This window comes from Girardinichthys multiradiatus, chromosome 11 (assembly GCF_021462225.1).
Source record: "Girardinichthys multiradiatus isolate DD_20200921_A chromosome 11, DD_fGirMul_XY1, whole genome shotgun sequence".
In the NCBI taxonomy this organism is placed as follows: Eukaryota; Metazoa; Chordata; class Actinopteri; order Cyprinodontiformes; family Goodeidae; genus Girardinichthys; species Girardinichthys multiradiatus.
In genome coordinates this window covers 20907326-21051504 of record NC_061804.1, presented here as the reverse complement: position 1 = coordinate 21051504, position 144179 = coordinate 20907326, and the positions used below count along the sequence as shown (strand labels likewise).

Below are 144179 nucleotides of genomic sequence, written 5' to 3'. Positions count from 1 at the left end.
TTAAAGCACTATTTAAACCTAAACATGCAATGAATACTTTTGGGCTTCATTGTAGATACCTTTGTTCTATAACCTAGCGGGTGTTACTGTTTAATTGTGTTTATTTATGAGATTGTTTTATGGTGACACAGTTGGTAGCACTGTTGCCTTGCAGCAAGAAGGTCCTGGGTTTGACACCTGGCCAGGGGTCTTTCTGCATGGAGTTTGCATGTTCTCCCCGTGCATGAGTAGGTTCTCTCTGGGTACTGTGGCTTCCTCCCAAAGTCCAAAAACATGACTGTTAGGGTAATTGGTCTCTCTAAATTGCCCTTAGGTATGAATGGGTGTGTGTATGGTTGTTGGTCCTCTGTGTTGCCCTGCGATGGACTGGCGACTTGTCTAGGGTGTACCTCGCCTCTCGACCATAGACTGCTGGAGAAAGGCACCAGTTCTCCCGCAACCCAGTATGGAAGAAGCAGGTTTAGAAAATGGATGGATGGACGGACGGATAGATGATATTGTCGGAACACTTCAGTTTTCTGACCTGTCATTTTTTATCTGTAGTTCTTAAAGAGAAACCTACGGAAGCCCCCAAAGGCAAGGGAGGGAAAAAAACTAGATTAATGTATTTTAAGGTTATTTGGGGGGGGGGTTCTTTCTGTTCTGACTTGAAAGGCATGTAATAAAACTGTTTTGAGTCTTATTTTTTTTTGAGTAGCAGTCCAGAAACCAAACTTACAGATTTTTTAAACAAATATGTAATTCTGCCCTCACCTTCACCTAGCTGACTGTGCCCCCTTTTGTAGCCAGAAGAGGTATTAAAAAAATACACACTTGGAAAAATAAGACCACAGAATTTGTTTTCACTTGCCTTTCAAGGCTCGACACAAGAAAAAAAAGACTTAGAAACTAAAACAAGATTTATTTCTGATTTGTAAAAAATATATATTTTTCACAAGGTGATTTTTATTCAGCTGTTGTCACCAAAATATAAATACATGCACAAATAAATACACATATAAATCATTAAAGGTCATGTTTTAATTTTCGACTGGTGATTTATATCCCTTTCTAATTTATTGTGACAAGTTATGATAAGCATGTACTGGTAGCAAGTTTCAAGGTCATTTGCAAGATACAGTGTTGGTCCCAAGAAAGAGTAGTCAAAAATACAGCAGTCATGGTGGGCAATTGTCATTTCTCCTACAGATGTCCTTGATAAATACTATCGTTAATTCTATAATTCAGAATCAGAATCAAAATCAGCTTTATTGCCAAGTTTGTACATACAAACAAGGAATTTGACTCCAGTACACTTTGCTCTCTGGTTTTTGTTATTGCATTTGCAACATCTGTATGCTGTTGTTTGGTACATATTAAATGTTCAACAGGGAAACAGCCTGGGGGAAGAAACTGGTGGCGGCTGGATTTAGTAAACAGTGCTCTGTAGTAGCGGCCGGAAAGGGGGGGGGGGTCTGCAGAGATTTTTGCAGCTATTTTTCTGACCCTAGACCTGTATAAGTCCTGGATGGAGGGAAGGTCAGCTCTGATTATTCTCTCTGCAGACCTGATTATTTGTTGCAGTCTGGACCTGTCCTGTTTTGTGGATGAACCAAACCATACTGAGATGGATGAAGACAGGACAGACTGAATGATGGCAGTGTAGAAGATGACCAGCAGCTCCTGTGGAAGGTTGAACTTCTTGAGTTGCCTCAGAAAGTACAGTCTCTACTGGGAATTTCTTCTGAATATTGTCTACGTGTGAGGACCATCTCAGGTCCTCAGAGATGGTGGTTCCTAAGAACCTGAAGTGGTCCACAGCCGACACGGTGTTGTTGAGGATGGTGAGGGATTGTATGGGGGTGGTGTTCTCCGAAGGTCCACCACCATTTCCACAGTCTTGAGTGGGTTGAGTTCCAGGTAGTTCTGACAACACCAGTGTACCAGCCGATCCACCTGCTGTCTGTATGCAGATTTATCACCGTCCTGGATCAGACCAATGACATTGGTGTCGTCTGCAAACTTAAGGAGTTTCACAGACGAGTCCGATGAGGTGCAGTCATTTGTGTACAGGGAGAAGAGGAGGGGGGATAGAACACACCTCTGGGGGGCACCAGTACTTATTGATCTGGATCGGGAGAAGATGCTCCCCGGTCTCACCTGCTGCTGTCGGTCCGTCAGGAAGCTGTTGATCCACTGACAGGTGGAGGCTGGGACGTTGAGCTGGGTGAGCTTCTGGTGGAGGATGTCTGGTATGATAGTGTTGAAGGCCGAGCTGAAGTCTACAAACAGGATCCTGGCGTACGTCCCTGGGTGGTCGAGGTGTTGCAGGATGAAGTGTAGACCTAAGTTGACAGCATCATTTGCCAACCTGTTTGCTCGGTAAGCAAATTGCAGGGGTTCCAGCAGGGGGCCTGTGATGTCTTTCAGGTGCTTCAACACCAGCCGCTCAAAGGATTTCATGACCACAGACGTCAGGGCTACAGGCCTGTAGTCATTTAATCCTAGGATGGTGGGTTTCTTGGGCACCGGGATGATGGTGGATCGTTTGAGGCAAGAGGGGACCTCACATTTCTCCAGTGACTTGTTGAAGATCCTTGTGAAGATCGGAGCAAGTTGATGTGCGCAGGCTTTCAGACATGATGGGGAGACATTATCAGGTCCTCCAGCTTTCTTTGTTTTCATGCGCTGAAAGAGCCTGTTTACCTCATCCTCGGAGATCTTTAGTGCAGGCAGAGGATCTGAAGGTAGGGGATTGGTTGTTTTACGGGTCAAATTTGTTCCTGAATGGGATGTGGAGGAGATGATTTGAGGTGTGAATGGCTTCTTGTCATGTCTGCAGTAGAAGCCATTCAGACGGTTGGCCAGGAGACGACTCTGTTCAGGATGGGTGGAGGGGCTCTTGTAGGCAGTCAGGTTTCTCAGACCAGTCCATACAGCTGAAGTGTCACCAGTAGAAAGGCTGTTCTTAAGCTTCTCAATGTAGCTTCTCTTGGCTGTTTTGATCTCTTTTGTTAGTTTGTTCCTGGCCTGCCTGTACCGCGCCCAATCTCCACTGCTGTGAGCTTCTTCTTTGTCCCTGCGCAGATTCCTGAGGTGTGGAGTAAACCATGGCTTATTGTTCCCAAAGGTGCAGAAGGTCTTGGTCTGCACACACATGTCCTCACAGAAACTGATGTATGATGTCACCACATCAGTTAGTTGGTTTAGGTCAGTGGCTGAAGCTTCAAAAACAGTCCAGTCTGTGCATTCAAAGCAGGCCTGTAGCATCTGCTTTGATTCCTCAGTCCACTTCTTAACAGTGTGAACCTTGAGTTTGGAAGCTCTTAGTCTCTGTCTGTAGGTTGGGATGAGGTGGATTAGATAATGATCCGAAAAACCCAGAGCAGCCCTGGTAACAGCATGATATGAGTCCTTTAAAGCTGTGTAACAATGGTCCAGTGTGTTTTTGTCTCTGGTGGGACACTTAATATGCTGTCTGTATTTGGGGAGTTCATTGGAGAGGTTTGCTCTGTTAAAATCTCCCAGTATTATGATGAAAGAGTCCGTGTATTTTTTCTCCAGGTCTGTAATCAGCTCAGCGAGATGTTTTTCCGCGGCAGAAGTGCAGCCATGCGGTGGAAAATATGAGCCAATTATTATAAACGAGGAAAACTCTCTCGGTGAATAAAACGGTTTACAGATTATGGAAAATGACTCCAGATCAGGACTACATGTTTTTCCCAGCATTTTACGTCTCTGCACCAACCTTCATTTATATAAAAGCAGATTCCGCCTCCTCTCCTCTTCCCCGATAGCTCCGCGCCGCGATCCGCTCTGAACAGCTGGAAGTCCGGCATCAGCAGTGCGCGGTCCGGGATGTTTTCACTCAGCCATGTCTCGGTGAAGCAGAGAACCGCTGATCCGCAGAGGTCCGTGTTTTTACCGGTGAGGAGAAGCAGCTCGTCCATCTTGTTGTTGAGAGAGAGGACATTTGCCAGATGGATTGAAGGCAGTGGTGTGCGAAGTCCTCTTTTGCGGAGCTTTACCAGCGCGCCAGCACGTTTCCTCCTCCGGCGCTTCGGCGCAGTATCCCATAGAATGCCGCAGCTCCACTTGCCAGAAGGTCAGGGAAGCTCGGATCGATGAAAGATGGTGAAAAAATCCCAAGAGAGGACTCTCTGATGTTGAGAAGTTCCTCTCTACTGAATGAGACCACAGAAATTTGGCCTGAGATCGCAGTACTGTGGCTCAAAAAACATAAACACACAAAATACACAGAGAGAGCGAAGCTCCGAGGCGGCCATCGTTGGCGCCATCTTGCTTTCTGCAAGATATTTTCACACGAAAATATAAGCTTGATAATGATAACAAAATAGCATGCCCAACAAATACTCTATTTATGTGCTTTTACTGTTTATTTTACTTTACAAAAATCTAATTTAGAAAACGGGACCATTAATTTGAACAATACAGATGTTAGTGAAGGCTGGTGGTTTTATTTCATTGCCTCTTGTGGCAAAGCAAAGAATTACAAGAACATACAACAAACACAAAAATAAGCCTCTCAAAAAATGTTTCACTTGCCTTTCAGGACAGAATAAAAAGACACAAAAAACACAAAACAATTCTTTTTTCAAGATTTAGTTTTTGCCTCATTTGCCTTTCAGGACTTCCGTAGTAACCTGTATTGGCAGGTTAGAACTCGGCAAAATCTTTGATCAGTGCAGCTTTGTTTTTCCCAGTGAGTCAAACCTGCTTTTAAATCACTGGACTAGGACTTTGAAAAGGTGAGCTGAGGGGTTATTTTAAAAGTACTTGTGTTTTAGAGTTCATAGGCAGAAATAAATCATTATTATGAGGCTGGTGAACCTACCCTGCAACAGCAAATCTCTGGGCACAGACAGGTTTATGATTTAACTGATTGAAAAACAAAATGTATGATATAATCCCTGCAGCCAAGGAGTTTATCGGTTGAAGTCTAGTTAATGGAGCATTATGACTCAGCATAACATCTACACATACCCTCCTCCTCCTGTGGCGTAGCTGTATCCATTCTGCATCAGTCCATACCCATATCGTTCTCCCAGGCTCACTGCTTCCTTTGGGTCGTAACATCGCAGCAGACGCCGTAGCCGGGGCAAACTAAAAATAAACAATGATGAGCACGCTAAGAGAAACAAAAGAAACTGAATTCTCTGCGACCATCCTAAAAAAAACACATACAATTTATTATTTTAAATCATTTTATTTAACAAACCACTGGAATTAGTAACACCCCCTAAACATGAACAAACCTACAGATACCTTTTTTTGGTCTGTTTGATATAATTTGTCATTTTGTCATCCCAAAACAAGGACTTAAGGAGAAGTAAAACATTAGTTAGTAAAAAAACCAACCGTTACCAACTGCAACACATTACAATGTCATAAAGGGGCTAATGACTGAATATTCCAGATGTTTCCAGGATTTATTACAAGGCAGAATTATGCAACAGTTCATGTCCTGAGAGTTAAACAATAGTAATAATCTACAACAGCGAGAAATTCTACTATAGGTCTATAAAGCATTAAAAGATCTTCAGTTGACCATGTAGACCCCTCAGGTCATCACAGTCCTGTTTACTCATCGTTCCCAGGAACATAATTTAACAAGGCGAGGCAGCATTTACTTTCAATATTTGAAAACCTGAGATATGCAGAAAATAGGGTTTTCAATAAAATTTAAAACCAATACTGCAGCAACACTTTTTGAAGGTCCCAGGTTCTTTCTAGTTAGGAGCTAAAATTATGATTGATTACAATATGACAATATTTACCTTCTTTAATTAGGGAAAAAGCCAATAAGTTGCGAACAACTCAGCCCTCTTTTACAAAAATAATTGAATAGTGTTTCGAAACAACGTGGATCATGCATACAAAAACATTTTTTACAGTGAAGAATCTGGTGAATGCAAATGTATCCAGCAGTAGCTCTGCACAATTTTCATGTTTCATTTAATTTTCTTTAGTGATCAATTACAGCAGCAGGGTAGGTTGCAACAGGTTCCAACTTTTTTCTGTTCTAGTTGTCAGCTTCAGTCTGGCTTCACCAGGTCTGTGTAATTATTAGCCACTCTCCAATGCCTTTACAATCAAATGGCGGGGTTGAATGGTTTGTTTCATAGCTTCATCATCAACTGATTAACATTTTCCTGCGATAACTGCAGTGGAACAGAGCACCTTGGAAGCACATCTCGACGAGGAAGCTCACACCGACAGTTGTTGGCCTGTTAGTGTGCGTGAAGCTAATATTTAAATAAATAGAAGTCTGAGGTTTACTACTTCACTGTTACAGAAGCAGGAGCTTTACTGACATTTTAAGTTGCGGTCAATCATCAGTGTCGTAGTGTTCGCTTGTAGCATTAGCACAGCTAGCATGTGGCATCCTTCTGCATTTTGTTCTTTTCCTGTCCATCTACCTCACAGGGAAAGTTTCACTTTTGTTTGACTTGTCGGCTAAAGAGTCGCATGGTTTTATTGTGTGGTTTTTTTGGATGTACATGTTAGTTGAGTTTCAATTTAGCTTTAAGATGTTTGACATATAAGCTCTCAGCTAAAAGAAAACTTAAAGGATTTGTTACTTATACTTGCCTTTAATGTCATGTAAAGCACTTTTTATTGCTTTGTCTATGAATGGTGCTATACAAATAAATTTGCCTTGCCTTGCCTTACTAAGCCATAGTCTGGTGTCCACATAGATAATACAGTAAAGACCCAAATTTATCATACCCCTTGGCGATTTAAGTATAAAGTAATCTTAAATTTTCCACTGATTTCAGAGCAATAATATTTTGGAGTGGCACAACCAGATTCCTGACTTGAGTCTGACTGAAAATCTGATTGCAAGAGTCAACAATATCAGTTGTGATTTGCAGTAGTAATATAAAATTGTGAAGCCAGACTGTATTTTTATTCACAGAAGAAAAAAATAAGCAACTAACCACACATCCTTACATAGCAGCAGCACCTCTGTGACAGAGTTGCTCATAGCATTGAAATGATGGAACGATGACAGAATATGTCTGAGACAGATGAGGCTTAATTTTAATGTGTCATAAAAAAAAATCATAATTTCTCCTGGACAAATGATAAACCACGACTGGTAAACATTAAAAGCCTTGGTCCTAAATAACATTTGCACATGTATGCAAATGCAGGCACATAGTTCACTTGGTATAGAAGGTGTCTTGGTAATCGAGAACCCGAGTTTGAGACCAGCTCATCCCATAACTTTTTAATATGTGTCACTTGTGGTTAAATCAAATCTACATTTAGACTTTTAAAAAACGTCTCAAAGCATGTTGGTAAGCTTTCACTTTTAAGCCAAATACATTCATGTTTTAGCATAGATGTCAATGGATCATTAGGAAATATTTTGACATATTCTCAAAACAAAATGCTCACTGGAAATTTTTGTGAATGCTATTTACTTCCTGGAAACTGAGGATAAACTAAAACTATCTTCTTTTACCTGATGAGAGTATCATCATCAACTATGAGGAGCCAATCAACCTTCGGCATGGCTTCACTCAGAAAATGCCTCAAGATGGCAAATGTCTTCCCACAGTGTCCTTTAAAGAGAAAGCAGACAATAACTTTAAAAACAGAGGTTGCCATGTTTCGTTTAAAAATGATGCATAACACTGGAGCGTTTACCTTTTTTTTTTTTGCCTTGTTTTAAAAATTAGATCAGTACATTGTGATTTTATCCAAAGGACTTGATAAGGAATAAATTCTTGACTTTTGCTTTAAACAGATATTTAACGCACTGACAGAACAATCATTCCTGACAATAACCATCGTCTGATATCAGTAAATCCAATAAATCTCTCTCATTAAAATAACAATTTCAATTTTATTTTCCATCTGTATGTCTCGTCATGCTGTACAGTGAACTAGAATGCAACTTTTCCTCATTTACAATGCATAGGTCTATAAATATGCAAACTGCTCCGAGCTCTCTCTTTTTCCCCTGCACCTGCTCCTCTATGACTTGGTTCAAACATTATAAAACTGAACTATGCCACACAGAGGCAGGTTTGAATGTTGGAGTTTCAAGTATAAAGGTGGTGTCACACCATTTCGCATCTCACCATATACAGATCAGGCATCAGATTATGACTACTTGCACGTCAGCTGTAGCACATCTGCCCCCCTTTTGCTGTCAAGAGAGCCTTGACCTATCGAGACCTGGACTTCACTAAACCCCTGAAAGTGTGCAGGGGTATCAGCACTAAGATGCCAACAGCTGATCCTTTAAGTACTGTGACTGTGTGGTTGGGCCTGAATAGATTGGACTTGTTTGTCTAGCACATCCCACAGGTGCTTGATTGGATAAAGATCTCTGAATTTTGCAGGCCAAGAAAATTTGCTGCTGTGCTCCTCAAACCATTCCTAACCCATTTCTTCTTTGTGGCAAGATGCATTACCGGCAGTACAACTCTGACAAACTTGAAGAAAAGCAGTGTTAAGTTTAGTTTGAATGTCTTTGTGAAAACTTGTATTTGTGTTTTGTGAAAGTGTCACTATAAAGTTTTAGTTTGCTATTATCATTGTACATGTCTCAAGAGACCACATGGATACTTCCTGTCCATGTAAACAAAAACAGGAAAGGGAAATATTAAAAAAAAAGACAGTTAAAACGATTACATATGCACACACTGCTGAAAGATGGCCTGTGGCTGAGACATTGCAAAAGTTGAGCTAGCAATCACATTCTAGTGCTTTTAGTGTGCTTTGTGTATATTTACATCTGAGTAAACTGGTTTATTTGTGATCAACTCATTCAAGCTGCTTGTTACTGTCTGAGGTAAAAGGAGCCCTAGATCGTTGCAAAAAGAAAACTGTGGGAAAGAAAAAAAAACCTGAAACGGCAAGGTTACAAAAGTGAGGAAAGAAAATGAGATGGGAAGAATAGTAGGAAAGATAAATACGATGTATAGCAGCTGGCACTTTACCTCTCCCTTGCTGTGTTAATGGACTAATACTAAGAGGAATGGACACTGATAGAAGTGTGCTGGAATCAGGGGTAACTCAAGGAAAACAAATATACCTCTCCTCTTTTCAGTCTGGCTGTTTTTATGCATGATTTCTGGATAGAGCACCTATTGCACAGAATTTCCATTGTCAAGTAACTCATCTCCCATATGTGTTGTTTTGTACACTTTTATTCATTTAGTTGAGTGTAAATATTTTACAGTCAGTAATTTTCTATACCGCTTCTTCCATAGTGGGTTGCGGGGAAGCTGGTGCCAGCAGTCTATGGGCGAGAGGCGGGGTACACCCTGGACAGATCGCCAGTCCATCACAGGGCAACACACAAACAACCAAGGACACACTCATTCACACACCTAAGGGCAATTTAGAGAGACCAATTAACCTAACAGGCATGTCTTTGGATTGTGGGAGGAAGCCGGAGTACCTGTAGAGAACCCACGCATGCACGGGGAGAACATGCAAACTCCATGCAGAAAGACCCCCGGCTGGAAGTCAAACCCAAGACCTTCCTGCTGCAAGGCAACAGTGCTACCAACTGTGCCACTGTGCTTTTTTTTTTCATTCATTCATTATAAATATTATTATTATTAATATGTAATCCTCCAGATGGCCACTTAGGGAGAGACCTTATTTTTAATAGTGCCGAGATGCATAGATTAGAGTAAAATACAACTAGAAGATATATAGACTTCCACCACTGTTCTATGGCTTGCCTATATAAATAAGGCTATTCTGATGACACAGTTGTTGGGAGGGTTGATGCTTGTGGGTATCAGAGTAACAGTGCTGGTCAGACAAAGAGCAGAAATTATGTTGTCTACCTAAATGTTGCGAAAATTTTACTGTTTTAAATGAGTTTCTTGCAAGCATTTACCACTGTTAATGACAGGAAGAGTGGCTTTTAAATCCCTGGGTATCATAATAGTTTGTTGAGGCTGCTGCTCTCAAACAACATTTCTCCTGATGAAAAATCTCCATATGGATCTTCTCTTTATGATTTAGACTTTGCCAAAGCTACTTTGCTCTTTACATATTTTCTTATTTCAGACATGGAAATTAGCATAGCTACCATGAGTTATCGGCCCAAACGCAGCTGAACAGGAGGAACTGTAAAAATAATACTTTACTGTAATCTTTGTTTACACTAAACAATAAAAGCAGCAGATGAGCTCACCTTTCTCAGTATTGGGCACACCCAGCTTGATAGTGGGTATAGAGGCATCAGTAACATCGCTATAATACTCTAAATGAGTAGCGTCTTTTTCCCAGGTGGATTTCACCACTGGTACTGTGAGGAGGAAGAGAAAAAAAGCAAAAGAGCAAAATTTTAACTCAAACATCAACCTCTCTAAACTACAGAACCACACAGACCTCTTTAGAGACTGAAACCCAGATTAATGGTTGCCTGTTTATAATTAAACCTCTCAAAGTGTCTCCCTCAAAGACATGTTTCATCAAATCATGGAAGACTAGTAATAGAGGGACAGAAAGGAGAAGGCTCCCTCACTGCATATTGATCTGGACAAGAGCATAATGAACACGATGGTAACAAGATGATGACTTTCAATTAGATTTTAATCAAACAAAATTAATTTTGGTCCATGACGAGAGGGACCTATCTTATTTTAATTTATTCTTAAACACATCACTAAATTATTTGAATGTGGAGAGGGCACTGTGACACTGCTATGTAATTCTAATAAGCTGAATTTGAACCAAAGCACAGAAAAGGTAGTGGCATACTCTCCATTCTGCTTCTGATTATGCTAATTGCTTTAAAATACCCTGTCCATATCTTTTGGCTCATTGTGACCCTAAAAAAAGACATCAATGTTTTGGATAATTACACGAGCGGCTGAAATTTAAGCAGACGAGGATGTAAATTTCGACAGGTAGCACCTGACTGAACTATTTAACTACAGGTACAAAATAAACAAGTTAAATGAGAGACCAGGAACAGGTTATTGCAAGCTAAATGTTCAGTACTCTCTATTGCTATTCAACTGATAAAAGATAATAGAAGACTACAACCAGCAACTGTATCTAAAACCTCAGATATTAAATACAGTGCCTGTTAAAATCAGTTTTTACCTTTTGAACTTTTGGCAATGAAAGAAAAATGTGCAAATAAAAATGTGAAAAATGTAGCATTGTACATTTCTATTCAGTCCCCCCAAGTCAAAACTTTGTAAAGGCAGCTTTTGGTCCAATTAGAGCTGCAAGACTTTTATAGTACATATCTTGAACAGCTTGGCATATCTAGAGTCTGAAATATTTTGTATTTCTTGCTAAATAGCCATAGTTTATTCAGGCAACATCTGGGAGAGATGCCAGAAATTCTCAATAGGTCTGCCTATTGACTGGGCCACTGATAAGCCCACACCGTGTATTTTCCAAAAGTCATACAGAGCTTGAACGTGTCAAACTGTGAAAGGTCGACTTCAGAAAATCTTAAACCCTTACTGCCTGCATTTACTAACAATTGAAGAAAAATTAAAGTATTTAAGATTCTGAAATGATGATAAATTAAGTCGAGATTGTTTGAACATTGCACATACAATAGACATAAATTTAGCTATACTATATTGCCAAAAGGCGCGCCAAGCGAAGCGAGAACGGAGCGAGAGACGAGTTGAAAAATCTGAGCTTTTTCCTAAATTTGCGTCGCGTCAACCAATCGGGGACTGGATGTGGCTGTGACGTAGGGTGAAAGACCGCAGAGGAGAAGAAGCGGTTGTCAGTGAAGATGGAGGACCAGATCATAGTGGCGGTGTGCGGCAAGCCAGAGTCATATGACTCAACTAATTACTTTTACCGAGACAAGTACAAAAAGGACCAGGCATGGTTATGTTTAGGCACAAATATCTTATATTTAGGAGATGTGGACATTAAAAATCGACTGTTTTTTTACTGAGCTGAGATTTATTTACTCACCGAAGACAGATGGACAGGCGTTCGGCAGCGGGGATTTAGTGCCGGTAGTTGGTGTCCCGGAGGCCGATTTGTCTCCCAACGCGGGATAGCAGATCTTCGAACTGGGTCCTGGATAGACGGAAGTACCGCTGAGATCGACCGTCATCCAGACGCAGCACCTGGAGTAGGTGGTGGTAATCTCTGAACTATTCCCGTCCCTGAAGAATCTGGTGAACCCAGGGACGTCGAGGTCGGCGGCGTTTTTTGGCTCTCCACAGGTAAAACACCGTAATTATCCGTGAAATCCATGTCGGTCATGTTCAGTTGAAACCAGCAAGCAGCAGATGGAAGCTCCTCCAACTTGATGACGTGGCGAAGCGTTGCCGCTTGTTGCCAAATGCTAACGCAGAGTTCACGCGGAATGTCAAGCGGGCAAAAGCACACAAATGAGGCAAAATATTTGCAGAATCCGCGATCAGTGTGAACGCACGCATGTCGGAGTTGAAGCGAGAGAGGAAGAGCTAGCGCGGTAAAAAAAAACATATACCTAATAAGAAACTAAACACGCTAAATACTGTTAATTAATTTAATTAATGTTAATTTAGTGTTGCAGGTGTGGGTGCTGCTTTGTTAATGACAGTAACAGTAAATATAAAAACCAATTAATCGTAAAAATAATTGACAAATTAGTCGACTATTAAAATAACCGTTAGTTGCAGCCCTAATTGATTGGCCAATTTGTTGCGAGTTACGTGGAGCAAGATAAGAGAACAAATCTCGTCAGGGCAGATGACAAACCTGCTGTGAGTAGCACAACAAAAGTTAACTAACTGTAACAGTCCAGAAAGCAAGGGCCGATCGGAACAGAACGAAAAAATCAGCAACTGGATCATTTACAACGATGCAGCATAACAATCCCTGCATATTTCTAGCAACACAGCAGAGGATCTGTTAGCTTTTCCTCTTGTTCCAGCCAGTAGGACACGCAATTTCCTCATTTAAATAGGGCGGTCGGCACCTGTTTTGCACCCGTTATCCATTGCACGCAACACGGCCACTTATTGCTCGTGCAATTTATTTATAGTAAATATAGTAAATTAGCAACCCCTATTTGGGATCTTTGAAGATTAGGCCCACAGTCCATCTGGAAAGTACACATTTTCTACCTTTAGTTATGTTACAGCCTCATTCCAAATGATATGAAATCAATCTATTTCCTTATAAATCTAAACAATACTCTGTTAAGGCAAAATGAAAAATGCTTTTTGGGAAATTGCTGCAAATTTATAAAAAAAAATCTAGATCACATTTACATAAGTATTCACAACCTTTGCTTGATACTTTGTTGATCCACCTTTGGCAGCAATTACAGCCTCAAGTCTTTTTGAACATGATTTCACACGCTCAACACCCCTAACTTTAGGCAGTTTCACCCATTCTTCTTTGCAGAAAATCTCAAACTTAAGGAGTGGCTTTCATCTGGTCACTCTACCATATAGGCCTGGTTGGTGGATTGCTACAGAGATGGTTGTCCTTCTGGAAAGTTCTCTCTCTACAGAGGAATGCTGGAGCTCTGACAGAGTGACTGCGGGGTTCTCGGTCACCTCCCTGACTATGGTCCTTCTCCCCCGATCGCTCAGCTTAGACACCCCCCAGCTCTAGAAAGAGTCCTGGTGGTTTCAAAATTCTTCTATTAACGAATGATGGAGGCCACTGTGCTCACTGGAATCTTCGAAGCAGCAGAGATTGTTCTGTATCTGTCCCCAGCTTTGTGCCTCAAGACAATCCTGTCTCGGAGGTCTACAGTTAAGTCCTTTGACTTCATGCTTGGTGTTTGCACCCTGATATGCACTGTCAACTGTGGGACCTTATCTAGATAAGAGTGTGCATTACCTAACCATATACAATCAACTGAATTTACCACAGGTGGACTCCATTTAAGCTGTGGAAACATTTCAAGGATGATCTGTGGAAACCGTATGCACCTCTGCTCAACTTTGAGCTTCATGGCAATCAATATACACCAAGGCTGTGTGTTTGAAACACATTTGTGCCAATAATTTACAAAGGCGGTGTCACAGTGTACATCAGAAGACACTAGTCACAGCAACAGTCACACTGAACGATTTTCCCAGATTTATGCCTGATGTTTGTCATAAATCATCTTTGGTTTGGAGAGGACTAAACTGGCGCTGAGTGTCTGTCACACTCAATGACCACGGACCACCAACTCAAGCTCACAGCCACAGATTTCATGACAATTATTTTTATGATGAAATATATTTAATAAGGCAGTGAATAATCACACAACTGCATCCATACTTTATTTACAGGTCTCTGATTACTCTACTAATTGGGTGACTTCTGAAGGCAAATGCTTGAACTGGATGGTTTTATGGGCATAGTAGTAAAGGATATAGGAATAATTTGTATAAAAGGTGCAATATAAAGAAAGATTTACTTTCTATTAAGAATATTATTCTGATACAGGTAAAGAAAGATAAGATGATTTTGTAAAATAATTAGAAACATCAAACTAGATTTTATTTACCGGTAAGCTGTTTTTTTTTAATGTTTTCATTAGAGCTGCACAATATCTCAAATCACATCATCGTAGTGTGTGAAGTAACAAAGGACTGGTACTGGTGAGGCTTTCCTGCTCAACATTTATTAATATATTTGACCAGTTGGATGGACTAACTGGTCTTACCGCTCATACCTGATGTATATCTTTACTGGCTGGGATGACAAAGCTCATGGAAAAGTGCTGGGGACATTGTTAAATGGTATAGAAGGAAAGTGTCAAAAAAGTGTAGGTTAGTAGTGTAGTGCCAGCAACACCAAGAGAGCAAAGTTAACCACACTGTAGCATCATTCTTCTATTATTCATCTCATAAAATAGTATTTGTTGCAGTTTCCCAAGTAACAATGGGAATGTTTTTTTGTTTTTCCAAGTTAATAAACTCATAGCACTTTTGGACAGAGTTGATCTATGACTTCATCCCTTTGTGATAACTTCTCAAGAAACTTCTCTGGATGTGGCAGACAGGTGTATTGAGTGATGATTGTTTTCCAAAAGGCCCCTAACCCAACCCGACCCCATCCATTCATCATGTTGATATGACTGTTTCACAGACCCACCTCAGGAGGTGAAGACCACAAAAATCTAATCATGATCTGCAGTCTAATACACATCATGTGATGCAGTTTTGTCTTTTGAATTACATTTAAACTGATGATGTAATGATAGAATTTAGCCCAGAGACGTAACTTAGTTGAAAGGACAATGTCTTTGGTAATAGCTTCTCATCTACAATCCTTGCACTATCAACTCTCCTCAATAAGTCTGCGGATCGTTGCTCAAACAGAGCTTAAAAAAATATATTTTTAAGATACGAATTGGATGTTATTTCTTTTGTGTTCAGGGAGACAATAAGGCTCAAAAACAATAAGGAAAATGTTTAAATAAAAATAAAAAATACAGGTGTTGCATTTGTGAAATCTCTCCAATTTTCCACTTCACCAAAACTTTGCAATCTATAATTTATAATTTTACCCTAACAAAATCTGTTTCACTAAATATGAGTTCTGTCTACAGCTTTGTAAAAATGTACACGTTTATAGAATATGTTCTAGATAGATATCTAAATATTTCTACTTTAAGGTGATAAGGAAGAAAATTTAACAGACCCTATAGAAAAATAATAAAGAATTGAGACAGTACTATGAGAAATTATATAAATCTCAAATAACCCAAAACCTGAGTTGGACAATGATCTCAAGGAAGAAGAAATAAGCAAAGCTACGATGGTATGAAATCTGGGACAATTTCAGAACCCGATGTCAGAACAGCAGTGAATATCATCTACTGCTAAATCTACCAAATCAAGTTAAAAATATACTCACTTCGCACAGAATGAAATTTTTCACAGGTTTTCACAGCAACAAATATATCGGTTTTTGATACAGGATCCCCCTGGAACAGAGAGACAAAAGACACAAAGTCTGAGTGTTTTGGTTAAAAAAACTTTTTAGAAAAAAACGTACAGCTGTATACAGAGAGCGTTGACGTCCAGTGATTTTTCCAAAGCCTCTAGTTCATCTTTGCTGTCCCACAGGATAGAAGAGGCTGTTTGAACTGTTGAGAGAAAATTGCATCACTGCATACGTGCAATTTTAATAGATTTGCTTTGATCTGAGGAAACGGCAGTAAATGAAGCAGAATTTTATTAACAAAACTACAGAAGGCGGCACCACAAACTGGCATGGCATTTTGAGACAGGGAGTTAGACTTAAACTTTCACTGTGATCAATAAGTCACAACCCAAAATTATCAAGTCCCCCCCCCCAAAAAAAGTCCCTTTCAAAGCAATGCATACCCCTTCAACTTCTTCAAATAGTGTCACGTTAAAACCACAAAGTCTAATGTATTTTACAGGAATTTTATGAGACAAACTAACAGTGAGTGGCAAATAATTGTGAAATGGAAGGAAAATGAGTGGTTTTTTTCGAGACTGTTTACAAATAAACATCTGAAAAGTGTACCGGGCGTTTCTATTCAGCTTCCTCCACCCTGACATCCCTAAATAAAATTAATTGTCCATCTCTGTGTAATTTAATTTCAGAATAGTACATCTGTCTTGTGAAAATTTTAGAGCTTTATCAGAAAACATTAGCATGCAATTGTGCAATACTGTGTGTTGGTCTATCACACAAATCCCTATAAAATACTTTGAAGTTTGCAGTGGTAACGTGGCAAAATGTGAAAACGTTTAAGGGGTATGACTACTGTATCTAGAGCTTAATAAACCTGGCATTTCCTGTTTCTGCAGATATTATAGTTTGTTTTATCATGAACAAAATCATGTAGCGCGGCAACTACCAATTATTTTGCTAATTGATTAATCTGTTGACTATTTCTTTGATTAACCGATTAATAATTGGACAGCAAAAGGTGCTTAATAGGAGATTTTTCTCAGGATGTGATCCAGGTGAAGCTAAATCTATGCCACTAGAGTAAATTTAGACTGAGCTTATTTACAGACAAATGAAAGTTTTTCATCCTAAGTGTAAAATGTATTTATTTTTTGTACAGTTTTGGCCTAATTACTGCTCAGGGGGTTGTTCTTTCAGCAGGTGACATTTTTTTAAAGTCTGTATACTCCAGTTAATGATTATTCAATTACTAAATTAAATGATGATTATTTGTGGCAATTATGTGATTGAAGATTTTATTAACTATTCATGTCTTATAATTCAGCAGTTCCTCCTGGGTCTGCTTTTCTATTTAGGTATCAAACATCCATTTTAGAAAATGCTACATTGGATTTTTTTTTGCCTGGATGAATGATTTTTTGCCTTTAATCCAAATCAGGTCATCCTTTCAGCTCTACTTGTTTTCACTATTTATATTTCAATGCTCATTACATAATGTGCTCAGTGATTTGAGTTTATTTATACTGCATAGCTGAGCTGGAAATGTGTTCCCACCACAGGAAGCAGCTAAACACTGAAATTCTGCATACATAAAAACATAAAAACAATGACCTGCAAACCATATAAAACATTTATTACTGAGATTTATGCAGTTTGTTAAGATTACCCTCAATATGTTTCCATATTTTGGTTGCCATGAATGTTTTTAACTTTCTCAGATGGTTTAAGGCCCAATATAAGAAGTTTGCTTTAAGTTAGTTTACTTTCAGGATTTTTACATGCATTCAGTATTTTTTTTCAATAGCATTTCCATATATCAACATGTTTGTTTAAACAAGGGTTGCACATACACAGTTGGGCAGGTAGGTTGTAAATGTGGTCGCACAGTTGTCCCTTGTCTCTGTACAAAACTCTGGAACTGATGTCAGCTTTGGACCTCTTCCATCCTCCCAAATAAACAGAGCAATCTATTAAGAAGAAAAGAATTGACAAACACGAAGAAAAATGTTGGATTTTTGGATTAATGGTTGAAACAGCAAGATCAGATTTCCATGTCATCTAATCATGACCAATGTCACAATTTACAGAAGCAAAGTTAAAAAAATTAATTCTCCTCCTCACACACACACACACACACACACACACACACACACACACACACACACACACACACACACACACTTTCTCTGAGTCATTTGTTTTTATGTTGTTAGAGATTTTCAAAGTGGAGGAGACTTTAAAATGCAAAACATCTTTAAAAAGCATGCTCTGCATTTCAATTAGATGATTCCAGTTTCATGTTTATTAAATGCAAGAAATAATGTCTACAGCTAGTGTGGACAACAAGAAAGTAAAGTTCTTCTTTTTAACTCGGAATATAGTGTCACATTGAGACAAATAAAAAAACATGACATGGAAAAAAATAATGATAAATGCATAATTGTTTGAAAAAAACAACATACAGCGCTGTCGGGAAGACTCAAGAGTGGACCCAAATGCAGACAGGTGTGCAGAGGCGGTGGGGTGAGTGTAAAAAATGTTTTAATAAGTGACCAAAAGGAAGACTCACACAGACAGGTGGTAGCATAGACTGGCATAAACATGGGCAGGATTGGTGTGCAAACAGGCATAGACAGACTTGGCATGACATCATTATACTCCCGCAAGGAGTAAACAGACCAGAGGGTTATATGTAGCTGAAAGCAGTGACTTTGATTCCATGAAGTAGGTGGGCTCAATGAGGCTGATTGCAATGGCAGTGAGTGAAATCAAAACATGACTGGAACTAAACCGAAATACAAGGACACAATCTAACCTAAGGAAATCTTACAGAAAAACAGAACTCAAACACACGATAAAATACATACAAGAACAAATAAGAAACTAAACCCAAAGAAAGAACTGACAAAGGGCCACCTGCAGAACACAGATAATCATGAGTAAGGTCCAAACAAAACTCAAAAACCTACAAATCATGACACAGCGCCGTGCAACAATATTCATACCCCTTAAGCCTCTTTAAATTTTGCCACGTACAAACTTCTATGATTCCTTTTGTGTATTTTATGTGACAGACAGTAAATGTTAGAAAAGTGAAAGGAAAAGGATACATGGGTCTTTGAAAGTTTTGTAAAAAATTCAAATCCAAACCTTCTGCCATGTGTTTTACTCAGAATCAACTCGTTTTAGGTCCACTTTCATTGCAATAACAGCTGCAAATATTTTAGACTATGTCCACTGCAGATTTACACATCTAAAGAGTAAAGTTGTTGCCTATTCCAGTCTTGCCACAGATTCTCAGTTCTCACGGATTTATGTCTGGGCTTTGACTAGGCCACTCTAAGATGAATTTCGCAGCCTAAAACATGTTTATTTCAGTATTTCCTGGTTTTTAGCTGCATCCGGCTTCCCATCAATTCTAATCAGCTGTCCCTGCTCAAGAAAGGCAGGAGGGACAGGTGATGTTTTACTTTAGGCATGGTGAATTCAGGGAGAGATGTTCATTGTTATTTTTGTCAAACTTGGCATTTTGACACCCGTTGAAGCTGACATGATTTTAGAAAGCTTTACCGTTAGTGGTCGCATAGGGCGAAAGGAAGCGGGAGCAGACTCAGCGTATGTACTATAGCCTAAAAACCACATAGAGGGAGCCCAGATGTCAGTCAAAGGGCTGATACGCTCATTTGTTATGAGCGTATCAGCCAAAATTTCCCTGAGCACCTTCCTTCACAAATTTTTAACAGGACTTTCTTTAGCTTTCTTTCAATAATGGCTTTCTTCTTGCCACTCTACAATAAAGGCCAGGTTTTTGGAGTTCACAACTAAAAGAACCACCTAAGCTTTGGATCTCTGCTAGTCAAACAGATTTACCATGAGCCTCTTGGCTCCTTCTCTGTTTAATGCTGTCCTTGCTCAGCCTGTCAGTTTAGCTAAACTGCAATGTCTTGCTAGGTTTGTGGTTGTGTCATACTCTTTCCAGGCTCAGACGACAGATCAAACATAGCTCTGTAAGACGCTTGGGATATAGTCTTTATAACCGAACCCTGCTTTAAACCTTCCCACAATAACATCCCTGACCTGTCTGGTGTATTTGTTGGTTTTGATGTTGCTGTTTCTTCACTAAAGTTTTCTAACAAACCTCTGCCTTTATATCAAGTCACTGACTTCCAGGGTTAAGTTAATGACTTGAAACAGTAGGCTAGGTTTCCTTACATAGGCAACTATTGACTAACATACAATAAAATAATCAAACTGAATTGGCATGGAGTTAATTTATTGTGCATTAATGTATAATTGCAAATTAATTTGACCTGTTTTTCTGACTTGTTATCTGGCTAATATAAATATACAGAACTTGCAGAAAGGCTGTATTTATAGTGAGATTAAATTACACACCAAAAAGGCAAATTCTGAAGGACGACGGTTGTACTGGATTTTATTTAGAGTTATCACAGTAAAGCAGGCTGAATATAAATCAATGCCACAACAGATTTTAATTGGAGAAATATAGCCTGCACTGCAGTTTGTTGTTGCAATGTGAAGTTAAGGAGGTATAAATACTTTTGCAACTACAGTAACTGTTGCTAGTAGTGTTGAGTATTTTCAACTCTTCCTACATGCAGACCAAACATCTCTATGCTTAGTTTGATGGAGAGGTTTGTAGAATGAAAACGAAATGGGTTCCCCAAATACATGAGCTCATCTCTACAGGAAGCCTGACAATGACGACACAGAACTATCTTTTCACAGCAGTTTTGTCATCAAGTAGATGAGTTTTAAGAGATGCCATTGGAGTATAAAACCATAGGGGATGACAAAAGCTCATGAAACCTCTGTAAATTGTTTCAAGTACCTCGTGGGTCAGGTCAATTGTGAAATCCGACTTCAGATTCTCATATTGAATCCGCTCAGCGAGTCTGAAACACAAAAGAGATAAAGAACAAGAAAGTTGTCACACACCTTTACTGCTGATTGAAGCCGACACCAGGGAGTGAAAGGCACAGGAGATGAATGAGAAATTAGCTGTTAGGGGTGAAAGATTACGAGGTTAAGCTTTCAGTAAATCTGAAGGTCGAGACTGCATCCTATGAGTTAGTGAATAATGATCCAATAATGGTTTTGCACATTTTTATATATATATATATATATATATATATATATATATATATATATATATATATATATATATATATATATATATATATATATATATATATATATATATATATATATATATATACAGTACAGACCAAAAGTTTGGACACCTTCTCATTCAAAGAGTTTTCTTTATTTTCATGACTATGAATATTGTAGCTTCACACTGAAGGCATCAAAACTATGAATTAACACATGTGGAATTATATACTGAACAAAAAAGTGTGAAACAACTGAAAATATGTCTTATATTCTAGGTTCTTCAAAGTAGCCACCTTTTGCTTTGATTACTGCTCTGCACACTCTTGGCATTCTGTTGATGAGCTTCAAAAGGTAGTCACCTGAAATGGTTTTCCAACAGTCTTGAAGGAGTTCCCAGAGATGCTTAGCACCTGTTGGCCCTTTTGCCTTCACTCTGCGGTCCAGCTCACCCCAAACCATCTCGATTGGGTTCAGGTCCGATGACTGTGGAGGCCAGGTCATCTGGCGCAGCACCCCATCGCTCTCCTTCTTGGTCACATAGCCCTTACACAGCCTGGAGGTGTGTTTGGGGTCATTGTCCTGTTGAAAAATAAATGGTGGTCCAACTAAACACAAACCGGATGGAATTGCATGCCGCTACAAGATGCTGAGGTAGCCATGCTGGTTCAGTATGCCTTCAATTTTGAATAAATCCCCAACTGTGTCACCAGCAAAGCACCCCCACACCATCACACCTCCTCCACCATGCTTCACGGTGGGAACCAGGCATGTAGAGTCCATCCGTTCACCTCTTCTGCGCCGCACAAAGACACGGTGGTTGGAACCAAAGATCTCAAACTTGGACTCATCAGACCAAAACACAGATTTCCACTGGTCTAATGTCCATTCCTTGTGTTCTTCAGCCCAAACAAGTCTCTTCTGCTTGTTGCTTGTCCTCAGCAGTGGTTTCCTAGCAGCTATTTTACCATGAAGGCCTGATTCACACAGTCTCCTCTTAACAGTTGTTCTAGAGATGTGTCTGCTGCTAGAACTCTGTGTGGCATTGACCTGTTCTCTAATCTGAGCTGCTGTTAACCTGCGATTTCTGAGGCTGGTGACTCGGATGAACTTATCTTCCGCAGCAGAGGTGGCTCTTGGTCTTCCTTTCCAGGGGCGGTCCTCATGTGAGCCAGTTTCTTTGTAGCGCTTGATGGTTTTTGCGACTGCACTTGGGGACACTTTCAAAGTTTTCCAACTGATGGTCCCAACCCCATTTATAAGGCTTGAAATCCCACTTATTAAACTTGACAGGGCACACCTGTGAAGTGAAAACCATTTCAGGTGACTACCTCTTGAAGCTCATCAACAGAATGCCAAGAGTGTGCGGAGCAGTAATCAAAGCAAAAGGTGGCTACTTTGAAGAACCTAGAATATAAGACATATTTTCAGTTGTTTCACACTTTTTTGTTCAGTATATAATTCCACATGTGTTAATTCATAGTTTTGACGCCTTCAGTGTGAAGCTACAATATTCATAGTCATGAAAATAAAGAAAACTCTTTGAATGAGAAGGTGTGTCCAAACTTTTGGTCTGTACTGTGTGTGTATATATATATATACACACACTGCTCAAAAAAATAAAGGGAACACTTAAACAACACAATATAACTCCAAGTAAATCAAACTTCTGTGAAATCAAACTGTCCACTCAGGAAGCAACACTGATTGACAATCAGTTTCACATGTTGTTGTTCAAATATAATAGACAACAGGGGGAAATCTTTGGCGATTAGCAAGACACACTCAATAAAGGAGTGGTTCTGCAGGTGGGGACCACAGACCACTTCTCAGTACCTATGCTTTCTGGCTGATGTTTTGGTCACTTTTGAATGTTGGTGGTGCTTTCACACTCGTGGTAGCATGAGACGGACTCTACAACCCACACAAGTGGCTCAGGTAGTGCAGCTCATCCAGGATGGCACATCAATGCAAGCTGTGGCAAGAAGGTTTGCTGTGTCTGTCAGCGTAGTGTCCAGAGCCTGGAGGCGCTACCAGGAGACAGGCCAGTACACCAGGAGACGTGGAGGAGGCCATAGGAGGGCAACAACCCAGCAGCAGAACCGCTACCTCTGCCTTTGTGCAAGGAGGAACAGGAGGAGCACTGCCAGAGCCCTGCAAAATGACCTCCAGTAGGCCACAAATGTGCATGTGTCTGCACAAACGGTTAGAAACCGACTATGAGGATGGTATGAGGGCCCGACGTCCACAAATGGGGGTTGTGCTCACAGCCCAACACCATGCAGGACGCTTGGTATTTGCCAGAAAACACCAGGATTGGCAAATTCCCCCCTGGCGATCTGTGCTCTTCACAGATGAAAGCAGGTTCACACTGAGCACATGTGACAGACGTGACAGTCTGGAGACACCGTGGAGAGCGATCTGCTGCCTGCAACATCCTTCAGGATGACCGGTTTGGCAGTGGGTCAGTAATGGTGTGGGATAGCATTTCTTTGGAGGTCTGCAAGGCCCTCCATGTGCTCGCCAGAGGTAGCCTGACTGCCATTAGATACCGAGATGAGATCCTCAGATCCCTTGTGAGACCATATGCTGGTACGTTTGGCCCTGGGTTCCTCCTAATGCAGGACAATGCTAGACCTCATGTGGCTGGAGTGTGTCAGCAGTTCCTGCAAGATGAAGACATTGAAGCTATGGACTGGCCCGCCCGTTCCCCAGACCTGAATCCAATTGAGCACATCTGGGACATCATGTCTCGCTCCATCCACCAACGTCACGTTGCGCCACAGACTGTCCGGGAGTTGGCGGATGTTTTAGTCCAGGTCTGGGAGGAGATCCCTCAGGAGACCATCCGCCGTCTCATCAGGAGCATGACCAGGCGTCGTAGGGAGGTCATACAGACACGTGGAGGCCACACACAATACTGAGCCTCATTTTGACTTGTTTTAAGGACATTACATCAAAGTTGGATCAGCCTGTAGTGTGTTTTTCCACTTTAATTTTGTGTGACTCCAAATCCAGGCCTCCATTGGTTAATAAATTTGATTTCCATTGATGATTTTTGTGTGATTTTGTTGTCAGCACATTCAACTTTGTACAGAACAAAGTATTCAATGAGAATATTTCATTCATTCAGATCTAGGATGTGTGGACACATCCTAGATCTGAATGATCTGTAGGAGTGTTCACTTTATTTTTTTGAACAGTGTGTATATATATATATATATATATATATATATATATATATATATATATATATATACATATTTATTTATTTTTTCTACTGCATTTTCCATAGTGGGTCATGGGGAAGCTGGCGTCTATCTCTAGTATTCCATGTGCGAGAAGCGGTGTACAGCCCGGACAGGTCGCCAGTCCAATGTCCGACTTTCATTTGTGAATGGACTGGGTCTTTAATTGATTTGCTTTTTTTTTTTTGTTAATTTCAGACTTATCCACTGGGTAAAATATCTAATTTAAATACAAAGTTTAAAGTCGGGAAAAGGAGTGAAACAAATAATTTTCACACATTTCTACAAATGGCACACTCACACACACCTCTGGTACAGCGGAGCACTTAGAGCCCATCCTGCTGCCGGGTCAGGGTAACCAAAAGAAGTGGGGTCTTCAGAAAAGGCGTAGTGGTGAACAATGGAGGGCTTGTTGTCATGGAGACGCTGACCCAAAAACCATTCCTGTAAAGAGCAAAATGGGAAAAAGATGTTTTTTGTTGGTTTTCATAAATGCCATCTGCAAAGCACATCAAGTTTTTCATCAATAAACAATAAACAAATACTACTAAACATTTATTAGGAAAATATCTGGGGTCATGTGATCTGTGTGTGAGTCTCACCTCTTGGACTGGATATCTTTTAAGAACTTTCAGCAGAACACGCAAAATGGCCGTGGTTTCCTCTTCTATGAAGAGAAACCAGGATGCCGATTCTCCATAAATAGCAGAGAGACTGAAAAGATTCCCAGAAGGTTATTAAGTTGTTCCTTATATATCCCACATAGGAATCATTACAAATAAATTAAAGACAACCTTCATAAATTTGGTTTTATGACTTGTTTACTGTAGCCATTGGTGCATTAAACACTCACAGCGGAAGCGCAGGAAGGATGCTCCAGTTTCCCTCATAATCTGACAGCTCATGGAGGAGGAGAACCACTGGAACCCCCTGTGTGAATCAGAATAAACACAATAAAGTGTTTTTAACTTCATTTTTGCATGCAACCTCAAAAACAAAATGTAAACATACAAATTATTTTTATCCTTACACCAGGACAAGACAAAGGAGTCTTTCTAGCTGTTATGTAAACTATTAAAAACAAACAAGAAGTTTTGAATGAAGTCTGAATTGTTTTAATTTATTTATATATATTTACCACTAGGGGGCACTGTTCTGCAGAAGAGCAGGCATTTTACCAAAAGCTATAAACTGTTTAAGCAGATTTGATTAGAGATAAAAATAAAGAAAGTCAGATTTAAAATTGTATGTTTTAAGGCAAAAAAAAACAGTGCCCTAGTTACTAAACTCTGAATGGTTACATGATTTCAGTTTAGTTTTAACTTCTTTATGAACAATGCTTCTGTTTTGTTTTTAAAATAATTACTATCTGCTTTCAAGTTTTGTGTTGAATTGTTATTTTAACTTTTGAACTCATTTTTCAACCAACACCAACTTTGGTGTAATTCTGCCTTTCCATAAAAACATTCCAGCGTTTCGAATTTTTTAGCGAGAGGCAAATTTTGAGGCCACGCCCTCTAGACATGCTTAAAAAACTCACCGTTTTAATAAATTTTAATCCCTCATGCCTTAATGGGATACTGACCAAATTTGAAGCCAATAGCTCAAAACCCCTAGGAGGAGTTCTTGAAAGTTTTACATCTGAAAAATGGCCGACTTCCTGTTGGTTTTAGCCATCCATAAACCTACAAGACTTTAGGTTGCTCCACATTTCCTGTCACTGGTCCAAAGCATCATCCAATCCATCCTACTGTACTGCTGCACCTGGTTTTATAAAATGCTCACCGTCAAAAATCGGACTAAACTGACACACATAACCAGCAATGCTGTAAAATCATTGGCCTGGCCATGTCAAGCCTTTCTGAATTCAATATAAAAGCCCATTTTACACATTGTAATCTCAATAACACAAGTCTCTACTCACACACTACAGGAAAATCTCATTCCATCGCCCTCAGGATTCAGATATAGGACAATGAGATGCAGAAGGGCTCATTTTGGGAAAAGCCTGATGGCCACGGTCTTAGACGTCCTGAACAACAGGCCCCACTGAGGATGCCAGGTATTGATTAGTTGTGCTCTGCGCAGTATTTTTATGATGAATTACGTGTAGTAATGTGATGGGGGTCAATTTTGTGCCAAGTTTGGTGAGTTTTGGAGTCAGTCAGTCATTTTCTACCGCTTATTCCATAGTGGGTCGCGGGGGAGCTGGTGCCTATCTCCAGCAGTCTATGGGCGAGAGGCAGGGTACACCCTGGACAGATCGCCAGTCCATCGCAGGGCAACACACAAACAACCACGCACACACTCATTCATACACCTAAGGTCAATTTAGAGTGACCAATTAACCTAACAAGCATGTCTTTGGACTGTGGGAGGAAGCCGGAGTACCCGGTGAGAGTTTTGGAGTATGTTTAGTCAATTCATTTCATACAAGAATAATAACAACTGGAAACCTGCAAGCAGCTGTGAAGGCCCTCGCACCCCTCAGCGCAACTCGGGCTGTTGAGCGACCGCAGGAGCCTGGCATCGCCTCCTACATACGATGACACCGCGTCACTTCAACACGTCGCCAGTAGGTGGCACTTTGAGCAACATGTCATATAATCTTCGGTCATGCAGAGTTTCAGTCTGGCAAAAAGCATTCAAAATTTCGAGTAAATCTGACCTTCTAGATGGAAGCTGCACTCCCTTGTTTGTTTGTGGGTGGGGCTAAAACGACATCATCAATTGACTGTGTCAAAATGTCAATCATTAACTCATGATCATGTATACTACATTTCAAGTGGATCCGATGATGTGTGAGGGAGATATAGCCCTTGAAGTGTCCTAGGGGGCGCTATTGATCCAAATTTAAATGTAATCCAATAGAGCTGTTTGGGGGATGACAAAGATCAAGCATATTCAGTTTGGAGTGAATCGGACCATGTGGCGTGACATCAGAATTCGCCACGCAATCATATTCACACCCTCCAGCTAAAGCAGTAAGTATTGTCGACTGTCTAAGAGCATCATGTTATCTGTTACTTGGGACATTTTCACATTGATTAGGTGAAGAACATCAAACATTGACTCTGTAAAGGAAAACTTGCTACTTCCTGTTCTCAGGGGGCGGGGCTTCGATGATGTCAGCATCTGATCAGTGAATATTGTTGAGGCCTAGAGGCAGATCAATCCCAGAAGGTTTCATTTGTCTGTGACTTTCCTTGTAGGAGCTATATAAATTTAGTGTTTTATGGCGAGAAGTCATATTTTGAGGCGTGGCCACGCCCACACGCTTTCATGTATCAAAAAGCTTTTGATAACTTTTGATCCCCAATGCCTTAAGAGTATACTGAGTGATTTTCAAGTCTCTAAGTCAAAAGCTGTAGGAGGAGTTCGCTCAGATATGCGGGTTAGAAACGGCCAAAACAGGGTCAAAATGGCAACTTCAATCCAAAATGGCCAACTTCCTGTGGGGTTTGGACCAATGATCCAAGATACTTTTTTGTAGGTCCTAAGAAGTGACATATGTGTACCGAATTTCACAATCCTCGGTCAAAGCATGTCTTGGGGCTGATTTTTTGAAATATTCTAGGGGGCGCTGTGGACGAATTAGGCCACGCCCACCGAATATGTCATCAGATCTTTGTGGGGGACTGGACAAGGATCAATCACATTGAATGTGATGCAGATCAGATGATCTATGTGGAAATTAGAGGCAAACGTATGGCCATGGCGTGACGTCTGAATTCGCGGCGCCGCCACGGCCACGCCCTTTTATGAAAAGACACTGTGCCTCAAACGAAGTTAGACCCACTAGTTATCTGTCTTCTGACACACTTTCAAGTTGATTGGGTCAAGAGGGTCAGAGAGGCAACATTCCAAGTGAAAAAAGTGACTTCCTGTTCTGAGGGGGCGTGGCTTTGATGATGTCAGCATATGACCCCATAGGATTGTCGGGAACCCGAAGGTCCTCCTTGCTGCCAACTTTGGTGTGATTTTGAATTTTTTTGGGAAAGTTATTGCAATTTTTCACTTTTGGCGCGGACGCCAAGTTCGTGCCCCGGCCACGCCCCCTAAACATGGCCAAAAACTCACGATAACTTTTAATCTCCCATCCCTTAACTGCATGTAGACCAAATATGAACCCAATAGCTCAAAATCCCTAGGAGGAGTTCGTTAAAGTTCGAGGTGAGTAAAAGTGAAAAACGGGCAAAAATCGGCCTTTAATCCAAAATGGCCGACTTCCTGTGCATTTTAGGGCATACCCCCAAGAGACTCTTTTTCTTGGTTTTAGGAGTTCTAGCATTGTGCCGAATTTCAGATCTGTACGACTTACGGTTCGGCCTATCTCACGTTTGGGGGCGTGGCTAAGTGGTTTGGCCACGCCCACTGACGACGACATTAAGGATCAAGACTTTCACGCGGGGGACAATTTTGGGTGAAGTTTGGTGAGTTTTGGGGCATGGCAAAGTCCCCATATTGCCCTGCAAAGAGGCAGCGGAAAAAACAAAGAATAAGAATTCGAGCGATTACAATAGGCCCTTGCAGTTTTCCTGCTCGGGCCTAAAAAAAAAGTCCTGCTATTACAATAGGCCTTTGTGGTTTCACTTTTTTGTCCACAGCCTTAAAATGACAAAAGTTACAAAGACAAACATTTGAATTAAGTCTTTAACAATGAAGCTTTTTGCCAAGTCACAGTGAATTACATCTGAGAGGTAAAGTACCCTGAACAACAGTTGGAGACAACAGTCATTATTTATGGAATGCTGACAACAAGGAGACAGTAAAATCCAAACAATAATTTAAAACTGCATAAAAATAAGCACAGCAGCAAATGCACTTTTAATATTTTGTTTCAATCACAGCCATTCAAATATAAAACCAGTGATCGAATCAAAAGAAAGGATGAACTGAACTGAAGCTAAAATATTATCTTCTGAATTCACTCACACAGCACCGTAGCTACTATATTTGACCACATTCCTCACAAAATGACTAGTGATGAAAATCTCCTCCTAGTAGCCATTTAAAGGCATCATATTTATCAGAATCTGATAGAATAATACATGTGCAGCTAAAAATAGATTTAATGCATGAGCGAATATCGCTCTCCTGTCTAGGGACAGAGAAGATGTCCCTCATTGAATTTTGGCCACAGCCAATTCTACACGCCAAGACTTGGATTTTCATGGATAAAGGAGACATTCCAGGCTGCAGAGATTCCCAAAAGGCATATGAAAAGACAGAATTACACCAGCTTATTAAGAACATCTGGTTACGTGGCTGTAAAGACCGCAAGCAACCAGTGTGACAGGTTATAACACACGCACCATTTTCACAGTGTATTTTTATAAACACATTGCATTTTCAATTTGACTCACCCAAACTAATTAGGTTAACTAAAGCACTGGATGCACATAAAGAGACCACCTGACCATAAATAAGCATTGTGACTTTTTCACAACAGACCGTTTCAGCAGCTAAGGGAACCCAAGGTAAGTTCATAAAGGGAACAAAGTCAAGCTGTATCCACCTCCTCTTCTTACTCTTGACAAGCAGCACACATCTGATTTTAACTTGCCAACTGACACTGGACTGAGTGAAAGCAGGTTATTTAATACACAATATCTTGGCAAAAAAAAAAAAAAAATTTACAATTCACCTGACTTTGGTTCTTGGAGAGAAATGTTTTAAGTGGGTTGTATTTTGACACATTCCAGATGAACAAGTACGCATAATCAGATCTACTTATAAATCTGAAGGTATTAAGGGCCATTTTTTCATTTGCATGTTTGGACTATATGATGCGGCACTGAAGCGTAAAATTTTTATTAATATGTTAGTAAATTAGAGCAGTTAATGCATAAATAATCTTATAATAAATCTCTGAGGATATCTTTATATTTCCTTAGAAATGATAAACGGGATGTGAGGAAGACGACCATATTAATCAACACTTTAAATTAAACTGAGATGATGCTGCGCATATTTTATTGACATCATTACCACAGTAGCTTCGTCTTTTTATTAATGCAGCCCATTAACAAATGAATAAATCACTAGCTTAGGGAAATATAAAGTGTTTGTCACATTGAATGGCCATCTAAAATTAAATTAAACATCCAGTTAAATTTGTCAGTAAATGAAAACATGATACAAAACATGCTTTACAACAGAGGCTCATCCAGCAGAGGCAGGTATTATATCTTCGAAACGCGACCTGACTTTGATGACACACTGTGTCACTGAAATATGCACATCAGACGTATTATTTATGAAACTCTCTGCATTTTTGTGATCATTTCTACAAGATGCAGCATCCATAATCACAGCGAACAACTCTGTAGAATTTAAAAAAGGGACTTTTTTTGGATAAAATATATTCCTCCAGGCAAGTAAAAACTTTTTCCTTATAAATATGTGCTTCCACTTGGTAAATTTATCAAACAGCATGGGAAGACATTTCATTATTATGCTGATCTATTTTAAAAGCAAACTGCTTAGTCAGTCACAGACTCTGGATGCCTCTAATCCAGAATCCAGTACTATTGGAAAAAACCATGCCATGATCTTTGACCAGGACATTTCCTTCGGATCCCATATTTAAACAGGTTTTTAGGACATCCTAGCTTGATCTGCACATTATTGTCAAAATTATGAATATTCTGTACCAGAGTGATGTAGAGATCAACTAGTTCATGCTTCCGTTACCCTCGATAATTATTCAAAACTTCATTATCAGGAAGCCCAAATAAGTCCTTCAGCTTCTCCAAAATGCTGGAACAAAGGTTTTTAAATTCCAGCTTCTCTTCACCTGTCAAATCCACCTACTGCTTTTTTCGACTTCTTCAACTTTTTCTTTAACAATAGATATTTACAGTGTGTTTAACAAAGAAATTGCTCCTGGATCATCTGTTTGTTTTGGGTTTCTGCTAAGCCTTCACAGATCATGTTGCCTCTAGGGGGTAGTACTGCTATGTCGAGCTGTATTTTGTATTTATCCACCCCATCTGTATGATTTTAGAGATATCCTCCCGCTGGTTTGTGGTCCTTTGGTTGTTAAGGGGATACGCTGCCTGTTACACCTTTAGAGATAAAGTTCTGACCCGAGGTTTTCCTCTTTTCAAACTAGAAGTTACCACAGAAGGCATAGGAGTGAATTGAAATTCCTAAAAAAAATGTTTTGTTTTGATTTAAGACCTTTTCTTATTTGGGACATTTTTAAGACTTATGTGAATTGAATTTGATTCGGTCTCTATGACTGATCAGATTTTATAAAACATGTCTGTATAAAAAGTTTATTTGTTTTACTGGTAAAGTGCCTACATTTTCTGTAAATTGTTGTGATGTAAAGAAAACTGAATTGAATTATTTTAACATTTGAATCATTAGGTATAAGTCCTAAAGCAACTGAAAAGGATAATATGTAAAAGTGTTGATATTTAACCTTTCAACATTTAAACTATTTTTGTTTTTTTAATCATTTCATTAACATTAAGCAATTTAGGAATTTAGTTTAAATCATGCAAGTCTATTATGTTATGGGCTTCTTGTTTAACATGCAGAACATGTTAAAGCCTTATATTTTGTTTACATTATTATTATGTAAGGTAAAGAAAAATAAACATTTACAGACATTTGTGAATAAATTTAGTAAATAATTTTAAGTTCTGTTAAAACTCAGTACAGCTCAGTGATTTTTGGTACTCCATCTCTGAAGTTAAAGTCCTGTTTCTCACAACCCACATGTTCTGTCACCAACATATACAGAGGTTGGACAATGAAACTGAAACACCTGGTTTTAGACCACAATAATTTATTAGTATGGTGTAGGGCCTATTTTTTGCGGCCAATACAGCGTCAATTCGTCTTGGGAATGACATATACAAGTCCTGCACAGTGGTCAGAGGGGTTTTAAGCCATTCTTCTTGCAGGATAGTGACCAGGTCACTACGTGATACTGGTGGAGGAAAACGTTTCCTGACTCGCTCCTCCAAAACACCCCAAAGTGGCTCAATAATATTTAGATCTGGTGACTGTGCAGGCCATGGGAGATGTTCAACTTCACTTTCATGTTCATCAAACCAATCTTTCACCAGTCTTGCTGTGTGTTTTGGTGCAATGTCATCCTGATACACGGCACCGCCTTCAGGATACAATGTTTGAACCATTGGATGCACATGGTCCTCAAGAATGGCTCGGTAGTCCTTGGCAGTGACATGCCCATCTAGCACAGGTATTGGGCCAAGGGAATGCCATGATATGGCAGCCTAAACCATCACTGATCCACCCCCATGCTTCACTCTGGGCATGCAACAGTCTGGGTGGTATGCTTCTTTGGGGCTTCTCCACACCGTAACTCTCCCAGATGTGGGGAAAACAGTAAAGTTGGACTCATCAGAGAACAATACATGTTTCACATTGTCCACAGTCCAAGATTTGCGCTCCTTGCACCATTGAAACCGACGTTTGGCATTGGCATGAGTTGAGGTGCACATTTAATTCTGCCGTGATTTGGGCAGCCATGGTTTTATGTTTTTTGGATACAATCCGGGTTAGTACCCGAACATCCCTTTCAGACAGCTTCCTCTTGCGTCCACAGTTAATCCTGTTGGATGTGGTTCGTCCTTCTTGGTGGTATGCTGACATTACCCTGGATACCGTGGCTCTTGATACATCACAAAGACTTGCTGTCTTGGTCACAGATGCGCCAGCAAGACGTGCACCAACAATTTGTCCTCTTTTGAACTCTGGTATGTCACCCATAATGTTGTGTGCATTTCAATATTTTGAGCAAAACTGTGCTCTTACCCTGCTAATTGAACCTTCACACTCTGCTCTTACTGGTGCAATGTGCAATCAATGAAGACTGGCTACCAGGCTGGTTCAATTTAGCCATGAAACCTCCCACACTAAAATGACAGGTGTTTCAGTTTCATTGTCCAACCCCTGTAGCTCTGCAACACAAAAACGTAGGCTTGTCAAATTCAATCACTGCTCCCAGTACATCGCTCTGGAACAGTTTTTTGATTTTCCTATAAGCGCACCATGTGCAGCTGAAGGGTTTCCAGCTGACAAACTGCATTTGTTGTTTACAAGCTGCAGAGTGATTGCATATGACACCAGCTCACGGAGAGGTTACGAGAGCACAATAAGTTTCTTCAGGTTTCAGAAGCTAAATTTAAGATTTTTAGGGCCGTTTTAAGATCTTTTCTTATTATTGAAATTTAAGACCGATGCAAAATTACTAAAACTAAACTAATAAACCACTAATAAACTTATATTTAACAGAAGTGAAATGTGAATTTGTCAACTTCATTTGTGCATTTTCTTGTCTCTGGCATGCTTTTTCAACTGGATGACCTAACTTTAACAAAGGTGAACACAGATTACAATGCTGCAGCATGTTGGATCTGTACAGACACAGTTGGTGAGAGGTGTAATAATCAAAATTATTAGAGGCATAGGTTTTGAAATGCATCGCAATAGTCGAGACAAGGTCAGAAAAAGGCATGTATTTGTTGGTGTATTCCATTTTGGGGGACAGACCAGCTGAGCTACGCAGTTAAAAATGCGCAGCTCAACAGACATCGCAGCTCTGACGTCACCCGGGATTATAAAACTCGCAGAAAATAAACTTTCGTTGCCATTTCCAGCGTGTTTCACGGGACGATGGAGGCGCATATCTGGAGCGACAGAAACTCGCAGGCGAGTTACTTTTTTTTTCTCCGCACAGCCAAGGAAGAGCTTGAAAGCTGGAATCCTATCTCATACAAGAAGGTCAGAAGATTCATGTACCAATCGAAGACCCTGCCGACACAGGTGAAAACCCACAGAGGTTTTATTTCCAAGGAGACCCTTTGTTGATTCAGTCGACCGCAAAGGTTTTTCATATTTTCCCCGCTTTGGACGGATGAGAAGTTTACGGTTCTTAAGTTGATCACGGACACGTGTCCAAGTCACGCTTCAACAAACCTGGCTTAAGTTTTGCGATTTGCCTTAACTGGAAGAAACTTTTTTTTTTACAAAACAGAGCTAATCTGTGTATTAAATATAAGATATGAGTCTATAATTACTGCCAAATGAATAAGCGGGTTGCGTGAGGTACTATAAGGCCTGAACATAATGATCTGTTTTACTTTCAATGAAGGTCAAAATAATTTAAAACCATCCAAGTCTTGACGTTTTTAATAAGGGTTGGATAGAGCGTGAGTTATTTGGTGTTAGAAGCAGGTAAATCTGGCTGTCATCTGCATAACAGTGGAAGTGGAAATGCCATGTTTACTAAGAATAGACCACAAAGGCAACAGGTATAAAGGAAAACGTGGACAAAGAATTGAGCCCCGAGGAACGTCGCAAGAAAGACGGGTATCAAATGCTGCAGTATGATCTAAAAGTACAAAAATTAGAGAGTCAACAGTTGTTTGCTAAAAGAATGTCATTAAAAAAAAAAACTCAACTGTTATGTTTCAGTGTGATGTAAATATTTTATTCCAGAATGGAAAACCTCAACAATGCCATTAGTGCCCAAAAAAGCATTCAACTGGGTGAAAACTTTCTCCACCATTTTTGTAAGGATGGGAGTTTGGTCTAATGTTTGAGCAGAAGGAGAGAACACCAGAATTAGTACTGCTATTTATAATGGCAAGGACTGGGGTTCCAATTGAAAGAGAAACCTCTTTAAAAAGAGACATGAAGAATGACGTCAGCAGGAGAACCTGAAGTTTTCATTTGACTAACCTCCAGCATCTTCCAGAATAAGATAGGCTTGAGTCTTGGTGGTTTATGCGTTGTTTATGGTCACTCTGACTAACTACAGTAAGTAGTAGTTCTAACAGGACAATGATCCAAACATATTTCAAAAGTGGCCTAGGAATGGATAAAGCAGGTTAGAAATTTGTGGAAATGCCCTGAACTATCAAATATTCACCTGATTGTGGTACCCATGATCACACAAGCCAGATAAAACTGCATCCGGTCTGCTCGACATGTCTGCCCCCCCCCAAAAAAAGAGAGTTTCAAAATCAGACTTCTTTGATCAGATTGCTGAATGAGCCCCAACATCTTCCATCCAGCAGGGCTGTTGGCTGCTTTACAGCATAAGTACCTTTGTTACAGTCTAATAGCACCCAGATTCCTCTGTAAGACCTATAACACATGGAAGGAATGATTGCTGCTTGAACATTTTTCAAAAACAAAACTGAAGATGAAAAAAAGTACTTAATGAAAGAAGCAATAAATAAACATCTGAATTGAGCGCCAGGCTGAAAAATCTGGGTGTATTTAGGACGTTTAACTGGCCTAAATTTAGATGATCAAATGTAAGACTTTTTATAACTTTTTAAAAATCCACAGAAATGCTGACAGTAAAGGGAATTAGGACAACCAATCTGAATTCAAACTGAAGTTAAAGTATAAAAAACTTGTTATTTAAAGCTTAGAAGAGGAAAACATTTCCGTTTCCAATGATCGTTAATTAGGAACTTAAAAACCTACTGAACCTAATTGCTTTCTAGAGATGAGAGATTATTTTATAGATCTGGTTTGCAGCACAGAAATTATTGACTGTATAGTTCCTGTCTAGACTATGGTTAAACAAAATCAATATCAATGTTTACTAGTGGCAGATCAAAAAAATTAATTGCCATGGGAGTTACAGATTTTATATGTTGTTTGTTCTTCATGTCACTTTCAGGCCTTTCTAATTTATTACTTGCTGCTGCGTAAATCTTCCCACAGATCCTCTGCTGTCTGTCCCCTGCTAATATATCAAGCAAGGATGCTTTGTAGGTGAAACTGAAACAAGAATGAAGGACTTTACAATGTCTGATTCCTTCAAATGTCAGAAATACATCTCAACTCCGTGATGTCCATTTATCTGCCCACCTACTGAGCCGAAGACCAGAACAAATTACTTTTTCACAGTCACCCATCAGACACATATCAGTAACTAACCACTACGTCGCTTCTTCCAGCGGAGGCAGACAGACTCTGTAAGCAAGAAGGACACCTATGGTTACCAGCATATTACCACCGTGCCAAATAAATCCATCTGAAATCAAAAAGGTGCTGTCGTATTCTTATCCATTGAACTTTTTTCAAATTTTGTTACATTACAAGCACAAACAGGCCCTACCTGAGCAAAAAAACTAAATAACTGGAATAGGGGTAATTGTTGCTTTTCCGTTCACAATAAAGCACATTTGAGCATGTTAAACATTCTCGTTTTAAAGTTGTGGAAAAGTGTGGAACCATGGAACCTTTCTTCAAGATCATCATACCGGCCCGATGCCAAATCATGGTATAAATAAAATAAAATAGAAAAATAAAAAGAATCACCCTCTGTCAGTTTAAAATTCAAAATATGCTGGGCCCGTATTCACAAAGATTCTCAGAGTCCTCTCAGAGAGCGTCTGTTCTCTGCTGAAAGCGTCTCTGAGGAAGAAGACGACAGGACTTCTTATCTTAGCGAGGAGGTGCAGTTGACCCCGTTGCTTAGTGTGACGCTGTCTTCTAAGAGCTGTGATTGATTGTTACAAAAAACTAAAACAAATGCGCTCCTAGTGGAGAGAAATTAACCAATCAGAGAACTAGATTCAGAAATGTATCAATCATGATGATGAAACTTGGCAAAATTAAATAATTGTCAAACAGCATCAGCATGTTTGTACCTTAATTACATGCTCATCATTATTTTCATTTGCTTATTGTTTTCCTACTTCACCTATGTGATATTAATGTGGACACTCAGCAGTCAGCATTTTACTCTGATCTCCTTCTAAAACAAGGTTTGATTTGGCAAAACAACCAAAACAAAACGGAGTAAAAAAGGTGGAGAAAACCGAACTGAACAGAGGAGTAGAGTAGAGGAGAGCTGAAAGGTAGATTTGGTCCTGGGATCATGATGCAAACAAAGAGGCAGACTTAGAAACACATTCCCGAGCAGATCAATGCATCGTTCCCTCTGCTTTCAGCACCAGTCTGGAATGTGAGCCGCTCTGGTTCCTGCTGCGATCAGAAGCTAGAGCGGAGATAGCAGCACACCAAGGAACTTCTCAGACAGGTGGGTGTTGATGACCAATTAGGCTATGGCTGCTGACATCATCATGTAAAATATAGTAAATACTTATTCTATATATATTTTTTTCCTATTTATTTATCCTCCCTAATAGTAGCTTACTAGAGATGCAACTTTTATCTATCCTGCTGGTTAAACTTTTTAATTCCCCCCTAGCCAATGATAAAGTTAATCTTATCTCTATATTAATAATTTTATGATTATTATAAAAGTTTATTTATTCATTCATTAAACTATTAAGGGAGTGGATCCCTGCATTATCGAGCCGTTAGCGTTTTTGATTGTTGCTCATTGTACGGAGAATATCCTTCCTTCCTCTGTATTCATGATTCAACAATAATACAAAACTGGGAAAAACACCAAACACTGCTGAAAACAAAGCACAAATGCTTAGTTTCACATACGGTGTAAAAGTAATATAACATTTCAGAAAAAAAGGTTATACCAATAGTCAAAAATGGTGGTGGAAGTAGAAGGTCTTGGCCTGTATTGATGCTTAAGGACATAGATGGCTTGCTATAATTGATGGAACGATGAATTCTGCTCTATACCAGAAATTCCTGAAGGAGAATGTCCAACCGTGAGTTTGTAATCTTAAACTAAAAGCCCACTGGGCTTATACAAAGCTCACCAACAAGTCCACATTTAAATTGCTCAAAACAAAATGCAGGTTTTGGAGAGGCCTAGTCAAAGTCCAGAACGTTTACACACCTTTTTCACAAAGTATGAGAAAGAAGAATATGGTAATTTATCAAAACTTTCAGAAGATATGTTCATTGAGTAGAGACTGTAGGAGAGATGTAGAGACATCTGAAGCACACATTGCAAATTATTCTCTCTAAATTCTAAACTATAAATCATCAATTGTTAATTAAATATTACCTGCCCGAGATTAGCTGCCTCCTGCAGAATCTCCTCCTTCCTTTGGTAACTGCGTTGGACATGGTAGGAGTTCCTCTGACTCTGAATCACTATTACCAACTCCTCCAGCTCTGCACAGAAAAGTAGAGAAATTCTGAAAACCAAAATAATAAGGAAGAAATCTGAATTTTACACTGAGCTGAGCCAACGAACTCACATTTAAAGTTTTAACTCCCTGTGCAGACATGTGAGGAGTATTTTATGAATTCTAATCCAGCTTTCAGCAACAAGGACAAAACGTTTATCCGCTAAATCCTCAAACTAGTCTTTAAATTCTAAGTTTCAAATTTACGGCGCTGAGATTTTCATTTAGACTCTACCACCCTGCGCTAATAGACAAATGAAGCAACAACAGAAAATTAAAATGTTGTCGGTGCGCTCCATAAAACTGAATTAATTTTCTAAACAACTGTTTGCTACAAACAAAGCATCAAATCCCCTGGAACTAAACGCCACACTCACCAGCAGATCTCTGTGCCGGCTGCTCAACGTGCACCGAAGCCTACAGGGAGATCCAAGGATACTCGTTAGATGGGACACACACCACAAAGACTCATAATTAAAGAAAATGTTCTGTTGATAAGTGACCCTTAATATATTAATGTGTGAAGATAAATTGGCATCATAATCCGTTTTCATAATTCAAAAATCTGCCTGAAGGATGAATTTTTACCTCCTCCACAGAATGATCTTTCACACAAACTTAAAGAACTATCTGTCTTGTTTATTGTATTAAGTTGCATCTAGTATCAACAAAACTGCACCTCAATACTGGATTATAAGAAAAACCATGAGGAGCCAATAATGATTATAAACTATTTATTTTTAATAACAATAAGGTCAACCTACAACTGATTTAGGTTCAAAGAGACACTAAATCATTGAAAGATGGAAGAAATTGAGTAACGAATAGGGAATTTAACATTCAAAACATTACAGTGGTTAAAATAGGTGCTGAACATGTCATTTAAAGGAGACATCGTTATAATAAACAGGTGTGCATCTGTTTAAAATTTTTAAAATATGAAAATAACAGAGTTTGATGCAACATAATAGGTGCAGTGCCCTGCAAAAGCATTTAGATCCCTTTAACCTTTTCGCATTTTGTTATGTTACAAGAACAAATAGGCCCTACCTTGTTCTAACACATCAGTGTGCTTTGATCTGGTCTATTGTAGCTCCGGTTGTATGTTTAGGATTATGGTCCATTCTCATATCTTAGGCAACCTCTAAAACGTTTTTCCGGGACTGCCCCGGATTTAGCTCCATCCATCTTGTATCAACTCTAACCAGCTTCCCTGTTGCTGCTTAAAAAACATCCCCACAGCATGATGCTGCCGCATCCATGTTTTAATGTGAAGATGGTGTTTGCAAGGGTGCAGTTTTAGTTTCACGCCATATTTAGTGTTTTGCAACCAGACCAGAAAGTTAAATGTTGACAGATTTTCCCACCTGACTTGTCGTTCTTAGCAGCTCCTCCAGAGTAACCTTTTTGATTAATTCTCTCCTTTCCCAGTCTGTCATAGCATGTGGACAGCCATGTCTTGGTAGGTTTGCAGTTGTGCCATATGCTTTCTATTTTCAGATGATGGATCGCATCAGTGCTCCATGAGATGCTCAAAACATGGCACATTGTTTTATGTAGTGTAGTAACTAGTTACATTTATCTCAGTAACTTTTTGAAACAAAAAAAGTACTTCTGCGAGTAGTTTTTAGTCTACCATACTTTTAACTTCTACTGGAGTAATATTATGTTGAAGTAACGCTACTCATCCCACCTCTAGCTACTTCTGGAGGTGGGAATCTGTTAAGTCATAATTCACCAGACAAAAACACACAAGTTAAAATTTATTTTAAATTTAAACTTCTTGTTTTACACAAGGTTCCTTGTTCTAATCTCTTTTTCTATCTGTTGTGCCTGCTGTGCCATTTGGAGGTCAAGTAAAGTTATAGTAAACAGTATATATATTGTCAGTGGTACACTGTTCTAACACATATACATATATATATTTATTACCTACTGTAAGTATTGTTCTCAAAAGCTTGATGTTGAGAACAAAATTAGATTGGGAAAAGTGTCTTTCGTCTGCAAGAATTTTGGATTTTTTTATAATGTTATTTACTTTTACTGATATTTTTGTTTATTTTTTTTTAAATACCAGAATTTACATTTCTTTATACTTCTGTCTGTCTGATTACATTTTTTCTCAAATTAAATTAGATGTTATGATCAAACGTGAGTAGCCTTCACAGTAAATTCTTTACTCACACTTGTCTGAAAAATATATTTAAGTAATGTTTCCTTTAATAGAATAAATTTTTTGCGTACTCTACCCACCTCTGGTTTTATAACTTAATCCTGTTTAAAACTGTCCACAACTTTTTCCTTGACCAGTCCGGTTTACTGACGGTCTTCATGATCCAGTTCAGCTTCTCTAATAAATCTCTGAGTATATCACAGAACTGCTGTAATTATACCGATAACTAAGTGCACTCAGGTGCACACTATTTACCAAGGTGACTGCTGAAAGCAACTGATTGCACTGGATTTTATTTAATAGTTTCTTTGTAAAGGGGGCTTAATACACATGTACACCACACTTTTCAGATTTTGATTTTAAAAATGTTTACGTTTAGGGGTTATACATGTTTTAGCGAGGCACTGTCTTGAGGATGTTCAAACCCATCAGCAATAACAGTTGACCCAAGGACCTGTCACCTGGTTTTAAGATAAACATTTGTTTATCTTAGAAATATTTAGTTTTAAACAGGCTTATCAAAATCATATCTACAAACCCACAGCTATGCGAATCCACACTGTTCAATAACATTTCCACTGGTTGCTTTTGGTGTTTATAAAGTGATCTGACAGCAAAAAAAAAAAAAAAAGAAAGAAATGTATCAAACTGGTGCTGGGTCAATTTTTCAAATCCTACAGAGGTATAATTTCCTCTTTCGGTTATCATAACAAAACAACACTTTTTTTTTTTTTTGCAAATCAATCGATAGCACAGTGAACCTTCTGAATGAATGAAACCGTTTTTAGACGCACTAAAGAAAATTGCGAACCGACCCATTTTAGGTTGTTTTTTTTTTTTGACGACTTTAACTTTGAAGCTCAAATCAACCCTACTTCCGGTTGTTAGCTGCCAGTCTACCCCGTTGTTTCTAGCTTGGTGTAGCGAGTTAGCTAACGCTGTCTGTGCGTTATTACACCATTCGCTGCACTTACCGAGCCAAAGAAAAAACACAGCGACCAGTTTACAGCCGTTAGCCACATTATGTTGTGACATGACAGCCGTGGCTGCTGCTGTACCGACGGGGGAGAGACTGGTTTACGTCATTCCTGTTCTGACTGAGCTGCCAGTCCACTTGCTGGTAAAGCGAGGGTTAGTTACCGTTGTAGCGGCCTCCAGTGGACACATACTCGTATATACAGCTACTGTAAGTGATAAAAGCGCCACCGCTCAATTTTGAGGTCAGTCAGTCAGTCATTTTCTTCCGCTTATTCCATAGTGGGTCACGGGGGAGCTGGTGCCTATCTCCAGCGGTCTATGGGCGAGAGGCGGGATACACCCTGGACAGGTTGCCAGTCCATCGCAGGGCAGGACACAAACAACCATGCACACACTCATTCATACACCTAAGGGAAATTTAGAGTTACCAATTAACCTAACAGTCATGTCTTTGAACTGTGGGAGGAAGCCAGAGTACCTGGAGAGAACCCACACATGCACGGGGAGAACATGCAAACTCCATGCAGAAAGACCCCAGATGGCAATTTTGAGGTTTGAAGTGTTAAATAATTGTGAAAAAAGGTTTGAATGGCCTGATAATGAACCCCTTTGACTTAAGAGGAGCATTCAGATGTGTTTCACTCAAATGTTCTCATGTTGATTGATTGCAGGTGCGTTCAGGCATAAGCTAAAGAAAGTGAAAAAGAATGATTATAAAAGAAAACCATTAGGCCTTTTCTAAGTCAGGCATCTTGACTGGAATGAATAGAGAAAACAACGTTTCTCCACCATACCATTTAGATTAAGCCCCAGAGTGATGAAGGACTGTGCAGCCAAGCTAAGTGGTATTCTGCAGCACCAGTTCAACCGTGGGCTGACCCAGCAGAAAGTTCCAGAACTGTGGAAGACATCCTGCCTGTTGGCCTACCATCACACATCATAAAAGTCCTGGAGAGACTTCTATTGGCCACTATGAACAAGAGGAAAATACACCTTTTAGGACCCACTCCAGTTAGCGTATAACCGTGTGGTTGGAGTGAAAGGCACCATCATACACCTGCTTCAACAAACATACCTTTGTCTGAATGTTGTCATCTGCAGAAATACTCGGATGCCTCTGCTGTCGTCGGGTGTATCAGAGATGGACAAGTGGGCCACTTTATGGCATTATGTGTAAACAATTATTTATCTTGAATGTAAACAAGATGAGAGACGAGAATGCTGATTTTAGGAGTTGCAGGAATTTGTCACTTTTGCTATCATGGAAGAAGTTGCAAGTGGTGGAGAAATATAAATACCAGGTGTACATAGGACAAAAAAACTGGTCTGCAGATGCATCTGCAGCTGTATATAAGAGGGGGCAGAGAATGACTTTATTTTTGAGGAACCCCAGGTCCTTTAGTAAAATGTTTTAAAAAGAGTCTTGGTGTTATCCGTTGGGGTACCAGCATCAGAGCCAATGACTTTAAAAAGCTGAACAAGCTGTTAAAGAATGCTGGCTTTGTTATGGGGAACTGGAGCCTTTTGAGATGATTGTACAAAAAAGGATTCTTCATAAAATGTTACAATAATAAACAGACCTAAACATCATCTTCAAAACCATTCTAATGCAACAACAGAGTGTTTCAGTCAGAGTTTATTTATTTATTATTTTGTATGTCATTGGCATTTTTGTGGTCTTTATAGGACTCGATTGTTAAATATATATCAGTTGTTCTTGGGCCAGCCTCTTATTTGTGATGATAACGTAAGAAAACTCCAGAAATATTGTTCTGACTTTTAGTTTTGGTCTGGCGCCCCTGGATTATCACTACCCCTAAATGGACGGCCACCTCTTTGAAGACAGGGCTGTCCCTGGCTTCTCGGCTAAATCCTCTGCTATCTACATACACCTCAAGATAAGAGACACTGCTCATTTGGGAGCACTTTCCCTATATTTGGACATACAAGTTAAATGGCTTGAGAGCAGTAAAGCATGTAGGTTAAACTGGAAAAAAAAAATGCATCAAACAGGAAGAGCTGAATTTGGTTTTTCACACCAAAAAGTCTGGCAATCATTCAACTTTGAAGCAAACATCTTCTCACAAGTTAGTGAGGAACCTTACTAACTAGCTGGTGAAAATGATTTAAAATGACTAACAGAGGAAGCCTTGCCTGGAAAAAATGTTGAACAGCAAGGTTAACACAGCACTGTTCTTCATATAAGGGATGCAAAAGATAAGATGTTCTCACTTTAACATACACTTTAAAAAAGATTTATGTCTCTTATCTTTGAAATGAGGGTTTAAACGTAGCCTTAAATATTAAAAATTAAAAATTTGAAGATGAAGATATAATCTTAAATGACATGTTAAAGTGGTTGGTCTGTCATTTACAAAGTATTTCATTTTATTTGAAAAAGAACTGACCTTTGCTGCAGGAATAAAATCATAGATATAAAGGGGAGACACTTTACTATCTGTTTTATCCATAGATTCTACTAGATATTATTATGAAAGTGTCTTGGTTTGAGGTTGAGCAGGACATTGTCAGACGCATGTTGGATGGATATGATTTAATGCACAGAATGATGAATGATGATTTACAGACTCAAAGGAAACACAGCAACCAGGGAGACAGGTAAGACAACAGACGACCCAACAATGAAGGGACAGAAAGCAGGCTTGAAATATTACAGATTTGTGTTGCCCTAAATTCAAAGGTTTTTAGTCCATTGGGGATTGGCCCGCTTGAGGAAGCATGTAGATTAAAGGCTCGAAGTGCATGTGAAGAGATTCTTGGAACAAGAATTAACAAAATGTTCACGGGTGTTTGGATTTTTGTATTTCTTTTGTGTTTGTGTTAGAAAAATGTGATTGTTATGATGTTAATATCTGTTATTATTTTATACTTTGTAATAATACAGCATTAATGTTGCATTACTTTGTGTACTAGCTGAACCTAGTGTGACCTTATATGCAGGAGTTTGCTTACAGAAATGTGTGGCCTTCGAGAGACTATCCAAAGGAGTTGATGCTCTGCAACGTGTTATCTGCTTAATCTTATTTCACCCAAGCTCTGACAAAGAGTTCTTTGACTGTAGACTTTGGGGAAATGAATATTGTGTGCACCTGGAGGGGGATACTTGCAGATAAATAGAGACATATTCTCTGTATTAATTAGTTCAACTGGGGTATTATGGGTGAGACTATACATGCTATGTGCTGTCTGTGGAACTCCTTGCACAAGTAAAATGGCCTGTGTATTCCAAGAAGTCGAGTGTGTGTCGATTCTCTTTTAGTAAGTAAAGGTGAATATTTGAATTTTACCAACAGTTTGTATTTTCATCATTTCCTTGTTGTTACATTGTTAAGGTCTTGCCTACCCTTCAGTTGTTATTTTTACCATCAAGGTGTGTCCATATTTGCTCAGTCCTTTGAGTTTAGTTTCATAAATTAAATTAGTAACTTTTTGTTTCCCTGGATTGAAATATGAAGAGACACAGAGGCCCATTTCGTTGAGCCACTGGTTAGACTGGATAAGGGCTTATATTTATTTTGCCACCAGACACAGTAAGCAGGAGAGAAAGGGGGAAAAAATCTCTAAAGCTCTCTGGTAGTGAACTGGAACAAAGGTTGACATCTTGGAGCCACCAAATCTCCATACCATTTTATGCTGTCTACATGCCAACTGTTTGACTGGGAGGCATATCAGGAAAAGGCCTTTTCTGTCGCTGAAAGCATAAAGGGGTGGAGATGACTAAATGCTACATAGACTTTAAATTTGGTCCACATTGTGTCGGAGTCTGGGAGTGTTCATGTATTGTTTTTTGCCTGCTGCTAACACTTACTCACCACTAGATACCGCCAAGATCCTCCGGTGTGGAGGGTAGCAGGTGTTCCTCATTCCCATCAACCTGGAGGAGTATAAGAAGGTGGAGCTGTCAGCTCTCCAGTGCCTGAGTGGTAACCTCTGTGGTAACTCCAAATGGTCAAGCTATGAGATCTCAATCTAAAGTTAAAGTTCATAGACTCTTACCTTTCATGTGCTCCTTCCTAGGAAACTTCAAGTCCTGGTTTCAAGTCCCTGCGACGTTCAGCTCAGGCTCAAAGTCCTCAGTTTGGATTCTGCCTCAGCCCAAGTACTCAAGCCTCAGAAGAAACCCATTTGGATTAAGCTCCGACTGACAGCTCCAAAACTTCCATCTCCAGGCAAGCGAACCATGGTCACCCTCCACCATTTACTTCACCGAATCCTCACCAGGTAACTCCTATCAGTTATATTGATCTGGACATACAATTGCTATACTCACCCAAAGCCTCAGCAGAGTACTCACCATCTTCCTGGATAAACTCACCGCAGCAACGTCTATTCAGTCCTCCCAGGCTCCGCATCATTTTTCCACTCTAACCACAATTCATCAAACAGTATGCAAAGATCTTGATCCAGTTCCCAGTTATCCCCATTTATCTTCTGAGTACTTGCCTGTCCTCTTTTCCCATACAGTGCTGTGCCTCCAGTCCCGGTTCCTGTTCCATATCACTACCTGTCAAAATAAACTTTTCTCCTGCCTCCTGAGTGTCATTCTGCATGTGGGTCGAATCAGTAAAAAAAACAATGACACGTTGAAGTTAGAACAATTTTACAAGACAAAAATTTTGCTTTTTGGCATCGTACACTCCAGATGAGTTGGGCATGGAACAAAGAATGAATATAAGGTAAAATATAGAAAACTTGTGGGGTGAGCGCAGGAGAGGACCCAGGACTTGGGATGATTTAGCTGTTGTAAAGAGGAATAGTCAAAGATCCTTTTCTCATTATGCTACAACTTTGTGAAATGTTACAGAAGACTGTCCTATAAGCAAGAAAATATCAGCAAACATGTTACACTAAACACTAATGCAATTTAAACCCCACAAAAAAAAAAAAACAACAATCTGATCTAATACTGAGGCATTATAAAATTCAGTAAAAAAAACAATACAATAAAAACTTAAAATGGAAAATGTTGTACTTATCAATACAATAATGTCCAAAAAGATTAAAATTGAAATTATAAAAGTTATAGAAAACATTTAATCAAAGAACATTTAGCTGTCAGATTAAATGTGATCAGGTACTGTAACTTTTGCCTGCGTTTTCTCGTGTGTTCTACTTATATCATTTAAAGAATAATAAGAAATTGTATTTCTGGAAGAGCCTCAAAAGCCCACAGCTCACATGGGACAATTTGTTAACAGGATGAGTATTAATCACATATTTCAATCTGAAAAGACTCACAAAGAGAGGGATGGCAATTAGAAAAGTTTTAATGATGAGAAATTACATGGTTATTTCTTTGGCGCTCGGACGTGGGAGGAAGACATGAATGCTGAGAATGACATGAGGTAAGATGATCATTTGTAAGGCTTAGATTTAAATATGTCTTCCCCTGATCCGACACTGGTGGAGCGAGGAAGCCAGGAGTAGATGTGAAGGAAGATGGTGGAGGTGGGGTGGAGGAGGGATGAGCTCAGCTGACAAGCGAGAATGAACACCACTGAAGGTCCTTTAAAAGCAAGGCGTCGGAAGGTGATTGGATGGAGAATCAGACGGAGAGGATGCTGAGTGGAAGGCTGGGAGACGCACCGAAGAGTCACTGGAAGGTGGAGGCGGTGAAGGTCAGTCTTTCATTCTAAATTTTCGACAAAACTCCATTTCAAAAATCTGGTTTCTATGGAAAAGTGGAAGCAAGAAAGCCATGGTTAAAAGAACTTCAAGGAAGCCCTGCAATTTGTCATGAGCCATGATTGTGACACAGCGAATATGTAGATGTAGCCAGGTAAGATGAGACCAAACTATGTTTTTGTCCCACATGCAAAGCCTTAAGTCTGGGGAAAAACTTGCAATGCACATCAATCTAAAACTCACAATTGCCACATTGAAACATGGTGGTGGAAGCATGATGCTGTGGAGATTTTGTTTCCTCAGTAAGGACAGAGAAGTATGCTAGAGTTGATATGATGATGGATGGAGCTAAATACAGGGCAATCCTCGAAGAAAACTTGCAAGGCAACGACCATGAACATGCAGCCTGAGCTACAATGGAATCAATTACATAACACATATTTATGTGTTAGAATGGCCTAGTCAAAGTCTAGACCTAAATCCAACTAAGAATCTGTGGGAAGAATTGAAAGAGAGAATTTAAGTACACCCTTTCATCAAACCTTTTGACAGGTGGGCGGGACTTCCGGTGAGGGCGGGACTTCCGGTGGGGCCATGTGGTTGCCATGTGGGCAGGAGGTCACGTGGTCAAGCAGGTGGTGTGTCCAAGGGGGCGTAACCGTGGATGCTGATTGGTTGTCGTCATTAGGGGCGATACCTTAAATGAGTCAATTAAAACACAGGGGTGTGTTTGTTATAAATAGAACAAGACAAATATGGTATTATCGGAAACTGTTTGGCATCAGCACCAATTTTGTAAGCATCGTTAAACCTTGAATAACCCAATGAAAACAATAGGGCGTGCTTTAGTGTTTACTTTAAATACAGAGATAAAACTCTGCACTTTACATGCAGCATTCGTTGGAAAAAAGAACACCCGTTCAACAATGGCTAGAGTTAAGAGAGTTTATCGTCAAGTGGAGGAGAAACGCAACGCGTGCCAAGATGATGATGATGAACAAGCAACTGCATCATATACTTCCTCAACGGAGATACCTATCGATGATGAACAAGCAACTGCATCATATACTTCCTCAACGGAGATACCTATCGGAATTCCCGTCATGACATACTCTACCGATGATGAGGATCCAACATCAACTTCAACAACCATGGTTGAAAATCAGACCTCGGTTCGGCCAAGAGGTATGTCAGTTCTGTGCGAAACCCCAGTGACCGTCTACCAGTATTCATCCCGTGAATTGAATGCTCCTAAGAAATCAACATACTACATCTGCAGGGTACAAAGACCCCCGTTCGACACTCTGCAGGAAGAACGGTCTTTGGAGCCATATGGCCTGGTTGGCAGCTGGGGTTATATTTTCATGTATGACATAGGAGAGCTTTGCCTGTATCAATTGGATCAAGATGAGGTATTTAATGGATCACTGGCTCTGTGTACACTCACCCACAGCGACTGGGCTGTGTTAAAGCTTGCAATCCCGCACCTTAATGATAGCCCTGAAACAGTCTCAAGGCAGGAGAGGGAGGAAGAAGAAGAAGAAAATGAACTGTCTCCTCGACCTGTAAAACGGGCGAGAATGTTTCATATACCATCCGATGTTGAAATAGCTGAGAGAGAACCTCTCTTTAGCGCAGTGTGGGGGTCAAAAACCACAGCAAATGGCCGCTGGTCTTTTCGGGCAAGCAGACGCAGGAACAACCGGACGAGTCCCTCAGATCTGTTTGTGTTGGAGGCTTTCAATCAGGACTGCGGCGTATTCAAGACAATGCTGGCTCTGCCGTTTGAAGCTTGGGCAGAGAAGATGAGTGAAATTGGACATCGTCTTTCCGACCTTTTCCACAAGTCACGAAGTTGGATCGATGTCATGTCAGTGAAAAAAACGCTGACGTTTCCTGTTTTACGTTTAGAACGAATCCTCTTCTGAGGACACGCCCCTTCCTATGATATATATACGGGGGGATAACTGCAAGCTCACAGACACTGAGAATTGTATCATAAGAATGAGTGGACCGACACCATACAGGGATCTCTACAACCACCGAGCAGAGATCCACTTCTCTCCTGAGCACGATGAAAGCTTCAACATTGGACCATATCATCCGCCTTCCCCTGACCTCTTCTCACCATCCACCTCAACATCCTCATTCTCAGAGAACCACTTCAGTCCTGCATCACCTACAGGATACAACATGAAATATCTACCGCTTTCTCCAGACCTCCGCTCACCATCACCGCTATTCATGGCTGAGTCTGTAGACGTGAATGTCCTGCCTGAAGACATGAAGGTGGTCGTGGAGGAGGAGGTAGCCACCGGCTACTCACCCTCTACCGAAGCCCCTACACAAACCCTGGGACCGATGGAGGACCCTCAGCCTTCAGCAGAGGATGAGAGTAACCAGGAGGACGAAATTGACGGTTGGTTCTCAACCACCCTCATCAATACGGTGAAAACAGCGATACTTCATTTATTCAACATAACCTCTTTGAACTATCTCAGAGAAACCTGCTATGGATGTATAACGAACCACCCGAGCCAGCGTCAACACCATTGCCTGGAGGTACTGGGGGAGGATTATTACCAAGTCAACTTTCAACGCATCGTACGACGACTCGTAACCCCCAAACTCGTTCCTGCTATTCAGAATCTTCTGGTAGTTCGACGCATACAAGCGGATGACTTCAGAGTGAAGACGATTGCCAAGACGGTTTTATATGAACTGAAATCAATACAAGGCATCCACAGTGCAATAGCGCACGTTTATGATCGCGTGGTCGAAGAGAAACACCTCAAACAACTTAACTCTGTTTCAGAGTGCTATGGACTGACAAACTGATCTCACATGTTTGATGACTTGTTGTATCATTTTTTTTTTTAGTATTCCAGTACTTTAATTAATCTGCATTATATGATTTTTCTTCTTTTTTCTTTTTACTATTAAATACAATTAAAGTAGGAACATAGTAACCTTTCCCAAAAGTGTTGTTTAAAAGCTAGTAGTGTTTGAATTCATCTGCATTAATCTGCATTTTATCTGATTTTGTTTTCTGGTTGTTTTTTTGTTTTTTTTTACATAAAAAAAAATAAGGATAAATCTACCCTCCTGTGTGTTTTTTCTCATTATTTAACAAGTAATCGGCAGAGTGAGCATAAGGCAGAGATGGCAGGAAGACGGCTGATGAAGAAAGTATATTATAGCCCTTCAAATCCGGGAAGTTTTGGGGGTGTAGATAGGCTGAGGAGGGTTATGCAAGATGAAACGGGAAAGAAGGTTGCGGTTGAAAAAGTTAAAGATTTTTTATCAGGAGAAGATACCTATACTCTACATAAACCTGCAAGAATAAAGTTCCCGAGAAACAGAGTTTTTGTCACCAGACCATTGAGGCAGTTCCAGGCTGATCTCTGTGACATGCAAGCTCTGGCCATGGAAAATGATGGTTATAATTATTTATTAACAGTCATTGACATCTTTTCAAAAAGGGCGTATGTACGAGTTTTGAAGAGGAAAACAGCCGCTGAGGTGGTAAAGGCATTTGAATCAGTTTTTACAGAAAGTCAGATCCCCAAAAAACTTCAGACTGACGCCGGTAAATAATTTTTTAACAAGAAATTTAAGGTTTTAATGGAGAAACACGGTATTGAACATTTTGCCACAGCGAGTGAAGCAAAAGCTTCAGTGGTCGAGAGATTTAACCGCACATTAAAAACAAGGATGTGGAGATATTTTACAGCTAACAATACCCGGCGGTACGTCGATGTACTGCAAAACCTAGCTAGAAGCTACAACCATTCCTACCACTCCAGCATTAAAATGAGCCCTATGGAAGTGACCCCAGAAAATGCCTTTCAAGTGTTTCAGAATCTGTATGATGTCAAGTCCAACAGATATTGCAAGGACTCAGTGACAACGTTTAAACAAGGGGATCTTGTCAGAATATCCAAGGTCCGTGGAGTGTTTGACAAAAAATACGAACGGAGTTTTACGGATGAAGTGTTTACAGTGTATGAGCGGATACCCCGTTCTCCTCCTGTATACAAACTCAAAGATTTGGATGGAGAACCTATCAAGGGTTCCTTTTACACTGAGGAACTTCAAAAAGTAAAAAATATTTAACGACAAGATGTATCAAGTGGAAAAAATATTAAAACGACGTACGGTCAAGGGAGTCAAACAGGTTTTTGTATGCTGGAAAAACTGGCTTGAGAAATTCAACAGTTGGATCAAGTTTGATGAACTTCGAAACGTATAAAAAAGGTTTGCACTAAACCTCACAGTTGACACAGCATCATGAACCGTCAGGTAGAGAATGATGGCTTTTACGTTACTCTTCCATCTAATGCTAGCATGGAAGTGTGTAAAAATAATACCAGTTCAAGTTTCTGTGTAAATTTAGCTCAACATATTGATTTAGAAGGCCAATGGATGGTTGCATTAGCCGAGATTTCATATCCTCATACATGGCATAATTTACCGGATTATGATGCCTACTTTGAATGGAGGAAGGTTGGTGATGTGGAGATCAATACGCAAATGATCAGAAGTGGCTACTATAACAGCGTTATTCAACTCGAGACAGAGATGGAAATGTTTTTCAAAAAATTGAAATCGGGTTTACGCATTAAATTCAGCAAAGTTCAAAAGAGATTTGCATTTCAAGCAAACAGTCCGTATGAAATACGCTTCTTCAACACTCTAGCTTATATGATGGGCGTGAAACCAGGGGAATGGATTCATGTTTCTGAACCAAAACTGGCTCCTTTTCCGGCGGATATAAAGGCTGGTTTCTATCACCTATACTGTTACAGCGACGTGGTCAGCCCTCAAATAGTAGGCGACACTTTTGCACCTTTACTGCGGACCGTCAAAGTACAAGGCAAATTCAGTGATATGATTACTCAGATGTTTAACCCCGCCCACTACCTTCCAGTCTCCAGAAGACATATTGAAAATATCAATATAGAAATTAAATCGGACCAAAACGTTCCTGTAAATTTCGTCTATGGAAAGACCGTCATAAGACTACACTTCAGACCGGTGATATCACAACGTAGCCTGAGATAAATTTAATTTGTATAAACTATTCCAGAGATATGTATATAACCTCTAAGATTGATTGGTTATCATTCATATTACGCTGGTCATTCAACACTGCATCAAGCAGGCAAGAGAGAACATGGCACAGCTAAGTCTGAGACGTGATCCAAATCGCTTTGTAAATTACTATGTAAGTCAATCAGGCGGTAATCTGCCAGGGTTTTATGGGGCCCCGGTCATGTACGGACGCGGAATTGGATCATTATTTTCAAAATTATTCCGCTTCGTATCCCCTCTGGTTAAAAAAGGATTTGCAATTGCAAAACCCCATCTTAAAACGGCTGCATCAAATATCGCTTCGGATGTCATCGGTAGAGCCGTGAGTAAAATGAGTGGTTCTACACACACCGACGGTCAAGAAGGTTCAGGAATTATGGTTTTATCCAAAAGACCCAGAACAAGACCCCCTGGTGATCGTTTAAGGACGGTTAAAAAACAACGACAAACGCAAAAAAGGAGATCAGTCGCAGCTGACAAACGAAGAGGAAGGAAGTCATCCGCAAGTTTTGATATATTTAAATAATGGCTCTTTTACATAACAAATCATCAGAGTGCACGCTGGCAGAGTTGGACTTATTTTCTGCCCCGATGACGCAGCTATCGATCGAAGATAAAATTTACACCGAGATCCAGCCTTTATCAGCAATCACTGATGGAGGGCCGATCGAGTTTTTCATTCCGGGAGACGGAGAAAAGTATCTGGATCTCAACGATACGCTGTTGCATCTCAGACTGAAAATTACTAACGAGAATGGAACAAACCTGCCTGATGATGCACCTGTAGGGCTCATCAACTACCCGTTAAACACCATCTTCAGTCAGTTTGACGTCACTCTCGGAGATCGAATGATTTCACAATCCAGCGCTACACATCCATATAGAGCCATGATTGAGACATTGTTAAACTTTTCTGAGGATTCTTTAAAAACCCAGTTTAGCTCTGGTCTTTTTTATAAAGACACTGCAGGTGCTCTGAACTCTATTGTTACAACTAACGGCCCTAACCAAGGTCTTAACAGCAGAGCAGGCTTTACGGAAAATTCCAGGGAGGTACATCTCCTAGGCCCCCTGCATGCAGACATATTTTTCTGCGAGAGACTTCTTTTAAACTCTGTTGACCTTAAAATTAAACTTACAAGAGCCAACGATGCCTTTTGTCTCATGGCAGCAAGAGACTCCACTTACAAACTCAGGATATTAGGAGCATCTCTTTTTATCAAAAAAGTTACTGTCTCTCCAGCTGTACGACTGGGGCACGCTTCAGCTTTAATAAAAGCAAATGCTCTGTATCCACTTTCACGTGTGAATGTAAAAACATATTCCATCCCTGAAAATTCAAGGGTATGCAACCAAGAGAATCTTTTCTTAGGCGTCTTTCCCAAGTATGTGGTGATTGCGTTACTGGATCATGACGCTTTTACAGGAACACGCAATCTCAATCCGTTTGACTTTAATCATTTTGATATGGAATATTTAGCTTTGTGTAAGGATGGCAGACAAATTCCTGCTAAAGCCTTCCAGCCAAATTTTAACCAAGGTCATTCAGTGAGAGAGTATTACAACTTGTTTACGGCTACAGGACGACATCTAAAAGATCTTCCACTGAGTATAACATGTCAGGAATTTAATCAAGGATACTCTCTATTCACATTTAATCTTAACCCGGGCGAGGACACAGATGCTCTATCTCCAGTTTCCAGTGGGAATTTAAGATTGGAAATGCGCTTCAGAAACCCGTTGCCTCATACCACCACGCTGATCATCTACGCTTGTTATGATTCTATTTTAGAGATTGATTCAAAGAGGCGTGTGCTGGTGGATTATTATTAATCTAATCAGGCATGAATAATCATGAAATTGAGAGCCTGATGCGTCATCTGCTGGGAGATTTGTTTTGTGGTGTATGGCCGTGCGACCAGCTGCCGCTGCTAGCTGACAAATTCCCAGGGCCGGCCTACTTTATTGTGAATACACATCCTTCACACATGCCGGGGGAACACTGGTTAGCTCTGACATTGGATGAGAATGGTCAATCCAGCTTTTTTGACTCTTATGGATTCTCTCCGGATTTCGAGTTCTACCCGTCAAGCACCGTAACATTTTTAGAAGACAGATCCTCAAAAATATTGTATCATAATAATCAGCTTCAAAACACTCTGTCCACTGTGTGCGGTCACCATTGCATTTTTTATCTATGTCATAGAGCGTGCGGATTTTCAATGCAGCAAGTGTTGTCGAAATACACCGGAGATGTGATTAAGAATGATTTAATGGTATCTAACTTTGTGAAAAAATATCAGAAATGTGTCATTAATCAAAGTTGTACATTTTATACTCACGGAACATGCTCTTTGGAGATGTTTCTGGATTGTTATGGAATTTAAAATGTCTTTTTTTTTTTTTTTTCATTGTTTTTTTTTTTTTTGTTATTATGTGTTTTTATTTGTGTAATGATATCATATGTTAGTGTGTGAAGTAGAGAACGAAGTTAGACTTGAAAAATATAATCAATAAATATTTTATTGAATAAAAGAAATAGACTACATGTTTCATTTTCTTATAACGGTTTATGGTGAAAATGTAATCCGTAGTGTCGTCTTACGAAGAGACCTTTTTGTTCTCCCATCAGCATTTTTTGAATCTTCCAGCTCAGATCTCGACCAGTAGGGAGAATGAGTTATCTGCCTTCTTCTTCTTTTTCTTCTCTGCTTAACGCTGGGGGGTGTACCCCCATTTTCAATCGATGTACCCTCTGTTTTGAAACGTCTATTTTCTTCACGAGCATAAGGGTTAATGACTGAAGATATAGGTATGTTTACTTCTGACATGGAGTGTAGAAAATCAGACCATCCTCGGGTTTGTGATGCTCCAGATTTTTTAAACGGAAGCATGAGATTTTTCAACAAATCAATCATGTGGGACCCTTTTATAACATTTCCTTTAAATACAAATTCACCTCGCGAAGTCCAACTCTCACTTCTTTCGCATAATTTCTTCAAAATGTACTCGGCATTTTTACGGTTGTGTTTAGGAAGGCTTTTCAGTACTTCCGTAAGAACCTGATCCTTAGGGGCCTCGTCCTGCCCTGGGCCTTGTTTTTCTTGGGACCGCTCATGTTCAAGAACCTCTGTGTCACGCTGCAGCGTTAAACTGACCCGCTGTTTTTCTTCTTTGACACCTTGCTTAAGTAAAGTCAGATACCTCTGGAGAAGAGCATCGTATCTCTTGATTTTTTCATAAGAAGTCAAACCCGGCTCGTTTAATATCGCTCTCATTTCAGCATCCAAATTCTCCTCCGCCGTCTGTCTGATGGACGTGTCTGACTGGGTCAGACGCTTGAATTGATGAGGTGAAATGAGAAAAATCTTCTGCGATGTTTTGAGAGACATTATCTCCTGATGATTCCACCCACTAGATCACCGATCAAGGGTGCAAGAGCCGTTAAGATGGGGAGAATAAAACCACCTCGTTGCTTTTTGAGAGCCAACTGTTTAGTTTTTATCCCGGTTCTTTTATCACCCAACAATCTGATGATATTTCTTTGTTTCTTCAATTGTCGGTGTTGAGAGGGTGATAGTTTAATGTTACCTTTTAGGATATTCAGTGCAATCTCGCACAGAGCCTGAATAAAGTCGGGAGAGCAGTGTGCGAGAATATCTTTACGTTTCTGTGGACAGGCCTGGTACAAAGCTCTGAATAATGGTAAATTCCTTTTTATACGTGCAGACATGATGACTTACTTTGTTCTGGGTACGTACACAGCAGGCCACTGCTGAGGAAGTATCCCCGTTCTCAGTCTGAAATGTTCTGGGCAGGTAGGCGTAAAATCGATGATTAAATATCCATGAGCTTCTCTCGTTGTGTCTTCAAAACTCTCCAAGAAGAGACCCTTTTGAGATGGAAACATTTGGCGGGCCAGTATATTCAGCTGGAGTTTATCTCTCGGGTTCTTAAACAACACCATATAATTACAGTTCAAACTAATAGTGCGACTGAACTTCCCCTGATGAAAAACGTTCTGAGTCAACATCATAACACTCATATTACGATGGTGACGAAACTGGGTAAAGACCTTCATCACGTTTTCATCATCTGAGGCTTGAGCAATAACATCGTCTAGAATAATCAGATGATTCTGATCAGGAGGAAACAGGTTTTCATCTTCAAAAGAATGAAGCAATCCTTCCACAAAGGTAATATTTTTATTCATCTTCTGCAATTCAGCATACATGGGTTGAAAAGATGTGTAAATCCATACAATATTTTCTGGAACAATATCCATGACATGATTACAGTTTTGTAAAATACTTTTTACAAAGAAAGTTTTCCCGCAGCCACTGGGTCCAACTATCATACATGAGAAAGGTGCTCTAAATCTAGGATCAAAATCAATCTCCTGTAAATCCATGTGACTTCTTATTTTATTTCTTCTTCAACTCTAATAACCGAAAGGCAGAGTTGTCCCGTCAGAAAAAAGACGTCTCTTATCATACACCAGTCGAAACTTTTTAAGAAATGTCGCGTTTGTCAAACGGAATCTCTTTTTATCCCTCCTGATCGTGTGCTGGGAGATTTCAATGACACCCTCACTTGACCCCTGTAAGTAGCCCTCGACCAGCCCTTTGATGCTGTCACCATCTAACTCGTCAGTAAGATCACCCAGATAATTCACCAATTCCAGAGGAGTTTCACCACTTTTTGTCACATAAATCAAACTGTCCGTGTCAATATAAATCAATCTGTCCTGAAACTTCTCCATGCTGCTGAGAAGTTTTAAACGTGCATAAGCGGTGGTGAATGCTGCTATAAACACATTATTTGTCTTACTTGGTGGATATATGACACGTTTGCTGTAGTTCCACTGCACTACACACATTTCAGGGTTGAAAAAATGAAAATAGTTAACCCTGTATTTACTTGAGAACATGAAGCTGAAAAAGTCTTCAGGGTTACTGATGACTGTGGTCTGAGACAGATCACTTCTTTGCGCAAATTTCCCCCAAAAACTGTTTAAACACAATTTTGCAACCTGCCTTTTGGCAGGATTCATCTCGATTTTCTCAGGGTCTAATTGGATGCCCTGATGCTGTTTGTAGTCGCTTATATACTTTGACTTACTCTCCTGATCCACTGCTTCAGACGGATAGCCTGAAGCCTCCTGCTTACCCTTTAAAAAGCAATGAATGTAACCTTTAAAAATTGTATCACTTCTCTTTTCAAAATGCCACACCTCTGTGATTTTAGCAAGACGATAACTACACTCCAACGCTTTACAGAGTTCTACACTCGCCCAAACTCCCGTCAGAGCTCTGTCCTGATCATTATGCATGCAGGGACCTGACTGGTTATTTAATTCAGCGCATGAGCGGCAGAGAGTGAACACAAGTTTACCTTGGGATGTTCTGTAAGGTAAAACAGGGAACAACAGGTTACGTGGTGGGTAGACCACAGCTTTGATTATACCGAAGTAGCTGCTGGGGTCATCAAAATCTTTGTAAATGATGGTGGGGTGTCCGAGGGGAAAAACGCAGTTGGCGTTTACATAAGGGTACAGAGATGTGTAATCCACATAGTGTACAGTTTCATCCGGTTCCGCTGTGTACCTCAACTTCATAGGACAGGTGCGTCCACCATACAGCGCATCCCGGGGGGATAGCGGTTCGGGTGCATTAACTTTCTCAAGAAAGCTGATCACCCCTGGGTCTGATTTTTTCATTTCAATCCACTCATGCTCCCATATGACTTCGAGATGAAGGCCGTACACAGTTTGTAACACCTTGCTTCTCTCAACAGTGGCTGCGTAACACTGTTCAAATGCGACCCCTCTCAACGGACACTTGTCATGAGGCATGTAACACTTTTTACAGCCGTGGAAAAAACAGCCGTAAAATTCAAACGCAACTTTGACACCGTTAATCTCTGCATACCCATCCACTGAATATGGCCCGATTTTCTTTTCACCCCTATTTAATGCATGCTCGATAAATATGGCTCTGCTGTCTGCAATCCAGCCGAGCCATTGAATGGACGCGCTAGAGAACGTTTTACTGCTACGTCTGTAGTCCAGAGGTGATGGAATGGCTAAGGTTTGAGGAGGAAGGAAATTGGTTACAAAAACCTTCATGCAGGCTGATGCTATTGTGATACTTTTAAACGGATCCACACTTGTCTCCTTAAAGAACTCGTCTCTGAATTTTAAGCATCCTTGAAAAAGAATTTCAACGTCATTTTTACAATAACGAATAGCTTCTTTCTTAAAGTCAAAGACCTCTTTGCTCGCTTCTCTGTACCAGCTGCTAAACACCTGTTGTTCTTGAAGACTCATGCGTTCTACAGCGTAGCAGGATGGAGGAGGAAAAGCCCCCACATACTGGAGACGTTGTTCAGAGGAAAATAGGCGGGGAAAAAAAACCTTGCTTTGATCGGTAAAGCCTAACGCTTTCGGCATGGCACTAAGCTTCATGCACATGAAGGACAGGCTATCAATGTATTTTAACCTGTAATCAGGGTCGGTTAAACAGAGAACTTTACTTCCTACCATGACGAGATGAGGTTTAATGCCTAACTGCAGCATTGCTGTGAGAATCAGGTAACCATCATACCCCCGCGCATTGTGCGCTATTAAGGTGTAACCTTTGTACTTCGGCCTCCTGAAATGCAGGAGAAATTTTTGGGTGCAATTCAGTCCATAAGCGTACCATTCATCACCTTTCAACGTTTTAGCACAGACCAGAAAGGGGGTATGCACGCCGCTCTCATTGACGAGGCATTCGAAATCATAAAAAATCAGTTTATCATCAAGCTGATTAATTGCACTGCAAGGCAGAATGTAACACTTATGATCATCGCATGTAATGTCTAGGCTGGGGGGTACATTTTCACCGCAAATACTGCATTTTACATTACACACGTGTGGTTTATTCGGTTTACTGATTGGAATAACGTATATCCGTTTGCATACTTTACACAGTTTTACCAACTCACAGTCACTCATAGGTCTGTCAGCACTATTTCTGATGCGCGGTTCCCTGTGTCTGCTGAAACATGAGGAATTACGACAGATTCTTTGACAGCCTGCACAGCTTACAGGATTGCTAATCTCTTGCATACATTTATATGTTCGACACACTGGACAATAACCTTCACAATGGTGTTTATTTGCATTATCATAGCTGGCGTAACAGTAATTACAAATATATCTGCACCCCAAAAAACCTTTGAGATTTTTTATCCCATAGTAATGACCTTGAAATAACAGCAAAAACAGAGGGTTTGAACGATCGGGGAAACTGGTCTCAAATTTACACAGAGCAGTAGAGCCCGTGGTTCTGTGAAACACTACAATTTTTCTCTTCAGAATGGTTTCAAATTTACCAATATCACTAAAAGTAACTGCTGTTTGCTCGTCGAGGCCTGCCTGATGCTGCCATCTCCTCCCCAGTTCTACAGCACGGTGATCCGTGAGCTCAGGGTCAGAGACGTGTGCAAGGCTGATTGCAAAACATAACTGATTACTGGTATTGTTTATAATATACAAAGGACGCATTTTCTTATTAAACAGTTCACAGTCTAACGTTCCTGCAGCTTTACGCTTAGAACCTCCTGCTGGGTCATTAACAACCTGAAGAACAAATTCCATGTTATTATCTACAGGTATATTTGCATTCGATTGTACTAAATCGTCGAGGAAGTTTTCGAAAGCAGGCGGGATCATATTTCCATCATCTGTAACAGTAAATGTGATGTGACGATTGAGATTTTCACCCACTAATTCCAGCTGCACAACGTCGTTACGTCTGGTTAACGATCTCGCAGCGTCGGCTAATTCAATGATAATACGCATGATGTCTGTATAGAATGCTGCTAAATCTGGAACGTTACTTGGACAGGGCGGCGGTATAGTAAAAGGTCTCCTTATTTCATGGTTATTAAAATGTTCACGTTCAACCACGGCTGGAGGGTATCGTCCTATTTGATCAGAACTAACTGCTACGTCCGTATTGAAATGACCCCCGTGCTGATCTGCGGCGTGTGACGTAGAAGGATTCTGATGAGTGTCAGGTGGATCATTTTGCTCAATACTGAGTGGACAAAATGCTCTATTTAAATCATCAAGAGCCTGATTGATTACGTTTAAAACGTCACCGTGCTGATGTTCATTTATTACATTTTCACTGTTAGCAGGAGATGCATTTAAAACGATGTTATCTGCTACTTCTGCATTAACGGGAATTTTGTTAAGTTCATTAACTAAATTTCTTATTTCATCCAGGGCAAGTCTGATTCGGTTATCCATTTCTATGAACATAAGAAAAAAAAAATAAAACTAACCTACAGAAAAAAAACGAAAAAAAAAACACAGTGATCAGTTCAGTTTAAAATCACCTTGATGTCACCAAAATGCTTCTTTAACAGAATCTGACATGCTGCCAGAAGCGTTAACGATGAGGCCTTATTACGAAGATCCCGTGAGGCTGTAGAGACTGTCTTCCTGCGTTGTCCGTTTCTGTGGCCAATCTGTCCTACCATCAACGTTACCTCTGTAAGGAGAATGAACAAAAAATAAATCAATAAATAAAAATATGTATATATATATATATATATATATACATATATATATATATATATATATTGAAATAATTACATTAAAGCTGAAAAAAAACAAAAAAACAAAGGAATTCAAATTAATTCAGTATGTATGTATGAATTAAAACGTACCGTTCATTAATCCACTCACTAGCGTTGCTCTGCTTTGTAGCGCAGAGTCGCTGTCTTTTGGCCGGGGTTAAATATTCTGTAAAAACAGAAGACAATAAAAGTTATCTTACGCTGCGCAGCACAGCGTTCATAAATAAAACGAAAAATAGTTTTTGAAATACACAAGTTTTTTTTTTTTTATCTTACTCCGATTCTTTGCGGTAAAACCTCCAGATTTCACTTCTTGTTGAACTGAAACGGTGCCTCTCTGCTGAAAGCTGTCTTGATCTTTGAAAAGCGACCTTCTGGTGGACGGATTCAATGTGGCATCTTTGGATGTATCTGTAAACAGGTTTATATGACATTTTATTGAACTATGCTTAAAATACATATATATTGTTTTTATTTAATTTTTATTTATTTTTTCTACCCTGCTGCTGCTGCTGCTCGACAGCTGTGTCTTCCACAGAGCTCTCAGTCGAATCTGTAAACAGTTTTTATCTGAGGTTTAAAATACATTCACTCTCAAAGAAAAAATAGCTGGTTTTTAGGACTTACTTACTTTCTGGTGGTGCCGGTAACTTATCCGGTGTGTCTTCAGGGGAAATGATGATAATTGGCGGAGGAGTATTCAAAGAATCAGTTTTAATTTCTGTGTTAGAAGAAAGTTCAGTTGTTGTTGTTGGGGGTTTTTCTTGTTTGGAAATAATTCACCTTCTCAATTTTGACTGTCGATTCCAGCCACTGAACCCTCCAACTTGATCATTTGGGTTTACCTCTCTCATCAAATCTATAAATTGAAACATTGTCAAGGGTTAACTATAATATATATATATATATATATTTTATTGCATTTAACATTTACTTACCATAATCTGATTGTGTCAAGATGAAATCATCAAGGTCATCAGCGGTGGGTTCTATGACAAAGAAACAAATATATATATATATATAAACAATATATATAAACAAAATTAGAGAACATTCACATGCATTTAATGATTTCTTAAAAATGAATACTTACTTACTTACTTACGTTTAAAGATGTCATTGTGCTTATGTGAATTATCAGAAGTAGAAGCCACAATTTCCAGGTTTCCTGAAATATTTACCGACATTTTTTCTTGTCAGTACTGGTATTTTTCAATGTAACAAGTGTTATGGTTCAAAGACATTCGGCATTTGAAGACCCTGACACTGAGGTTAGCCAATGAAACAGAGCCCCCGGACAACATTTTACACACAGTATTTATACCAGAACATGACAGTGTTATCTCAAATGCAAAGACTATGTTTTTAAGACCAAAACCTTTCTTGAGTTCAAAGGTGATATGGTTATCTAAGGAACAGACCTAACTGCCCCTTCCTGACATCGCCCCTAACAGATGGATATAGTATAACTGTAACTCCCCTGAATAACCTTTTACTCTAAGATGAAAAAGTAAATGTTTTAGAAAAGCTACAGGTAACTAAAATTATCATTCCTTTTTTCTAAAATGGAGTCTCTCTTGATTCAAAAACAAACACATCATTGCTAGTCAATTTATAACTTGGAAACAGTATACTGAAGTTTTTTTTTTTTTTTCTGTTAATCTCATATTCGTCTTACCTCTTTCAGCTGCTTTTCCAGTATGTTGACGCAGAAGCTGAAGGTTTTTCTCATTCCATCGATGTAGCACAATCTTTTAATTTACTTTTTAGGTCTTTTCTATTTTGAACGGATTTAGACTGGCTCATATATTCAACAAATAGGTCCTGCTGTAAAGCAAAATGAACTTACAATTCTGTCAGGTTACACAGTTAATTTATTAGGATTTCATGTGATAGGTCAACATTAAGTTGATTATACCTTTAAAATATAAAAGGATGCATGTCTTTTTTTGTTTTTTAGATGTATTAATGCCTGAAAAAACATACAGATTATTAATAACACCCTTAAACACACCCCTGTGTGTTTTAATTGGCTCATTTAAGGCCTTCCCCGTAACACCCTTAAACACACCCCTGTGTTTTAATTGACTCATTTAAGGTATCGCCCCTAATGACGACAACCAATCAGCATCCACGATTACGCCCCCTTGGACACACCACCTGCTTGACCACGTGACCTCCTGCCCACATGGCAACCACATGGCGCCCACATGGCCCCCACCGGAAGTCCCGCCCTCACCGGAAGTCCCACCCACCTGTCAAAAAGTTTGATGAAAGGGTGTACTTAAATTCTCTCTATTGAATATTCATGTTCAAAGATAGTGGCAGTTTTTGCAGAAAAACTCAACTTTCTGACCCACTTCAACTTTACGTTGACTGCACATGCATACAATAAAATGGAAAACTTGTTCCCAGCACAACTGACAGATAAGTTGTATAATTTAAAATCTTGTGCTTATATATCCCCTTTCTAGTGCTGCCCTGGGCAACTGCCCATATGGCCCATAGAAAAAAACTCCACTGTTCTCAGATACTCTTCATCCAATCTGACTGAGCTTGAGCTATTTTGCGAGGAAAAAAAGAATTTCACGCTCTAAATGTACAAATCTGCCAGAAAGATTCCCCAAACGTTTACAAAGTATTCACTAAGGAGGCTGAATACACATGCACACTGCACAACTTGATTTTTTTATGTTTAAAAACATGCTTCCCTATTATTCTGATTCACAATTCTGCACCAGTTTGTGTTGGTCATCACCTAAAATCTCACTAATACATTGAACTTTGTAATTGTAAGGTGATAACATGTGGAAAGGTTTAAGGCTAAGTACTTTTGCAAGGTTCTGTGTAATCAGCTACTCAACCAGTAAAATACAGTCAAACAATGGTTGGATTAAAACATGTAAAAATAAACTGGGTTTTTTTGTACAAATTAGGTGAGGTTTTAGGGTGCTCTAAAAAATCTGGACTGTGTGCACAAGAAAAGAGAACAACAGATTAAGTATTATGTTTTAATTTTGGCAATCAAAATGTAGCTGTTCTAAATATATGTATTCAATAATAAATGCATATGGATGTGCAACTAAAGTATAGTGATATAGCATAGAAATATACACACATCAGGTGAGTCCAAGTGAAATCAGCTCTATCATCTCTACAGGTGTTATCAATACGTTGGTCAAAACAACATTGATTTTATTTCCTTAGTATTTAGGGCGGATGTCATGGGTCTGCTATGTAAGTTCACAATAAGGGAAGCTGAGAGGGTTATAAAAAAGTTAGGAATGTTTGCAGAGGGACAGGCTGGAAGATAAGCTACCACTACCACCGGTGGCAATAAATCAAGGGTTAACCCAGTGTAAAACGTATTTACCCATACAGATTTCCTCTGCTTTTGCTCTATTTTGTTACACTTAAATGTTTCATATCATCAATCTACTTTTAATATCAGAAAAGATAACCTGAGTAAATACCAAAAACTGTTTTTCAAATGAGGATTTGATTCATTAAAGAAAAAAACCTATCTATAACCTACCTATAAACCTACCTATAAATCATGATTTAGGTGTGATTCACCACATTTTGTTTTGTTCAATTTCATTAACACACCAACTTTTGAAAGCACACCAACAAGATCACCTTGTTTGCTAAGTGAAAAAGAAAGTTTTGGAGACCTATTGTAGGAGTGGACATGCACAGTTTGGTAATTGCAAATCTTTTGCTAAAACTTAAACTTAAATTCAGGATAAAAATCAAATAAAATTGTATTTCTGAAAAACTACACGATAAGACATGATTTTGCAGGCTTAACGCTGCAACAATAGTAGAAAAAGCTGCATCAACACATCTAATGCCATTCTTAACCAGACACCAATATGAACTGATATAAAATCTAAATTGACTTTTACAGATTTTTCCATAGGAATTATAACATAACCTGAGGGTTGGAGCTCCTGTTTAAGTGGCTTTCTCAGGACTTTTGTGTCAAGGATTTTTCATATCAAGAATGATGAGCATGTTGAGGTGTTCAGGACTTCCAAGTAAGGTTTTCTGTGATATACACAGGGTCCGAGGAATAAGTCTGCAAGCAGCAATATTTTCCAGGAAAAGATTGGGCCTTCAATGGGAGCTGTTACATCCACATGCTAATCTCTGTGTGGGAGAAAAACCAAAGATAATAAGATAAGAATCCATCAAACTCAACAGCTATAGCTTGACAAATGCAACCTGCCACAGAAATAATAACTGCCTCTAAGTCATTCAAACTGGCTTTATTAAACATTAGGTCTTTGTCAGGAAAATCATTTTTAATCAATCAATTTTTATTTGAAACACTGTTAGAGGAAATTAGTGAGACACCTACAATGATAGAGCCAACAATTCCCAATAACAATTTTTTAAGTGAGTCCAGGGAGCATTCGAGAGGAGGAGGGGTGGCTCGAGCCATGTTTCTGATCTTACAGGCCTCTGAAATCCAAAACAAAGTTTTTCAATAATTTCACTGAACTTCTTTCTGTGATACATGTTTATGATTACAATTGTTTAATCATCATGGGATACTACAACATTTGTGTTGACAACCCTCAAGACAGAAGTGCAAAAGAACTATGTGATATACTTTAAAACTTTGGTTTGACTCAACATGTTAAACAGCCAACACACAAACAACGACATATTTTGGACTTGATCTTCAGTAAGGGTCTGAATTGTTCTCTCAACTGTGGCAGATCGCCGCTCACTCTGAGCCAGGTTTTGCTGGAGGTTTCTTCCTGTTACTACATGCATGCTCGGTAGGGATTGCTGCAAAATCAACGACACAATGCAAGCGACTGTCCCCTGTAGCTGCATTCTCATCCAGGAGGAGTGAATGTTGCTAGTCACTGACTGACTGCTGCTCCACCAGTGAAAAGTGACAAAAGGGATTGTCAAAAAATGGTGGTGGTGAAAGAAAGGACTCTAGGTTCACTATGATATCTATAAAGAGATGCTTTACAAAGGTTTCTTCAAAGAGCCGTTGTAGATGCTGATGGCTGTGAGCAGGAAGGATCTCCTGTAGCGCTCCGTCTTACAGCAGATCTGAAGAAGCCTCTGACTGAAGACAGTCTGTTGTTGTAGGACAGTCTCATGAAGAGGATGCTCAGGGTTCTCCATAATGTTCTTCATTTTATGAAGAATACGTCTTTCCACAATGATCTCCAGAGGTTCCAGAGGAGTCCCCAGAATAGAACCAGCCTTTTTTATCAGCTTTTTGAGCTTTTTTAAGTCCCTGGCTCTGATGCTGCTTCCCCAGCAGATGATGACAGAAGAGATCAAACTCTCCACAACAGACTTATAGAAGATATGCAGCATCTTGCTGCAAACACCAAAGGACCTAAGCTTCCTCAAGAAGTACAGTCTGCTCTGTCCCTTCTTGTATATGGCTTCACAGTTGCATCTCCACTCTAGTCTGTTGTCCAGGTGAACACCGAGGTATTTATACTCCTCCACCACCTCCACTTCTTATCCCATGATAGAAATAGTTTTTGACTTATTCCTGCTTCTCTTAAAATCTACAATCATCTCCTTTGTTTTAGTCACGTTCAAAATGAGATGACTGTTTCCACACCATGCCACAAAGCGGTCCACCACCTTCCTGTACTCAGCTTCTTGTCCATCTCTGATCCACCCCACGACTGCAGAATCATCCGAGTATTTCTGCAGATGACAGGAGTCTGTCTTGTACTGGAAGTCTGAGGTGTACAGAGTGAAAAGGAATGGTGAGAGTACAGTCCCCTGTGGTGCTCCTGTGCTGCTGACTACCTGGTTAGACTCACAACCCTTCAGTCTCACAAACTGTGGTCTGTTTGTCAGGTAGTCTTTGATCCAGGAGATTGTTGAGGCCTCCACCTGAGTCTTCTGGAGTTTCTGACAAAGCAAATCAGGTTGGATTGTATTAAATGCACTGGAGAAATCAAAGAACATGATCCTCACAGTGCTGCTGGCTTTGTCCAGATGACAGTGGGTTTGTTGAAGCAGGTGTATGATGGCATCTTCAACTCCAACTCCACAGCGATAAGCAAACTGAAGGGGGTCCTGATGGTTTACTGTTTGCTTACTCAAGTGGGCCAACAGGAGTCTCTCTAGGACCTTCATGATGTGAGATGTCAGGGCAATAGGTCTATAGTCATTGAGGATTGATGGGTGAGTTTTCTTTGGTACCGGAACAAGACAGGAGGTCTTCCACAACACCGGAACCTTCTTCTGGGCCAGGCTAAGGTTGAAGAGGTGCTGCAGAATCCCACAGAGCTGCTCTGCACAGGCCTTCAGGACTCTAGGGCTGACATGATCTGGACCTGCAGCCTTATTCCTATTCAGTCTCTCCAGTTGCATCTTCACTTGACTTCTTGAGACACACAGGTGGAAGGGGGAAGCAAAGGAAGTATCATCATCTTCTGATATGGTTGAAGGCAAATCACCAGAAATTGCCACAAAAGCATTGGGGTTTTGTGTCTGTAGCTTAGCAACAATTGAGCTGATGGCATCACATGCAGTGTCAGCAACAGCGGAAGGTGGAACGTAAACTGTTGCCAAAATAACACTGGTGAACTCTCTGGGTAAATAATATGGACGAAAACTTACTGCCAACAGTTCAATACCTGGACTGCAGAGACGACACTTCACAGTAACATGTCCTGGATTACACCATCTGTTGTTCACAAGTGCTGCCAGTCCACCTCCTTTACATTTGCCGCTCCTCTTTAAATCTCTGTCTGCTCGTATGGTTAAAAAGCCCGGCAGAGAGACGCTGGAGTCGGGGATATGATCCTGCAGCCATGTCTCAGTAAAACACATAATACTGCATGCCCGGTACTCGGTATTCATATGAAAGACAAACAACATATTAGTGTGAATGCACGGAAAGGTTGTTGGTTTACTCTATTTGTTTATCTTTGTTTAAGAGTCTGCTTTTGTAGACTAAGTCTTACAAACTGGTTAACTATTAAGTGTTTATGGTATGTTGGAAAGTTCCACAAAGGAGATCAGGAAAACGTGCCATTTAGGGGTGTTTATCATGCATACCGGAATGGGAAGTGCAAAAATGAGGGATCAAAATAAAAATGTGATCCCTTATGGTACACGATTACAATTTTAATAGAATATTTATTTATATAAAGCTATGTGCATTTCACTGAACCAATCACACAGTCTTCCAAATGTTTTTAATAATCTTGCACTGTAATGAATTATTTTTAAACATTGTTGTCTGTGTTTTCATATTGTATGCGCATGGTAAACTGTGATAATATGTAGAGATTTCATGGAGTCCAAGGTTTTATACTGCCACTAATTCAAAAATAACTGTGATTCTGTGGAACAAAATTAAACAATGATTGACAAAACACAGTCGAATGTAGGATTATGCAGGTCTGTCATTAAAACCTGACTAACATTTTAGAAAACACATTTGCACTTATTTAAATACTTTAAAAACTAAACTAAGCTAAGAATATAAATACTAATTTATACATGAATACACAGATATATATATATATTAATATATACAAATATATATAAATGTATCAAAAATGCATGTAAAATATGTATTATATGTTATTTACTGTAATGTAATTTATTAGGATTTTATGTGAGAGATCAACTAAAAGGAGGGCATACTGGTGAAGTGGGAGAAGTTTGTTTCAAAGATTTGTTCTTTGTGTAGAAATAACATTTTGAAAAGTCTTTTGTTCTTTTGTATTTAGTTGCCCTGAGGCAGTACTTTGTAGAACCACGTTTTTACCCATTATTGCAATTACAAGTCTTTAGAGGTATGTCTCCAACAGCTTTTCAGATCTAGAGTGTGTGTCCTTTGTCCATTAATGATGGTTTCTGGAACTTTTATGACTTTATTTCAAAAAACGCTTTCTTTTTGCCACTCTTCTAAGAGCTAGATTTATGGAGTGTACAACTAATAGTTGTTGCGTCAACAGATTGTCCCACCTGAGCTAATTAATGCTCACTAGTTAAAGCGTCTATTGCCTGTCCTGTGTGTTATTCATTCTGAGTTTTACTTACTTGCAGTTGAAATCTATTCATCAATAAGTTGGTTTCTAAAGGTAATAGTTTTCACTGGATACTGGCTGAATAAAACTTTATATATACAAAGGAATAGTATTTTTTTATTAAAAAATGTAGAAAACAGTATAATTTTCCTTCCACTTCACGGTTAATTGCACTGCTTTGTGTTGGTCTGGAACTTAAAGTCACAATAGGCAACTGAGAAAGATAAAGGCTCTTTTTCTCCTTTTTAATGCCCCCCTGGGCAACTGCCCATGTTACTTTTATCAAAAACCTCCTCATCTGCAAAAGGTTTGAATAAACTTGTACATTTTCTGATGTCCTGTTTTTCCCCTAAACCTTTCTTTTATTTTTAACACAACTACATTACATTTTGAAAACATCCTCTTTTTAAAATGATTAATTAATGCTTTCGGCTGTGAGGCTCTTTTCTGATTACAAGCTTTTATTTTGTCAGACAGAACCCGGAAGTTGTGTCGTGGTAAGTACACGCGACAAGCTTGCAGCAGCTATAAAAAGGTTCTCCGGCTTCGGCCATCACGGTTATTCTGTAAACAGCAGCTGTGGTGCTCATAGAGGGTTTAGAAACAAACTGGAGGACACCATGACGATAGACACTCAGTCCAACGGAACCACCGTGACTGAAGTGGGTCAGTTTCTGAAAAACCCACCGGAGGGTTTCACCGTGGAGGCCTTCGGCTCGGAATACCGGGTCCACTGCAGCGAAGAGAACCTGGTTTTCATCGATAATTTCCGTTCCGGGGATTGCGATATAGTCTTCCAGAACTCACTGGGGAGGTGAGGAACTCTCACAAAGACGCTTTTATTTTGTACCATAAAATATGCAATAAATATGCACTGTTGAAACTCATGAGAACTTATTTTTTCTGCATCAGGAAGCTTAAAATGCACAATTTGTGGGAGTACACCCGCATGAGGAAGAGTCTGCTGTCCAAGAGGATTTATGTGTTGGTTTCTCACTGTGATCAGAACATCCCAGAGAGCAGCAAGAAGGAGCCCTCAGAGCCCAAAGGTAACTGTCCAGTTTCACTATTTTTCATTTGGCTGCATGCACCATTGGTCTAGATGACTCATGTTGGGCTGCTTGCAGCTGGGTGGAGTAGTCGGAACACAACAGAACTGAGGTCACTTGGGCATTTTTTATTTTTAACTGCAAACACCTACTTATCCCTAATAACATGTCTTGTGGTGTCTTGTTTTTTAGTTCTGCAGAAGTACGTGTTGTCCATCGACGGTGGGAATCCGATGATCAAGTGGCAGATGGAGAGAGGCCTGGACTGGGCCATCTCCTCCGTAGCTGGAGAGAGCTACAGGGTGGAGGTAAGAACGATTGTTTGTCGTTGAATGAGAGCTGCTGGTGCATATTATTTTGAGAATTAAATGTGGCTTTTTCCTTTTCAGATTGACTTGAGTGAAATCTTAGAGAGCTTGGGTGCTGCAGGCATTATCGCTGAGAATCTGATGAAATGTAATCCAACATGGAAAGACTCCTCCTTCACCCTCAAGTACTACTCTGATGCCCTATTTGACTTCCCTCACTGGTTTGGCTTCAGCAAGAGATCGTTTAAGGCAAGTCTTCTGTTATTCTTATAATGTCCTCTATCATAAAATTGTATATTTAAGTATATTCATTTAATCCCACTTTTTTTTTCCTTTCCTTTTTTACAGTTGAGACTAATAAAAAACACATGAGGGAGACCATGAAAACCTTATATGCTAGGTTTTCCAGCAACTTCTGTTGCTGCATCTTTAAGAAAACTGAAGAGGAGTTTTATCATCCGTGGATGACAACCCGATCAGCTGAAGAACTCCTTTGTTTTGACGGGAGTTTGGTCTTAGAGCTGCTGGTTCTGGATTCATCTGCTCTTCAGTGCACTGGCAAAAACTGAAAAGAGAAATTTGAAATGCCTTCGAGATTATCCATTCAAATTGCATTTATAAAAAAAAAAAGTCAGATGTAATTTCTTTTTTTCTAGAAGTTTGTGCTGTACAGTGGTTGATAAAATGGAGGTCACTTGTGTTTGAAGTCTTTTGCACTAAATAACTGTTATAAATATGTAGAATATTTTTTTGCTGAATAAAATGCAATACAAAATTTTTACACATGATTTAAGGTTTTTAATTCAGTGGTTTTGAAGAGTGAATTCTTGAAAGGTAGATGAAATGAGTATTGAACAAACTAGCACATTGACATGAAATTCAGATGTTGGTAATTACCCAAGTAGTACAACTTAACTGTCACAAATTTATTAAAGTGGAGTGACCCTGAAGGATTATTGCTTTGAGATGTACTAAGAAAAGCTTCTGTTAAAATGGCAGTTTACATCTCCTGTAAAAAGAAACTAATTTCTTTCATTGCTTAGGAAGGAGTTTAACCCATTTTCTACTTAAAATGTCTAAAAGGTTCTGGGATTTCTATGCACCCTGATCTACATTTCTTTTGATTTTTAGTTCCTGGTCAGGCCCATTCCAACAACTTTATGTTCATTGCATGTTTGGGATCAATATCTAGAAAAATAATCCTCATATGATTTTTCAGAGGTTCCCACCTAAAATTTTGGAGTGAAATTTCTCCAAATTTTACACAAGCATGTGTTTCTTTTAGGCGTGGAGTCTTGCGCTGTGAGCATTTATAGAGGCCAAGTCCCAGACTTGTCTCCAGATTATATTTTTAACTCTTTTTAGTCTCTGGAGGACAACCTAGTTAAGGCTGGTTTATGGTAAAAGGATCTTTTGACCAACTGATTGTGGCCCCAAATGTGTCTTCTGGATCATTCTGCAGTTTAGAAATACAGGGGTTGGACAATGATGTATTGTTCTCTGATGAGTCCACCTTTACTGTTTTCCCCACATCCAGGAGAGTTACGGTGTGGAGAAGCCCCAAAGAAGCGTACCACCCAGACTGTTGCATGCCCAGAGTGAAGCATGGTGGTGGATCAGTGATGGTTTGGGCTGCCAGATCATGGCATTCCCTTGTCCCAATACTTGTGCTAGATGGGCGTGTCACTGCCAAGGACTACTGAACCATTCTTGAGGACCATGTGCATCCAATGATTCAAACATTGTATCCTGAAGGCGGTGCACCAATACACACAGCAAAACTGGTGAAAGATTGGTTTGATGAACATGAAAGTGAAGTTGAACATCTCCCATGGCCTGCACAGTCACCAGATCTAAATATTATTGAGCCACTTTGGGGTGTTTTGGAGGAGCGAGTCAGGAAATGTTTTCCTCCACCAGTCTCACATAGTGACCTGGCCACTATCCTGCAAGAAGAATGGCTTAAAATCCCTCTGACCACTGTGCAGGACTTGAATATGTCATTCCCAAGACGGATTGACTCTGTATTGGCCGCAAATGGAGGCCCTACACCATACTAATAAATTATTGTGGTCTAAAACCAGGTGTTTCAGTTTCATTGTCCAACCCCTGTACATCTGTTATTGATTCCTTCAGTAGGTTTTGGAACAATGACGTTGCAATTGTCTTTATTCCTGTGTGGATTACCTGGGTTGCTACCAACATGTCAATAGAGAGATAGAGATTAAATATATTTACTGTTAAAAACACTGATGTGTTCAATACTTGTGTTCTTCAATGTATGTAATATGCAGAACTAAGGGAGGAGCAGGAGAGCAGATGCGGCGCTTGTGATGGTTTCTACGTATTCCTTGTAGTCGCTGCCGTAGAAGCGCCACAGCAGGTAGTTGAAGATGCCCACGATGCACATCAGGGACAGGAAGAAGATGATGCGTTTTCCAAACAGGTACCCAGGAGTGCTGTGCAATAAGATATTTAGTCAAAGACGCCTTCTAAATACAAAATAAATAGATAACTTGGTGAACTGGGTTACCTTTGAGAGCTCTGTCCCAGATACCCGATGAAGTACTTCTGCCTGACAAGAAGGTAGATGATCCCAGCAAAAGCAGCAGGAGCTTCAGCAAGACATTACGCAAAGAAGTTTGGTTTATAATACACTGCATGATCAACTTATCCAAAGCTTTTTACACCTGTATGATTAATTATAGTGTTGATGTACAAGTGTACACTTTGAGGGCATTGGAACATCTATGAAGTCTAAAACATTCTTGATTTTTTATTGTATTTGTATAAAATATATAATGTAATACCTTAATGTTATAAAACTTTAAGGTATTACACTCATTGCAACTGTAATAACATACTAAAAAGATGTACAGTACAGACCAAAAGTTTGGACACACCTTCTCATTCATGACTATGAATATTGTAGCTTCACACTGAAGGCATCAAAACTATGAATTAACACATGTGGAATTATATACTGAACAAAAAAGTGTGAAACAACTGAAAATATGTCTTATATTCTAGGTTCTTCAAAGTAGCCACCTTTTGCTTTGATTACTGCTCCACACACTCTTGGCATTCTGTTGATGAGCTTCAAGAGGTAGTCACCTGAAATGGTTTTCCAACAGTCTTGAAGGAGTTCCCAGAGATGCTTAGCACTTGTTGGCCCTTTTGCCTTCACTCTGCGGTCCAGCTCACCCCAAACCATCTCGATTGGGCTCAGGTCCAGTGACTGTGGAGGCCAGGTCATCTGGCGCATCAACATCACTCTCCTTCTTGGTCAAATAGCCCTTACACAGCCTGGAGGTGTGTTTGGGGTCATTGTCCTGTTGAAAAAGAAATGATGGTCCAACTAAAGGCAAACCGGATGGAATAGCATGCCGCTGCAAGATGCTGTGGTAGCCATGCTGGTTCAGTATGCCTTCAATTTTGAATAAATCCCCAACAGTGTAACCAGCAAAGCACCCCCACACCATCACACCTCCTCCTCCATGCTTCACGGTGGGAACCAGGCATGTAGAGTCCATCCGTTCACCTCTTCTGCACCGCACAAAGACACGGTGGTTGGAACCAAAGATCTCAAACTTGGACTCATCAGACCAAAACACAGATTTCCACTGGTCTAATGTCCATTCCTTGTGTTCTTTAGCCCAAACAAGTCTCTTCTGCTTGTTGCATGTCCTCAGCAGTGGTTTCCTAGCAGCTATTTTACCATGAAGGCCTGATTCACACAGTCTCCTCTTAACAGTTGTTCTAGAGATGTGTCTGCTGCTAGAACTCTGTGTGGCATTGACCTGTTCTCTAATCTGAGCTGCTGTTAACCTGTGATTTTTGAGGCTGGTGACTCGGATGAACTTATCGTCCGCAGCAGAGGTGACTCTTGGTCTTCCTTTCCTGGGGCGGTCCTCATGTGAGCCAGTTTCTTTGTAGCGCTTGATGGTTTTTGCGACTGCACTTGGGGACACTTTCAAAGTTTCCCAGTTGTTTGGACTGACTGACCTTCATTTCTTAAAGTAATGATGGCCACTCGTTTTTCTTTACTTAGCTGTTTTTTTCTTGCCATAATACAAATTCTAACAGTCTATCCAGTAGGACTATCAGCTGTGTACTGTATCCACCTCCTGCACAACACAACTGATGGTCCCAACCCCATTTATAAGGCTTGAAATCCCACTTATTAAACCTGACAGGGCACACATGTGAAGGGAAAACCATTTGAGGTGACTACCTCTTGAAGCTCATCAACATAATGCCAAGAGTGTGCAGAGCAGTAATCAAAGCAAACGGTGGCTACTTTGAAAAACCTAGAATATAAGACATATTTTATAGACCAATTTACTTAATAGGCATGTCTTTGGACTGTGGGAGGAGTACCCTGTGAGAACCCACGCATGTATGGGGAGAACATGCAAACTCCCTGCAGAAAGAGCCCCAGCCAGGAATCAAACCCAGGACCTTCTTGCTGCAAGGTAACAGTGCTACCAACTGCACCAGCGTGCAGCCCTGTTTTATTTTATGTGAAGTGTAAATGTGGAATGATATGATTCTGGTACACCCTAAAAAAAAAAAAAAAAAAAAAAAAGGGAATTCGGCTGGAAGAACATGGTCAGGTTTTTCAAAACTCCAATCCAAGGCAAACATTCTACTAAATCAGCAACCTGTTGGAGGCAATGTGGAGGACAAGAGGCAAACCATTACCACATATTTTGGTCATGCCCTTTGTACCATTTTGGAGTGAAGTCCATACATTTTTAAAAAAGGTGTTTTTGCATGGACATACCCTTTCAGCTAAAATCAGTGTATCTAGGTTTACGACTTGGGGATAATGGTAAATATAAAATTAAATATTTGTTTCAAATTTTGAGCCAGGAAAGCCATTACTAGGAAATGGCTCAGCCCCCAAACACCAACGCTAAGCGAGTGGTTTGATATCATTTATGATATCTTCAAACTACATAGAATAACATTTAAAATCAGATTACTATAAGATACATTTGAGGACAAGTGGAGTAGGTGAATTGAATTTATCACAACTATAAGGGAAGATTTTGTTTAAATCTGATGTAAATGGTAATTGTGTTGTATTTTTATTTTGGTATTAAAACTTTGAAAATAAAGAATTAAAAAATAATAATAAGGAAGGTTACAGAGTGCCAAGAAGGCTCTGACAGATGGATCAGATCACATGGGTGTAAAAATGCAAACAATTTGTCTTTATACAAGGTTTAATGATTACCTTGACTGAGACAAACTCCAGCACACCACATCACTGCCAGGAAAGTGGGATAAGCGTCCATGCAGTTCCGGCTAAGATTAAGAAATTTTTATTTGTTAATTTAGTCTTTATTTAATCAGAAAAAGAAACAACAATTGAGATTTAAAAATCTGTTTTTCAAGAGTGCCCTGGACAAGACAGACAATGACAGGACCCGTTGCAACCGTCAGAGGACACAGTCAGCATTGTAATTAATTATGGACAAATCATTTGCAATGACAACCTGAAGCAATCCCTGATGCGTTGCAGAGTAGTTGCAACAATAGCAAGGAGTTTATGTCTGTTGGGTAAAGCTTTGTAACTGCTCAGTGGTGGTAACTAAGAAAAATAAATGTTATACACTCAAAGGCTGCAAACAAGAGTTTGAAGGAAAACTGAGACTCTTCTGTTGGTCAGCAGAGAAAAGTAATAATAGCATAATTTTATTCACATTAGTAATTATTGTATGTACATATTGTGTATATAAGTACTGTGTAAATGGGATGTACATTGAAGGAGCACCACTCCTGATTTTATTGTAGCTTGCTATCAATGACAATAAAGCCATTCAAATCATGTAAGTTATATTAGATTTTTAGATTTTTAGATAGGTTTCCTGCTTTTTTAATATTTGATATTGGTGACCAATTAATTTTGGTCAACCCAAAGAGAAAAAAAATGCAGTTTTGTTTTAACATTCAGATTGAGTAACAAGTTTGAATTTCAGCCAATCGTCAGGCAAAAACAATAGAACAAAAGACTGAGCTATGAATCAAAGGTGCAGCAAACGTATATGATTCATCTTAAAAGGACAAAACATTTATCTAATGTTCTTGGAAGAATTTCTGTAGATAATTTACACTGGATGGTTTCCTGGTGTGGACGTTTTTAACCAGGTTGAGGAAAACCCATCCCAGAAGCCTACTGTTAGTCAGCTGTATCTATTCTAAGATTAGTATTAATGTGTGTGTGCTCACTAGCCTGCTGAAAAACACTGTCACCCTCAGACGAAAACAAATTAGTTGGAATGCTTGGAACAAATCTGGAACAATCAAGGCTCAAACCTACCATGATGTTGGAACACCAGGCCAAAGAATTTTATTCCTTTCATTTCTATGATGATGATGTTAAATTGAGTGAATTTATATAGCGCCTTACACTAGAGACACTACCACATTCACCCATTCATACACCAATAGGTAGCCAACTTGAGGTTAAGTGCCTTGCCCAGAATCACATCAACAAACCCACAACTTTTAGATTGCAAAACAACTACTCTTCTCACTGAGCCACACCTTTCATGTTTATTTTTGATATTTTTTAATGTCTCGTTTTGCTGTTTGTTTGTTACACTTTGAATACCCTGTGTTTGTACGCTGCTATGCAAATAAACCTGCCTTGCCCTGTGACTGTCCACAAGGAAACCAGTTTTACATCAACATGGAGTGAGAGGATGCTGGCCAAGATAGAAGCCCTTACTCTAAGCTTGATGGAAATCTCTAGCTGCATGCAAAAGTCTATTCAGTAGGACTATCAAGAACTAAATTGGAGCAGCCAAGATGAAGGCTTTAAATTTAAGCACACCGTTCCAGCTGTCAAGCATGGTGGTGGCAGCATCACAGTGTAGGGCAGGGCTATTTTCTTGTCGGTGGTTCTGGTGCTTTGCAGAAAGTACAACAAAGGAAGAGAACTACCTTCAAATTCTCAATCATCACTCCCAGCCAAAAGCTAGATGATTAAAGCATGTACAGGTGTTCCAACACTACAATGATGCATGCATCCAGATTGGCATTGCAATGAATAAAGCAAAGTAGCATTAAGGTTTTGGAAAACCTGACATTAACTATATATTAACTATATATACTATAGATTATGCATAAATCCAGGTCTGTGCCAAGAAAACAATCAATCCAAACTCTATCAAGCCAGATTTCTGCCTGAAGCTTGTTGATGAAAAAGAAAATGTGTGGCTGATATGCAACTGGGCAGTAATGGACATTTAGTTAAGTATTTTGAAATTATGTGTATCAATTGACCTTGTGTGGAGAACACCCACAAATAAATTCAAACTTGTGAATTAATCTCAGAAAAATCGTTCAAATGCATCATTTAAAGCCTTAATCAATAATCTTACATTAATGCTTACAATGAGCGTAATTTAACCTCCGGCTAGCACTTTAATTAATGTAGTATAAAACAGCAACATCTCCAAAGTTCAGTAAAAAAATCTTTCCTCAAGAAAGACCCTTTAAAATTTGCCAAACATTTTAGAACATTTCTGTTTTGAAATCCTCCCTATCAGACAGAAGAGAGGATATGGCTTAAAGATTTTCTGGTAAAACAGGAAGAACGTTGCAGCTTGTGGACTAATTGAGTAACCCGTGATGTAAGTCGCTTCCACACAGTAGATATAAGCTTCAAGCTGCAGACAAGATGTAGAAAAATCACGATTCCTAAATAGGATTCTGTATTTCTAATCCTTTCAGTGGCTGAATATTTATTTCTCTTGCTTTAACATTTCTATTTTATTAGCTGTATCAACTGACTTTCTATTTAGAAACACATATCATATAAAACATAATATTACAAAAGAAGCAAATCAAATGAAGTTTTAAAACAAGCCAATACAGGTTCTGAACTAACTTTAATGTGTGGCATTAGTGTTTTTTAAACATAATTATGATTAAATTACATGAAAAGTAGAATAATAAATGTGTGCTTCAGGTATATAAACAAACTCTTTACTCAAATCTTTTCCTTCGTTTTTGTTTAAAAAACTAGGAATGGACTCCCAGTGGAGGATAATATTTGGCTTAATATAAAATCAAATTAAAAACTAGCATGCACTAGCACTAACATTTCTGTAATCTTATTGTCTCTGCAGTTTCAGTGCTACTTTATAATAACAGAGAAATTAAAGAGCTGAGTAAAGGGCACTCACTTTGCACAAGACACTCGGTTAAAGGCAGATGTGTTTATGTCACGGTTCTTGCCTTCCCTTTCAACCTTTTGAGCAAAAAATACTAAAACACAACAGAAAACTGTTATTGCCTTCATTATAGAAGTTATTAAAAAAACTATTGTGTTTATCTCACCATTCTGAAGAACACTAATGAGCGTGATGATGACCAGAAGGTAGATATTTTCCACCACTTTGCACTCCATTAAAAAATCGAACGAGCCAGCTGGATTCTGAAGCTTGGGAGGACAATGCTTCTCTTTCACACCTAGAAACGTCTATTAAAATCCATATACCTTTGCTGTCCTTTTATGGCGTTATGGACGGTGCTATCTCACCTCCAACAAACACACACAAGTTCTGGCTTCCTCTTTATGTAAATGATGCTCTGACTCAACATGGAGGGGTACCAAGGAGTTGCATGCTTCCTTTGTGTGTGGGAGATTGTTTAGTGTGCGCACACTTGTTCATTCATACTGTGCAAATTTTATTCCCGCCATGACAGGCTATTTTTATTTCTGGATAATTTTCTGGAGAGTTGGGATCATACATTGCAGGCCCTCTGTTGAGCCTGTTGGTTTTAATCACGAAAACATGTGTTTCCAGTCATATCAAGTTCCCCTACATCTGCTAGACTAAGACAAAGTAGTGCCTAATTTGAAAATGGAAGAATATAACAAAAAATAAATAATTTATTTATTTGTATTTTTCATACTTGAGCTGTCTCTTACATGGCTTGGGCAGATGGGAATTCTATTGGCTTTCTCTCTAGAGTGCGTGTGTAATTGTGTCCTGTGAACAGATTTTTCCACCTGAGTTGTGGATCTCTGAAGGTCCTCCAGAGTTACATTTAGCCTGTTAGATTAATGCTCTCATTCTCCAGTTTGCCAGATTAGGGTTAGACTGTCTTGTCTTGGGAGGCTAGCAGTTGTGCCATACTCTATCTATCTATCTATCTATGCATTACCTTTTTAAATGGCATTGGCTGAAAAAGGAATTGTAAATGGACTGAACTTATATAGCGCTTTTCCAGTCATACAGACCGCTCAAAGCGCTTTACACTAGAGCCACAATCTCCTATTCGCACTCGGTAGGTAACTTGAGGTTAAGTGCTACTAAAGTAATGAATATGTGGCGTGAGCAGATTTACCTTTGATTGTAGTCAAACAGCGCCTGCATGTGGAGAAACTGCTTCCTTTGTTCTTCCTTTTTTTAAACAGTCTTGACTGTTCAGTAAATGAACCTCACCCAATGCCCTGTCGGTTTTCAACCTGAATTCAAAATATTTTTACATGAAATAGGTAATGGTCATGAAACACAGATGATTTTATTATATTCTATGACAAATGTTTAGAGCGATATGACTAACTCCCATATGGTCTAGCGGTTAGGATTCCTGGTTTTCACCCAGGCGGCCCGGGTTCGACTCCCGGTATGGGAACGGATCTTTTGCCTATACTTTTTGTCTTTTTTTCTCTTCTTGGTTTGCTCTCATATTCTAATTTTCACAGAAACTCAATTTAAGATTTTCACAAGATTTAAGTCCTAATCCTTATAATGTATAGAAATAAGACTTGCAATGGAGCACTCTTTATTAAATGTGATTGCGTGCTTTGCTTTCAGTTAAATTACTCAAACTGTACACTTCTGATATCCTAAATGACTGAGATGCACCTTTACACTGTATAATTATATACAATAAGAGTACACTCTTCACATTTTGGTTTAAATATTTGAGTAAACCTTTTTAGATATGACACTGATACATTTCCTGTCCCCTCAAAATAACTCAAAACAGACATTAATGTCTAAAATGCTGGCAACAAGTGAGTACAGCACTAAGTGAAAATGTTGAAATTGTGTCCAATTAGCCATTTTCCCTCCCCGGTATCATGTGATTCATTAGTTACAAGGTCTCAGGTGTGAATGGTGAGCAGGTGTGTCAAATTTGGTGACTGCCGGTGCTCAGACCATACACTGCATCAAACTGGTTTGTATGGCTGTCATCAAAGAAGGAAGCCTATTTATAGATGATGCACACGAAAACCTGCAGTTTGCTGAAGACGACTAAGGACATGGATTACTGGTATCATGTTCTGTGGTCTGTTGAGACCAAGATAAACTTATTTTGTACAGATGGTGTCAAGCGTGTTGCAGCAACCAGGTGAGAAGTATAAAGTGTGTCTGGCATAGTCAAGCATGCTGGTGGGTGTGTCATGGTTTGGGGCTGCATGAGTGCTGCTGGGAACCATAAATGCCAACATGTGCTGTGACATACAGAACCAGAGTATCATCCCCTCCCGTCAGAAACTGGGACACAGGGCAGTTTATCAACATAACCCTAAAACCAAATACAAACAGAAGGTGGAGGAGGGTAAGGTCTCTGACATCCTCCAGCTCCATGGTGTTGCCCAAGAGAGTTCAGGAAGTGCTAGAGAAAAATGAAGATATTGACACAACTGCTAGCCTCCCAAGACATCTTGACACAGAAGATATTGACACCCTGGGGACAATTTTGACATTTTTGCCCAGGGTTGTACTCACTTTTGTTGCCAGCAATTGATACATTAATGGCTGTATGATGACACTGTTATACAAGCTGTACACCGACTACTTTACATTGTATCAAAGTGTCATATCTTGAATGATTTCCCATGAAAAGATATAAAATATTAACAAAAATGTAAATGTATACTGTTTTGAATAGTATATCACAAAAGGGATATACTATTCAAAACAGATATGAAACTACACTATATACGTAAACATTACCTGTTAAAACTACAATTAGAGGATGAAAAAAAACAAAACAAACATTTGAATGAAAAAAGTATAAATATTTTATTACCTTAACAATAACAGTTGGTGTTAGTGAAGGTGGTTTGTAATTTACAAATAAATAAAAAAAACAAGACTTGAAATACTTTTATTTTTTTTTTACAATTTGTAAAAAACAAAAACAGTTTCAACTTTAAACCAAGCTACAAGCCATGTTCATACAGTACGTAGGAAAAACAAAGTGCAATTTCTGGAAAAGGTAAAACCAAAAAAAAAAAAAAAAAAAAAAGAAAATGTAGAAAATGTTTTTTCCACTTGATTTTTGTTATAAAAATTGTAGTCGCACACAAACGTGAGGCCTCCTTCTACGTAAACGGCTGCAAAAACAATCTCACATGATTTTTTACAGTAAACAGTGCAGTTTTATTGAAGACTAAAAAAAATATTGAATAATTGCTTTAACACCCCTGTGTGAGCTGGTTTTAAAGCTGTGAGAGAAACTCCTCCAGGAAGTTGTGATCTTCATGCTGGCTTGTACGACAGTTAGTTTGGGACACAACTCTCACCACACAGTCCGGCTGGTTCGCCCCGTCTTGCCCACTGGCCAACATCTCAAAGAAGCCGGTGCTGTCCGGGGAGAGGTGGCTGGTCGCCGTTGCCGGGGACAACAGGTCGGACAGGATGTCGTCACAGGTGGAGCCGTCATAAGTGCTGGAGCTGACGGTGCTTGGAGAGTTCAGGTCGGTGCTGTCCGGTCTGAGGTGGGCCCCTCCTCCGTTTCCCAGCAGCTGATTCAGCTTTGCCAGCTTCTTTTTCTTAGTTTTAAGTTTCTTCAAGAGTTTGTATCTGAGGGCTTCAGTGTCGCTGAGAACCAGAGGAACCTTTGAGCTGCCGGGTTTCTTTATTGAAGAGTTTTCATGGAGCGGAGACGTATCAGATGTCCATGTGAGGGACGTAGTGCGATTAGGAAGGACAGCTGGAGGTAACAGGGGGATGGACAAAGGGGATGAAAGAGTAATAGAGGGGTTGGAGCTCTTTGCACCAAAGCCACCATACATCTCTGCAGCTTTGGGTGGGAGACTTGTACCTTCCTCTGTTAATAGCGGTGCTTTAGGGATTCCGGAGGGAATCCGTGGCTTTTTCACAGGGTTGGGTGTAGAGTGAACAGGTTGAGATGGATTCACTTCAGTTATCACTGGAAGATTTTGGGTGGGGGGAGGATGTGAAATGTTTTTGTTTAATTGATTTAGAGGGTGTTTGCTTAGAAGAAAAGACCAGCGATCGTTCTGAGTGCTAGACGGAGGCAAGTTGTTGGTAGAAGACGTCTTGGACGTCTGCTCTGTAATAGGAACTGTGTTATTTTCAGCAGAACAGACAGGTTTGGGTGGTTCTGAGGGTCCATCCGGGGTACCCTGTGAAGCATCTTTCGATGAAGTTGCCTTTTTACTTCTCTGCCTGCGGACAGTCTTCTTCTTCTTAGGCCTTCTACCTCGACGTCTTTTTGCGCCGCACACAAACGTTGGATCGCCCGCTGAGCTGTCCCCTGACTCTGACTGAGATTGGCTGCTGGTTGGAGTAGGTTCAGCGTCAGCGCTGTGACACAAGTCTCCACCTGCTGCAAGGACAGAGATCACTTCTTCAGTCAATAGAGGAGCAGTGGAGTTCTCCGTTTGCTGGGTATCCATTAAAGACTGCATCTCTGACTGAACCGAATCGGGCGGCAACTCTATCAGAGTGATTGTGATTATATCATTATGTGTAAGGCCCTCAAAGGTGCCGAGTAGGGTGGAGGCCCCTATTGATGTGTTGGCATCATCTGTAATTGTAGTGTCTACATTAGCGCTGTCATCTCCTGACAGTGCACAGACTATGTTGGTGTCACTGTGAGAGGTAAGAAGAGAAGAATCAGGAATAAGAACTGATGGTTCTTCTGTGCTGAAGTCTTTTAAATCAGGAACCCCTTCATTCTTAGTTGGGGGACTCTCAAGTAACACGTTGAAAGAAGAACAGACAGAGGCCCACCCATCCTCCTCCACCTCCCAGAAAACAACATGGATCTCCTGAGAGGGAATCTGCAGCTGTTGGTAGGTCTTACACTCAGGGTATTTTAAATCGTCACACTCCAGCCACGATCCTGCAGGAACAAACATGACAATTAGACATGGGCCAGGTTCAATAGAAAAAGTCTAAAACATGATCTGATTGCTTTTATTTCAAACAGAAAAGCAGCAACTTTTCTTACTGTTGACAATATATTATAGTATATACTCTTCATTAAGTAAGTGGAACAAAGCAAGCTGATTATAGCAGGTTAATTAGTTGGGTCAGGGGTCAGCTTGCAAACTTTTGCTGTTAAATATTGTTTGTGTAATAACAGTCATCGGTGGTGGTAGTTTCCACTGCATGACTGCTTTTTTCCAAGCAAGGAGTCATTAAATAAATTGGAGCTATGATTATGCAACAAATTGTGGCTATTAAATCAAAATACTGTATAGTAAATAGACAACACTGTGTGTTTTTAGTCATAGTTGCTCGATCAGAGTGTTTTCACACTGCAAGTCGCAGTTGCCTCGTTTTTGAAGTTTAAAAGCTAAGTTTTACAACTGATTTTTTCAAGATTTTTCTATCAAGGTCAGGCGTAAAATACAAAATCTGCGAAAAACTGAATTTAGGGACAGACTGATGGGAACAAATCAATGGACAAACTGATGGATTGAGAGAGAGACAAAGAGGTGGATGGAGGGATAGAGGAACGGCTGCATGAAAAAACAGGTAGATGGACCAAGGGCTGCTCAAATTGATAAAAGAAGGGATATAGAGACAAATAAATTGAGGGACTATAAGATAAATGGACAACTAAATCAATTCAACAATGGTGAAAAAAAGATGGACGAGTGGAAGAATGGAGGGATAAAAGAAAACTTGCATTCGCCCAACTGCCACACATTCACACACTGATACGTTGCATTATGGGCAGCACGGATTCAATATCCGGTATACAACCTTCAGATTGCCAGGTGAGCCCTAGTCATTGAGTCTTTATTTAACACATACCATCCTCATTGTAAATCCAGGTGACGAAGTGCCTAAGCCGATGGCTGTACTGTATGACGGTGGTCACAGAGTAGCGATTCCCCTTGAAGCTGAAGGTGTACTTACTGACGTCATTGTCAGGAAGCCCCTCTACAAAGTGCAGTGCAAACACTGGAGATATACTGCAAAAAGACATGAGGTAAAAGGTTAATATTACTCCACAGCAAGTTTGAGCTTGAATCAAGTTATTGAAACAAAACGTGGCAGGTTACCAAGCTGTAAAATCATTTAGTACACTCTGTCAAACAGTTTCTGCATTTTTGCCATTTGTATTTAATAAATAATGCATTATGTGATGTTTACCTAATATGAATATCAGTGGGAAAATTACATGTTTTCAAATTTTGCTACAAATATTCACAGAGCTGTGGCATGCTTATGTATTCAGACCCGAGGAGACTACTACCACAATTAAAACAGGCAGTGGCAGCATCATGATTTGGGCATGCTGGTCAGAGAAGATGGAGGTAAATAAAAGCTCTTTACTGTTATATCTTTTATGTCCAAGTAGAGTTTTATCAAACCAGGCTACCTAAATAAAGCCCAGCTTTGTTGAACCTACTCCAGTTAGTATAACCCTTAGATGAAACCCTACCTCTCCAGCAACATTGTCCTCATCTGGTTCTTCTTGCAGCACATATTACACGGAGCCAAATGAACTGCATTAAGAGGGGTCCAATCAGGCAGAATATTTGTGGAAGTCGGGAGAGTTTTTATAAGCCTGCAAAGCAAAACAAAAAGAGGATAAAACAAATGAAATGGTGCAACAAAGTTTAGTATATTAATCAGTTAGTCTGCAGGACATTCAAGCAGAAAAATGTATTTTCTACTTCACCTGTAAAACATTTGCCTGAATCTAATAATCTCATAAACTTTATAATGACTGTGAGGAAGATTGTTTTATTTTATGTTCTCAAAAACATTTGCATGCACACCATCAATTCTTTAACTACATCTTTTATATTTTTAACCCGGGGTAAAGCCAGTTTATATCACACTAATTCAAGAGGACTGCCTGAAAAATCAGAGCCTCCACCATACTCTACAGAGGTGCTTTTCCACATATTCAACCTTTGTTTCATGTCAAACTCACTTGAATAAAGTCTCCTCTCACCAAAGCACACCGTTCCAGTTAAAGGGTGTAGCAAACTACACGTTTACATTAAAAAAAAAAAAAGATACAAAAGCCTTTTCCTGCATATACAGGTCCTTCTCAAAATATTAGCATATTGTGATAAAGTTCATTATTTTCCATAATGTCATGATGAAAATTTAACATTCATATATTTTAGATTCATTGCACACTAACTGAAATATTTCAGGTCTTTTATTGTCTTAATACGGATGATTTTGGCATACAGCTCATGAAAACCCAAAATTCCTATCTCACAAAATTAGCATATCATTAAAAGGGTCTCTAAACGAGCTATGAACCAAATCATCTGAATCAACGAGTTAACTCTAAACACCTGCAAAAGATTCCTGAGGCCTTTAAAACTCCCAGCCTGGTTCATCACTCAAAACCCCAATCATGGGTAAGACTGCCGACCTGACTGCTGTCCAGAAGGCCACTATTGACACCCTCAAGCAAGAGGGTAAGACACAGAAAGAAATTTCTGAACAAATAGGCTGTTCCCAGAGTGCTGTATCAAGGCACCTCAGTGGGAAGTCTGTGGGAAGGAAAAAGTGTGGCAGAAAACGCTGCACAACGAGAAGAGGTGACCGGACCCTGAGGAAGATTGTGGAGAAGGGCCGATTCCAGACCTTGGGGGACCTGCGGAAGCAGTGGACTGAGTCTGGAGTAGAAACATCCAGAGCCACCGTGCACAGGTGTGTGCAGGAAATGGGCTACAGGTGCCGCATTCCCCAGGTCAAGCCACTTTTGAACCAGAAACAGCGGCAGAAGCGCCTGACCTGGGCTACAGAGAAGCAGCACTGGACTGTTGCTCAGTGGTCCAAAGTACTTATTTCAGATGAAAGCAAATTCTGCATGTCATTCGGAAATCAAGGTGCCAGAGTCTGGAGGAAGACTGGGGAGAAGGAAATGCCAAAATGCCAGAAGTCCAGTGTCAAGTACCCACAGTCAGTGATGGTCTGGGGTGCCGTGTCAGCTGCTGGTGTTGGTCCACTGTGTTTTATCAAGGGCAGGGTCAATGCAGCTAGCTATCAGGAGATTTTGGAGCACTTCATGCTTCCATCTGCTGAAAAGCTTTATGGAGATGAAGATTTCATTTTTCAGCACAACCTGGCACCTGCTCACAGTGTCAAAACCACTGGTAAATGGTTTACTGACCATGGTATCACTGTGCTCAATTGGCCTGCCAACTCTCCTGACCTGAACCCCATAGAGAATCTGTGGGATATTGTGAAGAGAACGTTGAGAGACTCAAGACCCAACACTCTGGATGAGCTAAAGGCCGCTATCGAAGCATCCTGGGCCTCCATAAGACCTCAGCAGTGCCACAGGCTGATGGCCTCCATGCCACGCCGCATTGAAGCAGTCATTTCTGCCAAAGGATTTCCGACCAAGTATTGAGTGCATAACTGTACATGATTATTTGAAGGTTGACGTTTTTTGTATTAAAAACACTTTTCTTTTATTGGTCGGATGAAATATGCTAATTTTGTGAGATAGGAATTTTGGGTTTTCATGAGCTGTATGCCAAAATCATCCGTATTAAGACAATAAAAGACCTGAAATATTTCAGTTAGTGTGCAATGAATCTAAAATATATGAATGTTAAATTTTCATCATGACATTATGGAAAATAATGAACTTTATTACAATATGCTAATATTTTGAGAAGGACCTGTATGTATCCAAAAATGTAAGGCAACAATGCATTGGTCTAGGCTCCATACAGCCAATTCAGTTTTTTAGTACCCAAAAACTACTACTAAATTCACCAAGTGTTCATGTTCTCTGTTTGTGCCAAAATCTATGCATCGAAATGAAAATTACAGTAGACATATGTCCTAGATAACATTGTTATAATAATAAACATGCTTGGTTTCTTGGTTTAAATTAAAGCAGTTATATCCTGTCATACATTTATTGTTCATGTTATTATTATTTTTGTATAACTGCAGTTAAGCAGTTTTTTAAAACTCAACCAGAATTTGCAGCTCTGTTTTTAGGCCCTGCTGTTTCAATCTGCCAGATTATCTTCCTGTCGGATTCCCAAAAGTAATCTTAATTTGACACAAGTTTAACAGATTTTTTTAAAATGGTAGTTAAATTAATTCTGGCTCAAAGAAATTTCACCTACTCTGCAATAAAACAAAATATTTAAGAAATTTAATAGCTTATTTTACCTTTTGTCTTTCTTAGTGTGCAATGAATCTAAAATATATGAATGTTAAATTTTCATCATGACATTATGGAAAATAATGAACTTTATCACAATATGCTAATAATTTGAGAAGGACCTGTATAATTGATGTGGAAACTTGGTGACCCCAACTCCTTGCTGCAGTTCTCCAACAGCTTTAGAGATTTTTCCTACCTTCTTTACGGTCCTCCTCACTGCGCTTGGTCACAAGATAAATGTTTCACCCACTGATCAAATGTACTAAAGTTGAAGGTGAGATTATTCTATTCCTTTACTGTAAGATTATGCTACTGCAATAAGGGATTAACTTAATTTAATTAATTTTGGGCTTCTGTTTGACTTAGTGCATAAAATAAATCATCATCTACCTTTCTTTTGTGATAACTTTGCATTCGCTGCACTTGAATTCCCAGACGTAGGTTGTCTGGAAGAGACGCTCCACCCAGGAGTCCAGTGTGAGCAGAAGAGGCATGGCAAAAACAGGAGTCTCCCTCTGGCCTGAAAAACACACACACACACACACACACACACACACACACACACACACACACAGCTTGACGAATGATTGCATGTTAAAGATCTGAGTGCAACAGTTGCTCCACACCATTTCTGAATACTTTTAAGCAAACAAATCTGTGAAGAGGAAGTGAGCCAAAACATCTTCAAGCCAAACACACAGAGTGAATCTCTCCCTTCTGTATCCGTGTGTTTTTCTCTTTAACTGGACCATTAACCAAGTCAAGCTGTGTTACTTCCAGATATTATACTGCTTTTAAAAGCTCACATATACATTTTTTTTTTTAAATAGCAGAATGAATTATGACTGAATATTATCTGCATGCCACTGAGATGCCAAGAAGAAGACTGAGTGAAGTAATATATTTAGGGTAACGAAAGGCTTGAACTGTTCAGACATCTTAAAATATGGATTTTCATATTTATGTAGTCCTGTCAGCACTAGAATATGCTCGCATAAGCTCAGAACGAAGCTTTAGAGAATAAATATGAAGTTTCAAACAGACAGAACCATTTTATTGTTAAGCTCCGACATTGGTTTTGATGTGGTTGACCAGATTCACTATATTGCCCAAAGAATTCGCTTATCTCCCTTCAATACATCTGAACTAGATTGTATATATTATAACTCTATGCGTTACATTAACGCTCAGCTTGGACTCCTGCCATACTTGCACAATGATCATCTGCACTGTTGTATTGCTCTTGCATCTTATACTGCTCTATATTTACTCTCACTCACTTAAAACTGTGCACATATATTTATATTATATTGTAGATATGTTTATACTGTTTAATTTGTATTGTATTGCACCGACTACGCCAAAACAAATTCCTTGTATGTCCAAAAACGTACTTGGCAATAAAGCTTTTCTGATTTCTGATATAATGCCAGTCAGGCATAATGTTAGTTATTACAGTTATACAAGGTCTCCCACAAGTGTATTCATGGGATTTTTTGACAATTTTTAAAAAATTTGCATTTGTGAGGTTGGACACTGATGTTGGTCGAGAAGGCCTGGCTCTCAGTCTCTGCTCCAATTTTTCTTAAAGGTGTTCTATCGGCTTAAGTTTAGGACTTGAAAACTGGACTGCAGGCCGGTCAAGTTTTCCCACACCAATCCCACTCACCCACGTCTTTCTGTAGTGGTGCAAAGTGATGTCAGAAAAGGAGGGGGCCAACCTCAAGCTGTTCCCACTAAGTTGGGAGCAAGAAACAGTCCAAAATGTCTTGGCATCCTCAATCATTAAGAGTTCCTTCCACTGGAACTAAGGAGCCAGGCCCAGATCTTGAAAAACAGCCCCTCATCATAATCCTTTCTGCACCAATCTTTAAACCTGACACAATATAGTAAAGTAAGTTTGGTATCCTGGCAACTACAACACCCAGATTCTTCCACTGGATTGCTGGTTGAGAGGTATGACTTGCCACTCCAGAGAACAAACCACTGTGTCTGACTCTTTGCACTGAAATAGGAGTGGTTGAAACATCAGAATTCAACCCTTTGGAGGGGTGAGTTACTTCACTTTGGATTTTTACACTGAACCTTTAGAGTTTCACAGGTACCCTAATGAACACCGAAACAACCTTAATGTCAGAATCCCATACTTATCCAGGCTCAAATTTTCAGAGGCCATTTTTAGAGCCAATTTTTATAGTATGAACAAACGTTTCCATGAATTTGTGGCAGACATTTCTACAGTGGGCAGGCTTTAAATATGGAACCCGCCAAAAAAAAAAAAAAAAGATTACAGAGTGAGGCTGTTACAGGGTTTCATCGTTTGCAATGAATACTGGCGTTTTGAAAAACACTTGCTACGGGTTTGTAAACTCTGGAGAACAGTCCAGTGAAGTCCAGCGATGTCTTGAAGCATGTGGACAGTTTGATGCGCTCTTGCTGTGAATTGCACAGGAAATGTGTTTGGCCACTGTACTCAGTAAGGTTCCTGGATGTTTATAAATCCAGGAACCTAAACAGCATAGGTCAGGAAAATCCTTCCACATCACTTAAAAATCTCAACCTATAGCATGAAGACCATAAGGATTGAGCTCTTAAGAAGCAGCCCTGCTAAAAAACATAACAGTTTGTTACAGGCTGGTGAAAACCAACTTGATCTTACCCATCTCGCAGTGCAGTTTAGGCTGCAGTAGCTTAAAAACGGATGTCCTAAGACTCTGCAGGTCAACGTAGGCGTTTTGCAGCACATGACTTGGTACTCTCAGAACACCGTCTAGCCAGAAACAAATTTCAGTCAACAAAAAAATTATATCTTCAAAGCATTGGAGCAATTAAATTTATTACAAGTCGAATCAATCGTAGGTGTTTCAGCCCTTGAAGTGAAGCTTAATTTCAGTTTGGTCAAATAAAAAGACAGAAAACAGCAACACACTAAATAAAATTACCTCTGCCAGTTTGCTGGTGCGCCTGGATGGCAGCACAGATGGCTTCATGTTCCCTCAGCAGCCGCCATACAGATGAGCGCTGAGGTTCATGTTCAAGTCCAAGTTTTCTTAAGCTCTTACAGTTCACCAACACAACCAGCAGCGAGTCCAGCCAGCACAAGTTGTCGCTGTTTTTCCACAGTAGCTGTTTTGGAACAGAAACAAGCTCATCCGACAAATCCCGACTCTCCGAATGAAAGCCGTTAACGTCTTGACAAGGGGGGATGTCTGCCATGAGTGAATCCTTCTCTGTTGACGTTGGCTGCTCATTGCATGGAAGCGATGAGGTTTGGATATTAGCAGAATAACTGGCCTGACTGGAATTGAGTCTGCAGTTTAACCCTGGAACATTGTCCTGCCTTGATACATCTGGGGAGATAAAGTGAGGAGAGAGAGCAGGCGACTGGGCTCCACTACTAGCCAACAAAACATCTGAGGAGTGTTCAAGAGAGTCAGAGCATGAAGAAGGAGCAGGATCGTCCTTGTTCTGAACGTCTTCATTGTCCCATTCTGCTGTCTCAACATCTGGAGATTCCTTGTGGTATCCATTCACCTGTCCATTTGTCGCAGGGTGTAATGAGCAATGCTCCAAGGACCTGCCAAGCACGGAAGAAATGCTCTCAGGTCGGAGATCGCTTGATTGCTGGCGTTTGAGCGGAGATTTAACAACCTCTTCCTCTTCCAGAACCAAGGCACGTTTCCTTTTGTTCCCAACAGTTGGCTGCAAGGGATCCAAGCTAGCCAAAATATCCTCCAAGGGTCGAGTTACCAGTGGGAAAAGACACTATATGGAATTAGAAATACATGGATTAACAGCAGCTAGGAAAGACAGACAAGAAAGATGTGAAATAAACAGATGTGGACAGATTTGATGGCATCCCTCGTAAACACATGCAAGAAACCTGAAAATTAAAATGACCCGTTACTGCAGTAGAATCATCTCACACCGAGTACAGTCAGAAAAATCCACAGTTTAAAATTAGAGTAGAGCTTTCAAACATTTAAACCCATACATGTTGTTCATCGCACAATCAAAGGTTTGAGACCCCAAGTCTTTTTCTGTCAGGCATTCACCATGTCATGACCTCTAATGGCAAAGACAAAAGGCTTTGTGACTTTGAACCCGACCACATTGCTGGCTATGTGGAGATGTTCCTTAGGACAGCCCTTCTTGACTAAGGGTCTTGGTCTGAGCGGTGATGAAGGGGTCTCTCAACAGGACAGCAGTTTACAGCATCCATTTAACAAAGCACTGCTTCCAGAAGAACAATGTCCCTCTTTTGGTAGCATTTACATGTTCTCCTGATCTAAATCCCATTGATAATGTTTGGGGATGGATGGGAGAGACGATGTTTATGAAAACGGGTGTCGGTTCCAGACCTCGGATGCCCTACTCAAGGCTATTATGAACACATGGAGTGACATTATCACCAGCCGGCTGGAAACACTTACACTGGTCGTCTCAACATAAATTTTTGAAGTGATCAACAAGAGCAAAATCTTGTATTTCACAGTAAGTTCCATCTGAATACGTTTGAATTCCTGAGAAAGAGTCTGAATGTTTTCCACAGACAAAGCAATCCTCTTTAACTTCAGTAAATACATACTTAGGGCCATGTCTAGTTGGAAAAACAAAACTACATTCTGTCTCACTAACTTGCCTCTCTGTCCATCTACTGGGGCAGAGCCTGCTATAACAATGCTGCTTACATAGCTAGGCGCTGACTTTCAAAATTAAAAGCAGCATATTCAGATTTTCATGCAGGATCAACACCTGTGCATGGTTTGATTTCCAATTTTCATGCCCTTTGGAGTTATTTCTTTTTTTCAATCACCATTCCGGCTCACTGTGTGTGGAGGCAAGATAAACATGGGTCCTTAAAGATAAAATTGGTCGGTGTGTTATGTCATATTTGTACTCCAGGCAAATACTAAGTCATGCATTACTAATTAGGTTCCTAAAAACTCTTAATATAGAGAAAGCAAGTTATTAAATAAACATATTTAAGACTTAATATATTTAAGTGGATTGGTTAAAGAACATCATTATTTTGTTAAAATTTGTTAACATTTCATTTTTTTCTACAGAATAAATATATTCAAAGGCTCCATTCTTCAGGTTTATATTACACTACTGTGTTAGTATATTTTAAGGATTTTTACAGATGTGTTTGGGTGTAAACAGTACTGGGATTTACCTGCGGGTTTGTGCAGAGGGCAATGGATTCCTGGAGCTTGATGCGGTAGCAGCGTAGAGCATAGGTCAGGCCTTTCGAAGAACACCAAGGACAATACTCCAGTGAAGCGGCTCTTTCCTGAACCTACCAAACAAAACGAAACAGTCACAGTCTCGCAGGTAAACAAAGGCGTCGGGTAGGGAAGAAGACTGAAATCTGGGAAATAATTTTGTTCGTTGGTATTTACTCTTACAGACTTTTAACTGGATAGGAATATTTCATGTTCATGTAAGGCCAGAAGAGTGAACAAAGAAGAGAAAAGAAAAAGAGACATTTCAGTCACATCTTTTAAACAAACCGATACTTTCGCCTTTTACAACCAGAGATTTCCAGTTATGATTATTTTCATTTTACCTTATTAGTTTTTTATTTTTTTGTTTGGATTGGTACTGCCCAGTCACAGTGCCTCTTTCAAATACAATTCAGCTTTGCGCAAGTGACAACAATGAGAGGAAACCATAAGTTCCACTGACTTTTCCCAGATACCCCGCCTGCGGTGAGGCCAAAGCCTCCAAACCAGTGCCTTCACCAGTCATTGGCAAACAGCTGTCGCTTCTCGGTTCCACGGCTGCCTGCTGCCAGTCAGCATATATCACCATGTCACTGCAGCCCGGCTCACGTTCAGAGGAGCTGAGGGAGGGGAGGATACAAATAAGCACACAGCTTAAAAACCTATGAAGGTGCATGGAAGTCAGGGTTAGGATAGAAAGACAAAAGGTAAAATAAGCTATTAAATTTCTTAAATATTTTGTTTTATTGCAGAGTAGGTGAAATTTCTTTGAGCCAGAATTAATTTAACTACCATTTTAAAAAAATCTGTTAAACTTGTGTCAAATTAAGATTACTTTTGGGAATCCGACAGGAAGATAATCTGGCAGATTGAAACAGCAGGGCCTAAAAACAGAGCTGCAAATTCTGGTTGAGTTTTAAAAAACTGCTTAACTGCAGTTATACAAAAATAATAATAACATGAACAATAAATGTATGACAGGATATAACTGCTTTAATTTAAACCAAGAAACCAAGCATGTTTATTATTATAACAATGTTATCTAGGACATATGTCTACTGTAATTTTCATTTCGATGCATAGATTTCGGCACAAACAGAGAACATGAACACTTGGTGAATTTAGTAGTAGTTTTTGGGTACTAAAAAACTGAATTGGCTGTATGGAGCCTAGACCAATGCATTGTTGCCTTACATTTTTGGATACATACAGGTCCTTCTCAAAATATTAGCATATTGTGATAAAGTTCATTATTTTCCATAATGTCATGATGAAAATTTAACATTCATATATTTTAGATTCATTGCACACTAACTGAAATATTTCAGGTCTTTTATTGTCTTAATACGGATGATTTTGGCATACAGCTCATGAAAACCCAAAATTCCTATCTCACAAAATTAGCATATTTCATCCGACCAATAAAAGAAAAGTGTTTTTAATACAAAAAACGTCAACCTTCAAATAATCATGTACAGTTATGCACTCAATACTTGGTCGGGAATCCTTTTGCAGAAATGACTGCTTCAATGCGGCGTGGCATGGAGGCAATCAGCCTGTGGCACTGCTGAGGTCTTATGGAGGCCCAGGATGCTTCGATAGCGGCCTTTAGCTCATCCAGAGTGTTGGGTCTTGAGTCTCTCAACGTTCTCTTCACAATATCCCACAGATTCTCTATGGGGTTCAGGTCAGGAGAGTTGGCAGGCCAATTGAGCACAGTGATACCATGGTCAGTAAACCATTTACCAGTGGTTTTGGCACTGTGAGCAGGTGCCAGGTCATGCTGAAAAATGAAATCTTCATCTCCATAAAGCTTTTCAGCAGATGGAAGCATGAAGTGCTCCAAAATCTCCTGATAGCTAGCTGCATTGACCCTGCCCTTGATAAAACACAGTGGACCAACACCAGCAGCTGACACGGCACCCCAGACCATCACTGACTGTGGGTACTTGACACTGGACTTCTAGCATTTTGGCATTTCCTTCTCCCCAGTCTTCCTCCAGACTCTGGCACCTTGATTTCCGAATGACATGCAGAATTTGCTTTCATCCAAAAAAAGTACTTTGGACCACTGAGCAACAGTCCAGTGCTGCTTCTCTGTAGCCCAGGTCAGGCGCTTCTGCCGCTGTTTCTGGTTCAAAAGTGGCTTGACATGGGGAATGCGGCACCTGTAGCCCATTTCCTGCACACGCCTGTGCACGGTGGCTCTGGATGTTTCTACTCCAGACTCAGTCCACTGCTTCCGCAGGTCCCCCAAGGTCTGGAATCGGCCCTTCTCCACAATCTTCCTCAGGGTCCGGTCACCTCTTCTCGTTGTGCAGCGTTTTCTGCCACACTTTTTCCTTCCCACAGACTTCCCACTGAGGTGCCTTGATACAGCACTCTGGGAACAACCTATTCGTTCAGAAATGTCTTTCTGTGTCTTACCCTCTTGCTTGAGGGTGTCAATAGTGGCCTTCTGGACATCAGTCAGGTCGGCAGTCTTACCCATGATTGGGGTTTTGAGTGATGAACCAGGCTGGGAGTTTTAAAGGCCTCAGGAATCTTTTGCAGGTGTTTAGAGTTAACTCGTTGATTCAGATGATTAGGTTCATAGCTCGTTTAGAGACCCTTTTAATGATATGCTAATTTTGTGAGACAGGAATTTTGGGTTTTCATGAGCTGTATGCCAAAATCATCCGTATTAAGACAATAAAAGACCTGAAATATTTCAGTTAGTGTGCAATGAATCTAAAATATATGAATGTTAAATTTTCATCATGACATTATGGAAAATAATGAACTTTATCACAATATGCTAATATTTTGAGAAGGACCTGTATATACTGTGATACAGTAAAAGCAACAGACTGGTCAGGCCTTCTGCTCCAGTAGAGACTGCAGTTGGGTGCTTAACAGACATGCTGCTCATACCACAGTGGTATTAAAACAGCATTAAAGATCAACACCTTAACACTGATAAAAGGAATGCAACTTTCATGTAAGTGAGAGAAAAAAATAGCAGTCTGATCAATCCTATCAGGGAGACTACTGGCATCTACTGAAGATTAAAAACTGGATGATTTTAATTGTCTGCTTCTAAATTAACGGTTACCACGGTTCTTGAATGTGCTTTCTTTTCTTAAATGAGCATCCATTGCAGGCAATTTAAATAGATTGGGTTGCAAATTTTTAATCAGTGATGCTTATAATCTTATTCTATTAGCCTTGTTTAATCACATTACTCATTCATAATTTACTAGTGAGTGTGTGTGTGTGGTTTGAGGCATAAATAGAGGTGTGTAAAAAGTGTTTGTAACACACCTAACACAGACTAGCATTCATAATTGTGTTGTCTGTTTTTGTTCAGTGCCAATAAAGGGTAATTTAATAACAGGTGTTATTTATCCATCCATCATTCCACTTTCTACACCCATTAAATCCTTGCAGGATCACAGGAGGGTGGTGGTACCAGTTATTTACCACGTCACAAATAACATACTAGACTATTTCCAGGTTGTTTTACTGTTGCTTACTGGTTTTATTAAATGTCAAATTCTGACCAAAGCTCTCAACACTGTCTTAACATAAACCTTCTTGGATTGGACATTAGATTATTTTTTCCTTCTTAGGGATGCCTATCTTGGTGTTTTTGTACCCGTGTGCATTCTTAATTGTCACTAGCAAGGCCCTGGTCTCCACAGAGAGCAACTAAAAAAGCCTGACTATGTAATCTGATCTTCTTAATTTAGAATTCCTTCATAATAGTGACTTCCAAGGTTGTCGAAATGGTGACAAAGTCTAAATGTACTAGAGTGGACAGAGAAGTTGGTATCCACTGACACTGTAAACCCAGGCTGCTGCTGTCCATGGTACTGGAGAATCACTTTAACATTGTTCTTGGATAAACTATTCACGGATGCCGAAGTAGTACAATCTCTCAATTACAAATTACATGTAGCGGCTATAAAGAAACGTTTTAAAAGTTTCTGATAACTGATTTTATTCTTTAGTTAAATTAACACAAAACAGTAAAATCACTTCAAAAAGGTTAGGGTAATGGATGTTATTTATATAGTGTTGAATAATATCTTTACACCATATTCTGCTAACTGAAGTTAATGTGTTCATTTAAATTATTTCAAAATAAAGCGTACAAGGTGCACTTGAATGAGGATCTTGTGCTAGAAGCAATCGTCAACACAACATGCCATGAGTCTACTGTGCAAAAGGCAATATCAATACAACACAGACTAAATAACTAACTTTTCCTGGATCAGTTAAGTTTGTCTGAACACATCACAAAGACTTCAATTTGAACCTGCAACAACCAGTCTATTTACAACTCTTTAAAATCGGTGTTCGGACTAGAAGCTGTTTGTGTTCATGTCATTACAGCTGGAAATAATACCAAGGCTGCTTGTTGAATTAATAAGTGCTTACAGGCCACACTACCTTAAGTGTTATTCGTTTGTAGAATGAAGAGCTGATAATCCAGGCCACTACACTTTGCCATCTGTCCTAAATCCACGACTTAAACTGAATGACTGCACACAAGAGGGATTGGCACACTCAAACATCACGTTTTTACATGCATGTATGACACTTAAAGCTGCAGGCAAAACGTACTGGAAAATAAATAAAAAGTACTGAACATGATAATATACCGAAAATTAGAAACAAAAAATACCTTTGACCATGCAGTTTTGATGAATAGCACGTTGCTAACCTACTAGCTTAGGTTAGCCTTATGCTATAATTTACATTGTGACCATTTTTTGCTTCTTCACTTTTAAACAATCAAAGCAATACTTACCAGAACCCGCGATAAACTGGGTTTAATTCGGTTATGTGTAATAAATAAATCAATACACGTAGCGTGTGACTTTTTATGCCTCCATGTGCATCTCCTCACAAGATCGTAGCAGAAACGTTCTTCTTCCGCCCGCCGCCGGTGTTGTGCGTCGGCCTTTGTCTTCCCCTTTGTTGAATGACGGTGTCAGCTGGACCCCACGTGGTGGATCGGTGCAACTGCAAGAGCTCAAATTATTGTTCATATCAATTTAACACCACAGCATATCAAACCAGCGCCAACCGGTTTGGCTGAATTAAAAAGCTCCACCACGTTTAATTACGCCAAAAAATTATTACTATTGTGAACTGAGTACTTGACTTCATGTTTATAAGAAAATGCTATTTTTTTTACAGTTCTGAATGGAAAGTTAAAAGATAGACTGATAATCAAAAATAATGATAATATTAATAATTTCTTACATGTTTGCCTGAAAGTAAAACAAATACTGTATACTTAATTACATTTTGTCATAGTCGATCAGAACCAGTGGACTGAAAAGAAGCTCAACTGTTCAAATGCTTGTCACTTTTGGTAAATTAAATAAAAAATACGATATGTAAATTCTCCCCATTTCCACTGTATATGTTTCTGGCTTTGTAAATAACAGTGTATATTCATTGCATAATATTTTATATTTTCTTGGTTTTATTTATATGGAATCTGCTTTAGGAACGGTGATTGGTTGGGGGTGGGATGGGGCCTACATATGTCGCTCACGGTGCGTCTACTTCCATTGTGGCCCCATCACACATTTACAACACACTCACAGACATGCAAACTCATACACAAACACCTCCCTTAACCCAATCCCGCCTCTTGTGCTCACCCTCCTCCCTTTAGCCCCTCCTGTATCTGCAGTTTTCCTGTCCTCTATTTTCCTCTTGATGACAAAATGAATTTGCATATTTTTCCCAGGGAGTGCTCGTTAGAATGCATAAACATGAACCTGCTATAGCTTTCTGCCATGGTATCTCCTGATGCAAAGGGAGGCACAGACAGGCTGCATCGCAGGAAGACATGTGGCCTGAGTCTGGGTTGTGATTGGCATTTGGAATCAGTTCATCCTTCTCATTCTTAACTCAAGGATATGGAAAAAGTCTTTGTCAGCCATTTTTCTTTGTTTCTATATAAGCTGTTAGGAAGAATAAAATGTATTTAGGTTTGTTTGTTACAATGTATAATAACATATGGGGTAGTTTTAAGCAGTACTTACAAAAATAACATATGATTATATTTAAGAAATCATGACTGACTTTCTCCCTTGTTTAAAGGGGCAGACAAGCCTTGAAATCATATTACTAAGGAAGGTTAAGCAGCACAAAAGCAATGCAGTGGACCCTAATTATTTATCTGTCAAAAGTTAGGCTAATGTCAGGGCTTTATTTAAAAACAAATCCACATTTGTTTTAGATTTCAACTTTAAAGAGCAAAAACCAACATACACATCTAAAATATATTTGTCTTTAATGTTGTTATAAATATTTATACACAGAAAGCAGAAACATGAATGTGTTACAGTGACTTCTGGTCATTCATTCCTTTGCCAATTTATATCCCTATTTAGAACCGCTTCCTACTTCCATCTTATTCCAAAAAAAAAAAAAAACGGTTCATACCCATGTACTTAAACCATGGCACTTCAGTTTATTTTGTTGAAGTATCTTCATGAATCACAAAAATTGCTCAAAATCTCACGTTCAATTACATTGAACTGTATGTTATTACCTGAAAGCTCTATTTATCTTTATTTTGGTTGTGATCCCCATTTGGGCTTAGGACCACAGTTTAAACTAAAATAACTATAAGCGACCTCCTGGTCATGGATATTATTCACTGGAGTGTTATAACAGCAATCCCTCATAGTAGACTACGAGTGGTATATAGAAACATACTTTACATCATCAGCTGTCAAAGCTCCCTGACGCATATGAGTTGACACATGGTCTGTATTAAATCTACAGTGGTAGACGGCACCCATTCCTACCTGAAAAGGTCAGGCATAAAACGACCAAAACTGCAAAGGCGCCACATAATGCAAAACTGCAAAACCTTAAACAAATGATTAAATAATCTGGCAGATCATAGTCATATCGTCACAAAAATGCATTACATCTATTTAAAAGATCAATTGCACTCTAAATATTACAATTTCTGTGATGGACTGCCGATCTGTCCAGGCTGTACCCTGCCTCCCGCCCAGTGACTGGTCAGACAACAGCTACCCCGCAACCCTTCAAGGACAAGCGGGTGCAGACAATGAAAGGATGGATCTAACAATTTACAAATCAAAATCAGAACCCATAATACTAAATCAACAAGCAAAATTCCTAATGAAATTACTGGTGCCTACCACTTGGTGCATACCGCCCAGCATCATAATAAATGTTTTGATGCTGAGTTTGGTCCAAAATGCATCAGCTTTGGGCTTTAAAGCCAATTTGGAGTCAGGAACCAATCTTTGTAATAAATGAACAATGAAAAAGCCAATTTTTTAAAAGCAAACATCTACGACTGAATGCAAGTTAATTATACTCACAGTAGTTAAAATACCAGTATTAGCCAACAGTAGCTCAAAGTATCTGTTATGCCAGCAGCAGTTTATATGCTATCAATAGCCAAATGCTAACAATAGCATGTTAGGTATCGTTAGCAAAGATGGTCCATTATGCTAAAATTAGATAATAGGACAGCATTAGAAAACACTACTAGCATATTAAAATGCTATCATTAGCTAATATGCTATATTAACATGTATCTGACTCATGCTATCCTTTTACAAACAGCAGCCTATATGTTATCATGTGAAAAGTACAGCATACATATTTGCAATCAATAATGAACATTACTATGCTAAAGTTAGATAATATCAAAGCTTCATTTGTCTTTGTAACTTATTATATAAAATACTGAGACAGTTCGTCTTGAATGCATATTTTTTTCTCATTTCGGGGGCTAAAGTAACATTACTTTTTTTTTTTTCTTTACACAAAGATCACTGCATAATTTATGTATTAGAAACTGTAGCGTTTGACATTTGCTGATCAAAAAAAGCAAATAAAGAAACATGACCTTTTAAGTACCTCTTGATTATGCAATTAATTCATCTAGTGTAACAGCAGTATATTAATTTCTGATTTGAGGTTGTTTTGTAAAAGCTCAAACATTCACATTCTAAACTATAAAAAGGAGAAATCCCTTTGCTAATATTGCATGATATAATACAGGCCAACCAATTGAGCAATGCTTCTATCCCCTAATCATCCATGTGTCATGGTGTACTTGGGCAAAAAACTGTAACATTTTTGATGCATTAAGTCAAATGAAAAGAAAGCTAGTGCTCCATTTTACATACACATTTTAATAAACAAACATACATTGTAAAGTGTTCAGGGGAACACTGAAACAGAGATCTAAGCCCAAAAATGATGAATATAAAGTTATTTTTATTCAACTGAGTGCAAAGAGGATTGGGCGGCTGACGAAGGTGGAGACCTCGGCGGCCCGATCCCCGGATGCTTAGGCTGGCTCTAGGGACGTGGAATGTCACCTCACTGGGGGGGAAGGAGCCTGAGCTGGTGCGGGAGGTGGAGAGATATCGACTAGAAATAGTCGGGCTTGCCTCCACGCACAGCGTGGGCTCTGGAACCCATCTCCTCGAGAGGGGCTGGACTCTCTTCTACTCTGGAGTGGCCCGCGGGGAGAGGCGGCGGGCTGGGGTGGGTTTGCTTGTTGCCCCCCAGCTCAGCCGTCTCGTGTTGGGGTTTACCCCAGTGGATGAGAGGGTCGCATCCCTGCACCTTCGGGTTGGGGAGAGGTCTCTGACTATCATTTCGGCCTACGGGCCGAGTGGTAGTGCAGAGTACCCAGCCTTCTTGGTGTCCCTCTTGGTGGGGCTGGATAGTGCCCCTCCTGGGGACTCCATTATTCTGCTGGGGGACTTCAACGCCCACGTGGGAAACAACAGTGACACCTGGAGAGGCGTGATTGAGAGGAATGGCCTCCCCGACCTGAATCCAAGCGGTGTTTTGTTATTGGACTTCTGTGCTAGTCACGGATTGTCCATAATGAACACCATGTGCAAACATAAGGGTGTCCATCAGTGTCCTTGGCACCAGGACACCCTAGGCAGGAGGTCAATGATCGACTTTGTTGTCGTATCATCAGACCTTCGGCCGCATGTTTTGGACACTCGGGTGAAGAGAGGAGCTGAGCTGTCCTGAGTTGGATCCGCTGGAAGAGGAGAAAGCCGGACAGACTTGGCAGGCCCAAGCGCATAGTGAGGGTCTGCTGGGAGCGTCTGGCGGACCCCTTGGCCAGGGATGTATTCAACTCTCACCTCCAGGAGAGCTTTGACCAGATTCCGAGGGATGTTGGAGACATAGAGTCCGAATGGACCATGTTCTCCACATCTATTGTCGATGCTGCTGCCCAAAGCTGCGGCCGTAAGGTCTGCGGTGCCTGTCGCGGCGGCAATCCCCGAACCCGGTGGTGGACACCGGCAGTAAGGGACGCTGTCAAGCTGAAGAAGGAGTCCTATCGGCTGTGGTTGGCTTGTGGGACTCCTGAGGCGGCTGACGGGTACCGTGGGGCCAAGCGTGCCGCGGCCCGGGCGGTGTCAGAGGCAAAAACTCGGACCTGGGAGGAGTTCGGTGAGGCCATGGAGAAGGACTACCGGTTGGCCCTGAAGTGATTCTGGCAAACAGTCCGGCGCCTCAGGAGGGGGAAGCAGTGCTTCGCCAACACTGTTTACAGTGTGGGTGGGGAGCTGCTGACCTCGACTGGGGACATTATCGGCCGGTGGAAGGAGTACTTCGAGGATCTCCTCAATCCTGCCATCAGGCATTCCCTGGTGGAAACAGAGGCTGGGGACTCGGGGTTGGACTCTTTCATCACCCAGGCTGAAGTCACCGAGGTGGTTAAAAAGCTCTGTGGTGGCAAGGCTTCGGGGTTGTATGAGATCCGCCCTGAGTACCTCAAGTCTTTGGATGTTGTGGGGCTGTCATGGTTGACATGCCTCTTCAACATTGCGTGGTGGACGGGGACAATGCCTTTGGATTGGCAAACTAGGGTGGTGGTCCCCCTACATAACAAGGGTGACCGGAGGGTGTGTTCCAACTATAGGGGGATCACACTCCTCAGCCTCCCTGGTAAGGCCTACGCCAGGGCATTGGAGAGGAGAGTCCGACCGATAGTCGAACCCCGGCTTCAGGAGGAGCAGTGTGTTTTTCGTCCCGGCCGTGGGACACTGGACCAGCTCTATACCCTCTACAGGGTACTCGAGGGTTCATGGGAGTTTGCCCAACCGGTCCACATGTGTTTTGTGGGCCTGGAGAAAGCATTCGACTGTGTCCCTTGTGATGCCCTGTGGGGGTGCTCCAGGAGTATGGAATCGGTGACTCTTTACTAGGGGCCTTCCGGTCTCTGTACAAGCGGAGCAGGAGTTTGGTTCGCATTGCCGGCACTAAGTCGGACCTATTCCCGGTGCATGTTGGACTCCGGCAGGGCTGCCCTTTGTCACCGGTCCTGTTCATAACTTTTATGGACAGGATTTCTAGGCGCAGCCAAGGGCCGGAGGGGGTCTGGTTTGGGGACCAGAGGATTTCGTCTCTTCTTTTTGCAGATGACGTGGTCCTGCAGGACCCATCTAGCCAAGACCTACAGCATGCATTGGAGTGGTTCGCAGCCGAGTGTGAAGTGGCTGGGATGAAGATCAGCCCCTCCAAGTCCGAGGTCATGGTTCTCGACCGGAAAAGGGTAGCTTGTCCTCTTCAGGTTGGAGGGGAGTTCCTGCCTCAAGTGGAGGAGTTTAAGTATCTCGGGGTCTTGTTCACGAGTGAGGGAAGAATGGAGCGGGAGATCAACAGACGGATCGGTGCGGCTGCCACAGTAATGGGGGCGCTGTGCCGGTCCGTTGTGGTGAAGAAAGAGTTGAGCCGAAAAGCGAAGCTCTCGATTTACCGGTTGGTCTACGTTCCTACCCTCACCTATGGCCATGAACTTTGGGTCATGACCGAAAGAACGAGATCCTGGATACAAGCGGCTGAAATGAGCTTCCTCCGTAGGGTGGCCGGGCACTCCCTTAGAGATAGGGTGAGGAGTTCGGCCATCCGGGAGGGGCTCGGAGTAGAGCCGCTACTCCTCCACATCGAGAGGAGCCGGTTGAGGTGGCTCGGGCATCTATACCAGATGCCTCCTGTATGCCTTCCTCGGGAGGTGTTCCAGGCACGTCCCACCAGGGGGAGGCCGAGGGGACGGTCCAGGACACGCTGGAGGGACTATGTCTCTCGGCTGGCCTGGGAACGCCTTGGGCTCCCCCTGGAGGAGCTGGAGGAGGTGTCTGGGGAGAGGGACGTCTGGGCGTCTCTGCTGAGTCTGCTGCCCTGTGACCCGGTCCCGAATAAGCGGAAGACGACGAGTACAAGTATTCAACTGAGAAAGATAATAGGATAGGAAATGACACAGGCATCTCTCGAAAGACAATAAAACCATATCAAAAGGGCAATAATTATAAAAAACAGATTTTTATTTAGCATTTTACTAAAAAAATTGCATTTAAAAATTATGCATATACAATTTTCTTTGCATTACAGCAATCCAATATAATCGCTGGCCAGCTTTTGCCTGTTTCCACTGATCTTTTAATGATTTATCTTTAGATGAGCTCTGAGTCTCTGTGGTTGGAACTTCTCCTTGCCATCACCCTTGTTTTTTAGGTCCCTCTGCAGATTCTCCATCACTTTCAACTTTGTTTGGCCCCTCCAAAACATTACTTCTAGTCAAAAGAAATATGTTGGTAAAATTAAAAGGCCCCTTTAAAACTAATTCTGCAAGGGGTATGAATAATTACATGAACATAAGCTTAATCAATTTAATCAATCATACATTATATGAATTGTACAATACATATTGGTTCAGAACAAGTAAGACTTTCAATAAAACCTATTTTCTATGTGCTACAATTTAGGTAATGAAATAGACAACAAAAAAACAGCATCCAATATAAGCACATGTTGAATAAAAATATTTCCTTCTGGTAAGACGTATGAAGACGAATGAGATTTGTTCTTTCCATGTATTTCACATTTACTTACTTAATCTTCAGTCTCCAATAGACCTGTCTTTATTAGGAAGGAGTACTTCAGTCCCTGGCTCTGATGCTGCTACCCTAGCAGATAATAGCAGGCATTATTTTTCAGTCATCTACAGTACAGTGCCTTGCAAAAGTATTCAAACCCTTTTGAACTTCACCACATTTTATTGTGCTACATCTGCAAACTTCAGTTCATTTTAATGATTTTTTATTAACACACCAAACTCAAATAGTTTATAATCCTGAATTGATCAAACATTACATGGTTTTCAGTATTTTTTTCAAATAAACATCTGAAAGGTGTGGCACATACATGTAGTCTGTCCCTTTAGCTCTCAGGCAACAGTGGATACAGAAAACTTGTGACGGAGGTATTCTGGTCTTATGAGACCAAAACTGAGTTTTTCAGCCTACATGCAAGAATGCAGTGTGTGCCTGAAAACTATCACTGCATGGCTCCTGGGACACATCACATTTAATGATGGGTGTAGAGTCATGCTGTGGGGATGCCTTTCTTCACCAGGGACAGGGGAGCTGGTCAGAATTGATGAGAGGATGAATGGAGCTAAATACAGGGCAATTCTGAAAGGCAACCAATTGCAAAATACTTGAGACTGGGCCAAATGTTTGCCTTTCAGCAGGACAACAATATAGAGCCAGAGATACAATAGAATAGTTTGGATGAAAGTATCTGTTAAGAAGATCAGTCAAAGTCCAGACCTAAACATAAATGAGAATCTGTGGCAAGACTTGAAAACTGATGTTAATTGACAATTTCCATCCTTTGTGACTGCAATTTGCTAAAAAGAATGAGAAAGAACTTGAAAATCTGCTACAGACATACCCCAAAGGCTTTGCAACTGTAACTGCAGCAACAGGGTTTTCTGCAAAATATTGGCTAAGTTGGGTTGAAACCACTGCATAGCACACATTTGTTTTTGTTAAAGTATTTTGAAAACTGTATATAATTGTTATTCCTCTTTCAAAATAACAGGAAATAGAATATGCTATAATATACATTGAAGTTTGTGGTTGCAACATGATGAAATGTGAAAAACATTCAATGGGTATGAATACTTTTTCATGGCATAATCTAAATATCAAACAAAATCTGTTTTGTGCTCAGAAAAATTAATTTAGAAAATGTTTGCCCACTAAATATGTGTATCTCTATTTGATATTTGCTGCTATATATTTCAATTAATTTGAATATGAATAGATAATTATTGCCAAAGGCAAAATATGTCTGATACTAAATATGCTTTATTCGCTTAAGAGGGTAAGAAACTGCTGTCCAGTTCAGCCACTGAGCCAAAAATCCCTATATGATAAACTATGGACTAGGAACATGGCTTAGGGTAATCAGGAAGATAAACAGAAATAATATTTTGTTTTCATTTCAGAACAAAAAGCCTCTCATTGTTTTATATCTAGTGCATGGTTATCACGACTATCTGCTTCGTGCATCCTTTAGATTAGATAACGCAGTGTTCTTTATATGCATTTCTTAATAGCATAATTTGCAAATAAGCACAGGTGCATTGAACGGAATGCACCGTGGAGTCGTTAGCTAGAGAGGTGTAAAGCCCCTCCAACAAGGCCGCTGAACATTTACCAGTCGCCCCGTTAATCGCCCGCAAGCGCACCGCGTTCTCTCATTCATTTAACTCGCCTACTGTAAACTGTGCTCAACGTAGTGAATTCAATACTATGGCAAACACACCACACTACTACCAGCTCCAGCAGCATGCTCCGAACTCCAATGTTTTTGTATCCACCCGCCTCGCAAAACTTCAGTGACGTTTCACAAAAGAGGGCCAATAGGACCTCGTCTTCTATTAGGACAATGAAAAGCCCCCGACCAATCCGAAGAGCGACAGAGCAGGCGCTGGCCAATGGCGGCCAAGCCCCGTCGAGAGTAATGTTGAGCGAGCTGAAGACTGAAGACACTGCGTATCGCCTGTGCTCCCTCATAGACAGCCATTGCAGAGCATTGAGATCCAGCGATAGTCAGTTGGTAAGTATTGTACACACGAATATTTTAAGTGTTTCAAATGATGAAAATGGAGATAACAATCCTGAACAGCTTACTTATGTGTTTGCCTTGGTCGAACATGGAAGAATGTTTGTGTTTTTAGAAATATATATATTGCGAGACAGCTTTAAAAATAACATAAAAATAGCCGGCTTCAATCAGGTAACATCACATTACTCTGCCTGAGAGTGTAAGGTAGAGGCTCTGTTTAAAAAAAAAAAAAAAAAAAAGGAAGAAATAAAAATTAACCCTGATTAAATTCGATGAAAATTGCGTATTATGGTAAATACGAATAATTTTGTATATTACAGTCGTCTTGTTTTAAAGAAATGAAGTCGAAACAAATTCTAGTTATCGTGTAAAAATTAAAAGAATGTCTAGCGGACAACACGATAGGCGACAATGGTAGAAGACTCACCGTTAGCTAGCCATTGCAGTGTATTGCGAAGCTGAACGCCTGTCATGTGAAGACCGAGAAGAGTTCAGGTCAGAATTAAAGCCATAAAAAATCACGAAAGATCAAGAAAAATTGATGCCATCTCAAAATATGTTCGGATGATTATTTGTTTGCAAAACTTCACCTGCTAAGATAGTGGAAAAAAAATAAAAAAATTACCTCGCGATCTGCGCTTTACTGTAATGGCTGACTGTATTCGCATAGGAAACAAGGCAGCGAGGCAAATGGGAAGCCAGGGATAGAGCCGCAGTTCGCTTCAACTTTTTCTACCCGGGTTTTCTCGAGAAATAAACCGACAACTATTAAATGTAACCACGGCAAAATAAAGTTCAATCTTTCGTGAATCGAATGCCACCGCGGGGGTATTTTTCCGACGTTTGCAAAGGGTTGCAATCGGGTCTTGAAATGAAGTAGTCGCCCGCGGTCGCTCTGCCCTCTATTGCATGCAGTGCAATGGCTGTGCGCTGACACAAAGAGAAGGAGCCATATTCTCCATGTTAGTGGATGAAGACGAGCGGCCATTAGGAGCTCATAGAAACCAAGTCAGTAGCACAGCCCGCTCATAGACACAGCACAGACCCAATGTATTACTATACAAGGCGGCTAGTGCAATAGGAATCAATCGGGGGAAATATTTTGACAGGATCGCCGGCTTTTTGGACGTTTTTGTCGCGTTGCAAAGCGAACTGGGAGGCGGGAGGAGACATTTGAGGGGGACTTTCTTTCATGAAGGAGGCATTCTCACAAAATGGAAGAAGAAATATTGCCGTCGTTGTTCACCTCCTTTTCCTCAACGAGAGCCTTAGATGCGCCATTACTACTCCGCTCGACGCAGCTTTAGTTGGGACTTACAGTAGCTTTTAATGGGCGGAAAACGACGGGTTTTAACAGTTTTTTTTTGTTTGTTTTTTTTTTTTTAGCTGATTCACAGAGAAGGAAAAAACGGACACATTTAAAGGAGAGGTGTTTTATCACATAACAACGCATTTTTAAGTATGATACTTTGAATAAACACGCATATTCTTAAAAAAAAAATAACTTTTTTTATCGAACTTATATTTTCAAATAAAAATATTAACCGGTGCCACAGAGGGGGTTCTTTTTAGTCCATTTTCATTTGTTTTTTAAAAAACTACATTCAATATTTATTCGAGGTTTAGGGTTTCTCAGTTGAACTTGGGAAAACTTTTCTGTCTGAGTGATTTGACGTTTTAAAGGCAGTTTGGAGCCAGTGAGTTTTATGTTTGGGGGCCACCATGCAGATTGCGTCAGTAAATAAAGTCATTTTCAGCGTCTTTTCTAGGCGGTTTATTTTAGTGCGCTGCGTTAAGTGGTCCTGATTCGGTTTGACAGCCGGGTTGGGGAGGAGAGAGGGAAGGGGGGCTTTCATAGATGCTCTTACTTTAATGTAGGGCGTTGCAGTTGGTGATGGAAGTGAAAACAATAACACATTATTTTTTATTTGAGCTAATCTATAATTTAACCCCGGGTTTTCAAAGAGTAGGTCTACCTAGCATGCCATTTGCTGGAGAGGCAATTGATCAGCTATAATTGTGATCATTTATTTTAATTTCTATATTAATTAAATGCATCAAAAAATGTCTGATGGCTGATACACGCATCAAACCACACCGTGTGTTTTAATGTACCTTTCTTTGTTTTTAATATAAAAAAAAAACAGGTGCATATTTAGCATTTGAAGATTGATTTGACCCTCAATCATTCGTTTTTAGATACTGCCATCAAGATGGGGAAAGATCCAACTAAACCGAGGGGGAAGATGTCCTCCTATGCCTACTTTGTCCAGACCTGCAGAGAGGAGCATAAGAAGAAACACCCTGATGCATCAGTGAACTTTGCAGAGTTCTCCAAGAAGTGCTCTGAGCGATGGAAGGTAGTACAAGTTTATAATGACCTGTTACTGTTTGCAATTAGGCAAAATAACCAGGAAAAGATGAGAAATTAGTTTGTGCCCTGAGGTTGTTGCAGAAGGTAGGTCAATCATCAAGCTACTTCTCTGCTTTCAGACAATGTCGGCCAAGGAGAAGGGCAAATTTGAAGACATGGCGAAGCAAGATAAGGCTCGCTACGAGAGGGAGATGATGAGCTACGTGCCTGCTAGGGGTGGCAAGAAGAAGAAGTTCAAGGACCCCAATGCTCCCAAGAGACCCCCGTATGTACCATTTGATAGAGTTCAAGTCAACCACAGTGTTTGAGCAAATTTGTTTGTTTAAATACACCCTCAATCTCTCTTCTTTTTTTTTTCTCGCTCTCTCTCCCACAGATCTGCTTTCTTCATCTTTTGCTCAGAGTTCCGCCCTAAGGTGAAAGGTGAGAGCCCTGGTCTCACCATTGGAGATGTCGCCAAGAGGCTGGGCGAGATGTGGAATAGCACCTGTGCAGAGGACAAGCAGCCCTATGAGAAGAAGGCAGCTAAACTGAAGGAGAAATATGAGAAGGTAAATAGACAAAGAAATCTCTTGCATGATGCGCTCTCCTAATGAAAGCCCAACCATGAGTTCAACATATTTTATTCCTTCCCAGGACATCGCAGCTTACCGTGCTAAGGGCAAAACAAGCAGCGCACCGGCAAAGGCCCCCGCCAAGGCCGAGAAGGATGACGACGACGACGATGAAGACGACGACGAGGAGGAAGAGGACGACGATGACGAGGATGATGATTAGAATGGCGGGCAATCTATAGTGGTCATTTTCTTGTTTATAAAGCATTTAACCCCCTTGTCCACACTTCACTTGCTAAATGAAAATACAATAGTAACAAAGGGGTAAAAAAAACAACAAAATGAGTAAAACAAAAAAAAATTAATGCCAACATAAAGGCTGTGTATATCGGTTGTTTTTATGCTGTACAGTTTTTCTTTTTTTTCTTTTTTTCCCCTTTTTTGTATAGTTAACACTACACATGTATGGTGTCTGTATCCTTCTGCCAGTCTTATTTTCTTCCCAGTGGTAGTTTTTCTAGACCACTATCCTGCCTGGTACACTGTAAAGGGGGTGGGCTTGCAGTATTTCCCTTAGCTAGCAGTGCACAGCACATAAAAACGTCGGAGTTAGATCTGAGTGTTTCCTTCAAATTTTTTTTTTCTTTGTGTGTTTTTATTTCAAACATGTCATCAGAATTGACGTATCACGGTTATTTTACTGATCTTTCTGTACCACGGTAATCCTAAAAAAAAAATAATAATAAAAAAACTTGTTTATTGTTGAACTTTAAATTGCTTCTGATGTCAATAAACTTTTTTTTTAATAAAATGGATTTTGTGCTGTGTGATGGGAAATCTTATCTAGTGTGACCTTCAGCTTTAGCAGGAAGTAAAATATAAATTGGGGTGGCATGGTTTATTGAAAATGTAAAATAATATTGATTGCTAAAAAAGAAAAATAGACGTTTTATGTCCTTTTCTGTCCATCTATAAACTCCACCGCTGCCTGAGCTCTAGCATCTTGGTCAGGTGTGGGCATAAAACATGGTGGTCTTGCTCCATCTTATTTATGTGATCTCACACACCTGTAAGAAAGCGCCTCAATAAACCAGACAAGTTTCTCCTGGATCTTCAGAGATCCAGACTAAAATGTAAAGGTGATCGGGCCAAAATAGTGGAATAGTTCACAACTGCATATTTTTACCCATCTATGCTATTATTCCATTAAATGTCTTAAATGTACTATCTTTAGTTAATGGATTAAGTAACATATGAGACCCTACATTTCGTTTTTAGGGTTCCTTGATGGCTTTTTGTAGTTGTTTAAATCAGAATACCCTTTGTCATTGACACAAGTACAACGAAATTGAGTAAAAACTATCTGGTCTGTGCATACAGCAATAAATAAATTATGTCAAATAGAAAAATAAAAGCAGTAGTTAAAAAGATAAAACATTCATACTGATTGAAGATTCCTATTATTGCATTTCCCTTTACATTCTGGCTGTGTGGAGTTTAGCTATTGCTGTTCGATAGAAACTGTTGGAATCTGCTTGTCCTTGCTTTAATTGATCTGCAGCATCTGTCGATGCTGAGGCTGAGAACCGAAGATGTATGTTGACCCAATCTGACCCCCTGGCTGCGACCCGACAGGAAGCTGTGGATCCACATGCAGGTGGAGTGGGGCAGTCCAATGTCCCTCAGTTTGTCCACCAGTCTGCTGGAGATGACGGTGTTGAATGCAGAGCTGAAGTCCACAAAAAGCAGCCGCACGTAGCTCCCCCGCTGTTCTTGATGGGACAGTGCAGCATGAAAGGCTGTGGCTACTGCATCCTCGGTGGATCCATTAGCCCTGTACCCAAAATGGTGGGGGTAGAACCTTTTGACGAAGATTGATGTGATATTAGCCCTATCCAGACATTAAAAGCATTTCATGACCATTGGTGTCAGTACAACTCCCCAGTAGTCATTAAGACTGGAATTGTGGGGTTTCTTGGGTAGGGGGGACAATGATGGAGGATTTCAGACAGGGTGGTACAATGGATTGGGACAGACAAGGTTTAAGATCCCGGTGAAGACGTCTGCCAGCTAGTCAGCACAGTCCCTTGGTACCTCATGCTCCTCAGTGTGGGTGAAGCTGCTGCCTGTGGTGACACCATCTCATAGGGATCAAAAAAGAGGTTCAGCTCCTCTGCCAGCGAGTCTTCACAGTAAGCAGCAATGAGGTCGGTCTTGTAGTTGGTCATCTGGTGGATCTCCTGCCACACTTGCCTGCTGTTGGCGCTGTCCAGGTGGTCATCGATCCTCCTCCTGTAGTCTGAATTGAAAGCGCTATGGTGAGCTTTTGCTTTTAAATGTCCTATAGAGGTAAACTGCACAATTTCTTTGTAGGAAGCAAACAGAGTTTGAATGGATGGCACCCGAATGAAACTTCAGATGTCTGCAATCCGATATACTGTGTATAACAAAGAACACATGCCCAAGTACCGAGCCTTGATGTACTCCATAACTAACTCTGGTGACTAAAAATAAATAAGTTCACATTTTCCCCATGCTTGCATGACAGTGAGTTCACTCACTCACTGGACCTCCAGGATGTAATCGTCATTATCAATGAAAGTCCCCGAGGAATGCTTCTGAGACCTTGTTGAGTCTATGCTATGAACAGTTAAGGCAATTCAGAACGTGAAGGGGGTTGCATCCTGGTACTAGCAGGGTGTACCTAATAAACTGATCAGTGGGTATTTTGTTCATCTTTAAGTTTCAGAAACAATTAGAACGTCAATACAAAACATCCTAGCCAGGTTTGCACATGCGCAGCTATAAGACTATTCCCCACTGTAAATATTTAAGATCTGGCTCTAATTTTATTCCTAAGGAGTTTTAACTTTTACTACAAACTGCTCAATGAAGAAACGGGTTTAAGATCCTAAAGCCTGGGAATGATTAAAAGGAGAGGGAAAGCATCTAACAACCAAGGCCTTGATAAACTGTTCCTATGAAGCATGACTCATCAACACAACTGTCTGTATCCTGTGTTTTAGCTCACTGTGGTTATATGCAAACATGCAGCTCCGCCACTCTTCCCTGCCATGGTGGGTGGTTGGTTGAAGGGTACTGAAAGTTGCAGCATAATTGCATGTCAGCATGAATCTCAGGCTTGCTGTTTTATTTAGTTGCTGCCGCTTCATCTCTCATGTGCTCCCCAGGTCCCGTCCAGGATAAAAAAAAAATTTAAAAAGCCATTTATATAAGGAGGATTACGTGCTTTGAAATCCCAGTGACATAAGAATATGGCATGTCTGTGCAAGCCACTGCAAACCAAACCCTGAAAGCCACATAAACAAAAGGAAATATTTACATACATACAATTTATAAACGTCTGACCTCTGCTGTGAATTACAAAGATGCTCTCCAGTTTTTTTTGTTTTTCTCTAAGATTTTCCTCAGCCCTCCGACAGGGCCTTGATATCAAAGTAGGCAAAGGGACAGGCACACACAAGGCAGCAGCTGACCTCTGCACTGCTTTGATAAAGCTTCGTATGACCCTGAAGGTGAAGCCTTCTCTTTCTTGCCCTGATTACTTCTCTCGTTTTTTAAAATACAGAATCAAGCCAATGAACGAAGTCATTGAGAAATCCCTTAAATTCTCCACTGTGGATTAGATTTGTTGGCTTTACAGTGTCTGTTATTGTCCATCAAAGCCAACTTGAGACAAACACAGTTTCCAAACAGTTGGCAGCTGCACAATACCGTCAATGCTCGTTATCAGCCCCCTTCTATGTTAGCAATGTGTCTAAAGTTAAGAGACTGAGAGAAGTCGAAGCTGTTTACACTCCAAACAGTGCAGCACGTTGTACTTTCTATATGGTAGGAGCTGATAACGATGTGTTTCAGGAAAGCTGGGTGTTAAAGTGAAACCACTGCTATGCCTTGTGACTTCATTCAGCTGTCAATCAGTTTCTGTGTGGGTTTAATCCGAATCAAAAGCCGGCAAAATGCGAACCGGGGAGGTTTAGCTGCACAGAGCTACTGCTACCTAATAATGCCGGCTAGTGGTCCACTAAATGCTGAGCACAATAAGTGGTCTCATGGCGACACCTAGTGGTCACATTCTGCAGCTACAGCTCAATCCACAAAAACACAGATGACTCCACCATTATAGTGCCACATTTATGGTCAACTTTTCCTACCCCCTTGACAACTGCATAGCACTTGTTTCCTTTGACATTTCACAAGGTTTGAACATACAGAGAGAGAGAGCCATTTCTGTCTGTCTTGGTCATTCTCTGCAACTGTAAGGACCACAGTATCCATGCAGGAGGGTTGGCATTGTGTCGGGTGAATAACTTCTTTCTTTACTTAGCCAGTTGTTTCAAATCATTATCCTGGTAAAAAAGCTAATGATGAGCCCCTTTTTAGTTTTCTAACTAAAACTACCAGGTATTAATTTCAAATCTCAGGGTGTTATAAAGAGCGAACGATGCCTTGCACTTTCACAAGGTTCTCAGGACTTTTGGAAGAGAAACAGACCCCCAGCATCACAAATCATCCACCATACATTACATCGGCCTCAAGGTTCTTTTCCACATATATAATCTTTGTTTCATGGCAAACTCAGCTAATGTGTTTATGGCCAAAAAGATCAATCTTAATCGCATCTGACCAAAGCGAACAGTTCCAGTTAAAGTCAAAGCAGAGCTTTGTAAACTTAACTTGTTTGCATTTGTGATGGTAGGACAGAAAAGGCTTTTTCCCAAAATTCCTTTCAAACAATCAACACATGTAGACAGTATCTGATGCTTGTTATGGACACTTGATGACCCCAACAAGCTGCTATTAGCTGCAGTTCAGTAATCTTTGGAGATTATTTGACCTCTCCTACCCAACCTGCTCACTATATGTGGGCCTGCCTCTACTGATAAAGTGCCTTTGTCTCTGTAAAGGTCATATTATTATTGACTGACACATTCAATAAAAAAAATTTAATAAATGCTTCAGTACCAAGAGAAGTAAAATAGTTGCAGCTTATAGTGACTACTTATTGTTAACTTAAATTAAAGGGTTATATATTTCAATATTTTCTAATATGACATTGTGCTAGTGTAGTGTGAAAGACTATTCATTTAAGGAATTATCACACATATTTGCCAGGGGTGCAAAGAAGTGTAGAGGAAGCTGTAGATTATAACTGAGGATGGACATTTTCTAAATTATGCGTAAATTAAGAGAGACTGAGCTCTCATCATCATTTTATCCCTAAGGGACAGCTTTAAAGAAAAAAGTTTTAGTTTTGCTCAGTTAAGGCTAATATACATATAATCAAGATTAGCACTAAATGAGCCAAGCCCACAATCCACAAGGCTAAGATCTGGGTCTTTCCTGCAGGTGGTGAGCCTGGTTGCAACATGATCTCGCTGATGAGCAACTGGAAGAGATAAAGAAGCAACAAAACAGCAACAAAGATAATGGCCTCAATTAATGTTAGATATAAAAGTCCTAAACAAGCAAAATGAGGAAAAAGATAAGAAAATGTCTCTCATGGAATGCAGGTCTTAGACCTAGAACAACTTTCAAAATAAATGATGTAGAAGTAAGTAGGCTAGAAATCATGGACTGGTCATATGCAAAAGTCACGGCAGCAGAAGGTAGGGAGACACTGGAACAAGAGTAACTCACATTAGAGAAATAAGTAATTTCCTTTTTCAATAGCATGGGTATAAATGTGGAGAATATGGATACAGAAGACAGTAACCCTTTCCCAAGAAAAAAAACAAGAGAAACCTGCAATTATTTGATTTGCAAACAGAAAATTAAAGAATGATCTGCTTAGAACTGGCAAAAGGCAAAAAATGACCAAACATGTACATCAATGAACAACCAATGAAGCAAAATGCAGACAATACAAGACGAGCACGCAAGTATCAAAAAAACAATAGGGTCAACACAGACATCAGTTCATCAAACTGAACGTGCTTCCAGAACAGGAAAAAGTTCTGGTTATCAGAGACATAACAGAACTTGGAAAAATACCAGTGATGCCCTTTGGCTGTCAGGCCACTGCATCTATTGTTACATTTAAAAGTATTAGGGGTGACATATTGTGTGAGATGCAATAAAGTATGTAAAAGCTGAAATTTGAAATACTACAAACATCAGATTTGTGTGACATAGACAAATAGTATAGGATATGGAGTATAAAAGTAACCCTGACCCAGATTATGATTTCTTCAATAATCCGTCAAATGACTGTATGTACTACACAGATGATCAGTTTAAGAGGAAGATAAATGTAGAAAACAGCAAAATGAATCACTTTAATGATAGAACTTTATATTTACAAGATTTTAAACCATTAAGAAATACCTTGGCCAGTTTAGAAAAGCTATATCAGAGACTTAGATTAAAGCTGAAAAGATCAAAGACTTTGAATTAAAGTATGTGAATTAAATTCATTTAGACAGGACAAAAAAATAAATAAATTAGGTGGGCTGGCACTGTATATTGATAAAACAGAGCCAGCCTTTTTTATCAGCTTGTTGAGCTTTTTTAAGTCCCCGGCTCTGATGCTGCTTCCCCAGCAGATGATGACAGAAGAGATCACACTCTCCACAACAGACTTATAGAAGATATGCAGCATCTTGCTGCAAACACCAAAGGACCTAAGCTTCCTCAGGAAGTACAGTCTGCTCTGTCCCTTCTTGTAGATGGCTTCACAGTTGCATCTCCACTCTAGTCTGTTGTCCAGGTGAACACCGAGGTATTTATACTCCACCACCTCCACCTCTTCTCCCACGATGGAAATAAATGTTTGACTTATTCTTGTTTCTCTTCAAATCCACAATCATCTCCTTTGTTTTAGTCACGTTCAACAGGAGACGATTGCTTCCACACCATGCCACAAAGCGGTCCACCACCTCCCTGTACTCAGCTTCTTGTCCATCTCTGATCCACCACACGACTGCAGAATCATCCGAGTATTTCTGCAGATGAAAGGAGTCTGTCTTGTACTGGAAGTCTGAGGTGTACAGAGTGAAAAGAAATGGTGAGAGTACAGTCCCCTGTGGTGCTCCTGTGCTGCTGACTACCTGGTTAGACTCACAACCCTTCAGTCTCACAAACTGTGGTCTGTTTGTCAGGTAGTCTGTGATCGACTTTGATTTGACTTGATAAATGAATGAAATGCAAACAGTCGAAAAAAAGGTTGGAAAGAAAGAAAAACCATTTTTAGCTGCATATAAAGATCGCAGGGATTTTCAATTTACATGTTTACAAACAGCATTTTTTACTCACCTAAACCAGAAAGTATTGTTTATTTGTGGAGAGTTTATTATTGATTTGCTAAATCAATAACAAAAGTATGGATGAATTTATCGACACAATGAACAGCGTGGGTCAAGTTCCCCTGATAACAAGTCCAGCTAGAATAACATCACATTCTGCCACTTTAATGGATAATATATTTACAAATTTAATGGAAGATAAAATAAAAATGTGTTTATTAATTTGTGATATTAGTGATCATTTACCCATTTTTGCTGTTTAAAATAGTACATATAAGGATGACAGTAATGAAGGGTTACAAAGAATATAGAAGAATTAAAACAGAGCAGACCCTGATCATTTTCAAAGAGGGACTATTGAAACAAAATTGGATCAGTAGCGTATATGCTGAAACTGAATTTCACACAGTGTATGAAGATATTGACAATGATATGATAAAAACTACCCAAGGATAACAGAAAAGAAAAGAAATAGGAAATCCATGAATGGGATCTCCAAAATGCCTGCAAAAGAAAGAGCCTTATGTCATACATTTCTTAAAAGTAGAACCACTGAAGTAAAAGCTAAATGTAAAAACTCTTAAGAATAAGTTAAACAATATAATGAAACCTGTAAAAAATATTATATGAATGAATCAAAACTCAATAAAATTCACATAAAAGTCATATGAATTGTTTTAAACATCATAATTACAAATTTTGATTTGATTTATTTATTTAATTCATTCACAAATACAATGATTAATTCCTGTTATGTATATACACTGCATAAAGAAATTGAAGGAACAATTCAGAAACTCAGATCTCAATTGAAAAAGAAAATGTCATGCTGAGGAACATGAAAATGATGATTAAGAAATTTAAATGGAAAAACTGATGTGGCAGACTGGTCCAACTTGTTTAAATGTCATTGCAGCTTTTAAAGATGGGACTCAGTAGTCAGTTGGCCCCCACATGCTTGTCTGCATGCCTGACAACGTTAATTCATGCTCCTTATAAGATGACAGATGGTGTCCTGGGGTATCTCCTCCCAGATCCTGACAAGAGCATCACGGAGCTCCTGGACAGCCTGAGGTGCAGCCTGGTGGTGTTGGATGGACCTAAACATGATGTCCCAGAGATGTTCTTTTGGATCTAGACCAGAGGAGCATGGAGGCCAGTCAATGGTGTCAATTCCTTCATCCTCCAGGAACTACTTGCATACTCTTGCCACAGGAGGTAGAGAATTATCATGCGCCAGGAGGAACTCTGGACCCACTGCACCAGTGAAGGATCTAATAATGGATTTAAGGAGTTCATCCAGATACCTAATGGCAGTCAAGACCATCATTTATCATGTACAGGTTTGAGCGTCTCTCCATGGACATGCCTGCTTCCCCAGACCAATACTGACCCATTACCAAAGCGGTCATGCTGAACAATGTTGCAGACAGCATAATGTTTATCACAGCTTCTACAGACCTTTTTACATCTGTCACACGAGCTCAGAGTGGACCTCTCATCTGGGAAAAGAACAGGGAACCAGTGACAAACCTGCCAATTCCTGTGTTTTCCAACAAATGCCAGTCTAGCTCTATGGTGCTGGGCAATGAGCACAGGGCCTGCTAGAGGCCCTCAGGCCACCCTAATGGAGTCTGCTCTTAAAGGTTTGGTCAGAGACATTCACACCAGTGGCCCACTGGAGGTCACTTTGTAGAGCTCTGGCAATACTCATCTTATTCCTTGTTGTAGAAAGGAGCAGATACCGGCTGCTGGTGGGTTAAGGACCTCTGACAGCCCTGTCCAAATCCCCTAGAGTAACTCCTGGAATCTCCTTCATGTTCTTAAAACTGTGCTGGGAAACAGCAAACTTTTGGGCAAGACATTGATATGCCATCTTGGTGGAGTTGGGCTGCCTGTCCAACCTCTGCAGGGTCAAGGTATCGCCTCATGCTACCAGTTGTGACGCTGACCCTGGTCAAATGCAAAACTACTGAAAAGCAGTCAAAATATCTATCTATCTATCTATCTATCTATCTATCTATCTATCTATCTATCTATCTATCTATCTATCTATCTATCTATCTATCTATCTATCTATCTATCTATCTATCTATCTATCTATCTATCTATCTATCTATCTATCTATCTATCTATCTATCTATCTATCTATCTATCTATCTATCTATCTATCTATCTATCTATCTATCTATCTATCTATCTATCTATCTATCTATCTATCTATCTATCTATCATCATCTATGTTGCAATACACCATTTCCACTGGGTGGCGCTGTTGCAAAGGAAACCCCAGGGCACGTTCATCTGTATCTTCTTTACTGTTTGTTCTGGAAAGTGGGCACAAGTAGGTTCTTCAGATGTAGATCTTTTTAGACAGCAATATTTTTTTGCAAAGTTGTTTAAAATGATCTGAAATGTTCTCCTTATTTGGAAACAGAAAATCTACAAGAAAAGTGGATACAAGACAAAAAATAGCTATTTCTTTTTTGGGAAAATAGCTGAAGTTCAGTCAGATTGGATGGAGACTATCTATGCACATCAGTTGTCAAGACTTGCCTTAGATTCTCAATTGATTTAGTTCTGGACATTGAACGGGCACTTTCTAAGACTTGAATATGGTTCTATCTCAAACCTTCCATTGTTACCCCCTCCAACCCTCTGACTGGATGTGTAAGGTAGTTTGGGGTTTGGTTGTAACAGGTTTTCTTCTTGCCCTGTATTTAGCTCTAATTATAAAGAAAATCATTCCCACACTATGATGCTACCATCACAATCTTTCACTGTGGGGATGGTGTGTTCAGGGCGATGTGCAGTGTTAGTTTTCCACAGACACATGTAGGCCAAAAAGATCACTTTTGGTCCCATTTGAAACAAGCACATTACTGTGAAACTAAGACAAAGAAAACACACACATTTTGCATAAAAATATGAATACAGATTAATGCCTAAAAGATTCCCGATTTACCTATTCTGAACATTACTAAAGTTTTGTGTTTTAAAAATTGTGTTATTTCTATTGTTTTCTAATGTTTCTAAGAAAGTTCAAATATAGATCAGATCGACACTATGAGTTGTTTTATACAGCAGTACATCTTGTATATATGTGTGTAGTAGCAGAGTGCACTTCATTTCTCTTCCCCTTTTAAACGGTTGAGTAGTTGGTGAAATAGAAATTCTGTTCTTGTGAAATCAGATTTGTCATTTCGCACCATTTGCTTTTGCATGAGTCACCTCCGTTGGCTTCTCTGTTATGGATTTAAGTATTCAATGTTCACTTATTTTGGTACTTTGACAGTACATACCCATGTGAAATGTCACCCTGTGTGTTAATATTTAATTAGAATCTATGAGATTCAAACATTTCGTGAGGGAAACAAAGGAATGAAAATATTTTAAAAAGTCACTTCAAGCTGTTGCATTTAAATAGTCCTGTTTATTTTAAGTTTTGGGTGGAGGACAGGTCTCTGACTGTCGTTTTGGCTTACGGGGCGAGCGGTAGTGTGGAGTACCCGGCCTTCTTGGCGTCCCTGTCGGGGGTGCTGGATAGTGCCCCTCCTGGGGACTCCATTATTCTGCTGGGGGACTTCAACGCCCACGTGGGAAACGACAGTGACACCTGGAGAGGCGTGATCGGGAGGAATGGCATCACCGATCTGAATCCGAGTGGTGTTTTGTTATTGGACTAGTCACGGAACATCATGTTCAAGCATAAAGGTGTCCATCAGTGTCCTTGGCACCAGGACACCCTAGGCAGGAGGTCGATGATCGACTTTGTTGTCGTGTCGTCAGACCTTCGGCCGCATGTTTTGGACACTTGGGTGAAGAGAAGGGCTGAACTGTCCACTGATCACCACCTGGTGGTAAGTTGGATCCACTGGAAGAGGAGAAAGCCGGAAAGACTTGGCAGGCCCAAGCGCATAGTGAGGGTCTGCTGGGAAAGTCTGGCAGAGCCCTCGGCCTGGGATGTATTCAACTCCCACCTCCAGGAGAGCTTCGACCAGATCCCGGGGGATGTTGGAGACATAGACTCCGAGTGGACCATGTTCTCCGCATCTATTGTCGATGCTGCTGCCCGTAGCTGCCGCCGTAAGGTCTGCGGTGCCTGTCGTAGCGGCAATCCCCGAACAGTAAGGGACGCTGTAAAGCTGAAGAAGGAGTCCTATTGGCTGTGGTTGGCTTGTGGGAATCCTGAGGCGGCTGACGGGTACCGTGAGGCCAAGTTTGCCGCGGCTGTGGCAGAGGCAAAAACTCATGCCTAGGAGGAATTTGGTCAGGCCATGGAGAAGGACTACCGGTTGACCTCGAAGCGATTCTGGCAAACCGTCCGACGCCTCAGGAGGGGGAAGCAGTGCTTCGCCAACACTGTTTACAGTGGGAGGGGGGGAGCTGCTGACCTCGACTGGGGATGTCAGCAGCCTCTCCCCCTGGGGATAGCAGGGTTGAGGATCTCCTCAACCCTGCTATCACACATTCCCTGGTAGAAGCAGAGGCTGGGGACTCGGGGTTGGACTCTTTCATCACCCAGGCTGAAGTCACCGAGGTGGTTAAAAAGCTCCGCGGTGGCAGGGCTTCGGGGTTGGATGAGATCCGCCCTGAGTACCTCAAGTCTCTGGATGTTGTGGGGCTGTCATGGTTGACACGCCTCTTCAAGTTTGCGTGGCAGTCGGGGACAGTGCCTCTGGACTGGCAGACTAGGGTGGTGGTCCCCCATCATAAGAAGGGTGACCGGAGTGTGTGTTCCAACTACAGGGGGATCACACTCCTCAGCCTCCCTGGTAAGGCCTACGCCAGAGTATTGGAGAGGAGAGTCCAGCCGATTGTCGAACCTCGGCTTCAGGAGGAGCAGTGTGGTTTTCGTTCCGGCCGTGGAACACTGGACCAGCTCTATACCCTCTACAGGGTACTCGAGGGTTCATGGGAGTTTGCCCAACCGGTTCACACGTGTTTTGCGGACCTAGAGAAAGCATTCGACTGTGTCCTTTGTGGTGCCCTGTGGGGTTGCTCCAGGAGTATGGAATTGGGGGCCCTTTATTAGGGGCCATCCGGTCCCTGTACAAGCGGAGCAGGAGTTTGGTCCGCATTGCCAGCACTAAGTCGGACCTGTTCCCAGTGCATCTTGGACTCCGGCAGGGCTGCCCTTTGTTCATAACTTTTATGGACAGGATTTCTAGGTGCAGTCAAGGGCCGGAGGGGGTCTGGTTTGGGGGCCAGTGGATTTAGTCTCTTCTTTTTGCGGATGATGTGGTCCTGCTGGCCCCCTCTACCCAAGACCTACAGCATTTGCTGGGGCGGTTCGCAGCCAAGTGTGAAGCGGCTGGGATGAAGATCAGCTCCTCCAAGTCCGAGACCATGGTTCTCGACCAGAAAAGAGTGGCTTGTCCTCTTCAGGTTGGAGAGGAGTTCCTGCCTCAAGTGGAGGAGTTCAAGTATCTCGGGGTCTTGTTCACGAGTGAGGGAAGAATGGAGCGGGAGATCGACAGATGGATCAGTGCGGCTGCCACAGTAATGGGAGCGCTGTGCCGGTCCGTTGTGGTGAAGAGAGAGCTGAGCCGAAAATGTGAAGCACTTGATTTACCGGTCAGTCTACGTTCCTACCCTCACCTATGGCCATAAACTTGGGTCATGACCAAAAGAACGAGATCCTGGATACAAGCAGCTGAAATGAGCTTCCTCCGTAGTGTGGCCGGGCACTCCCTTAGAGATAGGGTGAGGAGCTCGGCCATCCGGGAGGGGATCGGAGTAGAGCCGCTGCTCCTCCACATCGAGAGGAGCCAGTTGAGGTGGCTCGGGCATCTATACCGGATGCCTCCTGCACACCTTCCTCGGGAGGTGTTCCAGGCACGTCCCACCGGGAGGAGGTGGTCGGGCGACGTACAGACCGCAGTTGCATTGAATGAAAAACTTTTAAAAGTCCAACTTCTAACTCCTGGCTGATTTGAGATCAGCCAGACAAAACATTAACCACGCACAATTCAGCAGCGCTTGCTCACCAAATCAAATCAAAACACAGTTCAGCATAACATAATTCAATTAGTTTTGCATGAAACAAGTTAATACCTGAGATTAACTACTGGTGATCCTACATCACCTTAACTGCCTCATCCTGCCCAGACCTCTAAATGCACCTATCCGGTTTAATATGAAAAGAACGAAATTACTTTGACGTTGATTTCTGCTCTCCACCAGTTGAGGAGGAATCAGATCTGAAGAAAAAGGAGGGGAGGGGGACCACGGGTCCGTGATCAAATTAAAGGAAAAAAACGGTAATTTCTCATCTGTCCAGGAGGGGAAAAGATGAAGAACCGTTAGTCGCCAGCATTACACAAGAAGGAAAACTCATCTCCTTGGACATAGAACCTCTGTGGGTTTCCACTTTCGCCGTGTGTCGGCGTGGTCTTCGATCGATAAATAAATCTACTGATCTTCTCGTATCAGACAGATTTCCAGCTTTCAAGCTCTTCCGGGAATGGCCTTGTGGAGCAAAAGTTCGCCTGTGAGCTTTTGTCTCTCCAGATATGCGCCTCCGTTGCGCTGTCCTGTCAGACAGGAGGGGAATGGCAACGAAACTCTGCATCTCAGCCGGTTTATGCTGCCAGTGACATCAGAGCTGCGACGTCTGTTGAGCTGCGCATGTCAAAATGTGCAACCAAAATGGATGGCCCCAACGACAGCAAGCTTTCATTCTGTTCAGAGAGGCCGCCACAGGTTTACAAGTGGCAGTTCAAGCAGAGTTAGACTACAGGTTTGAGGGGTCTGTGTCATTTCTAAGTAGTGCAAGATTGCCTTAAAAACATGTCCAGAGTATAATTTTTGTCTTCCATTTTAAACATTTAAAAAAAAATCTTTATTCCCAAAAAGCCTAACTAGATCATAGTGGAAAGGGGTGCCCTGTGCCCATTAGTGATGCAGCCACTCATAAATCTGCTCCATCACGAGCAATTATCATTTTATCTTTTTTCTCTAAACATTTGAATAACCTTCCCCTGGTACTTTTTTTACCTGATTTTCACACTTTGACCTGTGGATCCTAACTAGCTGTGGTCATAATGCCTTCTTCTTTTCCTTGTCTGTGTCTCTGAGTGTCCCACACTTCATATTTCTTACACTTTGCACAACATTAGAAAATATGTGATGAAGGATTCCTTTGTTTTGTGGCCAAATTTCAAATAAATCACTTTACTAAGGCTGTGACATCCATCTGAAAGGCATTTTACAATTACATTGTGCATTGAATCTTTTTTATGCATCTCATTCTGAGACCTAAACATTCCTAAATAATTCTGTGCACCATGAGGTTTGAATTACTTTGAGATGCACCCTCCCAAATTAAATATGTAAAATAAATATTACAACAGCAAATAACCAATACTTTATTAAATATAAACTAAAACAAAATGTTATGTCTTTTGACGATGTCAGCGATGTAATATCTTTCTTCAGATCAACAAGATCAAAAAGCACTTGGTGGAGGAGCAGCTGCTGTCACAATTCAAGCAGTAGGGGGCTTGCTTAGGAAATCAGCACGACATCTAATCTTTAAGGAATGAATATGACATTTAAATTTGAAGTTGAAAAATGCTAATAGACCTAACTCTATAGTCTGTTTAGCCACTAAACAAATAACTGCTTCATTAATTATTATTGCACCCTCCACATTTATTGGTCACCCTGGCAAAGAAGTGTAATAAGCCTTAAAATAAGATTCATCTTTTTTGCACTAGCAATGAACCTGTAGTTCTTTAACAGTGCAATTTTTCTTACCTACATTACAGTCCTACTCACTGTGCATAGTGAGGAGATTTATCTCCTGGCCTTTATCTGGCTATGTTCTGTCTGTTTAAAACATGCCCTTCCCTGTTTTGTTGCTGCTTTTCTTATTAGATTAGGTTCACAGTCATGCTTTTATTTAGAGATTTATGTTACTTCCCCAGACGTCTCTGTGTTCCAACTCATTTGTGTTAATTAGTCTCGCTCCTTCAGTTGCTCTGCATTCTCCCTGCTACCAGCTAGTCCACATTTCTTCTGATTAGCTCTTCTTATTCATTGGTCCTGTTCCTCACCACCTTTGTACTTAAACTCTGGTTTTCATTACCTGCCACTGGATCTTCTTGCTTACTACTTGCTCCATGTCGGTTGCCTTGATTTCTCTGTTGTCCTGTGTTACCTGTAAATTCTCCAGTTTTCATTATTAAAATGTTATACTCACCTTTTGGCTTCCACGCCCTTGGTCCACCAACAAACGAGCTTTACGTGATATTTCTCTTGTTTTTCCCATTTTGAAGAGCGGCTTAAATAAATGTGTTTCTCTGTCCTTTCATACTTATGCCCCCAGGAAAACAGGAACCCATGCATACACACACATGGAGGAATGTGAAAAGTAAAGTATGATTTGCAAATTACACAGCAATTGTGTTTGTGGCATCAGTGATAAAAAAACAAATCATTTTCTAATGTAGATTTGTTTCCCCACTGAATGAATGTACTCAGAATAAAAGATTGGACTCACACATTTTAAAGAGTGAGATTACGCTTCTGCAATAAAAGATGAATTTATTGTTAAGGATTTTACAATCATTTTCCAGGGCGAATGCAGTAAATGTTTAAAGACTGTTTAAAAGGGGTGATATAATCCTGTCAGTAAAAACTTGTTGTTCTTATATAGTATATAAAATAATTCAGAACTATCAAAAATGCAGCGTTGGTGTGGATCAACCAGACATAAGTATGTGATCCTGCAGATATGTGTGCAGGAGAACATTTTCCTTTGCTTTAACATTTGAGCTCTGATTTAGCCTAATTTCTGACACAAGAATTAAATCAACTGGAGCTGCATGGTGTATGATACTGTATGACAGTTTAGACATGGTAAAACAAAATAACTGCACCCTTTTCTCTTCGCAACATTTTGAAAAGTAAGTGCTCATCTTTACCAGGGTTTGAAGGCATTAACTTTGTGACTAATAAAACGTGTTCCAGCTGTCAGAGGTCAGACTAAACTAAACCAAATTAACACTGAAAAGCTGAAATATATGTAATTATAATTGTATTTATGTATAATTTAAACAAATAACGTGACATACTGCACTTGAACTATAGTGTTCTGGTTTCACAATTTCTCTCTGCTGCCACTGATGCCCCATATAGACAGTTGTCTTGCTGAGTCAGCAAACAGATATCTGGTTTTGTAGCCATAATTTCTTATAAGAATAAGCTTTTTTTTTTTATCTTCTGTCTATGCTAACATGTCTTCTTGTTTCCCACATGCACGTCCTTCCTTTGCTTCTTCACTCCTCAAGGTGAGGGTAAGAACAGCCAAATAAGAAAGCCCTTGTTTCACAGTGCCTCTCAAAATGTTTAGAAGGAGAAAACTCAACATACATACTTTACATCGCTTGAAAAAGGTTTACTTGCACTAAGGTCTTTCATAAACTGCCCCGGTCTGGTCAAGGTAATTGTAGATTGACTTCCAGGTCCCTGGAGGAATGCATGCAAAATAATCAGTTAATGTAATGGAAAGGACACCTTGGCTTCACTTCCACTTCTGCCTCCTCTCTGTCTTGAACAGGACGGCTGCAGCACTTGAGACACCTGTGTGAATCTGTTCCAGGAGCTTTCACCTGCAGCTTCCTATACACTAAAACTCTCTGAAGGCCTTCAGACTAGTTTATTTGCTGATGCTAGATTTTTTCCCCTGTCTTTTTGCTGTAGTTTTAACCAAAATGCTTGCAGTGTTCAGTCTGCACTTTTAAACTAAATTCCTTGTTGTCCTTTTTTAACACTTATTACATGGTAAATCACCAAGCTTCTCTTCTTCTTCCTCCTATGCTGGCACACATAAAATTGCAAATTCAAAGTTGATTCATACATATTTAGCATGTGCATAAATAATAAATGTGTATTATCCATTCGTTGTTTTTTTTTTTTCCACACACCGGCCAGACCAGAAGCTTGTGTGTCTTATGATCATGGCTGTCATCTGGCAACATTAAATCAACGTCCTCAGCGGGGTTGTGAGTAGTTTTGCAACATAGTTTTCAGATAATATTCAATTAAATTAAATTACCTGATTTAAGCATTTTTATTCCCATAATTTATAGAAATAGTTTACAACTGAAAAATTTACTAATACACCATGGTTTAAGCACATGGAGATGAAAGTATTTTTTTTACCAGTTATAGAATAGAAGTAGGAAGAGATAAAATGACAATGAATAAGTATGAAAATGGGTGTTGGGTCAAATGGGTGTTGGGTCAAATTAACCCAAAGCCTCTCAGCAACATCAATGTTGACAAATACTAAGCACAATTACTGCAACAATTATCTGCTGAAACGTTTGCAGCACGACCAAATCGCAGGACTTTTAAAGCAATTGCTCAGGTGAGTTTTAAACTACTTTTCTGACTTCCCACAGACTTCCCACAGCAGCTAGCTAAAGCCAGCTTGTACGTGAAGAGGAAAAATAAAAGGTTTGGTTATAGCTGTTATTTGGGAAAATGTGCAGAAAACAAAGCTCAAGTTAGATAATCAGAATATGGTTGCAGGGACTACAGCGTTTATAAATGGAGAAAATAAAATTAGGGAGGTCAATGAAAGAAGTAAAATATGCCTTTCACTGCTTTGTCAATCTTGCAATGTGAAATCAGGCTGTGTTTTTGCATTCTCATCTGCTCCATCAGTGAGTGTTTTATTGAGAGGCATCATTAAGACAAACAAATCAAGCTTGAAATTGAAATGTCAAAGGAGCTGGCGAGCAGCATGTTGATTTAATTCCTAGAGCGTAACCACAGAAGATGACATTATGAGAAGAAAATGAGCTGATGAGGAAACAAAGTGTCTATTTGCTATGCCTGCACTGATGTGTAAAAGCTTGTAGCTTTGCTTCAGCCTCATTCTGTGCAACATGTTAAGACAGAGCACCACTTAACAACAACACACTGTAGATTTGATTTACACTGATCATACTTTAATCATGTTGCTGGAATGCACATATATCTCATCTGGGAGGAGTAAATGAGCTGTTTCTGCTGTTAAGCACTTAATGTATTCTTAATTAAAAAAGTGACCCGTCCCTATGGCTTGCTGCATTTAAAGGCTGAATAAACAAGTCAGTGGAGAAAGTAATGGGAACCTTATCGCTTTTAGCAAAGACAGCAGGGGCTGTTCACATGAATAAATATGCTGAAAGCCTCTTTAAAATGTTTGAGTATTCCAGACATCGACAGTCATTGCCACAGTATGGCATACATTATAATAGTCATGGTGTTTTTCATTTTTCTTTAACATAGAAAGCACTCCTGGATCAGTCCTTCTGTGATTTTTATGTGGGCATGCTCTGTCCTCTACTCCCTTCAGTCTGAACATCTACAGACTGATTTTATTTTTTTTGTGCCTATTGTTCTTTGACAAATATTCTGGGCTCTTTTGAAGTCTTGCCAATAATTCTCAAATACATTTAGGTCTATTGCTTAAAATTCCAATAAAATACATTGATGTTTGTGGTTGTGACATGGCACAATGTGAAGAAGAAGAGGCATGAACGTTTTGCAAAACACTTTATGTCTACATTTACAAAATGATAAACGCAATAAACTTTCACAAAATCTTTTATCTTTTATCTTTACATAAGATACTCAGATAAAAACATCCAATGAACCTTATCTGCACCACACAATAGGCTGAGGAAATTAGAGACGACATGTACTCTGCGATTCTGTTTGGGGCTTTTTTGAAAGATGATATCCTTTATTTTTTTCCTGCTCCCACCTCAGTTATTGTTCAACCATTTCTTTTGTATTTTATATTTTCCCGTATTATGTAGTATAATGTATTTTCTTGAGCTTTTGTGTGGTGGTGCTATGTTGCAGCCTCTTCCCAGTGTGCTATGCTGCCCCTTTTTCTTCTTCTAGTGTTTCAGCTGTTTTCAGTACAACAAATCCTCCAGTTCACTTGCTTTAACTTACCTTCGGGAGCAATTTGAGGAACGATTTATCTTTGAGCAGTTTAGTGAAGTAAACCGGGTGTAGAATTTTGTTTTTGTTATCTTGTGAAGAAACTGCCTTTCATCGATTTTTCTCAGCAATTGTCAGACTGGGATTAACTAAGGGCTTTAAGGCTGCAGGACCTTTTCCTGGCTTTGCTACCCCCAGGCCAGCTTGTATTGAACCACTCTGTCCACCCCCTGATCTTTACTGAGAGTCATCTTCTGATCTCCCCTGCAGAGCAAGATTCAGCTCCCATCATAGATGCTCGTCACTCATTCCCAGAGCTGCAGAGGTCTCTTTACTCAGAGCTCAGCTGCTGTTCCTCCTCCAGTTACTGCGTCTGTTAATGGGTGAGTTAATATGACATTTTGCCTCTGAAACTGGCTGGATGCTAAGTTCATCAAGAGCATCTTTCATCGCTTTTGTATTACCCACCCATTCTAAAACACAATATAAAGTCATGGAAGAAAACACCCCCTTTTTCAATTATTTTATAATTGTATCCAATCTATTCCTGGTTATTAAATTATTTAAATCTAACTTCCAATATAGAAGACCACACCTCAGGTTCTATACTGTCAATACTTACTGAGCAAAATAAGTTTCAAAATAGGGACCCTGTGTTTGAAAATAAATAAATACACCTGGCTTCTTCCATATGATTTAAGAAGTAAAGTTTCCGTCAGGTTCTGCTGATCAAATTAAGTTGATTGATTGTTCACCGTTAGCGTGACCGCAGATAAGCATATAGGAGTGTGTTAACACCATGCCATGATGGCCTTAGAGAAGCAAATGTTCCTTCCATCAAAGTGAGAAAGTGTTCAGGACCTTTTCCAAACTATTTGAAGCCTTCCATTTTACAGTAAGAAAGCTCATTACCTGTGCGAAACGTTTAAGACAGTGGCCATTGTCCACAGAATTGGATATCCCAGCAAATTTATGGTCCCACAATGCAATGTTCAGAGAAACTGCAAAAAAAAACAAAAAACAGTATCTCCATTTCAAAATCTGCAGGCCTCAGTGAGCATGCTAAACGTTAAGGCTCAGGACAGGACAGTAAAAAAGTGAACAAGTAAAGATTATTTAGAAGGGTTGCAATGAGGCACTTATAAGACTCCCTTCTTAAAGAATGTGGCAGCATGAGGTAAGTTGGCAAATTTCAATCCTGAATGAACCATAAAACGTCTGGAACAATGTTCTTTGTACAGAAGAGCCCAAAGTGAAGAAAGTTGGCTTATAATTATTTATATAATTACCCTTATTAGGTTTGGCAAAAACTAAACTAAGCACATTAGCACCTAACCCCAACTCTCATGTTCGGTGGTGGAGGGGTGATGATTTGAGCTTTGTTTTGCAGCAACAGGAAGTGGGCACGTTGTTGTCTTCATTGAGTCAACCAGGAACTCTTCGGTACACCAAAGTATTCTTGAGTCAAATGTGAAGCCGTCTGTCTGACAGATGAAACTTAGCTGAAATTGGGTCATTAACAGATCAATTATCCCAAATTCTTGAAACAATACTGAGACATCTCAATACCTTGCTTGCATGAAAGCCAACCTACTCAGATGGGAGGAAAAATAAGATTTTTTTCTTTGTAATCATTCATCTTCCATAAAATCAAATAATATTCTTTGAAATGGTTATTAAAGCCTAGTCTGCCATTAGGTCACACCATCATAAAGCTGTAGGATTATAACACAGATTTGGGCACACATCTATTAATGGATTGGTTACCAGCTAAAATCATCATTTTGATTGAAAATTTTCAAGTTGACTGAATATGGTTTAAAAGGCAATATGAACACGATGCATTCAGGTTAAAGAAATACCAGGAATGTAGTCATGCTCTTTTACAAGGGTTGAAACATTAGATTTATGACCGATACTGACATTAATGTATTCTGAGAACACCAAAGAGTTCTACATTGTTCCTATGTGTGATATTAAGGGTCATTTACTTAATGAAAGCAAGTCTTACAGTTGTTGTTTCGTTTATGTACCCTAGTGAATAAAAAAATGTGTTTATAGATCATCCATCCATCCGTCCATCCATCCATCCATAAAGCCACCATAAATACATCATATTTAAAATAAACTTGCAGACATTCTTGCAAATTTCACTTTGGTGTTAGAGCTGTCAATAGGTTCTTGTAAAAGTTGGATGCAGCCTTTTTATTCATTCTACCAAGAGAGCATGTAAACCTTTTCCTTGACCACCATAACTATGAAGTTCATTGGTAAGGATTGCCTCAGGCTTAAGATGCCCGACATGCTAATGAGTTTAGTGTTAGCACTATTGCTAAACCTATAAAAGCTATATTTGATTTCTTAGAATCAATTCTAACAAGGCATGTTAAAGTGAAACTAAACCCCAATGATGCTGCTAACATCATTTTACCACTCAGAGACTGGACCCAATCTGTTCTCCACTGCCTTGGCAGCGCCGACTTTAGCCGTTGTTGAGTCAGCGCCTTTAACCAGCGGTCAAACTGACAACTATCAGCCTTATAATCTCTCTGGTGGACATGATGGATCTGAATGTTGACTGAACCAGCATCTTAATAAAGGTTAATCACAATTATTAGGTAGGGTTTGTTACCATAATAAAATAGCATGTTAAAACTTAACTACATTTTATGTAAAAAATATGTCTGATTAATATGTAATACATAACATTTTATATGCTTCAAATTTCCTTTTTAAATGTAGCTGCAACATATTCAAGTGAATATTTTTGTCTGGTTGAGTTTCTCTGTTTGAGTGTTCTCTGCATGTGGGTCAGATCGGCCTTAAAAACTATGACAGAACACTCAGGCCAGCCGGACACAGCAGAGGCCCTCCGGAGAACCGTTTCCGAACATGACCAATTAATCCAAGCCCATGGTTCGACCCTCCGCTCCCTCCTGGACCAACAGAGACAGTTCAGTCAACAGCTAGAGCAGATGACAGCGTTAATGCAGCACTCTCTCACTGTCAGGCCAACCACACCTCCAGGTGGCGCTGCTGGTCCTTCAGTAACACAGCAACTTCCACATAGTCGCAACGTAACTTCCCTCAGCTGTGAGAAGTTCTCTGGAGAGGTTGGAAGTTGTCAAGGGTTTTTATTACAGTGCACCCTGGTGTTCAATAGGTCCCCTCAAACTTTTCCCCACGACGACATAAAGATTTCGTATGTGTTAGGTTTACTGACCGGCAGAGCGCTTCGGTGGGCGGAGGCCAAGTTTGCTGACCTTAACCAGTTTGGCTGTACCTATGCTGACTTCATTAAAGATTTTAAATTAACGTTTGATATTGATATGGATCGGTCAAGCGTGGCTCGGCATCTGCGAGCACTAAAACAACAGAATCGACCCCTAACAGAGTTTATCATAGATTTTCGCACACTGGCCGTAGCTTCAGGCTGGAACTCCAATGCATTGAAATTGACATTTTTTCAGACATTAGATGAGACTTTAAAGGATGAGCTCTCTTTATTAGATGAACCTGAGGACTTAGATGAATATATTGCCCTGGCTGTCCGGCTGGACATCAGGATGAGGGAGAGGAAAGGATCGGCTCAGAGCGGACCTTTACTAGAGCACATCTTGCCTCCTCTTCCCACCCGCAGGCTCAGCTGTCACCGAGTCAGGCTGAACCCGAGCCCATGCAGTTGGGAAGGGCGCGGCTCTCGGAGGGTGAGCGACAGCGGTGCAGAGAGGCCGGCCAGTGTTTTTATTGTGGTTCACCTGAGCATTTAGTAATGGAATGCCGGGCTCGACCAAAAGGGTGGGTCCGCCGGTTATGATGGGGCATCTGGTGGACCAAAAGCCCAGTTTGCCCCCACGCTTTATACTGTCGGCCACATTAGTAGTAAACCAACACACAGTCCCTTTAACTGCTCTATTAGATTCTGGTTGTGAGTTGAGCCTAATAGACCAGGATCTTGTAAAACAGAACCATATTAAAACCGAAATACTGCCCACGCCATGTCAGGTTCTGGCTCTTGATGGCATAACGCTTCATAGCATAACCCACAGAACCGTGCCGTTAGAATTAGTTCTGTCCGGTAACCACAGGGAACACATCTCACTTTTTGTTTTTCCTATTTCCCAGACCTAGTTGGTCCTGGGTAACCCCCATTTAAATTGGCTAGATTTAAGAATTGAATCCTGGTCTACTCAGTGCTTGTTGTCCTGTCTGCAGTCAGCGGTCTCACCTAGAACTCCTAAGGAGGGAGAGGAGGTGGAACCACCTGATCTCATCCGGGTGCCAGATGAATACCACGACTTAGGTTCTGTGTTCAGTAAATCACGGGCTCTCTCTCTCCCTGCGCACCGTCCCTATGACTGCACCATTGACCTGTTACCCGGGGCTCCGTTACCTACCAGCCGGTTGTATAAGATCTCGAGACCGGAAAGAGAGACAATGGAGAATTATATAGCCGAATCCCTTGCAGCCGGCATTATCCGGCCGTCCTCGTCTCCCCTCGGGGCGGGGTTTTTCTTTGTCGGCAAAAAGGACGGTTCTTTACGTACCTGTATAGATTATAGGGGCTTAATGCAATTACAGTTAAAAACAAGTATCCTTCACCACTACTTTCGTCTGCTTTTGAGCCCGTACATGGGGCCACTATCTTCTCTAAACTTGATCTTAGGAATGCCTACCACTTAGTTCGGATCCACCAGGGGGATGAGTGGAAGACGGCATTCAAGACCCCGATCGGACATTTTGAGTATCCTGTCATGCCTTTTGGACTATGCAATGCTCCTGCCGTTTTTCAAGCCCTCGTCAATGATATATTACGGGACTTCCTGAATTTATTCATTTTTGTTTATTTAGATGACATCCTGATCTACTCTAAAACTCTTGCAGGACATCACTGTCATGTCCGTCTGGTCTTGCAATGCCTTTTGGAAGACCAACTATATGTCAAGTCTGAGAAGTGTGAGTTTCATCGGTCGTCCATCAGCTTCTTGGGCTACATCCTCGAGGGTGGACAGCTTCGTGCCGATCCAAACAAGGTCAGGGCGGTGGAGGACTGGCCAACCCCTACCACCCGGAAACAGCTGCAATGCTTTCTAGGATTTGCCAACTTCTACAGGAAGTTTATTCAGGACTACAGCCGTACGGCCAGCCCGCTGACTGTCTTGAGGTCCACAAAGATTCCCTTCACCTGGAGCCTGGAGGCTGAGGCTGCTTTCACCGCTTTGAAGAGCAAGTTCACACGGGCTCCTGTGCTCGTCCACCCGGATTCAGCCAAGCATGTCGTCTTGGAGGTCGACGCATCAGACTCTGTAGTAGGAGCAGTACTCTTCCAGCGCCAAGGCAGCAATGAGAAGCTCCACCCCTGCGCCTTTTTCTCCCGCTGTCTGTCGGCGGCAGAAAGAAATTATGATGTCGGAGACAGGGAGTTGTTGGCCATCAAGCTGACTTTGGAGGAGTGGCAGCACTGGCTGGAGGGCGCCGAGCTGCCTGTGCTAGTTTGGACAGATCACAAAAACCTGTCATATATCCAGGCCGCCAAACGTTTAAACCCTTGTCAGTCACGTTGGTCACTTTTCTTTTCCTGTTTTAACCTTTTGATATCTTATAGACCTGGAACCAGGAATACTAAGCCTGATGCCCTGTCTCGACAATTCAATCCAGATGATTCAGAGAAGCTGGCTGCGCCCGTACTGCCACCCTGCTGCACCACAGGGGGCTTGACCTGGGACATTGAGGACTGTGTGCGACAGGCTCTCCTCGCTGACCCAAGTCCTGGAACGGGCCACCTAACCGCATGTTCGTCCCCGTCGCAGTACGGTCCCGGCTTATAACCTGGTTCCACACTTCAAGGTTTGCTCTCCATCCGGGGGCCAGTCGGATCATCGCCTCGATTGCCAGACGCTTCTGGTGGCACACGCTGCACAGAGATGTTAAGGACTACGTCTCAGCCTGTTCGGTCTGTGCCTGAAATAAGACTTCTAGTTGCCCGCCTGCGAGTCTCCTACAACCATTCAGCGTCCCTCACCAACCTTGGTCCCACATCGCAGTGGATTTCGTCACCGGCCTTCCTACCTCTCAGGGTATGAACACAATTATGACTATTATAGACAGATTTTCTGAGACATGCCATCTCGTTCGTCTCTTGAAGTTGCCCTCAGCCCTTCAGACTGCCAAGCTCCTGGTTAAGCATGTGTTCCTGCTCCATGGTATACCCCAGGACATTCTGTCCGACCGCGGCCCCCAATTCACCACCCAGGTCTGGAAGGAGTTCTGCACCGCCCTGGGGAGCTAAGGTTTCGCTTACGTCCGGTCCCCACCCACAGACCAACGGTCAGGTAGAGAAGCTCAACCAGGAGCTAGAGGCTGCACCCCGCTGTGTGACCTCATCCAGTCCCACTGAATGGAGCACCTACTTACCTTGAGTCGAATACTCACACAACTCTCGCTTGTCGGCTGCTACTGGGTTCTCTCCGTTCGAGGTCTTGCTGGGGTATCAGCCGCCCCTGTTCCCTTCTGATGAAAAGGAGACCGCAGTGACGTCAGTCCAGGAGCACATCCGTAGAAGCAAGCACATCTGGTCCGCTACCTCCAGGGCTCTCCATCATACTGCGGCCCAGTACAAATGCTATGCGGTCAAACGACGCGTCCCCGCTCCAGCTTACCACCCAGGTCAGCAGGTTTGGTTGTCTACATGGGACGTTCCACTCAAGTCCCTGTCCAAGAACTGTCTCCCAGGTTAATTGGCCCATACACTATCCAGTCCCTCATCAATCCTGCCTCATTTCGCCTTTGTTTGTCTGCTGGTCTCCGTATCCACCCTGTTTTTCATGTTTCTCAGATTAAACCCGTCCAATCTAGCACGCTCTGCCCTCCGGCCAAGCCCCTTCCTCCCGCCCGGGATGTCCAGGGCCACCCTGCCTTCTCAGTTCGCCAGATTGTGGCCTCCCATCAGAGAGGCAGGGGGTGGCAATACCTCATCAACTGGGCAGGTTACGGTCCGGAGGAGCGCTCCTGGGATCTTGGTTCGTTCATTCTGGACCCCACTTTCATCCAGGACTTCTGGGCTCCCAGGCCGGTCCTTCGGGGCCGCCGGGTGGAGGCCGTTGAGGGGGAGGTAGTGTCAGAGTCTGGTTGTCTCCGTACCTGCTGCTTCCATTTTCCACCTCTGGGGCCGTGGAGCTGGAGGACTGAGGGTGTGACAGGTGTTCATCATTGACTCATCAGTTCAGAGGACTATATGAGGGCGGCTCACCAGCACTTGTTCGCCTGAGTGTTTTTGCCCTGCGTGGTAGTACTCCCTGGCCACCTACCTCATAAATCTTGTGATTGTTTATGAAGGATTTTGACTAACAGTTTGTTAACCATGTCTTAGGCAACCAAGCCTTGCTCCTTGTTGGAGATCTCAAGAATACCTCTGATCACAGTCTGGACTTTGGATCCATTCCCGGCGGCAGCCTGCCCTGGAGACCCCTCTGTCTGGTTAAGCGAACCCTGTCCAGCCTCCTACGGTACCTCCTGGATCATCAAAGAAGCCCCAACGGAATCAGCACAACTTCACTGTCCCAAACTTGCAACCATCTTCCCCTGGTGGATCGCCCCACCCGAATAGTAAGCCTTATCTCAGAATTAGCAAGTTTGATACCCCAATCTGAATTCACTTTGTTTTTTTCCCTTCCAGTCAGACGGCCTTCCTGGAAACTTCGCTCCTTGTATATTTCACGAGTTGTTAATAAATTGTTTGAACGTTTCTCTGTTTGAGTGTTCTCTGCATGTGGGTTGGATCGGCCTTAAAAACTATGACAATTTTGTGTTTTTGTAATACATTTACGAAAGGTTCGAACAAGAACTTTGCTGATATACTCAAACCACATTCCTGTATTAGTTTCTAAATGTATTGTTAGTGTTTTGTCAGCGAGTAAGTCTTGGATTCAGATAGCCATCCTGTTCTCACTGTTCCTCTCTCCAGGTCCACAAACAAACCAGTCATCACTTGGCAAACAATAAGACAAAAATAACCCGTAATCCTGTTATTTGCTTTGCAAAGTTACATGTGTTCATTAACCGAAGACTGAATGAGGCATATGATTCTCTATTATTGTGACATAATCTACTTTTCTGTTATGTGACTAAAGTATCCTCTAGGAGAGGATCCTGTCTCACAGCTGCTTTTGTGGTGAGCTGTGAATGGAGGATCATGGCTCATCCATTGTACAATGATAATTTTTTTAACTCCCATGTTCTAGCAGTAATGCCTTTCAGACGCTGGTGATAATAACACCCAATCCTTCAGTTTAAACCTCCTGCATCCGGAGAGACGAAGGAATAAAGAGGAAAGGAGCAAAAGACAGGAATGCTGACAAAAAAAAGTGGAGGCTGACTTAGGGTATGCTGGCACCGTCTGGTATTTGCTCAACAGTCACTGTTGTCAGCCCCACCCTGGGGAAGCATTACATAGCCTGTTAATATGTATGTGCCTGTACATGTAATGTTACCTGTATTACCTGAATGTACCTACTGAAGTGAGGAGAGGCAAGGCAGAATTAAAACAGCATGAAGAGTGATTATGGGCACAGCAGTGGCACAGGAGTTCAGCACAAGACCCATGTCTTCCCACTTTCACCAAGCTATGTCCTGTCAGTTCACTTTCAGCTCTCAAAAATTAGGAAAAATAATGGCCACTAGTACAAGAAAAAAAAAATATATATATATATATATATAGATATATATATATATGTGTGTGTGTGTGTGTGTGTGTGTATAATGTCACACAACGCAAAAGTATTTCCAGTGAACCTTTTCATATTTTGTCAAGTCACAACCAGCAACTTCAAAGTATTTTATTAGGATTTTTTGCTATAGACCAACACAAAGTAGCGCAAACGTATATAAAACAGAAAGAAACTAATACATGGTAATACAAATCCAAAAGGTGAGGTGTGCACTTGTAACCTACCATCTTTAACTGCAGTTACTTCTCTCCTGGATAGCTTCTAAACAAAGTGTTTGCTACCACTAATTCTGTGCACAGTTTTTTTTTCTTTGCATAGAAAGGACTCCCAGCTCAGTGCCTTTTATGTTTTTGTTGTTGCTTCTACTTCCTGCCCTCTCACCCCGAGCCGGTTGCAGCAGATTGCTCCTCATACTGAGCCCGGTTCTGCTGGAGGTTTCATCCTGTAATGTCGATTTGTGACCCGATCCTCCCCTTCCGACAATCTTATGGATGTCATTATATCACCAACTAAACTGGACTGTCTGTAGGTGGATCTAAAGCTGACCATATTATTCAATTCCATTGAAAAAAATTGGATTGATTAAGACTGAATTTGGACTGAAATAGAGTCTACATATCTGTCACGTTCTGTGGTTTAGAGTGACCAAGGCGCATACAAGAGCTTGGCAGCAGTATGTTGTACAAATCTTCAGTTCTTTATTTTTAACAAGGTTTTCAAAAACAAAACAAGAATACTGCAGGAACAATCCATAATTCGAAAATTCAAAACTTACTGAAGTAGACTCTGCAGGAACATGGTTACACATAGAGGCATAGTTGAAGGTAATGAACAGGAGGAACCAGCGAAGTACAATGAGAACCAGAGAGCTAATAAACAGAGGGGAGTGAGGTATGGACCAATGAGACACTGAGGCAGGTAATCAGATGAGAATGGAAATCAGGTGTGGACCAGGCAATAGAGAACTGAGGGAATCTGGATGGTTGCTAGGGTGACCAAACTAGAAGACAAAGGGAACAGGAGGGAAGCTAGAAAATAACATAACCAAAGGAACCTGACTACAAAAACAAAACTGTAAATAACAAAACTCAGGGAAACAGACCTAAGCAAAACTATGGACGAAGATAATAGACCAAAAGAAACACAAGAACCTGGAATAATCATTAGATAAAGTAAACTGAGAAACTAGAGGGAATAGAAGAAACACCAAAACCTAATAATTAACAAAGAACCCATAAAGAAACCCTGACCGTAAATAAAAACTAAACCACAGAAAGGGAACCAGGACGAGGAGGAACAGAGAAAATAAACTAGTAAACAAAGAGCGCAGGTGAACAAATATTTAAACATAAATAAACACAGATATACTAAAAGGGAAACTAAACAAGAAACTACAAGAAAGGCAAGGGAACTAGAATACAACGAACATAATAATAGTCATAAGAAAACCATAATAAAAAGTAAACTACTAAAAGAACTTAGAGAAATTCCAAACTAATAGAAAACACAAGACCACAACAAAACCAAAGATGTCGCTTCACGACAATATCTCTATATTATTTGAACCCTTTTGTCTGGTAAAGTGCAACAAAATTACTTTTGTTGGTATTTAGTGCCATACAATAAAAACTTTAACTGAAACAAGTCTTGATGTTGGAACCTGCATAAAATAACCCCAACATTCAAAACATCCCATTTTGATACATACACAGACCCACAGCCTTGCGTGTATTGTAATTTTACATTATACAGAGTCAGTTTAGATATATAGGTAGCTAGGCTTGAATTAGATGGTCAAGAAGAGACCACTGGAAAAACACAGAAAGGAGAGTAAAATCGAAGTATACCGAAGCATAAACAAAATCACTCAGAATTTGCTTCACTGCATTTTCTTTCTAAAGTGCACTGATGTGAAAACATGCAAAAATGGCAAATGCTTTCCCAGCCAAACTAATGGTATTCACAGCGTGTGTGCACTGCTTCTGCTCTCCATGCATATTCAAAACTCAAACATTTGGAGTCACAGAAATAATCTACACCCGAAATTGTAGTTTCCAGCTGAAGTAATGTCAGAGAAGTCCAAAACAAATGTGAATGAGTGTGTGAGAAAGATGGGCAGATTTGAAAAGCACCCATCTCCCCCTGATCCACAGAACCAGAAATAAGCTCTGGCTTAGAGTGTTTCAAGGCAAGTCTGAACCAAATCCAACTCAGATTTAGACCTATGCTTTTGAGAGAGACCTGCCCTTGTGAATGGAGGCAATTCTTTGAGGTCTGGAGACATTGAATCAGGATCCATAAGGACTGTTTTCGGACAATGACATGTTGAGAAAATATTTTAAAATGTGTGCGACTTGATATACCTACTTTGCCAGTTCACAACTATAAAGTTTAGCATTTTCACTTGGATTTTATGTGACAGAACAAAAAACAAAACAAAAAATAACGGTGAAATGAAACCAAAATGATGCATGCTTTTCAACTGCTCACAAATGTTAATCTAAAACATGTGGCGTCCACTTGTACTCAGCCCCCTTCACTTAGATGCCCCTAAATAAAATCCAGTGCAACCGATTGTCTTCAGATGTTATCTACTTAGTAAATAGAACTCACCCTGTGTGTAATTTAATCTTAGTATAAATGTTGCTGCTCTGTAATGCCGCAGAAGTTTGCTAAGAACATTCATGAACATAAAGACCAAGGAACACAGGTCAGACATAAAGTCAGATAAAACAGGGTTAGGTTTTAAAACTAAATCCCAAGCTTTGGACATCTCACTGCCTAATCTATCATCTAAAAATGAGTTTGGTACAACTGCAAACTTACCAAGACATGGCCATCAACCTAAACTATTGAGAGCATTGAGAGCATTAACTCTGCGGTAACTCTGAAGGTAGACAGACACAGAGCCACACAGTTCAGGTGGAAGAATTAGTCATTCAAAGCACAAATTAGGCCACAAACAAGCAGTGAAGCGTCACAAAACACTATGTGTGTTGTTGTGGTGGGGAAATATTTGCTCACGCCTTCTCTGGGAGAGCCAAACTGGATGGCCCTGTCTGTCCGAGAGCATGAAACGTCATGCTGGTTGTTTTGCTGTGCTGATGGCTGTCAGCACAAACCTCTGAACCACAGCTCAAAGTCTGTCTGTCCCACCTAAGAATAGCTGATGACACACCGTGAATGTTGTTGAAATGTGGGAAAGGTGGGGAGGCGGCAGATAAACCCGTGGAGGAGTTTCTGAGTACTGCTGTGCTTGGAGTCAGTGTTTATATGCGGAGCAGTGACTGTGCCACCCCTTCAAAGCCAAAAAGCCACAACTGTTGTGTAGTTACACTGACAACAAAACTCTGGCTTTTCTGAAAGCGGATAATGCTTCAACTCTAATCATATCATTTGACCTTTGCAGCAAACAACCAACAGCTTCTGAATATGTGCTTCATGTCAACAACACGTCAGTGTGTGGCCAGCCGGAGGACGGCAGGTGCTCAGATGAAAATCCAAACAGGAACACAGTCAGCTCCCTCGGAGGGACACAGAGGCATATTGTCTAAACTCTAAATCTAACATTTATATTTGATCAGCAGACCTTACTGAGAGTAACTGGGAAACTGTAGAAAAGGTGACCTGGGAGTTCATATTACACAGAGCAGCACTGTGAAACAAGTACAGACAAGTGCTGAGGAGGGAAACATCGGCTGCCCACACAGACACACAGACTCTGAACACATGCAAACGCTGTAACCTGAATACATTTATGGAAAGAATGTCTAGAAGAAATATCAGCAAATAGTTGTACGCATGCATTTTTGATGAAATGGCAGTCAGTGGAAATCTAGTGTTAAATGAATACCTGCATAACATCCTGTCTAGCAAAGTCACTGAAAATTGTCCAACTTTTCTTTTTCTGAACTACTCAGCTTCAGTATTTTTGCTTATTGTAGTACTCATGTGCAAGTCCTATAATATCTTAGGTTTAAATTATGCAGGAATATAAAACAGTTTAAAGCACTTAAAACCATATTGTAGAAAGTGGAGTCAATTTGTCATTCAAAGCAACACAATCAGTGTTAAAACAGCTTTAGAGCTACTAGCCTTGCAAAACACAGTCAAACCCCCTCTATATATAGTCTGCTGGTTGCTCAGTATTATTTGAGTTTGATCAGTGGTCATAGTGAACTTTGGGTGTGCTTAAGCTTAAGGTCAAGAACTTATAGCAGGTCATTCTCCTTCAGGGTTTTCTGTTACAGAGGAAAGTGTGTGGTTCCATCAATTACAGCAAGTAGTCCAGGTCCTGAAGCAACATTGCAGCCCTAGACCATCAGACTACAACTATCATGTTAGACTGTAGGGGTGATGTTTCTTTTCTTTCAAAGTGCTTTAGATCTAGGTTAGATTGTTTTTTTTTTGTGATCTCCTGGGTGATCCATGTTGTGCTCTTCTTGGAGTAATTTTAAAACCTCTTGAGAAGGTCCATCACTTTTTTCTTCATTAGTGGATAATGTCTCTTACTGTGGTTTACTGGAGTCTCAAAGCCTTGGTTTTGGAACCCCTTCCAGATTGTTTCTTGAGGGCTATTAAACTACTTCATGTTGTCAGACCTTCATTTTTATTACTTTTTCTTAAAGAAGCAGACAGGAAGCGACATGGAGAAAGGGGGAAGACATGCAGCACAGGTCTCCGGGGGACTCGAACCCGGGAAAGCAGCGTCGAGGACTGAAGCCTCGGTACATGGATTGCATGCTACGCCACGTGCTAAGCCACACGCCGCACCCAGACAAGTTCCTTTAAAGTGATTTTTTGGTTCTACAGGTCTGACAGTATTCTGACCTGGGTGTGGCTCATTAAATTGAACGCAGCGTTCCAAAAAATGGGTTTGATCATAGTTAATTCTTGATTTAACAAGTGGCTGGTTTGTTTGAATAGCTTTTTTTTTTTCATAAAGAAATAAAATAATCATTTGTCTTAAAAAATGGACAGCTACACTGGCCTACTGTGTTCATTACTGACCTCAATTTGGTGAACCAAGCAATTAAATCCCTTTCACACCTCACCGTGTTTTTGCAGGCACGTTCTGTTTCAATGCATGTGTGTGTGTGCGTGTGCTCAGGATCCTGTGTGCATGTCAGACTCACTACCCCCCCTTTCCACTCTCCCTTTATGGCGTGGAGATTAGGTCGTTAATCCAGTAGACCTCATAGAAAAAGCCTCTCCTGATGCCACAATAGATTTCAATCAGTCCACTGGGGAGAGGACGGACCTGCTGTTGATAGGCATCCTGACCTCGCTTACACACACATGCAGAAACAAACAAAGATACACACATACACATTCTTGTTTTGCTATATGTAGTGAGGACCATGTGTTGACTCCCATTGACTTCCATTGATTTTCAGTCATTTTCAACCCTTTCTATGTCCTAACCCTGACAAAAACCCTAAACCTAACTATTACCAGTGCATGTCTAACCCTAACCTTAACATAAAGTCAATTCACACCTTAGTCCTAAACCTAACTGTTAGCAAAATAGGTCATGAGGACCAGCAAAATGTCCTCACTTTGGTACAAACGGTCCTCAGTTTGATGGTGAAATCGGGAAAATGGTTCTCACTGTGATGCCAAGACAGGAACACACACACACTTTTTATTCCGAGGACAACATATTATTACATGTGTATTAAAAGCTTTATTTATTGCATAAATATACTGATTATCATTGTCTTTATTGTCTGACAGTCTGCTTGTAATATCTGTGAATTTAGGAAAAAAACTCCTTAAAATCAGTATCTGACTCTGATCACAGCCCGATTAAGTCCTTTAGTGTCTCGTTTCTGTTAGACATTCTCCACTACATCAGAGCACCGACCTATACATTTATTGATTTTCTCTTTGATTCACAAGAGGCAATGTTTCCACAGTGTTAACTACCTCTTATTGAGCTATGCATTAATATAAGAACGCATTCTTATGCCACCTCCAGTTCAGAACGGAATGAAAATGATTGAATTCAACTTTTGCTGAGCTACTTGAAGAGAAAATCTGAAAAGTTTCAGCTTTAGTAATCAATAAAGTGGGTATTCTTTGTTATTGTAAAAAAAAAAAAAAAAAAAAAAAAAAAACTGGGAATTTTCCCATGAACCAAGAAAGCGACTTCTTTCTTGAGTTTTTGGAGAAACTATATCCATCCCGTGTAAAAATCAAATGCCTTTCCCCCATAAATGTTTTCAATTTGAGAGAAAACCTCTTTCCTCTCGTCCAACTTACTACCTACCGCCCTCCTCATGAATCATGAATGGTACTATCTTCCATTCATGGTCCCATTACTTTAAACTCACTTCACTGTCTCTGGCTCCAGTTTAGCGGACTGCCGCCATATTCTTGAGGCGGACTACATAAAGTAGCACAAAGAGAAACACCGAACATGGAAGTGGAGGCATCAAGACTTCAAAATAAGATGGTTTCTTAAAAGTGGAAAAAAAAAAACCCAGAAATGTGGAAAAAGAATCCCCCCCCCCGTGA

The 144179-nt window shown here is 40.5% G+C and overlaps 5 protein-coding genes, 1 long non-coding RNA gene and 1 other non-coding gene across 15 annotated transcripts in view; 3 read left to right on the top strand and 4 right to left on the bottom strand.

The window, feature by feature from the left end:
• The window catches only part of b3glctb (beta 3-glucosyltransferase b), a 52131-nt gene extending 10491 nt beyond the window's left edge, over positions 1–41640 (bottom strand). Inside the window, exons 1-12 of one of the 2 annotated variants that reach the window (XM_047378238.1) lie at positions 41444–41639; positions 38674–38713; positions 38173–38282; positions 25081–25157; positions 24830–24941; positions 24535–24671; positions 20699–20762; positions 17697–17813; positions 15817–15886; positions 10172–10285; positions 7472–7571; positions 4984–5103 (exon numbers count right to left, since the gene is read on the bottom strand). In XM_047378238.1, coding sequence (XP_047234194.1) covers positions 4984–5103; positions 7472–7571; positions 10172–10285; positions 15817–15886; positions 17697–17813; positions 20699–20762; positions 24535–24671; positions 24830–24941; positions 25081–25157; positions 38173–38282; positions 38674–38713; positions 41444–41491 — 1109 coding nt within the window. In that variant the 5' untranslated portion in view covers positions 41492–41639. Of the gene's footprint in view, positions 1–4983; positions 5104–7471; positions 7572–10171; positions 10286–15816; positions 15887–17696; positions 17814–20698; positions 20763–24534; positions 24672–24829; positions 24942–25080; positions 25158–38172; positions 38283–38673; positions 38714–41443 lie in introns of both variants that reach the window. The other variant, XM_047378239.1, reaches the window with a different exon arrangement.
• Positions 41641–69355: 27715 nt separating this feature from the next.
• Positions 69356–70995, top strand: LOC124876538 (mesenteric estrogen-dependent adipogenesis protein-like). Its single transcript, XM_047379420.1, has 5 exons — positions 69356–69671; positions 69770–69906; positions 70099–70214; positions 70296–70463; positions 70563–70995. The coding sequence occupies exons 1-5, from the start codon at positions 69478–69480 to the stop codon at positions 70584–70586; spliced, it is 639 nt and encodes a 212-aa protein (XP_047235376.1). The 5' UTR covers positions 69356–69477; the 3' UTR covers positions 70587–70995.
• Positions 70996–72432: 1437 nt separating this feature from the next.
• LOC124876724 (arachidonate 5-lipoxygenase-activating protein) lies at positions 72433–78786 on the bottom strand. Its single transcript, XM_047379707.1, has 5 exons — positions 78570–78786; positions 78416–78497; positions 75457–75527; positions 72748–72829; positions 72433–72673 (listed from the first exon to the last, which is right to left on the bottom strand). The coding sequence occupies exons 1-5, from the start codon at positions 78637–78639 to the stop codon at positions 72511–72513; spliced, it is 468 nt and encodes a 155-aa protein (XP_047235663.1). The 5' UTR covers positions 78640–78786; the 3' UTR covers positions 72433–72510.
• A 1016-nt stretch (positions 78787–79802) lies between these two features.
• Positions 79803–79874, top strand: trnae-uuc. Its single transcript has one exon. It is a non-coding gene; the product is annotated as a tRNA-Glu (tRNA).
• Positions 79875–81249: 1375 nt separating this feature from the next.
• Positions 81250–97795, bottom strand: uspl1 (ubiquitin specific peptidase like 1). Of its 2 annotated transcripts, XM_047379231.1 has the most exons (10): positions 97638–97795; positions 97277–97368; positions 93306–93462; positions 92794–92916; positions 90557–91379; positions 90274–90384; positions 88005–88134; positions 84900–85025; positions 84266–84426; positions 81250–83345 (listed from the first exon to the last, which is right to left on the bottom strand). In XM_047379231.1, the coding sequence occupies exons 3-10, from the start codon at positions 93429–93431 to the stop codon at positions 81694–81696; spliced, it is 3252 nt and encodes a 1083-aa protein (XP_047235187.1). In that variant the 5' UTR covers positions 93432–93462; positions 97277–97368; positions 97638–97795; the 3' UTR covers positions 81250–81693. The 2 variants fall into 2 exon arrangements, with proteins under 2 accessions (XP_047235187.1, XP_047235188.1); XM_047379232.1 differs by lacking the exon at positions 97277–97368.
• A 235-nt stretch (positions 97796–98030) lies between these two features.
• LOC124876613 lies at positions 98031–107800 on the bottom strand. 7 transcript variants are annotated; one of them, XR_007040339.1, is made up of 3 exons: positions 107220–107800; positions 104768–104836; positions 98031–99907 (listed from the first exon to the last, which is right to left on the bottom strand). It is a non-coding gene; the product is annotated as an uncharacterized LOC124876613 (long non-coding RNA). The 7 variants fall into 7 exon arrangements; XR_007040338.1 differs by lacking the exon at positions 98031–99907 and adding an exon at positions 104182–104448 and having other exon boundaries at positions 104764–104841; XR_007040335.1 differs by lacking the exon at positions 98031–99907 and adding an exon at positions 104182–104448 and having other exon boundaries at positions 104768–104841.
• LOC124876612 (high mobility group protein B1-like) lies at positions 106632–110531 on the top strand. The gene is made up of 5 exons (XM_047379534.1): positions 106632–106783; positions 108992–109152; positions 109286–109431; positions 109543–109717; positions 109803–110531. The coding sequence occupies exons 2-5, from the start codon at positions 109006–109008 to the stop codon at positions 109941–109943; spliced, it is 609 nt and encodes a 202-aa protein (XP_047235490.1). The 5' UTR covers positions 106632–106783; positions 108992–109005; the 3' UTR covers positions 109944–110531.
• The last annotated feature ends 33648 nt before the right edge of the window (positions 110532–144179 follow it).

What these genes read in the sequence shown, in the direction of transcription:
- LOC124876724 (XM_047379707.1), bottom strand. Translation starts at nt 78,639, where the DNA reads ATGGAGTGCAAAGTGGTGGAAAATATCTACCTTCTGGTCATCATCACG. An exon ending in CATTAGTGTTCTTCAGAATG is followed by an intron (nt 78,498 to 78,569) that starts GTGAGATAAACA and finishes GTTGTGTTTTAG; the next exon opens with TATTTTTTGCTCAAAAGGTT. An exon ending in CTGGGACAGAGCTCTCAAAG is followed by an intron (nt 72,674 to 72,747) that starts GTAACCCAGTTC and finishes CTTATTGCACAG; the next exon opens with CACTCCTGGGTACCTGTTTG.
- LOC124876612 (XM_047379534.1), top strand. Translation starts at nt 109,006, where the DNA reads ATGGGGAAAGATCCAACTAAACCGAGGGGGAAGATGTCCTCCTATGCC. An exon ending in AGTGCTCTGAGCGATGGAAG is followed by an intron (nt 109,153 to 109,285) that starts GTAGTACAAGTT and finishes CTCTGCTTTCAG; the next exon opens with ACAATGTCGGCCAAGGAGAA. An exon ending in TGAAGGAGAAATATGAGAAG is followed by an intron (nt 109,718 to 109,802) that starts GTAAATAGACAA and finishes ATTCCTTCCCAG; the next exon opens with GACATCGCAGCTTACCGTGC.
- uspl1 (XM_047379231.1), bottom strand. Translation starts at nt 93,431, where the DNA reads ATGGTGATATATGCTGACTGGCAGCAGGCAGCCGTGGAACCGAGAAGC. An exon ending in TAAACTGCACTGCGAGATGG is followed by an intron (nt 88,135 to 90,273) that starts GTAAGATCAAGT and finishes TGTGTTTTTCAG; the next exon opens with GCCAGAGGGAGACTCCTGTT. An exon ending in CTGGATTTACAATGAGGATG is followed by an intron (nt 83,346 to 84,265) that starts GTATGTGTTAAA and finishes TTGTTCCTGCAG; the next exon opens with GATCGTGGCTGGAGTGTGAC.
- LOC124876538 (XM_047379420.1), top strand. Translation starts at nt 69,478, where the DNA reads ATGACGATAGACACTCAGTCCAACGGAACCACCGTGACTGAAGTGGGT. An exon ending in TTCCAGAACTCACTGGGGAG is followed by an intron (nt 69,672 to 69,769) that starts GTGAGGAACTCT and finishes TTTCTGCATCAG; the next exon opens with GAAGCTTAAAATGCACAATT. An exon ending in GGAGCCCTCAGAGCCCAAAG is followed by an intron (nt 69,907 to 70,098) that starts GTAACTGTCCAG and finishes CTTGTTTTTTAG; the next exon opens with TTCTGCAGAAGTACGTGTTG.